Source organism: Cyprinodon tularosa, unplaced genomic scaffold (genome assembly GCF_016077235.1).
Source record: "Cyprinodon tularosa strain WSP-4 unplaced genomic scaffold, ASM1607723v1 ctg917, whole genome shotgun sequence".
Classification (NCBI taxonomy): Eukaryota; Metazoa; Chordata; class Actinopteri; order Cyprinodontiformes; family Cyprinodontidae; genus Cyprinodon; species Cyprinodon tularosa.
Genome location: NW_024039693.1, coordinates 234,118 through 356,167, shown reverse-complemented (window position 1 = coordinate 356,167; position 122,050 = coordinate 234,118). Strand labels below are relative to the sequence as shown.

The window sequence follows — 122,050 nt, the reverse complement described above, 5'->3', positions numbered from 1 at the left end:
CGCATCTAAAAAAAGTTGGTCACTGCGGAAGCTAAGTGCCAAAAACTCCTGTAGGGGGCTGCTTTTACCCTACTCAAAAACACAAGGCCAAACCAGCAGAAGAATGGCACCCCAAACCATCACTGACGTGGAAACTTTACACTGGACTTCAAGCAACTGGATGAAGTGCCTCTCTTCTTTTCCCTCCAGACTCGGGACCTTGATTCCAAAGGAAATGCAAAATTTACTTTAAATCAGAGAACATGACGTTGGACCACCACCAGCAGTCCATCCTGTTCTCTTTAGCCCAGCAAGACGCTTTTTGACCTGTCTGTGGTTCAAGAGTGGCTTGACACAAGGAATGCGACGCAGAACCCATGTCTTTCATACGTCTGTGTTTTGGTGGTTCTTGAAGCACTCACTCCAGCTGCAGTCCACTCTTTGTGAATCTCCCCCACTTTTTTGAAGGGTTTTGTTTCAACAATCCTCTCCAGGTGCGGTTATCTCTCTTGCTTGTACACTTTTTCGCCACATCTTTTCCTTCCCTTCGCCTCTCTATTAATGTGCTTGGACACTGAGCTCTGTGAACAGCCAGCCTCTTTAGCGATGACCTTTGTGTGTCTTCCCCTCCTTGTGCAAGGTGTCGAGGGGTCGTCTTTTGGACAACTGTCAATCAGCAGTCTTCCCCATGTTTGGGTGTAGCCTATAAACTAGACTGAAAGACCCATTTAAAAGGCTTTTGCAGGTGGTTTGAGTTAATTAGCTGATTAGAGTGGGGAAACCAGGCCATCAATTTTGAACCTTTTCACAAAAATTCCTAATTTTCTGATATGATAATTTGAGATTTTCATTTGTTGTCATTTGTAATCATCAAAAATTAAACAAAATAAACATCTGAAATATATGAGTTTGTAAGTTAATGTATGAATATAATATACAAGTTTCCTTTTTAAATGGAATTACTGAAATCAATCCACTTTTTCATGATATTCTAATTTTATGACCCGCACCTTAGAGCAATGATGTCTCTTTAGGTTAAGTAGATATTATGTTTATTCTAAAATTAACAAGAGCCTGACTGATCAAAAAGAAACAAAACAAAAAAACAGAGACTAGTTTCCAACAAATCTCAGCTTTAATACCAGGTTTTAATGTTCTGCTGAAAACTAAACTGCTAAAATGGACCTAATCTCGGTGACAAATGGAATCAAAGAGCACCCAAAACACAGAGTGTCTCTTTATTGTTTCAGCTCCTGTTCTGAACAAACTATCAATGTAATTAAGCGTTAAGAATGTTTTTGCACTTTGGAGGGTGCCACTGGGGGAATCTGCAGCCAAGGTCGGTAGGGATTAAATGCGTTGGTCAGGAAAAGACTGCAAATGCTCTATTGATTAAGCACTGATGCTGTATTGACAAAATGTGTCAATAAAGAGTCGGAAAGGTTGAGGGAGGCCCCTGCTCTGAGGAACGACTGGCTGACTGATAGATATACGGTAAAGATTGTTAAAGCACTCAGAAAGACTGTAAAGTCAATTATCTGTTTGTGTTGGGATGTTTGTGTCTGATGGTTCAGGATAAGAAGCTTCTTATGAACTGTGTTAGAGCTTTGTCGCTCAGTTACATCACATTAACGCCACATCAATGTAAGCTAAACTCGACTTTCTGTGATTATTTCACTCAATAATCACTAGGTAATAATTTTTTTACCGTCAGCTCTTCTCATTTTTGTTTTTTATTTCAAAGAAATGTAAATCAATTGCAATGCCCAGCCTTTTAAAGGTTCATACACTGTTAAAAAAGTAAATGGCAATTGTTGTTCTAACACACAATTGTATTGTAATCCGACTCAGAAATATAAATTTGACATCTAACAAATAAATACACGTTTGCCCAACTCAAATTCTCAGAAGTTGGTTTAACAAGGAGTTTTAAATCGCCTATACAAGATTTTTTTAGTTCCCTCAACTGTAAACTCATGGGCATGCGCACTGCTTATGTTCATGGACACGCCCACTACGGTACGGGGTTTCCTATCCCTTTCTTCAAGGGCACAGCCTTTTTCCCTCGTGTTTGAGAAGATTGGCGGACATTGTGATTTATGCATCTGGAGAACCACGGAGGAACGACCCTGGACCTCACCAGTTTTCCCGGTGAGTGCTGCAAAGTACAGACAGTTAGCGGTTAGCTCCGTGAGTTAGCATTCCCTTGTGGTGTATTGCCACCGAGTTGAAGCATGAGTTCAGATGTTTTTCACGTTCTGATGAAAGGAAAAGCAGCGCACGTGCGCGTTTATAATGCGCGTGTGCGCGTGCGTGTTTATGCCGCGCATGTGCGGGTGAGTGTTTATGCATAGAGAAAAGAGTGTGCCTGTTATTTTCATTGTACAAATGAAAAGAGACATTAAGTTGAGTGTAATAACTTATTAAATTTCTAAATTGTTTTATGTAGTGCAGTGTTGTTGCACTCAGGCACAGAATATTACAAGACTACATTATTTTACTTTCTTAATCCGATGTGGGTATTTACTGTTATTTACATTATTTACATGTGGATTTTTTGCTTTCATGATTTTATTTGCTTTACAAGAAAAACAGTGACATTAACATTTTATATGTTAACCCTGTAATGCAGCAGTTAATTCGTAATGAGTTAGAAAAGTTACATTACACACTGAAATTTATCATACTTGGAGAGATATAAACTGTACAGTTAAGAACAAGAAGTGAATGGATTTAACTAAGCCCTGTTGTGCTATGCAGGCTGGTTTTTTGGATACCCTGGATTCTGGATTCTCTCCTTAAATGGAGATGGCGAGCCAACCGTGTGAAAAATCTGGATTTGGACTGAAGAGAAGGATTTGGACTGAAGAGGACTTTCTTTTTTTGCATTCATCGTCCTGTCGGAGTGGTAGGACTAAAAAGAAAAACTCAGAGATAAAAAGGAAAACCTTTTTTCTTTTTCCGTTGGAAACAAGACATTTTATTTCATTTATTTTTTTTAAAAGGGTGCACCCAATTTAAAGAGACTACAATTGAAAAAAACAAACTGAAGGCCGTCCCCAAATTTGTAAAACTGTTATTTTTTCATATATGTTAATACACTTACTTCACAAAAAATTACCTGTGTGTTTTCCTCTTACTAAAATGGTGTCTTACTGTTTTTTCCCTCATCATCACTCTTACGAATCTAGAACATTCTGGTCCAGTGTCATGTTACTTTGATCTGTGCAGTTAAGATTATGTTGTTGAACATGGTTTTATACTGTATCTATGCAATGTTTGGCTTGAAGCAATAAAAATGTTGTATTAACATAATTTTTTGTGTGTTGAATGATTGGTAGTGAAGACGATTGGTAGGACTAAAAAAACTGAGTTGATAGAACTCAACTTGCAGATAACACTACAAAATCTGAGTTTGTAGAACTCAAAATCTATATGTCAAACTCATAAAACAAAGTTGATAGAACTCAGAACTTAAAGGTGAAACTCAAAAACCTAAGTTGGTAGAACTCAAAATTTCTATGTAACACTCCAAAAACCTAAGTTGGCAGAACTCAAAAATCTTTGTAAACTCAACCACAGTGAATTTAAGTAAAGAAAACTCAAAAAACCAAATGCATCACGTTGCCTAGAAAATGTAAGTTCTGTCAACCTCTATTTTTTTTTCAGTGTAGTCATATTATACATTTTTTAAATCTATGCGCCATTTCACATTACAGTTACAAACAATTTCTTTTCTTAATAATTGCCACATCCTGTTGGCGTAAAGTTGCACTTGGCTTCTGGAAACACGCAGAGAAGATTATAAGGACACTTTTATCACATAAATAAAATCCCACCAAAGCTGATTTGTTTTATGCCCGGATATTTGCAGCAAGATTAAAAGTTAATTGATCAAGTAGTTGCTGCAAAGGAGTCAAAAGTGGAATGAAGATTCACTTTTCTGACCATGATACTAAACAGCCTGATATATAGACTGAAATTCAACAGACAATCCGTGGCACGATTTGTTAACTGAGATTCAGACTACTTTCATGAGATCCTAGTGAGTTTTAAGTATTTTCCGAAGAACAATGGGTAAAAAATGTTGCCTCTTGCTGGTAGAGATCATTGAGATCTATCACTTTCTTTGATACATTTGGTTTGTTGGTTTTGCTGTTTCTGGCTCCATCCCCCTTATGTTAAAATTCTCAAAATTATACCAAAGTTAGGTCAAAACCCTGACCTTTAATTAGTATAACGGCCACAGAATCAGTTTTTAAACCCATTGACTTCCTTATTTTTAAAAAGTTTCAATCAGGTTTTAGAGCTCATCCTACAGATACAGCTACAGATAGAAGTTCATCATCAGAGGTAATAACAGACCTGCATCTTTGCTTGCCCTCTTAGATCTCAGTGCTGCATTTGATACAGTTGATCATAAATGCTCCCAATTGGTAGAATTATTACAGCATGGGATTTATTTTCACTGCTATGCTGATGATACTCAGCTATACCTGTCCATGAATCATGATTAAACTAACCATTACACAGACTACAAACATGTTTGAAGACATAAAAACCTGGATGACTCTTAACTTTCTGCTTCTGAATGCAGACAAAACAGAAGTTATAGTCTTTGCACCAGAGTCTTTGAAAAAAAGAAAACGCAGATAATAAAGTAAAAATCTTGGTTTCTAGAATTTCCTTCTTTCATCTGAGGAACATTGCAAAAATTTAAAATATCCTGTCCAGGGGTGATGCTGAGAAACTAGTCCATGCATTTGTTACTTCAAGGCTGGACTATTGTAATTCTTTACTATCAGGAAGTCCACAAACTGTAGTTAAAAGCCTTCAGCTGATCCAAAATGCTGCAGCCAGAGTTCTGATGAAAATGAAAAAGAGAGATCATATCTCTCCTATCCTGGCTTCTCTCATTGGCTTCCTGTTAAATCCAGAATAGAATTTAAAATCCTCCTTCTCACATATAAAGCCTTAAATGGCCAAGCTCCATCTGATATCAGAGATCTGATTGTTCCTTATGTTCCTAACAGAGCACTTCGCTCTCAATCTGCAGGTTTACTAGTGGTTCCTAGAATTTCTAAAAGTAGAATGGGAGGCAGATCTTTTAGTTCTCAGGCTCCTCTCCTGTGGAACCAACTACCAGTTTTAGTCCGTGAGGCAGACACCCTGTCTACTTTTAAGGCTAGGCTTAAAACTTTCCTTTTTGATAAAGCTTCTAGTTAAAAACAGAGTTTGCTTTGTTGCTGGGTGAGTAGAGAGGTAGGTAAAGATAAAGCATTAAAAGCTTGATCCAGTGGGGAAGAATTTCTGTCCAGACAGATGTTTCTCTTTGGCTCCGCATAGGCCCTATTGTGGCTGTACCTCATCTAAAATAAGCAGTTATTCTGAGCTATTCCCCCTTTTTATGCTGCTATATGTTTAGGCTGCTGGATGACAAAGAGGCCACTTTCCCTCTGTCTGCTTCATTCTATCTCTATTCTCCTCTCTATTTTGCAGTATTCAAGTCACTCATAACTTGATGTTCTCTCTGCTCTTTCTCATCATAGTAGCTTTCTCTGGTCTGCTCCCGTTCAGCTGTGACTCCATTCTAGATTTAAACATCATCTGTGCTGCTGCCATCAACATCTATGTTTGTAGATGTTGGAGCATGGCCTGTTTTTCAGTGCTCTAACTGCATGTGCTCTCTCTCATCCTTGAACCGCAGTCGGGCTTGGAAGATGGCCGCTAACACCAAGCCTGGTTCTGCTGGAGATTTCTTCCAGTTAAAATAGTAGTTTTCCTTTCCACTGTCGCTATATACACTATATTGCCAAAAGTATTTGCTCACCCATCCAAATTATTGGAATCAGGTGTTCCAATCACTTCCATGGCCACAGTGTATAAATTCAAGCACCTAGGCATGCAGACTGTTTTTACAAACATTTGTGAAAGAATGGGTCGCTCTCAGGAGCTCAGTGAATTCCAGCGTGGAACTGTGATAGGATGCCACCTGTGCAACAAATCCAGTCGTGAAATTTCCTCGCTCCTAAATATTCCACAGTCAACTGTCAGCTGTATTATAAGAAAATGGAAGTGTTTGGGAACGACAGCAACTCAGCCACGAAGTGGTAGGCCACGTAAACTGACGGAGCGGGGTCAGCGGATGCTGACGCGCATAGTGCGAAGAGGTCGCCAACTTTCTGCAGAGTCAATCACTACAGACCTCCAAACTTCATGTGGCCTTCAGATTAGCTCAAGAACAGTGCGCAGAGAGCTTCATGGAATGGGTTTCCATGGTCGAGCAGCTGCATCCAAGCCATACATCACCAAGTGCAATGCAAAGCGTCGGATGCGGTGGTGTAAAGCACGCCGCCACTGGACTCTAGAGCAGTGGAGACGCGTTCTCTGGAGTGACGAATCGCGCTTCTCCATCTGGCAATCTGATGGACGGGTCTGGGTTTGGCGGTTGCCAGGAGAACGGTACTTGTCTGACTGCATTGTGCCAAGTGTAAAGTTTGGTGGAGGGGGGATTATGGTGTGGGGTTGTTTTTTCAGGAGCTGGGCTTGGCCCCTTAGTTCCAGTGAAAGGAACTCTGAATGCTTCAGCATACCAAGACATTTTGGACAATTCCATGCTCCCAACTTTGTGGGAACAGTTTGGAGCTGGCCCCTTCCTCTTCCAACATGACTGTGCACCAGTGCACAAAGCAAGGTCCATAAAGACATGGATGACAGAGTCTGGTGTGGATGAACTTGACTGGCCTGCACAGAGTCCTGACCTCAACCCGATAGAACACCTTTGGGATGAATTAGAGCGGAGACTGAGAGCCAGGCCTTCTCGTCCAACATCAGTGTGCGACCTCACAAATGCGCTTCTGGAAGAATGGTCAAAAATTCCCATAAACACACTCCTAAACCTTGTGGACAGCCTTCCCAGAAGAGTTGAAGCTGTTCTAGCTGCAAAGGGTGGACCGACGTCATATTGAACCCTATGGATTAGGAACGGGATGTCACTTAAGCTCATATGTGAGTCAAGGCAGGTGAGCAAATACTTTTGGCAATATAGTGTACATGTTTGATTTCAGGGATTGCTGAAGCGTTGCCATCAAAATGCAGGTGAATATCTTCACCACAATCTCCTTCAGGAAGAGCATGTCTTTCAAGTCAATGACTGGATGCAATCAACGGGTTTTCATAACCAATCTGACGTATGGTGCTACAGTATATAAATAAACTAAATTGAGGCAGATAACCGGGCACTACTACAATGCCTAAGCGGGAGCGCCCCCTTGAAAACAAGGTTAAAAGAGCCCCAGGTTCCAAAGGTTTCCAAATAAAGGTCGTGAAGCTGAACTACCAATGGCCAGGGGGTTTTGTTTTCTCCCAATAAAAAAGGATAACGAAAATATAGAAAAAGGAATACGCTCAGTTACCCCAAGGGGTAAAAAAAAGAAAGATGATATAGATAAGCCACTCATAAAAAACATGGGGGAAACTCTGGGTTTACAAAGTGAAGCACTTTAGCAAAAGAAAGGTTATGTTGGTTTCTATCATAAGCACAGCTTCAATAAATAAGCTTGAAAACATATGAATAGCTAAAATAAAAGTCTAAATTCTCGGTTTTCTGTTGTTGCTGATAAATACATAGAATAAGCACTGTTGCCTTCAGGCAAAAAAGGGAAAGCTACAAGATGGCCCCGGTTTGTAATGCATCTATATAAGAATTGTTTTCGAATCTGATCGCGGCTTTAATTTCCTGGCTCTGTGTTCAAAAAGCCCAATGTGTGTCAGCAGAAAAGAGAAACACATTGAAAAAATAATGAATGTGTTGCTCATTTCCAGTATCGAGCTCAAGCCATTTAATGATTATGACGCATTTGACCTCCCCCGGGTCAAAAGATAAATAGGAGCTTTTTTTTACGACTGTTTTCTCCATGCATTAAAACCAGGATGCAACCTCAAGACAGGCAGGTAACTGCATTACAGATGCAGCTGCGATCTCCCCAGTGGTTGGAGCGTGGATTAACATCACCGCATCTTTTAACATCCAAAAAGTTTCATAGACACAACGACACACAGAGACCTTGCAGAAACCACAGGCCCTTGTCTTGAATTTTAAGGAGAATCTGTCTCCCGGGAAGACCCTTGGAAGTTCTTCTTACTCCTCCTGCTTCCCTTGCCTCATTGGCAAACACACCACGGCCTAGGGCAAACAGAAAAGAAAACATCTTTGGCCTAGCTAATTACACCATTTTATTTTCAAAAAAAGCATACAGTATAAAATCAACTTGCGTGTGTGAGCTGAATGATTTAAGGGTCCCTAAGAAGGATTTTGTTTCTGTGTCAAATTGGGCGCCGGTATAAAACTGAATTCTATATAACAGAAACTTGAAGAAATGGCACTAAAGGCCTTTTACTCTTACTAGATTTTCTTTCAAGGGTATTACGACAACCGATTCACAACTGCAAGTGATTCCCAACCAGCTATGCAATACAGCCCCTCCAATTTGTTCCATCTTCTAGAACACACCCCTGAAGCCATTCGAATTGGATTTAAACCCCCTTCACTCATTTGTTCATAATGTGTTTTTACTGATTTCATTTGAACTAGAGCTGGGCTTGACCGGGTAAATTTATAAAAAATGCACATGTTTATCCCTACCCCTTTAAATGCAGCCCTATTTGTTTTTTTGCATCCCATTTTGAAAAAAGGCATATTTTAAATTTGGGGGAGGAAGCTGGGTACCCAGAGACCCAGGCATGCTCAGGAAACATCAAACTCCATGCGAAAGTCATTGCACCTATGTGAAGCCCGTTCAGATTTGTCCACCCAAATCATACACCCTTTCCCACATCTTGATAGCATCCCTCATGGATTTAGCAATTTGCAAAAAGACACTAATAGCTTTCAGTATTTTAATCCAGCTACTTTTGCAAAAAGACCAATTTTGAATTACATTTAATTAAATTGTATTTGTTACTTGAAAGATAAAGATCACAAAGTCCTTCAATAAATGTTGGGATCTGAGTCTGTCCCCCTTTCCACAGAGGCGCCCTAGGTCCTCCTGAGCTGAACTAAACGCCCACACCGCGGCCATGGCTCATAGGAACCAGCATTTAACAGCCCGGCGGACAACCTCAGTGCCAGAGTGTTAAGCCAGTTACGGTTACAACCTGAGCCAACCAACCTGTCTGATTCTCTGCTCCCTTGATACCTGAACCTGAACCCAAACCATTTTTCCTCTGTTCCCCTAGGAGATCCTGAACTGAACCCTGAAACTTGGAAGAGTTTCTCTTCTGCGTTACCTGTCTGACTTAAGAGTTTCCTTTGGATGATCAAGCGTCTGAACCTGCCTGCCGCTTTTCAAGAAGAGAACTGGAGATAACCCTCTGATCTGAACACCGAGAAGTCTGAAGTCAAGCCCTGCCGCTGCCAAGCCCTAGCTCTGCCACCATCTGCCTCTGGACCCTCCTGGTTCCCTCCCTCTACCGCTCAGTCAACTACTGAACAGTACAGACCTGCATAATCCCTCAGACAACCAAACCTGAAACCCAGCTAACTGAACTGTCCCCTCTCGCAGAGAACCCTGTCGGGACCATCCTGACCCTCCCCAAATCAGTCTTTATTAATCATTTGTTTTCAATAAACTGTTAAAATTTTCCTCCGTGTCTGAGTGTGTTCTGTTATGTGGGGTTAGGGCCCTAAATCCCAACATGACAATAAAAAAACAATATTTAAACAAAAGCATTTCAGAAATATGAGTTTCAGTTGTCCTGTAAAAGAAGCCACAAGTTTGCTGAAGAGCAGAAGAAAATGGGTTTTAATGCCTTGAGGCCACAGAAGAAAAAGCTCTGTCTGTTTTATTCTGGTGAAGATTCTCAGTCATTCAGATAATAGTGATTCCAAAAAAAAACTAACCACGGACTTTGTTTCAAAGTTTGAAGACGTTTTCTTCCCACCCAGGAAGCCTTTCCTGTTCGTTGCCTGTTTTTTTAGTTTAAATCTGAGGGGCGATCAGCAAGTCATCCCTATCGTGGATGTTTGGGATGCAAACTAGTGTCTGTCTATGGAAGTTAAAACCAAAATAGGGGACTAATGTCCCCTGTTGGTTTTCTTTGAACATTGGTGGAACAACATGAGGAAGTACCACCTGCAGAAACTCATCCCAAGAACATGTGATGTCGTTACAACCATGTTGAGATAAAATGCTCTGCTCACTGATCAAACCAACCTCTTTAACCCTTCCAGTGAGAGACCCACATCAGATAGAACAAAAACAACATGGCTAAATGGACCTGATTGCCAACCCTGCTCAAGTCAAGTAATGCTGAAGCCACGCTCAAACCAACTGCTGCGAAACAGACTGTAACATCCTCTCTGAGTCTACAGGATAATTCAAACTAAGACCACTGAAACGCAAACCTCACCCAGCAAAACAGCCTACGCTAAAGCTTTCCTCAACTTTGGAAACACCACAACTTTACAAAACTGAGATCAACTGAAGTTACAGAAACAGACACAGGTTAGGGGTAGAGGTTCCAGCTAACCCAATGGGGTTTGCTTGCTTTTTTTTTAATTATCTTCCAACATTACATGTGTTTATTGATGTGTAAAGCAAGCTTTATGGATTAGGTTTAGTGCTTATGGTCAGTGCATTTGATTGATTTGATCACAGAGTCATTTTAAATGCAGACCCCTCATGTCTCTTACCCTTTTTCCCTTAAGGAACGATCACAAATTTATTAATCAAAGAATGCTTTTTTTTCACCTCTTTGAATTTGCATTGTGAAATCTGTTTTTAACACATTCCTGTTGTTTTTAACTGAAAAAATAATTTAACCACATTAATATAAACTTTGGTTTTTCAACAAATTGCATTATTTTATTGATAATGAGATTTCAAACAGAATTCACTTGGGTGTCATTTAGATGTGTACAATTTAGTTCATTTTAAGCTAAGAGTTATTAACTGAACTATGTTCAACTTAAAGTAAATTGTTTTTTTCTTAATAAATTCTATTTTTGAATGGAGTTTCTTTATTTATTTTTTTCCATATTGTATGCATTTCATTAGTTGTCTTAACACAGCTAGATTCAAGCGTGTTCACACAACAATGTATGGAGATTGAATTAATTCAATGAAGTTAATGCATAACTGGGAATATCAGTCTAAAGGTGGGTAAATTAATTTGAGTTGTAGCACCTTAAAGATTTTTATTTTTATTAAAAAAAAAAAGCAAACATGTATTTTGTTTTCCTTTAGTTTAGCAGATTTGAGTTTATAAAACAATCGCATCATAGTCTGACAAAACGTGGAAAATTTTTTAATAACTACACTATTGCAGACTCACCACTGAGCTAATCATGTTTTTTAAAAAGAACAAGGCTACATTTGATTTGGGTTAAATTATGAAGCATCAGCAAACTGATTTGAAATATGCTACAATGTTTGATAAAATTAAAACCAAAAAGAACAGAAAAAAACAGGACAAACTCCAAACTAAAGCCCGCATAACCCGAGCTGGGAGAAAATCTACTCTAACTTGGAACCCCTGGGGGAGCGTGGTTTTTATATACGTCCCTGCAAATTTTTAGGTTTTTTAACTCTTTCATTTTCCAGGTCCAGGAAAGAAATGCTAAAAGAAAACAGCATGAAAAACTATCAAATTCCCAGAATCCCTTTCAATACACTGTCAATATTACCCTTTTCAGGCCCATTCTGCAGTTGTGCGAGAATTTTTCGATAAGGCCGAATCGTGTAGTATAAAAGGGGGGAACCCGGGGCGATCAGCCTCTCATGACCACCTCCCCGATCAGAAATATTAAGGTTTGGGAGGAAATTAAACATGTTTGAGATTCAGTCGGCCGTCGTAAGGAGTTTGTGGGCAAATCCTGCTGTTGAGGCACAGTTAAGAGCAACTATGAGCCGATTTACCAGAACCTCAAGCACTGCGCAGGTGCAAACATGGAGATCTTCTTCCAGATTGACGAGTCCGACCAGCACCATCTCTCAGGGCTGAGTCTGACATGTGGTTGTTGGACGTGCAGTGTGAGCAGGTAGATCGCATCAGAACGTCGGGCCGTAATGATTGAAAATATTGCGCAGTGTATGCCCCGGCTTAACAAAAACGAATGCAAACAACTCATAAACTGATTTAAATTCAGTGTGGTGTTTTTTAACCTTGATTTCCTCCGGCACAACTGAAGCTTCTGTTAAATTTCACATGAAAATTCTCAATTTCTTCTTCTTCTTTTTTTTTTACTCACACCTACTGATAACCCACCCTTTCTTGTGGCTATCTTCATAGCCATTGCAGAAATAAATAGGAATTTAGGTTTTAGATCAGGGCTGGCTTAGATGACAGAGAGATTTAAAATCAAATATATTATCTCATAGCTGGAGATTAAGCTGATATTTAAAATATATAATTATTTAAAGACATAAGCATGTCAGCGAACCTAACTGAACTTAAATTCAGTGATGCAGTGAAAAAGGGTTTATGTCTGTTTGTAACCCGTATGTACATATGGCTCTGCCTGTTTATGCTCTTTAATAAGCTAATTGCTGCATCGCCAGTTCATTTTATAGCCTAATAAAATACTTAAAAGTTTCTTTAAAGGTAAAACACTCAAAAATAAGACCATCAAAGAAAGAAAATAATGCTTTTATCACCATTGAAGCTGTTCAATGAGGCTGTAGACATCTGAGAAAAGGCTTTAAAGAAGCTCTGCAGCACAAAAGAAAACAAGAAACTGGAAATCAACAAAACAGTCTATGTCACTAATTTCTACAGTTTTCTTATGTTTAGAAATTTATCTGGTACATATAAAATCAATAGCATTTACTACATGTAATAAATATGAAGCTTTTGTAAAGATAAAGCTTTAAACTTGAAGTTAACCTGTAGAGGTGAGCAGATAAGATTTCAGACAATTTCAAGAAATTTTGACAAACAACAATAAATGTATCAACCAAATACACACAGAAAGAGACTGGTAACATCAACCAAACCAAACTCCAATTTCCAAACAAACTAAGTTCCACCTGAACATAAAAAGGAACAAAACAATCAATATCATGGCTGTATTTACAGCCAGAGAACTAATATTGATTAATGGAAATTGTCTAAAAAGGGGTTTGAAGAAGTAAATGTTATTTTTTTATACCCCCTCTCCATCTAATTGCAAAGTAACCTTCCTGTTAAACTTCTATGGTTTTTTTATCCAGTATTCACACACAAAATCCCCATTCAGACGCTTGTACATCAGCATTTGAGTACTGCACCCCCCCCAACCCCGCCAACACCACAGTCCCTCCACCCGCTGCCACCTTACACCCCACAGCGCCATTCACCTCACCTCCTCATCACAGCGCATGTAGAAAAACATCAGTTTGAGCCTTTTTTTTAACAGGCTCGGTGCTGCATGAAGGACTGCAGGTATTTTGGCTCTGGAGCTTTTTTCATCTGCAGCCTGCTGAGCCACATCAGTGGTCTCATCGACATAAACGAGAACCAAGAGCCCCAAAAAAAACAGCAGCCAACCTCCCAGAAAACAAGAAAACATTCAGGATTAGATGTAAATACAGTAAAGGTCATACACGCATCCCAAACTCAGATTTGGCAAAACTTTTCAGAGAGGCAGCAAATCATTGTGACATTTTGGTAATACTTTAGATTGTTCCTGGAAACGGGAGACAGATAACAGACTAAAGCTTCAATTCTTCTTCTGCTGTGAATGTTCTGCACAGCTTCTCCTCCACCAGTTATCCACCTCTGACCTAAACACTGATCAATCCGTCCTCCTGATGGGCTGTGTTTATGTCTGCATTCTTCTCATTTCAGCTTTTGAATATTTTTTTACATGACCTAAAATCTCTCCAGCAGCTTATTTTCTACCTTATGCTGCAGTTACAGTGAGTCATTTTAGGTGTGTTTCTTCAAGATTTGGAAGTGAATTATATTTTTGCACATTTCCATTTTGCAAATTAACTTCAGTTCAATCCGACTGAATGAAGATAGCTGTTTTTTTTTAATGACTTTTCAAGTCCTTCCCCAGATTCTCAATAAGACGCAGATCTGGACTTTATGTAGGCAACTCTAAAAAAAAAAAAGAATCTGCATCGAAACCAGGAGTTCCCAAACTTTTCAACCTGTGACATCGATAAATAACGATTCAACAGACTGGAGATCCCCTAAAAATACAAAGAATTATTTCTTATCCATACTGGAGTCTGGAGGGCGGCTGCTGCCTATCTCCAGCTGTCTACGGGTGAGAGGCGGGGTCCACCCTGGACAGGTCGCCAGTCCATCGCAGAAGGGAAATAATATTTTAAATAATTTTATTTTTTAGAGACATTTGAATGAATTAATCATTTCATTAGTATTTTAACTACTTCATATTTCATAATGTGACCTCTCTACCCACGCTTTGAGAACCCTGATTTAAAAAGCACTTATTTTACCAAACCTGATATTTTGTTTCCATTTTCTTTTCTGTTATTTTACAATAAACAGCTTTGTATGTTTAGAATAGCAAAATATATTTCATATTTTACTAGGGTGGAAACAATTATTCAAATTATCGTGATTAATCGATTATTGAAATACTCGCCAACTAATTTAGTGATCGATTAATCGTTACCTGGAGTGTAGAGACTCTAAAACAGACCTTAAGCTGACAAAGAGATCCAATTAGAGCAGTAATTATACCAAACCTGTGAAAAAATATATAAGTATTTTCCATTTAAGATAAAAACAATAACTATTTCTCCTGTCATTAAGCTCTACCTTTCGCTATACGTTTATAAAACGAATAATCAAAAAAATAATCTACAGATTAATCGATCGTCAAAATAAATGTTAGTTGCAGCCCTATATTTCACCTATTGTAAATCTCCCTCTATTTTCATAGCTGTTTTTGCTTCTATCAAAACTTTAATCATAAGCAATTATAATACCATAAAGCAACCATGATAACTGCTTGGGTAAACAACAATAAAACAAGATGGGATCAAAATAATAAATGCAATAGCAACACATTAAAAAATATAAAGGAAACAATAAAATATAAAGACTTTACGGAATAAAAAAAAAAAAAATCCTAATGTAAAAAAGATGCTTATTTTTAATCAATTAAGGGTGTTGACAGACTTCCCAGAAATACAGATACGGTTCCAGAACTTTGGGGCTCAAGAACCATCAGGAGATTTGCATGACAAACTGTTGGCTTTCTCTAAAAGTTAAGATATATTTATTTTCTGTAGCATATTTAAAACAGCAACAGTTGAACTAACTGCTAAAGAAGAATTAGTTACAGTAACAGTATATAATGAATTAAAAATTAGGAGAAGAACAAAGTAGGACGGTTATTATCATGTGATGCATCTCTTTGAAAAGTTGAAATGGCCCTTTCAATGATTCCCTATCAGTTTGCATTATTATGCTTCATTAATTGTTTTAAATCTCTGTAAATGATGTAGGTCTAGATTTTATAGGTCTAATCTCACAATATTTCTTCCCGTCATAATTTATCTTTTTTAAAATCACTTTGCGTTTGATTTGGAACCTCTTTTATCATCTGATTCCCTGTTTATTTCTGAATATCTGTCCTGTTTGATTCGTGGTTTAAATCTGTAAGCCTTCTGTCTCTTGCCTTCCTTTGGATCTCGTCGTAACTGCATCTCTGTTTTTCACTCTGCTATCTGTGTGTTTATATTTTGAATCTTTGTTTTGAAGGTCCCTAAAAACCTTTAGCTCTTTAAACCACAAGCACTCAGTAATCTTTGCATCCGTTGTGCTGTGTGATGGAAAAAAGGGTATTATTTGGCACTTTATGTGGGATTAAATATCTTAAGACGTATTAGGTTTAACCTGATGAACTTTAGAGGAACAGGGCTCATCCACAAATGCCATCAGGTCGGCTGCAGTCCAACTGTAAATCAAAGCAGTGATTTGGCTGTTAACACCCTGCTGTCGTACTGCAGTTTCTTTATTTGCTAAAACCTTCTGCGTTCAGCCTCGCTATCCAACATGTACACCTTTCTTCATTTTGCTGGTGATTTTCCTTCCCCTGCTCTGGATTTGTTATCTGGCTCCGCAGATATGAAAGCACATCAGAGTTGCTAGGCGATGTGAGAAGGGTAAAAACAGCTGAGATGTTGACGTCTGACTCGCTATCATCCTGCTGTGAGCCGGTCAGGGCTTCAGTAATGAGAGCCTGGGGACCTGGCCCGACCTGCTGCGTGCATGAGAGAGAGAAGGGAGCGAGTGTTCATAATGTTGCCCAGTTACTTTATTCTGGGCGATTCAGGATATTTTTTTGCAGCTGAGCCCGCTGCAGCACAGACACATTTGAAGAGATAAAATAAGTCCAGTGTTTAACCAGAGTCATGCGGATCCAACTCACTTGATGTCATGCAAATTTCTTGGAAAACTTGCGCCACTGTAGGAAACCAGATCCTGCATCATATGACCTTAACTTCTACCTCTAATTTCTATTCATACTAAACTCATTTAGTTTGAACCAAAAACAGCTGTTACTGTGTTTTATATATATATATATATATATATATATATATATATATATATATATATATATATATATATATATATATATATATATATATATATACATAAGTAGGTTTGGGCCAAAAGGACCAACTATTTTGCTGCTAAATGGCGATATGAGATATTTATGAAATATTTTATTTTATGAAATATTTATGAAATATTTTATGAAAAAAAATCCATAATGTCATACAAGGACATTTATTGTAGCACAAAGCTGAAAACATGACAAATGGCTGAAAAATAACCTACTGTCATGGGTGTAAGTATAATTACATAATAATAACTAGGGATGCAGGATATTGGGATTTTGGCCGATATCCGATATGCCGATATTTTAAAACTCATGTAGCCGATAACCGATATCGATACCGATGTTAAAGCTGGACAAAAATAAGTAGTCATTGAAAATAGCAGTTTTGTTATCCATTTCTGACACTTTGAAAAATATTATACTCCAATATATTTTCATATGCTGATATCAAATAGATTTTTAAAAACGCGGTATTGATCTATTTTACTTTCAAAATCTCGTGAAATTTCATCGTTCTGTTACAAACTCTCGTGATATTTTGCAAATTCTTGTGAGATTTTGTTAGTAAAATAGATCGATACCGCGTCAATATATCAACATATAAAAATATGGCAACATTTGGTGAATTTTCGGGGGATTTCGTAGCATAACGATGACATATAGCAATATTTCATTAGTAAAAGAGATTGATATGGTGTTTTTAAATGGCAATATATCAGCATATGAAGATATTGGGATATTTTAATGTATCAATATTTTTTCCCTCGTCTTTAGAAGTTTTTAAGTCTATAAAAAAGAAGTTTTTGAGGAAGAAGAAGAAGTAGTATTTTTAATTTTTTTTTTTAGACTTTAGAAACTCAGAAGCTGATCAAATATCGGGTTAAATATCGGTGGGGTGGCCGATGTCCGATATTCAGTTTTAAGGCCGATACCGATAGGGCGCCGATTATATCTTGCATCATTAATAATAACATAACCTAGACCAATTTGATATAAACAGTATAGTTTTCCCTCATTTCTCCTCGGAAAAACTCTCAGTATTTTCATAATCTTTATATCCTGCCCAGCCCTATTCTTAAAGATCAGTGTAGGTATAGGTAGAGTCTGAGTTGACTAATATTGACATCTAGTTTTCTCCTAGGTCTTACCTCCCAATACTAATTTGGACTAGATTTTATTTTGAACATGTTTATTGCTGTTCATGTCCCTTGATTTTTTCCTTTTTTTTTTTACAATATTGTGTAAAGCAACCACAAACTACAAAGTACTTTGAAAAACCACGCATGCTATTCAGAGGTTTGTTTATAAAAATCTCAATAGTGTAGTTTGCATTTTCTACTTTAAAAAAAACAAACAATGACTTTATTATTGGTTGCCACCTTTGGGGATTCACTACAGACATGATTTAATAAAAAGGCTCAAGATCAGATGGATTAGATGTATTACGTCTGTGAACATCAGTTTTCACTTCTATGGACAGATTCTGATTTAGGTCCAGACTTTGACTAGGCCTGTCTAACACTTGAATACTCTAATCTAAATCTTATAGGTCAGGCTTAAATTTTTAAAGTTTATGTTTTGCTGCAAGATAAGAGTTTATATTCTGGTTTAACCACCATCCATATTACCATCACAAGTGGGCAAACTTGTCTATCCACGCAGAAAAAAGAAAAAAAACCCACACAGCATAGCAGATCTGCATATCTGCAAGGTTGGTTTACGCTATTAATTGATATAAGTTGTAAGAATAAAGGGCTGGTTATCGTCCCGCAGCAGTGTGTCGCAGTGAGCATGATGCAAATATTTTTGATTTATGCTCAATATTAAAGCGTGGTCTGCGCTATGTTATTCCACGCCACAAGGCAAGAGGGCCAATCAGGAACTAGCTGTGGTCTAGATACAGCCGAGGCGGCGAGGAAGTGGGGACAAGTTTGTGCGACAACGGAGGGACATGAGGGCGAAAAAGAGCGGGGATCTAAGTAGAAAAAGGGTTCTTGTGCAAGTTGGTCCAACTTTACGAGTCGTTTTCCACAATGGCGGTCATACAAACAAAACAAGCAGGTAAGGTACCAAACAGGAAACACGCATAGTGTAGAGAGGATGTAGATTTGACCAATCAGAGGCCTCCTGTCTGCGGCAATGTCTGCAGGCACCTACAATTTTGGAGAGGTGCAGCAGAGTGTCTGCGGAAGGGGGGGGGGGGGGGGGGGGGGGGGGGCATATCTGTGTTAACTGCGACACACACACAGACGGCCTCGTTTTTGATTATAAATCCGCCTTAAGAAGTAATAATTCTGCTAAAAGGGCACAGTTAATAAATACTCATACCAGCAGTTTTATTTAAAGAGACACACATTTCAAATGTTTTATGCATGCGGATCCAATACCAAGAGGTCACCGATATTCCATGAGTCCATGCACCTTTTCTGCACTCATGGGTTGGTTCTTATGCACCTCTAGATTCACGCCTACTCATGTTTGGACATCTCTTGTCAATTTCTGTCACTCTGAGCGTGGAAACACTGAACAAAGTAAACTACCCATGATTGGCTTCTTTTTAGAAAATCCCGCCTCATGAGCAGTGTTGCCAACTTAGCGCTTTTGTTGCTGAATTTAGGGACCAGTCAGTCTTCTCTAGTCAAAAAAGGGACTGGTCCCAAAACTAGCAACTTTTTGCTGTATTAATGGAGACTTGGGAGGCAACACACAAAAGCACCAAACTCTGTCCTGAGCAAGAGGAGTCATAAGCCTGCCTCCTCCTCTCTCCCGCGAATGAGTGTAGAACTAAATTGCTAAATTCTGGGTAATTTCTTTATTTGTTTCTATAAAAGCTATTACTCTTAAAATCCCATTATGACATTATGGAAATGGGGTGATGCCGTAATCCAGCACCTTTCAGGACAGCCAGAAGCTGCTTTTCTGAGGAGGTGGTGGATAGAGCATTGCGCTTTGGGTCCTGGAGGTTCTAAGTTTGACTCCCACAGACGACCACTCAGGGTCCTTGAGCAAGACCCTTAAAGGCACACTATGCAACATTTTTCAGTTAATTAATGTGTTCCATAAGGTTATGGATGACTAAATGAGTCATTTCAGGTTGAACAAAGGTATTCTCGGCCGCCCTGGTGGTCTGTGGGGGAAATACTGCACTTGCAACTGCAGGAGCACCGACCCGCACCCACAGGCTCAGAAGTCTCGTGAGAGTCGGTCTTGCTTTACGGCGAGAACTGCTACACGCCCCCAGTTAAAAGCATTCTCATTGCTAGCACAGTGGCGATCTTTGTGCAGTTATGCTACGTTCACGCAGCAAAAGCAGCAAAATCGCGTCTGCTGCTTCATTTTTGCTGCTTGTTCCAGTTAGTTCTGACGCGTGGCTGAAGCAGCTTTGCTGCTCTGGCTGCGCGGTGCAAAAGTGTGTCTGAGGCGCGTTGGGCGGAGCTTCACTAACCTTTCTCTGCCTTGCAGCTATATTTGCTGTGATCATTTGGAATAAAGTAGTTTTAATATGTGTTTAAGTGAGAAAATACACCTGAAAACGTAATCAGTGCAGTCAGTTCATTCAGATTATTATCCTGCCTTCAATATTTTTTCTGTCGGAGCCGCTCAGACCCCCACATACCAGCGGTGCGCCGACAGTAGGAATCCCTTCATCAGCAGCGGTTCACCGCGGCAGCTGGTAGGTGTTTTTCATCTAAATAATCCAAACTGCATATTCTGCCGGCAGATTTCTGCATTTTAAGTTAATTTAGGCGTCAATAAACTGTTTAAGTGGAGTGATCATCAGCGCTGTGTCTCTTTCCCTGCGTCAGATGTAGCCCGATGCGCTGCTTCAGCTGCTCAGACGTGCTGCTTCTGCTGCGGGACCTTTTGCTGCGCCTTGACGCACTTCAACCATTGACTTTGCATGTAAATTTGCTGCTTCTGTCGCGCCAGCTACGTCCAGTGTGAACGCAGCATTAGTCATTCGCTGTTAAGCTAAAAACAACCGCGCCTGGCTTGACGGAGAAACCAGGAGAACAGCTGTGCATATTTACGACAGTGCACTTTTACTTTCGCCCTCTGGGGGGAGCCTCACTGGAAAATCAACACCGGTTGCATAGTGTACCTTTAACCTCAGACTGCTCCCCAGGCGCCTCACAGTGGCAGCCATAATAAAATGTAACAAAATAAAGAAAAGACTTTTCTTATTGAGGATTTGGCAACGCTGCTCTTGAGACAGTAAGCTAAATAGGGTTTTCTTCCTTATTGTAGCTATTAATGTTAGCAAAGCATTTTCTAACATTTTAAAGTCGCTAATGATATTCTCATGGCCTCAGATAATGGACTGTATCTGTACTGGTCCAGTTGGATCTCAGTTCTGCATTTGATCCAGTTGATCATAATATTCTAAAGAAAGACTTGAATATTTTGTTGGAATTAAAGAAACAGCACTAGACTGGTTTAAATCTTATATATCTGACCGACTTCAGCTTGTTCACGTTAATGATAAATCTTCTTCTTGCTCCAAGGTTACCTGCGGAGTACCACAGGGATCAGTGCTAGGACCAATTCTCTTTACTTTATACATGCTCCCAATCGGTAGAGTTATTAGACAGCATGGGATTAATTTCCACTGTTATGCTGATGATACCCAGCTATATCTGTCTATAATCCAGATGAAGCTAACCCATTACATAGATTACAGGCATGTCTGAAGACATAAAAACCTGGATGACTCTTAACTTTCTGCTTCTGAATGCAGACAAAACAGAAGTTAAAGTCTTTTGATTAGAGTCTTTGGAAAAGAAGCTGATTAGCCAGTCACTTCATTTGGATGGGATTACCTTGATCTCAGTTAATAAAGTAAAAGAATCTTGGTGTTATTTTTTATTAGGACCTGTCATTTAAATCCCATATCAAAGAGGTTTCTAGAATTTCCTTTTTTCATCTGCGGATTATTGCAAAAATTAGAAATATAGGATTAAATGTGCAAGTCACAAGCAGAGAGAAGGAGCATGCTTGTAACATATCAAAGGCCTTATGGTATTGAATCTGCACACTGCATGAAAAGTGGGATTTTCGTCAATATACGGCACTGTAGATTGTCGTGGAACTTCAGGTTAGCGGCAGTATACGGCAATTTGCAGGCTTCGACGAAAACTCCCGTAAATTGTCAGAAATTGACGTGGAATTTCTTAGGCAGTGTTCCCCCCATGCCTCCCCCCCATGGAATTCTAGGGGAGGCTTTAACATGTTAATGAACATGCTGTGAGCTATACAAATGCAAACCTGGGTAAGAAAATCTCTGATACAAAGAGATCAGGTATAGCCTCTTACATTTTAGCTTGAATTGATTTATTTAATTAAAGTATAGAGACCAAAACAGATCTTTAGCTGACAGAGCAATACATTTAGAGCAGTAATTATTTTTTTTTAAATTTGCATTTAAGATAAAAAATAAAATGTTGTCTGTCAATATGCTCAATTCACAATTACTTAAGTGGAAAAGTTTCAAGAAATGATTCTGAGATGATTCACTTTATAACATGGCGCATTATCCTGTTGGAAGTAGCCATCAGAAGATTGGTACACTGTGGTCATAAGGACATAGGTCAGCATGCTAAATTGGTTTTAAGTGGCCCAAAGTGTAGCAATAAATATCCCCCAAATAGATGGTAGCTTGAATTGATTTATTTAATTAAAGTACGCTAGATTACTGTGTATGCAAATGTTATGTAAAAAAAATACACAAAATAATTTACTTCAAAAATTAGTTTTAATCAGAATCAGTTGGCTGTAATGGTTAATTTTTTTTTTTAGATTTCCACTTTTTTTTTTTTTGTTATTGAATATATAAGAAAACAATAACAATCTTAAACAACAAGTCAATAACAAATATTTCAATACAAGAAGAAATATCACAACTCCTGCTTTTGAAAAATAAAATTAAATGCACAGGCTGGAACAAAGTATAAAATAAAATAAAATAAATAAAAATAAATAAAATAATAATAGTAGTTAAAGTAAATTAATCAGTGGGGACTACCAACTGAAATTCTTCAATTAACTCAAACAATTTAATTGCATTTAAATTCTGCATCTTTCTCAGACATCTTTTGAAAAGGGAAAGTTCATTTTTGAGAGCAGAGATTGGGAGGGAGCATTTTGCATAGCGACATTTATGGATATAATACTTTGTTACAATTATTAGAATATTGATTAAAAATTCCAAATTTTTTTTTCTTTAATGGATAAACCGAATTGAATGTTTTGCCAGGAAATAAAATCTAAATTTATTGTTTTAGTTTTTGGGAATATATACAAACTATGCTCTAATTTCTAGATACCGATCTGTTTTTACTATAATTTAATTTGACAAACCGGGTCTTCTCTACATTCTTTTTTCTGTTTGGTGCGATTGCAATAGCGGGTCTTGATCTGGACGGACCGGAGGGGAGCAAAAAATAGCTCAGCTCCGTATTTTGACGGTGAAGGACGGAGAAGACGTATGTGGGCGGTGACGAGCGGAGGATGGTGACCAGCTCTCATTGATTTACATGACAGACAAGTAATACAGATAGTAGGATGGACATTTTATGAGAAATAAATCATACACTGTTCAGAATACGAAACATGGGGCTGATAGTTACATTTGTGTGGGTTCCAGCACATATTGGGGTGGAAGGAAACGAGAGGGCAGATAAAATGGCAAAAAGGGCAATTAAACATTCGATTAGTTTTATAGTTAAAATAAGTAAATCAGAAGGAAAGAGTATTATTAAAGAGAAACTTATGGAAATTTGGCAAAAAAGGTGGGATGAAGATAAAACAGGAAGATGGTTTTATAAAATTCAGAAGATGGTAGGAGAAAGAAGAAATGGAAGAAGAAATAGAAAGGATGAAAGAGTGATAACAAGGTTAAGATTTGGTCATACAGGACTTAATCATACACTTTTTAAAATACAAAAACATAAAACGGGCAAATGTGATTTCTGTGATAAATATGAAACCATAGAACATGTTATATTAGAATGTCATAAATATGAAAAAGAGAGAAGATATATGAGAAGAGAGTTTGAAGACATTAAGGAGAAGGTTAATTTATTAGATATACTGAGGAAAAATTTAGGGAGTAAACACATACAAATAATTATTCGATTTCTAAAGAAAACGAAATTATTCCATAGAATTTAATTATAGTAAGTGTGTTTGTGAGTGAAGGAATGATATACAAAGCTGTGCACAAATATGTTTATATTTTTAAGTGTGAATGTTTGAATGTATGTTTAGAAGAAGTTAGGGTAGAATGTATCAGGATCAATATTTAAACCATCACGAACCACACTCCATACCAGTAAGTGGCGGTAATGCTACTAACAGTTTGTTGCCAACCGCCATAAAACTCGACAAGAAGAAGAAGAAGACAGACAAGTACTCCGTACGTGAGCGGGGCGGAGCGCTGACAGAGTATGTGGAATCTGGGGGTAAAGGAGGACAAATACACGTCCGGCTGGGTGCAACGCCGGACAGTGCAATGAAAATCCGGACTGTCCGCCCTAAAGCCGGACATCTGGCCACCCTATCTGCAGTCGAGCAACTTTGCGGGATATACGAACTCGAGGAAGAGAAGACGGGTGCACAACGCCACGCTAGCGGTAAATATTTGTTTGATTACTGGTAGCTATGCTAAAAGCAGCCTAGCTTAGCTAGGCAAGCTAAAGACAGCCTAGCCTAGCTAGGTAAGCTAAAAGCAGCCTAGCCTAAAGCTTTACTAAAGTGTATTTTTTGTGATTCACAGGAAGCATTATGCCGTCTTAACAACTCGGAGACTAATTGCAGGCGCTATGAACCGGCAGGGGTAAGGTTTAAAGAATATGCTTTCATTCTGCGGTAAAAGGACATGGATACGGATGGATACCGACCATAGCTGTACTTTTTTTTTTTCTTTCACAGACTACAGTCGCCTCACAATGAGGCGGTGACCTCCTATTTGCTCGGATTTGCACGATGTTGATAAAGACGACATTTTGTGTAAGTGACTTGTTTTAATGTTTTCTCCTTCCTTGTTACTGTGACTTGCGTTTGATTTTTTTAATTTTTTTATTCATACCACTCTCATTTAATTGTTTTCCAGCTGCCTGTAAGACGTATTATGAGACGGTATGCAGGAGCTTCAGATACACGCTGCTAGCCAGCACGCTGCGTGCGGAGGCTGCCAGGCTATCTGACAGACGAAAGAGGGTAAGACTTTATTTGGTGACTATTTTTCAGGTGCATTGATAGATGTGTTGTGTCCATATGCAGTGCGCTGATTCATGTTTTTTTTTTTTCAGCTGCTGAAGGCGAGGCAGAGTGTGCTGGCAGATGAGGAAGTGGAACTCTGGAAGTCCGCCACCGTCGACCTCATGTCCGACGAAGAAGATGGCGTCGTCGGCGGTGTCTCTGGATGGATTGTACGGTCGCCGCCATTACGTAGGCCGGATCTCACTGAACTCTGTGTTAAGCTGCAGTCCTGCTGCACATCGGACCTGCCTCGGAGGGAATGCTGCCAGTTACCTCCAACCCCGAGGAAGCAAACGGACCGTTCACGGAGTTGTAATTTTTAGATACACATGTGTTTGGATACGCGTTGTATATAGTTGTGTGTGTTTTAATAAAGCTCTTTCTTTGCATAAACAGCTTCCTGGCAAATCTTCATTTCCTGTATAAATTCATTCATGTCCTTGATGGTAGCATAATAATTGTGTAGTAGTGTAGGATAACATAAATACACAGCATATGAATGAATAAATATATGAATGAATAAATATATGAATATATATATATATAAATGAATAAATATATATGAATAAATATATATATGTAAATATATATATATGCCAACCAATCACGAGCGACTTTACTTGTTTAAAAAGAAGTGGTTCCGTCCAATACTCAGTAAGAAAATTAAAGCCTGGCGTGGCCACGTGTGGTTTTGCTGCCAATCACGAGCGACTTCACTTGTTTGAGAATAGTGGTTTCAGCCAATACTGAGAAGGTTATTCAAGCCAGACCTGGCCAGCCGCGCTGGTTTGCTGCATTCATATGCTAATTAGGGCCATTAGTACAGCTGATCGCTCTCCACCTACGTCACTGTCCGTTTCCGACAATTTGTGGCACGACAAACGCGGACAAGCACGGGTTGCAAATTGTCGGAAACTGACGAAAATCAGGCAGATCTGCAGGAGTTTACGGGGGATTACGGGGACGAAAATCTCACTTTTCATGCAGTGGCATATGCATGCGTTTTGAATAAAAATGCTCATATTATTATCATCATTTATTACCATTTTGCCCCTTTGGCAGAATTCTGACTCACTTAGAGATTTCTCTTTTACATGTTTGCTGTTTTTGAGCTAAGGTTTTCTTTTCTTCTCACCACTCATGTGGAAATTCTCTGTTGTTTCTATGGACCTCTTGGCCTGTTTGCCTGAATAATGAGCACCAGATGAGCCTGTTATTGGTGTAATCATCTGCCATCCCCTGCTTTGTGAACTACTTTCTGTTGATCCAGCACATAAAACACCCCACCAAACAACCCTGATGTTTGAGGTAGTAACAGAACAAACTCAGTACTTAAGGCTAACCTGCAGCTTCCAGTAAGGTAAGGTGAGGGTTACCCGGTGCATGTGCAGGCCTATATTTGTGTCTGCACAGGTGCGTTCACTCAAAAACAGAGACATATTGTAGAGATAAGTGAGCTGCAGATTAGCAGGGACATCACTGTCCACCCTCCGTTCTCCAGCCTCGCCCTCCTTCCACTCTAATCGCATGTCTAATTGACTCAGCCAGATTTGGCAAGAGGCTTATTACTGTCATTTCACACAACAAGGAATGACCTATGCAGATGGCGCAGCAGTGACAGTCAAGATGGAGAGCACACTTTACGGCTGGAATCCAATATAACCTATAAACAGAGCATTCATTCATTCCAGTGTTTAAGTGGCATCCCTTTCCTACTAAGAATGATGCCTAATCTAAGTATGAGGTTCTGCAGATGTATATTTCTCAGTGAACCCTAAGCCTGAAGTAAAAGTTAGATTTTGTTTTTACATTTTTAGAATAAAAATTGGTGGCCATGTGTTTGAGGGGGTTGATCAGGGTGGGTATATGAAATGTGGGTTATTAACCTAGTTGTTATTTTAGCATTTTAAACACTTTTTTGTCAAGGCAAAAGGCAATTAAAGGCAAATTTATCTGTATAGCACAATTCAGTACAAAGACAATGCAAAGTGCTTTACATGATTAAAATATAGGAAAATAACACAGAATCAAAGCAAGCAGGAATAAATAAATAAATAAATAAAAAATAAAATAAAAAATGCAGAAACAAAAAAGAATATTAAAAACAGTCGGACTAAAGAAAATAAAAAAGTTGAAATAATGATGTTTCAGTTGAACTGTTTATCCATAAATATGAATTTAAAAGAGAGGAAGACATGTTTATTTTGTTTTGCTTTGTGCATTTTTTGCACTTTTTTCCATTATGAGATGAACATAAATAATGGCCAGTTTCAATGAGTTACATTTATTTTCAGTCTTTTATTGCCTTTGTCTTGTTATTTTTTATTATACTGTATAGAGCTGTTTCCTGCTTTCCATTCCTATCATATCTACAGACAGTTTTTCTTCACATTTTACTTTTAAACTGTATCATATTCTGGCATTCAGCTGTGCGCCACCCAGTGATTTTGTGCCCCCTTTACTCTGCGCCCCTTAAAAAACTTTCTGTAGCCACTGTTGGAATGAATCCAGCTTTGGGTGTCTGTGCAGCAGATCTTACCGCTGTGAGCGCTGAACCAGCGGGGTGCGATGTGCAGGGGTAAGGTGTCAGCCAGCGACCCCCGGGACCCCAAATAGAGCACCCCGTCCGTGTGATGCCCTCCGCCCCCAGTGTCCTGGTAGCCGGTGCCATGCGGGGCCGCCGTAGTGCCCCCTGACCCCCCACCGGCGCGCTCCGAGTCCGTCCCTCTGGGGGTGTAGAAGCCGAAGGGCACGGCGGGACTGTGCTCGATGCCCATCCCGGCCACGGAGCTCACCGAGCGGCTGCGCAGTCCCATGGTGCCGCTCGGCCGGTAGTGACCGAAGTGGGCCGATGGAGGCACCGCGCTGTCATCCGAAGAGACGCCGGGAAAAGCACCCCGGGGCCGCCCTGCCGTGCTCTGCTTTCCCCCCATCCAAAGCGGGAGAGAAGAGGGTGGGGGTTTTGGTTGGATCGAGAGAACCCAAACAGGCTGTGCCCCCCCCCGTCCCTCCCCTCGCTCCTGTCTGTCTGTCTGTCTGTCCGTGCGTCTCAGCTCTGACTCTCTGCAGACGCAACAGCGCGTTTCCCTGCTGAGCGGCACATGCGCCAGCCCTCACGTCTGGATTCACCTCAACCCGCAGGCAAATGATGACAACTGAATGATTAGAAACCCAAACCGGAGGGGTGGTGGTGGTGTAGGTGGGGGGCTGCTGAGCGCAACCAAACCCCTGCAAGGTTAAACAGATGCGCGCCGCTCCCCGGCGCTGCCCCAGCTGCTGAATCACCCCGGCCGGCCCGGTTCACAGGAGCGCCGCAGTCTCTCCACTCATCTGATCTCAGACATCGTGACAACTGTTGCTGTCTGTCTGGAGGAAAAAAAACAAAAAGAAAAGACGGTCTGTCTTAGGAATAAATGACGTCGTCACCAAACGCTGGTCCGGTCCGATAAGCTCCAACCAGACGACACTATCCTCCGCCTCATATCCCCCCCACCCCCCACCGCTTCCCCGGAGATCGGGGTCACAGTGAAGCCGCTCCCCCTGCGCTCAGATCGGGCGCTCCTCTCAGCTCCTCTCCGCTGCTGCTCCTGGACAGACAATGGACGCGCTCAGTGCGCAAGCTCGGATCATCGACACAGACAGACCGAAAGACGGAGCGGAGACACTTGGTTTTAATTCCTCAGCCTGGGATTTTGCCTGGATTTGTTTTCTGCGCGTGGGGGGGCATTTTAGGATAACCTGTGACAGGTGTGGTGAGGCCAGCGGTAGCTGAAGAGGGGTTGGGTTATGTGCATCAGTCCTTGAAGGAAGAAAGTGATTAAATGTGCAAACCTTCCAAGCTTCAAACTGTTTCCCATTAAATTGAATAGGGTCTCCATCATTTCTATAACAGTTTTGCTCTATTTTCTCCTTTTTGTGTGCAGGCTCATATAGGTTTAATGTGATATTAATATTAATATCAGCCCTATCACATTAATATTGATATTAATGTGATAGGGCAGCCCACTTTACTTAGAATCAGTGGCAAAAGAAACAGATCATCTAAATGTGAATGTTTAGGTGTTTAACATTGATGGGTTTTTATTATTTTAAAACACTTTCAGGGTTTGGTTGAGGTTTTGAGGACCCAAATGCAGAGGTGAGTTCTTGAAGATTTAATGAAATAACTGAAGTGAAAATCCAAAGTACAAAATACAAGCAACCAAACACCAGAATACTTCAAGGGAAGCTGAGGGGAGCCAGGAAAAGATGAGGAAGCAGCACTGAGGAACTGCACAGGGAGAGTATATATGGGAGACTGAACAAAGACAGGACTAATGAGCTGATTGGGAGCAGGTATGAACTCTAGAATGAGTCTAGAAAGGAGCTAGGGAAAAGGAGACCAACACCAGAGGGCAAACAAGAATACCTAAGAACTCAAATACATCCAGAAAACACCATAAAATAGGAATTAAATCAATAAAACTAGGAAACAAAGAAAAAAATGGATCAAAATGAAACTGAAAACTCAAAAGAAAACGTAAACAGAACCAAGACCATGACAAACATTGAATATTCTGATGTTGATGTTAAGGTCAACAAAATAAAGAAGTCAAGTCCCCAAACTGTAGTTATGATCCAAAATGCTGCAGCCAGAGTTCTGATGAAAATGAAAAAGAGAGATCATATCTCTCCTATCCTGGCTTCTCTTCATTGGCTTCCTGTTAAATCAAGAATAGAATTTAAAATCCTCCTTCTCACATATAAAGCCTTAAATGGCCAAGCTCCATCTGATATCAGAGATCTGATTGTTCCTTATGTTCCTAACAGAGCACTTCGCTCTCAATCTGCAGGTTTACTAGTGGTTCCTAGAATTTCTAAAAGTAGAATGGGAGGCAGATCTTTTAGTTATCAGGCTCCTCTCCTGTGGAACCAACTACCAGTTTTAGTCCGTGAGGCAGACACCCTGTCTACTTTTAAGGCTAGGCTTAAAACTTTCCTTTTTGATAAAGCTTATAGTTAGAGTGGCTCAGGTTATCCTGAGCTATCTCTATAGTTCTGCTGCTATACAGGTGCTGGTCATAAAATTAGAATATCATGAAAAAGTGGATTGATTTCAGTAATTCCATTTAAAAAGTGAAACTTGTATATTATATTCATACATTACATACAAACTCATATATTTCAGATGTTTATTTTGTTTAGTTTTGATGATTACAAATGACAACAAATGAAAATCTCAAATTCATCATATCAGAAAATTAGAATATTGTGAAAAGGTTCAAAATTGATGGCCCCTGGTGCCACACTCTAATCAGCTAATTAACTCAAACCACCTGCAAAAGCCTTTAAATGGTCTTTCAGTCTAGTTCTATAGGCTACACAATCATGGGGAAGACTGCTGACTTGACAGTTGTCCAAAAGACGACCATCGACACCTTGCACAAGGAGGGCAAGACACAAAAGGTCATCGCTAAAGAGGCTGGCTGTTCACAGAGCTCAGTGTCCAAGCACATTAATAGAGAGGCGAAGGGAAGGAAAAGATGTGGTCGAAAAAAGTGTACAAGCAAGAGAGATAACCGCACCCTGGAGAGGATTGTGAAACAAAACCCCTTCAAAAATGTGGGGGAGATTCACAAAGAGTGGACTGCAGCTGGAGTGAGTGCTTCAAGAACCACCACACACAGACGTATGAAAGACATGGGTTTCTGCTGTCGCATTCCTTGTGTCAAGCCACTCTTGAACCACAGACAGCGTCAGAAGCGTCTTGCCTGGGCTAAAGAGAAACAGGACTGGACTGCTGGTGAGTGGTCCAAAGTCATGTTCTCTGATGAAAGTAAATTTTGCATTTCCTTTGGAAATCAAGGTCCCAGAGTCTGGAGGAAAAGAAGAGAGGCACTTCATCCACGTTGCTTGAAGTCCAGTGTAAAGTTTCCACAGTCAGTGATGGTTTGGGGTGCCATGTCATCTGCTGGTGTTGGTCCATTGTGTTTTCTGAGGTCCAGGGTCAACGCAGCCACATACCAGGAAGTTTTAGAGCACTTCATGCTTCCTGCAGCTGACCAACTTTTTGGAGATGCAGATTTCATTTTCCAACAGGACTTGGCACCTGCACACAGTGCCAAAGCTACCAGTACCTGGTTGAAGGACCATGGTATCCCTGTTCTTAATTGGCCAGCAAACTCTCCTGACCTTAACCCCATAGAAAATCTATGGGGTATTGTGAAGAAGAAGATGCAATACACCAGACCCAACAATTCAGAAGAGCTAAAAGCCACTATTAGAGCAACCTGGGCTATCATAACACCTGAGCAGTGCCACAGACTGATCGACTCCATGCCACGCCGCATTGCTGCAGTAATACAGGCCAAAGGAGGCCCAACTAAATACTGAGTGCTGTACATGCTCATACTTTTCATGTTCATACTTTTCAGTTGGCCAACATTTCTATAAATCCTTTGTTTTTATTGGTCTTCAGTAATATTCTAATTTTCTGATATGATGAATTTGAGATTTTCATTTGTTGTCATTTGTAATCATCAAAATTAAACAAAATAAACATCTGAAATATATGAGTTTGTATGTAATGTATGAATATAATATACAAGTTTCACTTTTTAAATGGAATTACTGAAATCAATCTACTTTTTCATGATATTCTAATTTTATGACCAGCACCTGTAGGCTTAGACTGCTGGAGGACATAGGCAGTGTTGGGAAAGTTCTCTTTCTACGTGAACTAGTTCAAAGTTCAGTTCACACATTTTAAAATGAACTAGTTCAGTTCATAGTTCACAATTCCAAAAAACGAACTAGTTCATAGTTCTTTTTTTTTTTCATATATTGCTCAATTACACCATAGCCTACTGTAGAACCAAAGACAGCAATTATTTTATCAGTTGTAACTCTGAAACTGTGCGTCAGATTTCATCTTCATATCCAGTTTTGAATCCTTATCCAACCAGGGTTTACATTAGCATTGAGGGGACAGCATTTCCCCATTGTTGCTTTAACGCTTTGTTGCTGTCCATTCACTTCACACTAGTAGCAGCTGCAGCTTTCACCCCTACAGTATATTCTCAAAAACATCAGGAAAAATGTGCTGCTTGAATGGTCTTTTTTATGAGTAATTATTAAAAGAAAAATAGGAAAGTAGTCTTTAAGGTGCAAATGTTTTTTTTTTATTTTAATATTTTTTTCCATTTGAAATTCCATTTCAATACATACTAAAAAGGAATACTGGAATCCTGGAAAATTATACCGGGCAGGTTTAACAAACAAGTTACATGGATAGTAAAACCCTCAAGAACAGGGGTCTTCTATGTTTTCCAGACCAAGGACCCCCAAACTGATGGCGAGATGGAGCGGGGACCCCCTAACTATATATATTGTATGAAATTGTGTCCTATAGTCACTCTATTACAGATGGAGTAATGTAAAGAAATTAATTTCTCCCTGGGATTATTAAAGTTTTTCTGATTCTGATTCCTGGTTGATGGGACAGGTGTTGTGAAGGAAACTGTGCCCAGCTTGAAAGAGCTCCTGTGTGTCGCTGAATGTGAGCACTGATGACTGAAAGACATCTTCTGCCTCCATTTATCTGTTTACTACAGTGTGTTGATTTCATGTTAATGAGTATTTAAAGACATTTCAATTAGTGGGGGAAAAAATGCAGGGGGGGGGATATAAAAATATCAACTAACCATGCAGACCCTCATGCAGTACCTCCGTAGACCCTCTAGGGATCGCGGATCCCCTGGTGAAGACCTCCGCTCAAGAAGATTTTACTAACACAAACTGAGGGACCAGGCTGAGGTAGGAATTTAAGGTTACTGAAGTGCGGATTTTTTTACTGAAAGCCGGCGGGCAAACTTGTTGCCATCATCCTCACCGACCACCTGGTCATAGACCTGTTTTAAGTCGCCTCCATGCTGCTGTGGCTTCCACGCTGCATTTTGTTTTGATGACGCACGCGGCTGTAGGCTACGACGCTGGTAGCTGGTGTTGCCAGATTGGGTGTTTTTCCCGCTACATATTAAGGCCTGTTTACGGTGTGATTTAGCCGGGGTTTCGCCTGGAGGGCTTTATAGAAATCTGGCAACCTATTGAACGGAGTTGAACTGAGAGAGCGTGCCGTTCACAGACACCAGAATGAACGAGTTCACAATAACGTTCATCAGGCAGTAATGCAGTACGTTCAGTTCACGTTCGCCCAAAATATGAACGAGTTCATGAACTTTCGTTCAATGAACGCGTTCAGGCACAACACTGGACATAGGGACCCCCATTTCATCATTCTGCTTCATTCTATCTCTATTCTCCCACTCTGCAGAATCTGTTACTTCAATCTCTAACGTTCTGCTCTCTCTGCTTTTCCTCCCTCAGAGTAGCTTTGCCTCATCTGTTCCTGTTTGGCTGTGACTCCATCCTGGAGAGAAACATCAGCTGTGCTGCTGCCATCAACACCTTTGTTTCTAGATGTTGGAGATCAGTCTGTTTTTCAGTGTGGTCCTGTTTCTCTGACTGTGACTAACTGGATGTGCTCTCTTCGTCCTCTGACATGGGAGCTGCCTTGGAGCTCGTCTGCCTGGCTGTGTGTTTCCTGGACGGGGCCGCCTGTGGAGCTGGATGACAGTTGCCTTTTGTATCTATGCTTCTTTTTCTATGTCTGCTTCTGTCTCCTTGAACCCCAGTGGGCCTCAGCAGATGGCCGCTCACACTGAGCCTGATTCTGCTAGAGGTTTTTTCATGATAAAAGGGAGTTTTTCCTCTCCACTGTCGCTACAAGCATGCTTAGTGTGAGGGATTGCATTCTAGTCAGTGAGTCAATGCAATCAACTGGTTTTCCTTCTATAGAAAATCAATTTGACTGGATGATCTGGTGAACTGTAAAGTGCCCTGAGATGACATGTGTCGTGAGATGGCGCTATATAAATAAACTGAATTGAATTAAATTAAAATGTTTGACCTCCAAGACTCTTTTCTAATTATCTGTTGTCTAATTTTTAAATAATTATTCTAATTGCAAACACCCATTCCAGTCTTTAAGTAATTACAGTAAAGTTAACAAGTACTTTTATTACAAGACAGTTATTGGGTCTCATAAAATATTACAGTATCTTGCAAAAGTTAATAAGCAACTTACATTTGTGTAAATATTGGGTCTTTTCTACAGCACAACACTGAATGTGCAGATAAGTTAAAGCTGTAATGGAACAGCTTGTAGAACAGTGTAAATTTGCTGTCTTTAAAACATCTCAATAGAACATTATTAATGTCTAATCCGCTGCCAACCTAAGTGAGTAAACATTTAAGAGAAGATGAGCAAATGACACTCAATATGTTGGTGGTGTGTTATGACACCATTATTCTCCAGTGCTGCTATAACTCTCATGGGGATTCTTCCATTTGTCCCTAGAAATCTTATCTGGAAGGTCTTTGCCTTGCAATGAGAAGATTTATATTCACTGACTTAAAAATCTCCCAGAAAAAATCCCCAAAGGCTGGAGTTTTCCTGGAAATTCAACACAAAATAACAACAAACACCGAAATGATTGATTTCTCATCCTCTGTAGCAAGCAAAACTCTCTGAGGTATGTTAGGGGTTGTGTTCATGTTGGAATTCTGTCTTGTAGCTGCAGCAGAGGGCTCTCCCTCTGCTGCAGCATGTGACAGTTCAGTACATGTTAGTATTCATGCTTCCTGCCATAAACTGCAGCCCTAAAACCCTCCCACTCGAGTTGAACCCTTCCGTATTTCTTCTGATCTGATTCGATACTTGAGTGTGGATATCTGCAGAATGCAATACTTTTTCAACAGCAAAGCTGTATTTACTTTGATGTTATTGTTACAGCCAGACCCAGTAGACCATAACAACAGAATTGGCTTCCAGTTATAAATAATTAGAACTGGGAGTCATAGTTAATTAATATGTCATTTAAATCAAGAGTAAAACCAATTAATGATTATGAGTGAAATGATTATAACTGAAATTTGCTTACTCACCAAGGCTCTTTACCCAAGGCTGGATTCTGGACCATGTAGCTGTTACAATCCAGTTGTGTTTCACACATTTAGTAATTTAGACTATGGTTATTAGCAGAGTTATTAATCACCAGCCAAATGAAATTGTCGCTGTTTCTTCCAGTGCTGACCAAAATGGCGGGATCTGACTCTGAATGATAAATCCATCACTGGATAAATAATCACAGGTTAAAATATCTGTATTTTTATTTTCTAATAATCGCTATTACAATATTATTGTATCTGATAACTATCCAAACATAACACACTACTGACAAAAAGCACAAGGTAAAGCTATTTAAAGAGGAAAAAGGGGCATCATGTTTTTTTAAAAACAGTTTTTTTAATGATGCTATCACGGGGCCAAAACACAGAACTGTAGCACTTTTCTGCTCGTTCTCATAGCTGATGCTTATACTTGACACGTTTTTTGTTTTTACCTTTTTAAACTTACCTAGAGTTGCTATTGGTGTTTGAGTTGAGCTGGATTCCAGGCTCGTCTGAGTATCCGCGCTCTAAGTCACATCTGCCGAACAGCATTGGAACTTCCTACCCCAAGTATAAAAAGAAAAACAGGCTACAGGCTTTTAGGTGCATCAACAATAAATTACTGAGGTGCCAGTCTGCTCATCAAAACATGTTTTAGTCATAAAGGGTCAAATAAAGAGGTTGTTTTAAAGATACCCCTCGGAAAAAGATTTCAGACCGAGCTTGGATCCGGTAACCGTGCCGAGCTTGGTTCTTACGACCATTTATAAATCACGCTAGCAAGTTTTCCTCGCCTCCTATCGGCGGTCCACGATAGTACAGTTCGAAAGGTGGGAATTGCGCAAATAAAACATTGAGAAACCAAATTTCAATGAGAACCTCAGTCTGGGCATCATCCCAGGTCGCACCATGCTCTTTTGATTCCATTAATTGTTAATAGGCTGAGAAGAAGGTCATGTTGTAAGAAGGGGAAGAGATCTGTGAATTACAAAGCCGGACACAGCGGAAAACCTACAATAAGAGTTAGCTGACTGTAAATAGCAGCTGACGCGGTCTGCTCATGCGTTCTTTGTTATCAGAGAAGCCACAACTGTTGAACTAGTGCTAGATTTAGTGCGGTTGAGTTGTGTCTAGCACGGTCAAGGTCAGTTAAGTTCCACTTACACTCTACAGTTATCTCGGTTACCGTGCTCGGACCGTTCTCGGCACTGTTTCAAAATGGTAATGTAAATGTAAATGTAAATCTTTAAGGCTTGGTGGGTTAATGCATTTAAAGGTGTCCTTTAAAATAGCAGCAGATAAGTGTATTGATGCATAGATCTTAAAGCTACAGTGTGTAATAATTACAGGGATATACAGTCAGAAATGTAATATATTATACATAACTATGTTATTTATCATCATCTACGAGCTCAGCCTCTTAACCTTAATATTTGCGTTGCCTTAGAATTCGTTATTTATAATTACATAGGAGCGGGTCTCGCAGCCATGGAGGCAGACATCTTTGCGCTACGGCAGCGCAGAGCCAACAAACTAGCGATTGCGAGATCGCCCATTACGCTCGAAAGTAACTACGGCAAGTTGAGAGAGACAAACTGAGACGGTACTGAAATCTATACCCTACACAGACTAATGAAATACTATCTGTAAAATTATCTATGTAAACAAACCTCATCACTTGAGAAGGTAGGTGATGCGGACGTCGTGGAAGACATTTTGTCTCATAACGCTCGCCGTACTGTTGGGGGGGAGAAGCGGTGGGGGGGAGATGTTCATGTTGCTGCGGTCTGCAGTCTGACCGCTAGATGTCGCTGAAAATTACACACTGTAGCTTTAAATGCAATCAAAACAGAGAAAGTTTTGCAGTGAATAATGAACAATAACTCAGAAATGCATTCAAATGTAGCCACATGGTGGCAAAATGAGTTAACTCAGATAGCACCAGAAAGCCTGGCTACAAGGTGGGGTTGAGTCAGGTCAAACTTCATCCAAAATGGCCGTCACAATGTGTGGCTGAAGATGAGGTACTGTAGGTTGAGGCTAGAAATGATAGCCAATCCAACCGTAGTACTCTGACTTTTCAGACAAAGGGAAAAATAAACAAAGACAAACACACAGAGCGACGGTCGTTCAGTCAGGTTCAGTGAGCATTAGCATTACATGGAAAACCATCAACAATTTAAATTAAAACAATGTAGGTCAAATAAAAAGACCAACTACAACGCATGGAAAAATATCTATTCTAACCTTGCCCAATCTTTTAGTACTTCAGTAAGCATCAGATTAGAAAGAGCTGGTTACTGACTTGGTGGAAAGGAGGGGATCATGTCCGGTTCAGTTCAGCTCAGGAACACTCATCCAACAGGCAGCTCTGGGAGAGACTTGAATTAATAATAATAATAATACATTTTATTTGTATTGCACTTTACATTTAAAAAAAATCTCAAAGTGCTACAGAATTCATAGTTAAAACAAAACCGTACAATAAAAACAGTATACATAGTTAAAATGAGACATTACAATAAAATAACATACGTAGTAAAAACAAAACAGTAAAATAACCATAAAACCACACAGATAAAATACTAACTAATGTTCATAGGCTTTTTAAAATAAAAATGTCTTGAGGCCTTTCTTGAAGGCCTCCACACTCTGTGGGACCCTAAGGGACTCTGGGAGGCCATTCCAGAGTTGTGGGGCAACTGCCTGGAAGGCCCTATCTCCCATTGTGCAGAGCTTGACTCTTGGCTGGTGCAGTCGGTGGGTGGAGGTGGTGGAGCGGAGGGTTCTGGAGGCGGTGTGAGGAGTTCCTTGAGGTAAGCCGGGGCAGTTCCATGTATGCACTGGTGAGTGAGGAGGCAAAGTTTGTAATGTATTCTGTGTTGGATGGGCAGCCAATGAAGGGACCTGAGGACTGGAGTGATGTGTTCGTGTTTGCGCCTCCTCGTCAGGACCCGGGCAGCACAGTTCTGGATGTGCTGCAGCTTTTGTAGACTTTTGCCAGGGACCCCGACGAGGAGGGCATTACAGTAGTCCAATCTGGAGAATTATTCTTTTTTTCTTTGTTTTTTATGGAACTAGTGGCTTGTTTTTCTGACAGTAGGCTGACAGGAAAGGGGGTATGAGTAAGAGGGAGAGACATGCAGCAAAGGACCACTTTCGATCCTGGGTTGGCCACGTTGTGTTGGGATCCAGAGGTTTGCCCTGCAGAGGGCGACGTGGATCCCTTTCTGAGGGTTTCTGCTGTCTGTTGGGATCCAGAGGCTTACCCACCAGAGGGCGCCGTAGATCCTCTCCTGAGAGCTTGTGCTCATCTGTAGCAGCTGTTCCCCATCAGCTCATTAAGGTTTTCCTACATAAGATGGAAGAGAGCTTCACTCCTTGCCAGATTGTTGAATCGGTTATGGTTAGCAAGCCTGAGCCAGCCTGCCTGTCTGACTCTCTGACTTCACCTGAAACCTGAACCAGAACCTATCCCGTTTTGTCCTCTCTGCCTTCCAGGAAAGAACCTGTCTGTATCCAATAAACCTTTGGACTTTTTCCTCTGCCTCTGTGTGTGTGCTCTGCATTTGGGCTAGAAATCCTGCCGATCATGACACGTTGAGGACAAAGGCCTCCATACATGGGTTGTGCGCACTAACCACTGCACCACCTGCACACCCAAAGACTTTAATTATTCAAATGCAAAAGAGCAGAAGAAGATCTACAGGTCTTAATTTGATCACTTACAGGACGTCACCTCAGAGCTGCGTCTCATAGCTTAGTAGCCGCAGCCTGTTCAGGACAGTGGCAACAGGGGTCAACCAGGTGAAAAGCCGGGTCGTTTTTGTCATTTGCCTCAGTGGGATTGTGATAAAAAAGACGTTCTCTCTGGATCGTAGGCAGAAGGAAGTATGTTTTTAGAAGCAAAAATCAGACTTCTCCAGAGGAAAATGGACACCTAGCATGGCTTCAGCTTAAGCCCCAGAGGTCACTGGACAAAGAGGAAGTAAAGGGAGTGGGCTGCTAAAATGATCTCTGTTGTAGGGATGTGATGTCAGGAGGACTCAGCTCGCTGTATCATTGACATTTGATCTCCGACACGAGTCACACACATGCTAGTGGAAAGCTAAATTGTTGTCACTGCTGCACTTGGGCTCACAGAGCCATAGACAGGTGCATATCAGTATGCAATGCAGAGGTAAATCAACTAGGGCTGCAACTAACGATTATTTTAAAAATCGATGAATCGGACGATTATTTTTTCGATTAATCGATGAATCGGACAAAAAATATTTTTTATATTAACCTCTTTATTCCAAAATAAAAATTTTAGACAGAACAAACAAGCACACAAGTACAGGTTGCTCATTAACTGTACTGGTGCAATATAAAAAATAAATGTTTGTGTTAAAACTACGCAAACTTACATGAGAAATGTAGCTGTACATCCACAAAATATAGGGTACTTTGTTTCATAAAACGCAAAAAAAGACATTTTTGTTTTTAAAAGCCCCTAAGGGGTTCAAACAATAGGCCCCCCCATTTCAAGAAATGAGTTTTTTTTAGACTAGAAGAGTTCTGCCTTTTAAGACAGGAAAGTATAGCAGTTAAAGTTGCTACTTGAGAAAATACTGAACCATAGAGATAAAAATAGCCCTGTGATTCAAATTATAAATTGTATTTGGAATAAAAATGAGAGAACTAGGGGTGCTAAAAAACACATCCTCCAAAGACAGATATTTACATGGGAATGTGGCAGATAATTAATTGACATATTACTGATCTTGCTGGATTTTATTCTGCTTTACTTCCATAAATTGCAGGATCTTCTTTACTTTATCTTTGCCAGAAGATTTAAACTTTAAAAGCCTTGCCCTCATAATTTGCAAGTTAATTTATTTATAAAGTAAATGTAAACGCTGCTTAAGCTAATTCAAATGAAATTAAAAGTAAAATAAGTAGCCAACCTTATCACTGTCTGTAACCTACTAACACGGTAAGGAAAGCATCAGATGAGCTACCTGAGAAACTAACGTTACGTTTCCCCACTTTAAAACCAAACAAACATGGTGGTTCCGTGCCATGTTCATTTCTTTTGAAAAAAGTTGCATGTTATCACTTTTTTCGCTTTACAATCCCGGTACATGCGCGCTTCATTTGCAGTCTGGACGCTGAGGGTAAACATCCTGCGGCTCTGACTGCAGCGCTGAGAGGGACTCCTGCGGGAGAACGCGGTTGGGATGGGGGAGGCGCCCCACGGCAGAGTAGGAACGATACATGCTTTCACGTAAGAGTCTCCAAAAGCCGCCAGTGAAACCGAAAAAAGTCGGCAGATTTGTCGCTAGTCGCTTTTTTGAAAAATAGTCGCTGGAGGGGTCTGAAAAGTCGCTGAGTTGGCAACACTGCTCCTGCGGCGTTGACTCGCTCTGCCATATTTTTTTTTCTTCCTCTTTCAGTCAAGAGGCAGTGATGACGGCGCGGCGGATGACGCAATAATGGCGCGACACAACTAATCGATGATGAAATTCGTTGCCAACGCTTTTAAAAGTCGATTTTTATCGATTTTATCGATTCGTTGTTGCAGCCCTAAAATCAACATTGAAAGCCAGATTGCAGGTTGCAGGGTGGACTCCTGGATCCGATGCTGCTTTTGGGGCCTTCTATTACTGCTTATTATATGAATTTCTGCAATCAGCTGTCAGATGATCAGAACTTTCACACCTAATATAAAATTATTGCAGCTCTGGTAGGGCTGTTTACATTGTCCCATACATATTGGTTTGCAGTAGTGCAATATTCTTGGTGTGCTGATATATTAAACTTTACAATTTGCTTAGTATTACTTTAATAGTGGAATAATTTTTCCCCACAGTGTGGCTTGATTTTTCTTGATCACATGTTTGGTTTAAAGTTCCTTGGTTTTCAATACCTCCTGGTTTCTGTGTCTTCTTCAGGTTTTTTGCAGCTGTCTTTTTCTTCCCACCCAACAAGGTATGCTGTTGTTAAGTCTGACTTGCTGTAACCACAGCAGACCTATAAATGGACCGCTCTCTGCTGCTCAGGTATGTAATCGCTCTCACAGACTCAAACAAACCAAACAGAAATCACTCTGAAAGGACTTTATAAATACAAGAGCATGAAAGGATAATAATAACAAATAAAGCCACCAGTAATAAAGAAGTAAATAATATTTACCTGAACTAAAAAAAAAATTAAAACTCATATGAAGTCATGGAAAAAGACGTTTAGACCCCCCTTGTTTATTTGCTCATGTTAATTGTGTTCTTCTGGTGATATACATTTTTTTCTTTTCTAGCTGTACAGCTTATTTTTAAATTAATGTTATTTTAACATTAATCTTTTCTATATGTTTTTATGTCTTATCTTATTGCTTTCCCCATTTTGGGTCTAAAAGAAGCTTTTCCTCATCTTCTGTCAAGACTCGCAACAGAGGACCCAGTATTCTAGGCCACATAGACAGTGGGATAAAATTATTAAAAAAAAAACATTTATTTAAAACTGAAGGATATAAGAAGCAGCGGCTAGGTTGTCTGAGGCCGCAAACTCTGCAGGTGAGAAACACAGGTAAGTGACCATGTAAATCTGACGGAGGAAGGTTTTGAACGTGAGTCACTAACCTGGTTTACAAGTTCAGTCCATGCCGAGAGAATGATGCAGGATCCAGCCGGTGCTGCCAGCAAGATGAGGCAGGCGCCGCCCAGAATGTCCCAGATGCTGCTGCCCCGGAAAGCATGCAGGTGTCCGAAGACAGATCACGCAAACAGATCGGAACAGGATCAGGCTGGTTCAGTGGTTGAGAGGCGGAACAGGTCAGGATCAGGAAATCAGAAACACCAAGAAACTCTTAAAACACTCTCACCACTGGCTAGAGGGAACAAGAATAATCTGGCACTGATGACTGGATGGAAGCGCCTTAAATAGAGGCAGGAACAGGTGGATCAGATGAGCAGTGAGCAGAAGCTGGGCGCAGTTAGATAGGTGAATGGAATGAATAATTAAGCCAGTCATCAGAGCGAAGATCATGTCATCTTTGGACGTCTTTATTGAGCGGTAAGTTTTCAATATTTAGTATAGTTACAAAGTTTTTTCAATGTTCTTAAATTAATATCTTTTCTTAAAATAAAATACACACAAATTCCCATGATGTTAATGAGAAAACGTTTTTAGAGATACTTGCAAATTTATTAAAAATTAATACTAATAATTCACATATTACCCACATTATCAATTTGCTGTAACTCTGTTCAGCTCGATTCAATTCAGTTAGTTTCAGTTTAAGTAAAATTAAGTCATAGATATTTTACTGATCCCTGCAGGAAAATTAAATGTTGTAACTCTTATAGGGGATTCTTTGAGCTTTTCTAAATGTTATAGTTCAGAGTCTTTGCAAAGAACAAGTAGGATAACTTTTTGTCTCCCAGTGGGTTTTTTATTTCAACCTCTGGTCTATATGTCTGATTTGTTATTGTTGATTTATTTCAGTACAATCATTTTGTCAATTTTTTTATGTTCAGTCTGCATTTATTTGTTATGTGGAGCCATATTTCATTAGTTTATATTTATTGTCCTTCTTTGGGATTATAACTGTTTTATATATTATAACTGCCATATGTCTTTGTAAGTTGTTTTCATTGGTCAGTTATGTTGGATGGCTGTGGGGCAAAGTTATCTTGATATTATTTAAACCTGTATTATTGTTTTAGCTCTGCATATATTCCCAGTATAACTTCATCTGGGGTCCCTGTGTCCAAAATCATATCAAAATTGTATTTATTCTGTAGCAAATTGCTTAGATTATCATTGCATCTTTATTTTATCTCTGGATGTTTCCTTGGGATTTTTGCTTCTGGGTTCATTTTGGGTAAATTTGTCCCATTTTATGAACAGTGTTTAATCTCTAAACCAGACATTTATAACCCAGAACATAAACAAAATAATTCAATCTGTCATCTATGTCTGTATGCACAGGGGCCCGGGAGGCTTGACAAATCAATACCAGTAATAAAAACAAACGGTCTTAAAACTGAGAGACAAATTCAATATTCAACAAAGATTTTACATCAGCCCAGAAGCTCTGCCTGTTTGTTTTACAACTGCCTCTTTGCTAATATCCACGCAGCAGCTGAACCAACATGTAAGGAAACAGAGCAGCAGAAATAAGCGAATATTAATCACATTTCAACAGGATTCACATGGTGAGCAGAACTTGTAGAAAATGGATGTAATGCTGACACTATGTGGAGGAGGAGAGTACTGGACAATTTACCCACAATGTAATTAAAATGTCATCGTTTCCCCTAAACTATGGGGTACATTTTGCTACATTGTTGTTGCAATTGAAGAAGGCATTTTAGAAATTAAACTAAAAAAAAAAAAATCTATCCAAAAATAAAACTTTGCCAAACTTATGAATAAAAAAAAAAAAGATTTTGTTGGTACCTTTGCCTTTTTGTCATATTTTCAGACATAATTTTCTTTTCAAACTTTATTTCTTTTATTTTTCCAATTTAATGCATTCTTTTTTTTTTCAAAATTTCTCCTTCTCAGATTGACTTTTTGAAATTACATTTTTTCTAAATCACATTCTCTACACCTGAGGCCTGAAACAAACGATTGCTTTTAATGCGCATATTTACCAATAAAAAAGTCGCTGCTGACATCTTCCCTCCTCACCCCAGAAGTGAAGGTTATATGATCTGTATTATGCAAGTTAAAAAAATACAATGTGGGAAACTCAATGAAAAAGAGAAATTTAGCTAAATAAAAATTGGAAAAACAAATTTCAGAGAACATATACATTTGAAATATTAGAATCTACATATCTGAATATTATCCATAATATTCATATTATATTATATATTATTACATTATATTATAATATGAATATTAGAATCTGCGTTACTCTAAAAACATATTTTTAATCAAGACATTTTTTTAATTTCTATTTATAAAACATCTCTTGAAACAATAATGGACCAAAATTGACTCCATATCAACAAACAGAATCTCTGAAGTTGCTAGAGGTCGGGTCTACGGCCTGCTGTGATAATTTTGGGAGCCCCTTCATCGTTTCTTGTTGGTCCACTTTGTTTTATCAAGTTCAAAGTCAGAGCAACAGTCTAATTAGGAGCATTAGAACACCGATTCATCGCTCTGCGACCAAAAGTAACAATACCTGCTCTAACACCTGTGGCATGACTGAACCCAACAAGGAATCTATGGAGTTTTCTAGAAGAACCGGACGCCTGAGGATGACCTAAGGGCGGCTCAGACGCAGCTCCTCAGCAGAGTCACAGATGGTCACCTCTATACCATACCAAGCTGCATTGATCCAAGGAAGCTACAAGAACTATTTACTCTTCAGCTCATGGACATACAGTCCAGGATAATGTTCCTGTGATAAATATCAATTTAATTGCTCTAATATTCATATCTCTTAGATGTGCATTCAAAGTGTGTTTTAGCTATAACTTTTATAATGAAAAATGTCAAAAATAACAGCTGGGATTATGTTTCACTACTCAAATGACTGTAAAGCACAAAATAATATGTTTTATGATGTTCTGCTTTATTGAGATGCATTTGTGAATTCAAATTAATCTTTGTATAACATCTCTTGTCTTAAAAATATTTGTTAGACTAATATGATTTGTGCTTAACCATGTTTCATATTTGCAAACATGCAAATAAAGAAGTTGAACTTTTTATTATTGCAATTTCAAGTTTGGAAAAAAAATAATAACTTGTAGCTTTAATGAGAAGGACCAAAACATAATGCTATTGTTGCATTTCAAAAATGGTTTATGAAATGAAATTTATTCACAAATACAATAATAGATTACACATACTGGTAAGGCTGTAGCAAAATTAGTACAATCAGGCTCAAAACTAAAGATTACTTTGACACATTTCCATTATTTCAAGTAATTAAAAATAAAATCAGCTGCTATATTTCATTTTTTTCCAGGTGCATCAAACAGAAACTATGGTGGAAACAAATGCTATTCTTTTTTTTTTCTTTTTGATGGAGAACAATAACAACCTAAGGGATTTTCACTGCATTCGTGTGTTATGCTCTAATCTCTCTGTGAGGAGAGTTTAGTTTACGACTCTCCTTTGAGAAGGACCTTCCCAGGATTCATCAGGTTCTTTGGGTCCAGACTCTCCTTGAGTCCCTGCATGACCTGCATGGCCAGAGGTCCCACCTCCTCACATAGCAGCGCTCTCTTTCCCAAACCAACGCCATGCTCTCCTGTACATGTGCCGTCCATGGCCAATGCACGCCTGCAGAACAAAATCAAAGATTTATTCATTTTATTATAATATGAATGACAAACATGTATAAATTAACTTTTTTTGTTTTGTTATACAATCAGTTCCGTCTCAACGGCCCAAAAAATCCTGTTTTTCCTTGTCTTTAGATGGGCGCTTATGGTACTTACAGATTTTTTATCCCTTACATAAAAAAATAAATACATTTTCTAATGATTTTCTTATTTACAGACAGAAAAAAACAATACTGCCCAACTCTTCTTAGTAGGACTGTTTTAATTCAGCCATAATGGAGAGTTTCAGGTCAATAAGCTCTACAGTGATCTAGATCCATCTTCTAGAGACGTAATTGGGTCAATGAAACCATTTTGTTGTTGTTTTTTTTTTTGCTTTCCCTGAATGTTTCTTTTATCCCCCCAAGTGCAGCACTAAAGCATTCAGGGAAAATAATACCCCCCTTCCTTCCAGTTTTCTCACGTAAGACAGAAAAATAAACCATTGAAACACTTAAATGTTGTCGACCGTTCCAAACAGAGAAGGCTGCAGTTTGAGTTTAGTCACATTGTTTGACATTTTATTTCATTTATACGCCTGTAGCTGACTCTGGTTACATACATGTTTTGTTTTTTTTTGGCTCAGCTTTTTAGAACATTCTAAACTTAATTTTGGGACTCCATTTATGATGCCAATGACAGAACAAATTCCCTTCACGTGTGGGTGGCTGTAAATATCAAACAACTTTAGGGCAAGGGGCTCATTTGTTGTTCCTGTGCTCTGATGTAAAAATGGGTTAAAGCCAGGCATACACTGTGTGATTTTTTTTTAATCGTTGCACGCAGCTACAGCTCACACTGTACGACAACACAGCAGGGTTTGTCATACATTGTGAGTTCACAGCTCATTATGTATGTTCTCACACTGTTCAGCACGACACCCTGATGCGATCTACCTGCTCACACTGCACTTCTAAAAACCACGTCAGACTCAGCTCCGCAGTGAGATGGCGCTACTGGGACTAGTCTATCCGGAAGCCAAACATCTAGAAGAAGAATAAGAAGCTCACTAGAGTGAAATGCGCTGCCTTGGCAGTTTTTGCTGAAAGCCCTAAAAAGAAAAGGCGACGATGTATTTGGACAAAGACATGGCTGAGCAAACGTGGCTACTATGTTCTGCCAATTTTACAGAAAGAACTCCATTTTACTCATTGCACCCCCGCCATGCTTCTGTGATTTCATCTGAGAGTAGGAATCCTTGTTTGCACATGCCCACTGAGCGATTTGCCCACGACGGTCATCCCAACCTCACAATTCCTGATCAGGAGGAGGTAATGAGAGGCTGATCGCCCCTCATTACACCCTGTACACTACATGACGCACGATGCACGATCAGGCTGAAAGTCGGCCTGATCAAAAAATTCTCGCACATCGCTCTTCGACCAAAAACTTTTCACTCCCGAAGTCTTCAATAGTTTTACAATCTTTCCTGCAAAATTACGGTGCTGTAGATATTTGGAGATATTTATATCCACATTCCAGACAATATTCCTTTTTTTCTGCAGTTCATCAAACATATTCACGTATAGATTACTTTTTCATAGATAAAAAACTACTTCCTAACATAAAAACTTGCAGATACGATAGTATAGTTATATCTGATCATAGCCCACTTATTTTGGAACTTAGTTTTCCAGACAAACGTTCTGTGTATTCTTGGCGTCTCAATCCTCTTCTTTTGTCAGATAAAGAATTTGTACAATATATTTCGGAACAAATTGAACTTTTCTTAAAAATAAACATTTCACCGGGTATAGCTTTTAGTACAGTTTGGGAAAGCTTGAAAGCATTTTTACGTGGTCACATTATTTCCTATTGCTCACATATTAAAAAACAAAAGGTAAAACGCTTATCTGAATTGACAGATCTGATTTCACAATTAGACAAACAGCACTCTATAACTCCGTCTCCAGATTTATATAAACAAAGATTGATCTTGCAAACTGAGTTTAATCTAAATTCTACTGATAAGTCTGAACGTGCGATCCTTAAGTCCAGGAGTATGTGGTATGAGCATGGGGAAAAAGCGTCTAGACTTTTGGCACACCAGCTCCGTAAATCCGAAACTGCACACTTAATTCCTGAAATTAAAACCCAATCTGGACAGATTACTACAGATCCACAAGACATAAATGAGAGTTTTAAAATGTTTTACTCTAACCTTTATAAATCAGAGTCTTTAAAAATGCCTGGTTTGTTTGACACATTTTTTGAAAAAATGACGATCCCAACTTTAGACTCTACACTTAGGGATCAACTGGAGGAACAGATTACTGTAGAAGAAATTAAGTTTGCAATTGGCTCAATGCAGAATGCAAAATTTCCAGGACCAGATGGTTACCCGGTTGAGTTTTTCAAGACCTTTAAAGATAGTTTATCTCCTTTATTACAAAACATGTTTGTTGAATCATTCAACTGGCAATGTCTCCCCCCAACGCTTCGTCAAGCCACTATTTCTTTGTTATTAAAGCCAAATAAGGACCCAACTGAATGCTCATCATATCGTCCAATATCGCTGTTAAATGTGGATTTAAAAATATTATCTAAGATCCTGGCTCACAGGCTAGAACAATGTTTACCTCATATTATTTCTTCTGATCAAACAGGATTTGTAAAGGGAAGGCATGGCTTTTTTAACTTGCGTAGATTTGTGAATATATTATACACGGAGTCAACTTCAACCCCTGAAGTCGCCGTTTCGCTTGATGCTGAAAAGGCTTTTGATCGGGTGGAGTGGGACTACTTATTTTACATATTAAATAAATTTGGATTTGGCCCTAAATTCATCTCTTGGGTTCAGGTACTTTACTCCTCACCTATGGCGTGTGTTCGAACAAATTCATTGTATTCCTGTTACTTCCCTCTTCATCGTGGGACAAGACAGGGGTGCCCCTTATCCCCTCTTTTATTTGCGTTAGCAATTGAACCATTGGCGATTAAGCTGCGAGCAGAAGATAAGGTTAAGGGCATCTATAGAGCTGATCAGGAGCACAAATTATCTTTATATGCTGATGACCTCCTGCTGTTTATATCAGATCCTTTGGGCTCTCTTCCCCATGCTCTTACCATACTTGAACAATTCGGCACTATCTCGGGTTATAAACTAAATTTACATAAAAGTGAATTATTTAGTATAAACTCTAAAGCCAGGGAGATTTCATTTGTAAAGTTCCCTTTTAAAGTTAAATCGGACTACGTGACCTACTTGGGGGTTAAAGTTACTCGCAAATATAAAGATCTCTTTAAAAAGAACTTTATACCACTTCTTGAAAATACTAAACTAGATTTTCAAAGGTGGAGTGATCTGCCACTATCGTTAATGGGCCGTGTCAACTCTATAAAAATGAACATATTGCCCAAGTTCCTTTATTTATTTCAGTGTATTCCATATTGCATCCCAAAAGAATTCTTTGTGACTCTAGATAAACACGTTGCAGCTTTTATTTGGAGAGGCAAATCACCCAGAATTCGTAAAGATTTTATGCAGAGACCTAGACCTATGGGCGGATTAGCTTTGCCAAATTTTCAGTCTTATTACTGGGCAGCAAATATACGAAACATGCTATATTGGATAAGTGACTTTTCTACAGAAACCCCGTCTTGGCTTCAGATTGAGTCGTCTAATTGTGGTCAGACTAGTCTACCTGCTTTGTTGACCTCTGCCCTCCCGTTAGAGGTTTGTACCTATAAATGCAACCCTGTACTATATAATTCCCTGAGACTCTGGGTGCAGTGTAGGAAAAAATTAGGACAACATTTTATGTCAATTAATACTCCTATCTGTTCAAATCATATGTTCCCACCTTCTATGTCTGATTCTGCCTTTAAAATTTGGAAAAGAAATGGACTCAGCGAAGTTAAACACCTTTTCATTGATGGGATTTTTGCTTCGTTCACTCAACTTATGGAACAGTTCAATATTCCGCATACACACTTTTTCCGCTATTTACAACTGCGGCATTTTGTGAAAAATAGATATCCCACATTTCCTGAACTGCCTGAAGAAACAGCTCTGGATAAAATCACTGGTATAAACATCCATCAAAGAGGGGCGATTAAAAAGATTTATACCATACTGCTAGATTTACAATCTCCTTCTCTCTCGATTATTAAGTCGCATTGGGAGAAAGATCTTGCAATTACATTAACAGATGAGCTCTGGCAATCCATTCTTCACAGGGTTCACTCTTCTTCAATATGCGCTAGACATGGACTCCTTCAGTTCAAAGTCTTGCACCGGTTGCATATTTCTAATGAAAAGCTAGCTAAGTTTTATCCAGGGATTGATCCCTTATGTAATCGATGCAGGTCAGAGGTCGGCTCCCTTATTCACACTTTCTGGGCATGTTCAAAACTTCACACCTATTGGTCATCTATATTCAATACATTCTCAGAAATATACAATGTTACATTTGAACCTTCTGCTCTAACTGTAGTTTTTGGAATCATACCCCCGCATAGTTTACTCTCCAAATGTAATTCAAATACAATAGCTTTTGCTACGTTGATTGCGAGACGTCTGATACTGTTGAGGTGGAAACAGAAGGCCCCACCCACACATGAACAGTGGCTCTCGGAGCTCATGAGGTTCTTACATTTAGAAAAGATTAGGTGTACACTGGCAGGTTCAACTGCTAAATTTATCAAAACATGGCAGCCATTTTTGCACTATATGGAAACATTTAAAATGAGTATCTTATCATAACTAATCTACTGCTACACTCTTTTAGTCAGCTATGAACGGATTTTTGTATTTTCGTTTGTCATTATTATTTATCTATGTATTGTGTATGTGTTTTTTAAGCTTTGACTTTTTTTTTTTTTTTTTATTTATTTATTTTAAATTTTTTTTTTTTTTTTTTTTTTTTGGGGTGTTTTTTGTGTAAGGGTTATGTATGTTAAGAAAGACAGCGTTGTATAAAACATGAATGCTGTAAAGAATATTCTGTGAAAATTGATAAATAAAGTTATAAAAAAAAAAAAAAAAAAAAAAAATTCTCGCACGAAAGTCGGCACGAAAAGGGCAAAAAAAATTGCAGTGTAAGCCCGGCTTTACTCTGAATTTTAACAGGGATGATCATCTTATTTCAGTAAACTGTAGATGATGCATGCTAGTGATGTTAGGCTCTAGTCAGTCTGCTCGACACAGCTTTAATCTTTTTGAAGCAGAAGTCTCGCTGAGCAACGTTTAAAGCGCAACCCAGTCATGTTGGGTCTGCTAGCGAGGCCTCCTTACATCACAACTCGTATCAAGCTTCACAGTAAATCTGAATGATCTGGGCGTTTCAATACCACTGAAGTATTTAAATGCATCAGAGTCGCAGCTAAAACCGTGGGATTTTTTTCCATTTGGGTTTATTTAAAGACTTTTTAGAATTATTTTTATATCTAAGTCTAGTTAAGAATAGATTCAGAATAGTTTGCTTCATGCACATAGATCTAAAATAGACACACACACGTCTCTACCTACCACAGTCATCCACTTATTAATTTATAACAGATATTTATTCACATGAGAAGTCCCATATATTATTGATGCTTCTCCTATAATACGATCATCTTCATCAGTCAGAACCACAGCAGGAACATGCAGAACCTCTGGGAACTACTGGGCAGCAGAGCTGGTTCCAATCTATTTATACAGTTGTAGCTCACTTAAATATTAGGCCACACAGGCCGGGAAGTTACCTTATTAACATAAATTAGCAAAAACATACAGATATGAAATAGAGGAACAGGGAGGTGTTCGAATTCAAAGTCTTCGAACTCAGAGTCTGATAGTTTATAGAGGTGCATGTTAACCCATCTGCCGAACGAGTTATACACAGCCCAGAAACCAGGGTAGGTTAGAATGTGGATACATAGTGACAGGACCACACCGTCACAAAGCTGTTCTGCATCAGAAGGGCTGTTTATCATATTGCAGTTTCATAGGTAAGACATTAGTTTTTTTTATTATTTAAACAATAATTATCAATACTATTACTATTATTATGGAACAAACAGATTCAGTAAAATAATGCGGACATTAGGTTTCCCTAATTTTAGCGGCTGGCTAGCTCAAGTGGTAAATCACCTTTCCTGCAAACAGGAAGCCTTGATTCGTATCCCAGCTGGGGGGGATGAGCTGCCAGTGCGGGTCCTTATGCAAGACCCTTCATGCTAATGCCATCTTTGGGGAGTGGCGGCCTAGTGGTTAAGGCAGGGGTCGGCAACCCGTGGCTACAGAGCCGCATGCGGCTCCCTGGAGCTTTTTCAAAAATGTATGAAAATTTTATTTTTTATTTTAAAATGGTTTGCAGGAGGTGAAACAGACATTTATTATGTTTTTCAATGCTGTAAACATTTGTTTAATAAATACATTTAAACAATATATGTAAACATTTATTTCAATGAAAATGTGCGTCATAGCCATAGAGATCAGTGGTCAAAGCCTGCAACACGTCTCAGCGCGGCGCGGTGCCAGGCAAAGGAAGTGTGTCTCAGGCCATGGATCCCAAAGGGGAGAAAAGCAAGATACCTGATGAGAACAGAGGATTCAAAGATCAATGGACCAAATCATTTGCTTTCATTATTAATGCGGAAGGATTGCCTGCATTTCTGCTTTGGCAGGAGAATTTGTCAAATAATAAAAATCACAAAGTTGTGAGTGAGAGAAAAAGTGGGATTGCAGAACTTCTGGATAAATTAGAGGAGAGCAAAGATGGATTTAAGAAATGGATTGCATCTCCAGACTCCACTACTGCTAGTTTTATTTTCAGGCATGAAAAAAACGTCCACAGATCAAACAGGTAGCGCTCTGATGCAGGTACGTGATTTTTTTTTTCAATTTTTCCCCCCGCAAATCCTCAAAATAAAAATAACACCAAGGAACGCTGGTGACGGAGGATGTGGGATTTCAGGGTTAGAGAGTGACGCCATGATGGATGTCAGTTCCTGCTTGGTTCCTCATGACTCAATCAACTCCTCCCAACAGAAACACGTTCATCATAGAAAGATTCCTTTATCGTGTTTCTATAATTTCATCAATGCAACAAAACCTAAACCGCATTGTGAAGGGCAGTGAACTCTTCGCGGTGAGAGCCTTCACTGCTCCTACCTCACCTCATGCTACTATGTGACATTTGCTCCAGGATAAACATTTAATCATGAATGCTTATTATATATTTAAGACCACATAGTCCTTTTTTTTATAGTGGGCTAATACACTTAAAGCCTGTGTTGCCATATAAGGCTTATATAAGACTTCCAATATGGCTCTTTGAGCAGTTTGGGTTGCTGACTCCTCGGTTAGGTCATTGCGTTTGGAATCTCAAATACAAAAAAATATATAAATACCTGCTCAATTGTAGTTCTGAAAGCTGTCCAGCAGATGCCGCCATTCTAAACTGTATCAAATGTATCGAGCATGCTGAGGAGTTTTGGACAATTGTGTCAAATTGGTTCATTGATTCATGGGGCTTTGAAATTGCCAGTGTTTCCTTGGTTGCTTCTGCACAAACGATCAGTTTTGTTTTCACATGTGGTGGGCAGTTCTAGTCCCCTTTCAAACCCGTGACAGCTGATGATTGTAAACCTTGATGATCTAAGATTGTTTAGAAAAAACCCAAAATCTATTTCCATCTTATATAAATCTCAATTTCTGATTCTTTTACACATTTTTGTTTAATCTGTTGTTAAATCTGCTATAATTTCAAATGTATTCAGTTTTTACTGTCCACTCTGTGTAGAAATTTTTGCAGGTTTGGTGTAGATTACCTGGCCAGCCTCTCTGTGAACAGGTGGACCCGCTGCAGCTCATCTGAGTCGTTTGGATCCACAACCATCAGACAGTGGAAGTTGCCATCACCAACATGCCCAGCTATAGGACCTGAAACAGAATATATATATTTCCATCAAGTCTAAAGGGCACATTGGATAAATTGGAAACATATCTTTCACTTATTTTTAATCAAATCATGCCATTTTTCCCCAGACACATTTACCAATAAGATACAGAATATTTTAAAAGAATACCTTATTTTCTGGATTATAAGCCTCTACTTTTTTCACCCCTGCTTTTTCTGTGATTTTTTCCTAACCATCAGAGGGGGAACTCAAAGACGGAAATGAAAGAATAAGGGCCTAATTTTCATCTACCACAAAAACATGCTAGCAGCAGACATGACGGAGAACAAATCTCACAAATTTACACATTTTGACATTTTTTTGCCACATTAAAGCTGCAGAACCAATGAAGGGCTTGGCTCAGCTCCTGCAGAGCTGAAATAAAGAGTCGATGAAGCCCCATCTTTCAGCAGGAGCTCTTACTGCTGCAAGCTAACAGGCTAAGTGGAGCTAGCATTCTACTGCAGGGGCTATTTGTAGAGCTCCCCCTACAGGTTTGGTGGGAGACATTGCTGTAGATATCAGAGGCTTATAGTCCAGATAATACGGTAATAAATGTTATCGGTGTTAATTTCTATTCAGTTCAATAAGCAGTTTTATTGATGTCTGAAGACAAACCTTTACCACATCAGGGTTACTTTATGTTCTAAATGCATAAAATGAAGGTATGGTTGGGTTAGATCTGCAGAGCGGTTTTGGTGTAATTTACCAGCTTAATAATATATCTGCATGTCTGCTTCTGTCTCCTTGAACCCCAGTGGGCCTCAGCAGATGGCCGCTCACACTGAGCCTGGTTCTGCTGGAGGTTTCTTCCTGTTCAAAGGGAGTTTTGCCTCTCCACTGTCGCTACAAGCATGCTTAGTGTGAGGGATTGCTGAAGAGTCAATGCAATCAGCTTGTTTTCCTTAGATAGAACAGAACTGATCGGACTGCATGATCTGGTTGAATCGTCTCTGTAACGTGCCTTGAGATGACATGTGGTGAAAATGTACTTTTCCAATCCAGAAATGTAAATATCAGTGTAACTATGAATGATAATACCTACAGGGCCTTCTAAATTTATTAACACCGTTTCACATATTGTTCCCTTCAGTAGGGAACAATCTGTGAAATGAAGAACATGTTCAGTTCAATGTTTCAACATTATTTTATTTAGAAATATTGCTAAGAATGACAGCTATTTTACTATGTTATTTATTCATATATACAGTATATATATATATATACAGTATATACATATATATATATATATATATATACACACTATATATATATATATATATATATATATATATATATATATATATATATATATATATATATATATATATATTATTGTTTATACATTTTAAATAACATCATTTGAAGGTTTTAGGGGGCTTTAAGGATTAGTAATTCCAAGTAGCTGTACAGCAGGGGGATCTTATTTGATTAACATAATGCTGTTCATAGGAAAATAATGATATAAAGATTTTAAACCTTTTATTATTTACAAATAAAGATCCAACCCATAGGCAAAACCCTTTTTTTTATGAGGATGTGCTGCTTTATTGTGTTTTACAGCCTAAAAATGTATTTAGAGACCCTAAGTTTGGGATGGCAGTATTAGAGGAAAAACAACAACAAAGGGCTTGTGAGGCTCTGTGAACTGAAAATGTCTAATACACATTGGTTAAATGTTTGCATCATTACCCCAATAATAGAAAATAAAACATCCTTTGTGCACTGAGTTTAAGCTCCTACCATCAAGAAGGGAGGTTACTAAAGCCTATTCCTGAGCTCCTTTATTCCCTTAGCTCAGGGCTCAGCAACCTGCGGCTCTTTAATGCCCCCCCCTCCGGGCTCCCTGGGGCTTTTTCAAAAAAATATATTAAAGTGAAAAAAATATTTTTTTGTTTGTTTGTCCGTTTTAGTATGGTGTGCAGGAGGTCAAACAAACATTCATTCTGTTTCCAATTGTGTAAAATATGTATAATAAATACATTTAAACAATAAATGTAAATATTTCTGTCAACAAAGATTTGCATCACAGTCAGGCTCAGACTGGTAATCTGTGATACCCGGTCCAAACTTCAGCGTGCGAGGGGCGGCCCTCCTTAAATCATACCGGCCCCAACACTTATTTTCCAGCCGAAGCTCCTACCTGTGACAGTAAATAACTCAAGGAGCTCAAGAAGAAATACCATGTTAACTACCTAAATGATGCATGCAGTATTTAAAGCTCTTCCTCGTCATGAACATCCTTGTGACGGTTGGCATTTGGTGTAATCTGCTATTTCTTCAAACTGTAAAATCCTTGCAACAAACTAAATTATAATAAAACTAAAATGCTTTTTTTTTAAACAAACTACGACGTTCCTCTTATATTTGGCGAATCTATGTTTGAATATTTTACAAAAATATGTTGCGGTACATGATGGGGTTTTCATCTAAAGGCTAACGTTTCCCGTCTTACATGCATTGTTGGCAGGTTGGGATGTTTCCCAATCTGACAGTTTAGGATGGCCATCTATGGGTAAAACATTTTCTTTAGATTAATGGCCTAAGAAATCAATAGACTTTGGTTTAATTTTGGCGAGATTTCGTATATCCAGGAGGTTTAAGAAAATTTTTTGGGCTGGAAAACGTGAGTCAGTGACATCTGGCCACCCTGCTGATGTGGTGAGTGGCGCTCACGTTACGCAGCAGCAGTCACTGTTTTGTCCGTGTTAATAACCAAATCCAGTAAAACTGCATTATAGAAGTCTGGTGATGGTTGTCGTGTGATGCTAGTATATAGGTTTGTTAATCCACAATGTATATATGTATTGTATTTCACATTTGAAGCACGCGTTTGACTGTCCTTCAATTTTTTTTTGTGTGTGCGTGTGCGTGTGGGGTACGGATGGAAAAATGCCAGGGCCGAAAACCGATCCTGGTCACAGCCTCCAACACATGATTCAGCGCTACGGGGTGCCAGGCAGGTGGCTGTTGTGAACAAAGATTGCCTGCATGTTTGCTTTGTAATGAAAAGTTGTGAGTAATAAAGAGTAATTTGGAAAGGCATTTCCAGGGGAAGCATGCTAAATTTGCAGCCGACCACCAAGTTGGGAGTGAGAGAAAAAGTGCGATTGCAGAACTTCTGGATAAATAAGAGGATTGGAAAGATAGATTTAAGTGGATTGCATCTCCAATCTCCACCGCTGCTGCTAGTTTTGTTGCAAGCATGGAAAACCAATTATAGATCGAACTGGTAGCGCTCTGATGCAGGTAAGCGAACTTTCCACCATTTTTTAATCCCAAATCCTCAAAATAAAAATTTAAAATAAACAATCTGATTTCTTTACTTTGTTTCTATAATTTAATCAATGTAACAAAAATTTAAAATCGTAATGCAATTTAAACTTAAAGCATAACATATCATACTAGGGATGCACGATATAATCGGCCCCCTATCGGCCTTAAAACTGAATGTCGCCCCCCCCCCCCCCACCGATATTTAACCCGATATTTGATCAGCTTCTGAGTTTCTAAAGTCTAAAAAAAAAAAAAATACTACTTCTTCTTCTCCCTCAAAAACTTCTTTTTTACAGACTTAAAAACTTCTAAAGACGAGGGAAAAAATATTGATCCATTAAAATATCCCAATATCTTCATATGCTGATATATTGCCATTTAAAAACACCATATCAATCTCTTTTACTAATGAAATATTGCTATATGTCATCGTTATGCTACGAAATCCCCCGAAAATTCACCAAATGTTGCCATATTTTTATATGTTGATATATTGACGCGGTATCGATCTATTTTACTAACAAAATCTCACAAGAATTTGCAAAATATCACGAGAGTTTGTAACAGAACGATGGAATTTCACGAGATTTTTAAAGTAAAATAGATCGATACCGCGTTTTTAAAAATCAATTTGATATCAGCATATGAAAATATATTTGAGTATTTTATTTTTCAAAGTGTCAGAAATGGATAACAAAACTGCTATTTTCAATGACTACTTATTTTTGTCCAGCTTTAACATCGGTATCGATATCGGTTATCGGCTACATGAGTTTTAAAATATCGGCATATCGGATATCGGCCAAAATCCCAATATCGTGCATCCCTACATCATACAGCAGAGTAGTCACAGATGTGACATTTAATCCAGGATAACCATTTAATCATGAATGCTTCTTACATATTTACGCCCATGTAGTCCTTTTCTATAGTGGGCTAATACACTTCGAGTCTGTGTAGCCACACATCTTATATAAGACTTTTCCATTTTTGCAGCTCCAGACAGATTTGTTTTTTTTGGCTCTTTGAACAGTTTGGGTTGCCGAACCCTGCCTTAGCTGATGCTTTTTTTAATAAGTTCCAATAATTCTTCTGCCTGCAGTTTTGGTTCATCCTGTAATATTTTGATTTATTTCCCTTTTTATTAATATTTTTTGATAAGAGCTCATCTTCTGTGTTTATTTGTTAACTGCTTTGAATAAAATGCCCCTCGGGGACAATAAACGATTTCAGTTTGATTCCAAGTCCTTGACTCACCAGTCAGCTTGCTCTCCAGCAGGTCTTTCTTTGTCTCCACGATAATCTGAGGGAGTTCTGACAGAGGGACGCACACATCTGTAGAATAAGCCTTCATAAAACACACATACAGACGAGATTATGTCACAGTACCTCAGGGTCACTCAGTTACCATAATACAGTATATATTCTATTGATTTAGACAGATTCTGGTATTATAAAACAAAACCATTATTAGATTTAGTTTAATAGAAAAGACCATTAATATCCTGCAGTCAATATTATAAAAGGTTAAGACAAAACTCTTTAAACTTTGTACATGACAGCATTGTAAATTGAATTTATACAAATAAAAGCCTTTAACATACTCAAGATATAAATAATAAATTAAAAAAACTATATAAATGTTGATGGAAGTTGGTTTGAATTTATTCGATGTCAGTCGAGTTATTTTTACCTGATAGAAACTATTTGGTCAAACATGTTTAAAACACAAACAGAAAATGCAAAAATACATTATTATCAAATCTGTGTTACGTTATGGTGTTGTCTTAAAATAAATTCACTATTTCACTATTTATTTATGGCAGACATTTGCATTTATTGGTCTTTTTTTGACTGGACCCCAGATTATTTCATACAATATGTCAACATTAAAAAATAAATATATAAACAGGAAAAAAACAAATGTATGCAGTGATATGAATATTTCTTAAGGAGAAAATCTTTCTATAATGTTTTTACATTTCCCAAAATATTTAGGCTAAATTTTAATAAATACTTACCCCTTTACTGAAATATATATTATGAAGAAAATAAAGGTTATCACTTTTATCAATTTTGGTCATGTTTTACGATAAATAAAGATGCAATTCCCGTTTTCCCACAGAACAACTCATCCATATTTACAGGCAGAAACTTTCAAGAAGACATTCCGGTAGAATAGCTGTCTTCTTCTTGCAACAGTAACTCTGATTTCATTTTTTCCCCTTAGTATTAAAAGTCTAGTAGTATAAAACCAAACATCTTCTTAGTTTGTTTGTGTTTTAAATGTGCAGTGCTCCATGTTTTACTGTCCTGATTCGCTGTACCTTGCAGCCCGGCCTGAGCGCCTGCGCGGCGTACCAGGCATCATGACGAGCTTTCCACAGCCGATTCCTCGTCTCTGCATCTCGAGCCCACTGGAAGTCGGAGCCTTCATTGCTCTGCGTGACCTCCTCTGCAGAAAAAAAAAAAAGAAAAAAACATACATAGACTGAGGATTTTGTTTGACTCCTGATTTTCCGTCACGTGGAACAGCTGGTTTCAGCGCTACTGTTACCCTAACACATAAAATATAAGAAGTCCTAGCTATCAGTGAATTCCTCTGGTCTCACACACCCGCTGTGGTGACTTGTTCTTCCAGGCTGCGTTCTGATCCGTGAAACTCTAGGAACAGAGTCGGGGTGACCGGGTAGGACAGGGAGCTGAACTTGTTGCACGCATCGATCATCACATCATCCAGAAACTCTGAAGGTACAAACACACAGCAGAAACGGGTTGGGGAGATAAAGACAATATTTTATAAACATTGTTTTTTTTTTTGGTTTATGTGAATTTTAACTGCCAGGGGGATTTGAGCCCATATTTATTTTTTCCTTACAATGCAACCTTTAAATAAATGTGCTGTGTGCTTGTTTCCTTACCGATGCGGGCGATGGGGACTCCAGCCTGTAGAATCTGCACGGTGCTGTCTACAGCAGCCTGTACTGAAGGAAAAGAGCAGACAGCCGACACCATGGCCTCTGGGATGCCGTACAGCCGTAACGTCGTCTTGGTAATAATCCCCAATGTGCCCTCTGAGCCCACAAACAGGTTTGTCAGATTGTATCCTGCAGAGGTTTTCCTAAAAAACAAAAAAGAACAAAGAAAAAAAACCTAAATAATAAAACAAGAGAAAAAGCGGCAGAGCGTATGTGACTGATGAAGCACCTGGGACGCCTGCCTTTCCCGGCCGTATGTATGACCGTTCCATCGGACAAAACCACCTCCAGATTCATGACGTTTTCTCTCATGGTCCCATAACGCACGGCGTTAGTCCCAGAGGCACTGGTGGCAGCCATGCCACACAGGGAAGCATCGGCTCCAGGATCTAAAGCAAGAACAGCTAGATTACTGCAGGGTTCCACACTTCGGTAGACATCAAATTTAAGGTCCTTTCAAGGACTTTTCAGGACCAAGTCCCTAAAACCCGAATGTAAGATTTTGTGGCATATAGCTGCTAAATTTGATACATAAACAATTTTAATATAATGCAAATTCAATAAAAAAAAAAAAACTGAATGGAACAAAAGTTTCTGGATCAAGAGAAATAAAAGAAAGCAGTATTATCAGCAGAAGCCAAGAAAACATATGAAACATGTTCAAATCCTAAGAATTATATCCACAATACGTGGATACGCCTAGTGATGGACTGTGCTGCAGCCCTGCAAATGTGTTGCAAAAATCTTTAATTTCTTTAAGCCTTATATAACCGTCATATGCCATCTAGTCGTGAATAAATTAATATTCGAGGTGAAAAGTTTGTCAGGTTTAGCATAATGAGATCCAATTAATTTGAACACTGCAGAACTCTGTTAATTTCACCCTGCTATAAGAGAAGGTGTCCATAAAAAAAGTGAAAAAAGTGTAGGTTTAATAGCCAGTTTTCATCTGGATAAACACCTTGTAGTAGGAAATCTAAATCCCTCTTTTGGATAAGGATAGGTGTCTTTTTATGGAATTTTTCAACAACAAAAAAAAACTGTCCAGCGCCTTGAACAAATGGTTTTAAATTCACAAACTTTCAAGAATTTCAAGGACAGGTGAGAACCCTGTCACCAGGTTGCCAGTGAAATGTGGGTGATGTTCCTGCGCTGCGTGAATGTTGGATAGCAGGGCTGTTACAAACCAGAGAACTTCATTGTTCTGAAAGCCTAAATAATTAAGGCCCCCGGCCAACAATCTTCATCCTGTTGGATATTCTTATCTATACATCTGTAGAGGTTCCCAATGCTCTGAATTTGCTGAACCTTTTTTTAAACGATACTGATGTTTTATTACACATATTCATCCAAATCTAATTCTTAAATGTATTGTTTTCTACTATAAAACTAATTTGAAATTAATATTTAAAAATGGCATTAAACAGTATCTAGATCAATGTCAGAATTAGCGTTGAGTTTGAATTAAATAATAATTAAGTAAATAAATATGACTTTTTGAGTTGAAAAAGCTTCCTGGATGGGAAGCGCAACGTCTTCAAACTTGGAAACAAAATCCAGAGGATTGTCTTTTCACTTTTTCGAATGAATCTGGATGACTGAGAATCTTCACCAGCATATTCAATAAAGCCACCTTATGTGTCCAGCAGGTTGAGATGTTATAAGAATCCAAATAGAATAATAGAAAGAGGAATGCATTCCCTGCTTTTTATTGTTTTTATTATTATAATATTTAGTGTAGTAAGGCAAGCACAAACTGTTCTTGTTTGCTCCATATTATCTAACGAAATTCAAAGGGGACGACAGTTGTTTCGCCAATATTGTTGGTTTGAAGTGGTAAAATAATATTAAACATGTATTCATAGTTTTATGTTATCAAAGTTTATTAAAGTTTTTAGTTTTATGTGCCGAACTGATTTTCCTGTGCGCTGAGAATGAGGGAGCAGCGTACAATTGTGCGAGCGGGCAGGTTAGAGGGAGAATTTCACCTAAGAGCAGTTTGACTGGAGGGAAAGACTGAATACAGGGAAAGGTGTGACTGACCTACAGGAAACCAGAGGCCCGTGTCTCGTAGGTAGGCGTTAAGGGCTTTTCTGGTCACACCAGGCTCAACGGTCACATCAAAGTCCTCTGGGTGAAGGTCCAGGATCTGATCCATGTTTCTCAAACTGAAGCACACGCCACCCTGAGCAAAGTTTAATTTAATGATAAGCAATTAAAAATGCTCCTGGAAACAGAGCCTTTCATTGCTGCGCTGCTTGCAGCCATGGCAGCAATACCGATGCTGATATTCTCTCACTTTCACAGCACCGACTCCTCCTTCCAAACCGGTCCCGGTGCCGAAAGGGATGATGGGAAGGTTGTGGTCGTGGCAGACTTTTGCCAGAGCACTGACCTCCTCCACACAGCGTGGGAACACCACCACATCTGGGGGTCGACATCTGCACAGAAACAATGCAAGATTCTTATCACTGCTTTACAAAAAAATAGCATGTAATCTTTAAAACCGGAGCTTAGAAGATTTGGTTCAGTTTAGTAAACAGATAACAGCTGACCTGTGTACCGATTCATCTTTACCATGCTGCTCTCTGACGGCTTCGCCAAGCGAGACGCCCTCCTCCCCACATATAGATCTAAACTCAGACAGAACCCTGCTCACTGCAGCCTTCTGCAAAAACACAAGAATACATTCTTTAATTAGTCTGATGTGATATGTTTTTGAGAAACAGTGTTGAAATTTCTAATTTGGTTGCAAGTGATAATAAACCAAATTAACAGAAATAAAAACATGACTTACATCACTCTGTGAAATTAATATGTACAGGTTTGTGTTGTGTTTAATCACTAAAATGAACTGTTCACTGATATCCGGTTTCACCTCGGTGTATTGTCTACCTTTTAACAATTTAATAGTTCATTAAAGCGTAAAAAAACCAACATATATGGGTAATAACTGCACACCTATATTTACACATGGCCTAGCATTTGTACTGTGTGGGAAGGTTATTTAGTTTGGAAAGAAAAGTCAGCAAAAGTGTGTTGAAAACAAAAGTTAACCATGTAAATTTAGAATTTTGGGGGTTTTTTATTTAACGAAATTGTCATTTCAAAACTGAATTTTATATTTACTTCAATTTTTTTGTCTGACACTGAAATTTGTTAAAAGTTATGAAAAATTTATAAGTAATGGAAAAAAGAACAATCCTGGGGGAGAGAAAGTGAGGATTTTTACTGAATTGTTCATTGCATATGTGGACATCAATTAAATTCAATTTCAATTCAGTTTCTATAGCTCCAATTCCCATCATGTCATCTCAGGTCACTTTCCAGTTCACCAGATCATCCAGTCAGATTGATTCAATGTTTCTATCTAAGGAAAACCAGCTGATTGCATCGACTCATTGACTCTTCAGCAATCCCTCACACTAAGCATGCTTATAGCGACAGTGGAGAGGAAAACTCCATCACAACAGCCATCTGGCTTTGCTGATGTTTAAACTAAATGGATTTGGTTCAGTAGTAGTCACTGGTTTCAGACTCAAACCATGGGATCAACACACACTGATTGACTGAGACGTGTTGACCATTAACCCGGACTTCAATTAGAAGCTAACCAAGTTGGCCCTCTGCAACCAGATGAGGAATCTGTTTGAATCAGTTAATTACTACAAATTAACACGATAGAGTGAGCATTTTACTGGGTGTACTTGAATGCATCATTAGCTGTCAGAAGCGCAGATGGTTTTAAGCTAATTCAAACGTAAACTCGCCTTGAAGTTTACAAAAAATTCATAAACTGGCGTCTTTACCTCAGACATTTCATATGTTTACTTGCTTTACGTTTAGGGAAAAAAATATGCAGTAACGTAGAAGAGCTTGCTCACAAAATGAGAGATTAGCTACATGGTGTCAATATTGACGCTGTTTAGTTTTCAATCAAGTTGAGATAAAATAGAGCTGTCAAAAAAGGAATAAAAAAGTATAATAATAATATAATAAAAATAAAATATTAAAAAAAACTAAAATAAAAAATGAGGGGTGCCAAAAGATATATATGTTGAAACCAATTGCAATAGGCTAAATAACCTGAATAATTTCCGTTTCCCATTTAGGGCTCCAACCTTCCTCCAACTCAAGGATAACCTTTACTTCTCCTGCTTCCTCTTTAAGCACCTTCTGTTTAACGGAGGTGGAGGACTTACCCTGGCGGTGTTTTCTAAGCTGACGTAGCGGCTGTGAATGAGGCTCCGCCGGAGAGACAGCAGCCCACGGCTGCCTGACAAACCTGGGAACATTGTTTACCAGCGCTGCGCTCTCTGACCCATTTATTGGTTGGTTAAGATCGCAACGATCAACGACACACCAAACACTTCCGCTGAATACCTTTCAAAATAAAACAAAGCACGGGTCTGACCTTTCTTCCCCTCTTGAATGTTTTCTTCACTTTTGTCTTAAATTTTATTTTGAAAAAATGAAGTCTAAAGCTAAAATAAAACTGTTTAATAATCATTTATTGAAATATATTCACATTTATTTTTTATATATTAGGATTATTATCTTTATCATCTTTGACAGATAAACACTTAAAGGCACACATGCTGTTATAAGGTCTGTTCTATATTAATAAAAAGCTATTGCAACTCCCACTTCTTTTCAATCATGATAAAACATCAAGTTCTAGTAAGCAGGTGATCAGATTCATGTTTTAAACTATATAGATTCAAGCTAAATCATGAAAAAAGTGAACCAAAACGTAAGAAAAAAAAAAATACTTTCATACTCTGTAAGCTGTTTATATTTTCCCTATAAAATCCGGGCACATTTTGAAAATGCTCCCTGAGTCGCAGTCAAACAGCAACAGGCCAGATTAAGCTACTATGGTGAGAAAAAGCATAGAGAACATAGTTATGGTGGAACTAACAATACTGCAGAATGGGAGAATTGAAATAGAATGAAGTAGGATGAAAGTAGAATGAAAAGTGGCCCCTATGTCCTCCTGCAGCCTAAACTTATAGCAGCAAAAAATTAGAAAATATCTCAGGATAACCTAATCATTTTGCATAAGATATGAGAAAGATTAAGCCAAGGAGAAGACTCTCTTTGGAATGAATTCTCCTCCACTACATAGAGACTGATTTTTTTTTTTTTTTTTCAGTTTAGTATGGGAAAAAAGTCAGAATTCTGACTGTAATCTCAGAATTCTGACTTTTTTCTCAGAATTCTGACTTTGAATAAAATTTAAAAATCAGTTAACTTTTTTTGTTTTTTCAGTGGCCCTATTCCTCTTCCGTAGACGTTTACTTTGCCTAGTCCTCCTTTCTGAAAAAAAAAAAAAAAAAAAAAAAACAACTCCTCCTTCTGAGGCAATATCTGGAAGCAGTAAAAATGAACAACTTCTATTCCACAAAGGGAAACCTCCATCGGATACTTCATAATGTGCATACTTAAGTTATCCTTTTATTATTATTACGTTAGTTATTAGTTGATTCATTACTCTCTTTTTTTTTTTATTAAGTGAAGACAGAAGGATGGTTTAGTAGCTGCTTTTATTTTGAAGTTCCACCATTATTACTTCTGGTTATCTTCTGATGTGCTCTGCTTTAGGCCGGTAGATGGCGCTGTAGATCAAGGATCAAGGACACAGAGCTGGGATCAAAGTTTAAGCAACATAACCCCCCTAAAAGGTACATAGAGCACTCACACCGACCTGTCAGTAAAGAGTTTATTGAATAGCAGCTACATTTTCTCTGTCTTCGTCTGAGAAGATCCATTATGACGTCGTGACGTGTTTCTTTCGTGGCCATCGCTGTTGTAAGACGCAGGTCGTTTTCTAGGAGCGTTTCGGGTTGTGTTTACCAGTAAACAAAACAGACCTAGAAGTCACTGTTTCATTACTTAGAAATTGAATTTTAGAATGACTGACCTGCCAGCGTTTCTGATAATATATCTCTGGATTGTTTTTCTCAAAATCACAATCAAACAAAAACTTAACATAGATTTCAGAGTTTAATATTTCAATCCTGAAAGGAAATAATACATAATAATAATTATGATAAAAAATGTTAAAATGTTGGAATCTGTGTGAAATGCTCATGTGTGATGCTGTATTATAACGTCATATCACCTGTTTTATCTCCTCTCTGTAAATAAGATCATGTATCCTGTTGATCTGCCCCCTGTGGACGAAACCGAGCTGACATCCGCATCTGAAAATTACCTAACTTCCCTGAAGGGAACACCTTCCAACAATGAGTGGTCTGGGTCTCAAAGGGTAAGATAACACCGGGGTTTTTATATATATATATATAAATACGAGCCAATTTGAGAAATTAATTTATAGTTTAAGAAAAGGTTAAAATACAAGACTGATACATTTTGTTGTTAAGATTAGATTTTAAGTTTTAAAACTCTAATATTAAAAGCATAGAATATAGAAATGCAATTTGAAATGCATATTTTTGGGCTTCCTGCATGCTGTAATTGTATTATTTTAATTGTAATTATTTTATTTTCTTGTACGTACTGTACATAAGGACTCAGGGGAAAACAGATATGCTGGAAGCAACACAGTTTTTAACTGAGTTTATATTAAGAGAATGTGGATGTTCCCTTATTTTTGTTTTCTTTTAATAAACATCACAAATTGAAGAACATTATCTGGAATTGCTTGCATTTCAATACTTGTTGCTAGACTGTTTTTCCATGCGGCACAGAAGAAACTAAAGGAGCTGAAGTGCCGCTACTATATATATATATGTACACACAATTATTATATTAAATTATACTACTTATACTTCAGTATCAAGGTGTTACTTTATTGTATCTCTTATTTGTTGGTTGTGCTGCTCTTCTTATATCTCTTTGCAGGTGATGAAGCAGACTGAAAATGTTTTTTCATTATCTCCCTTTTATCTCCTCTTTCTTTCATCTTTTCTTTTCCTTTCCTGTTCTACTTACATTGCAGTGTCCATAAAATCTGCGATACTCCCTGAACAATTATAATAAAGCAATTTATATAAAAAAATCAAGCAGAACACTATGACGATAGCAGTACTGCTCCATTTGTGAAAGCAAAATCTGTTGGGCTCTCTTTGGCATCAAGACAATTATTCTTATTGCCACATCGACAGACAGGGCACTGCTAAAAAAAAAAGCCCTCAGTAGTGATTTTCACAGGTACGTTCTTTCTGCAGTTAATCAAAGTAGGATTAATGACAATGAGGTTAAATCAGCTCAATAAAATGACCAGAGAAGAGGCCAGATCTATTTAAAGTGGGGTTTTTGAAAAACGCCTTCCTAATTTTTCCATCCTGCAAAGCTGACCTCAAAGAATTCAAACTGTCATGAAAACCAGAGGAGCTGAAACCGAGTCTGATAATGAGAAATAAAGTCTAAAGACAATAATCTGACCTTTGTTTTTGCTTTACTTCCTCCGGGAAAGTTAAATACCTGAGCATTGTTCTTAGAGCAGATGGCTGATGATAATCATTCTCTTTGCACAGGTTGCCATAACACCTTCCAACATCAGCCAGTTCCAGCTCTTTGAGGACGACCATCCTGCCTGCACTGTGCTGGCGCTTCATCCTCCTAATGATCAGACATTAGGTGTGGAGCTCAACACAGGTTTTCAGAAAAACTATAATATTAGAAAGACACTAACTCTTTCCTCATTACTGTTACCTTTTGAGTCTTGGCGTTATACCTGCATAAGCAGTGGTGGGGCCTGGACGATGTGCTGCGGACCTCCACTTCCAGAAGTGGCTTACAGTCGGTGAGTGAATTAATGTCTCAATGCAAAACAGTACGACTTTCACACCTAAAAAAGCAAAACATCTGTAGAGTTTCTGCACATTTGCCAAATTTCTGTATAGATTAGGCTCAGATCAAATAAAACTGAACAGCTTCAAATGTTTCCTAAAGAAATATGTTTATGTTGCCACAGCAACTAAGGTGACAGGTCGTCCACAGGTGCAGACGATAATGGAGAGGCTGATCATATTCCTGCTCAGTCGGGTGGTGGAGAGGCCCCCGTCGCATGGAGAGGTGCTATTCTCTCTGCACCCACGCACAGAAAACTGCAAAGTGCTTTGGAAGGACAACCAGGCGGTTGGATTTTACACTGTCAAACACAAAGGTGGGGCGCTGAAACGAGATCAGTTGGTTTGCATTAAGGAAGCAATTCCTGCTGATCTTAAGAGGGGATTTCCATTTAAGGGACTTCAGCTGATGAATTCACAAAACTTTTAGTTAAAATTTGAAGAATCAACCGTGATCGTAGTAATAAAACTACAAGTCTCTGGAAGATGGCTCTCTGCTAGCTTTGGTTTCTTGATGACAAACATTTTTTTTCCCAAGTCTTTCATGCAAAATAGCTCAAGCTCACTCAGACCAAATGGAGAGCATCTGTAAAAATTCAAATGTCGTCACAGATTCTAAAACTGCAGTCCTGATCTAGCCTGGACCATTCTATGGAGTGAGTTTTGTTACAAGATTCTTTCAAGCAGAAGACATATTTTGGAAATAGAAATAGAAAAAAAACATTTTTATGTTTGCAAAAAAAAATTAAAAAAATCCAATCCAGAAATTAACCTTTGACAAATTTTCTAATAAATGAAAAGGGATTTTGAGAGTTCACTGTTTTATAAGATAAGAAAATCAATCTAAGTAAAGAACAGAGTTACTTTCAAAACTGATTTTATGATGAAGTTTCATGTCTGGATTGCATTTAAAAAAAAAGTTGTTTACAAAATGTTTTCTTTGCATCAATAACTGAACGACATTCACTTGAGACACTGAGAAACATGAATATGTTTTGATGTGAACTACTGATGTGAACCACATGTTGGAGATTGTTGTTTTGCTTTATGAAAGTCAGCTGTCCTCCCAGGCAGTCTGTGCGACCACTGGAGCAGCCGCTGCTACCTGCTGCCCGTCCTGGACACGGCCTTAGTGAGGAAAAGCTGCAGGAGAAGAGGCTTTGGCCTTCAGATGCTTCACGACTTCTGCTCCTCATTCTCTTCGGAGGACTTCCTTGGAGTGAGCTCCCCCTTGTCGTCCAGCATGGTAGCAGGTCTGCATGTCCACTTATAATCTAAACCCACTCCTGGCATTCTTTGGGACTTTTTTAGAATGACAAAGCAGATATTTCTTTGGAACTTTTATGAAATGGCTACACTGGAAGTGAGGTGGAAATGTTCAGACATGCACACCGTTGTCACAGGGTGTAACTTTATGGTTGTTGCATGCTTGTGTTTTATTTGGTGACCTGAATAACCATTCAGTTATCAGAAGACTGGCAAAACAAATGGGTGTTGGCAAGGAGATGCATTTAAGAAGGTAAATCAACGAGTGTTAAAGGGTGGTTCTGTTGTTATTGCATTGTTTTATCTCCCTGATTAAGAATCTCTGCTCCTGGTTTGACACATTTTAGAGTTGATGACGTACAGCGGCCGAGGGATACAAACGCAACGCAAATACATAAATGCACCACCAATACAAAAAATACTGCAAAGACATTAGAGAGACCAACACACAAAAATACACATGCAAAGGAAAATTTCAGGAAAGCAGAAATGCTGGAATCAGAGAAAACGGAGAGCAGCAAAGATCCTGCAAAGACATAAAAGACGCTGAAACACAAACCTACAAAACACAAGCAAAGGGAAATGCTGAGAGTAAGGAAAACAAGTGCATGTTTTTAAGAAAAACTTAAACTAGCTTATAAAGGAAGTGCTCCTGCCCACTAGAGGGGGACAACCATCAAATCATATGAGACCAGAACACAGAAATTATTACAAATTAATGCATATTAACCCGACCTTTAGCAAAAGCCTTAGCAGGATACGCACCCAGGGTACATTTAGAGGAAGGAAAGAAAAGGTTAGCTTCTCTTAACCTTTTTAAAGACTGAGCATTCTGTCTTTATGATGGGTCTAGTACCCTTCATAAAGTACCTAGTACTAGTACCTATGAGTTTGTAATTGTCTCCCCCTAGTGGTCATGAGCAGTTCTGTTATGAATAGACATTTCACAGCTTACTTACAGCGGTTTTCTATTTGAAGCCTGTTTTTGTAAGCATAGAGTACCCAAAAATAGTGCACAGGTAAGATTTACTCACCTTTATTTTATTTTTATCTGATATTTAAAACTATGTAAACTTTTTTAATATAAAGTTTGAATCCAGTACTTCCAGGAACAATATTGACTTCTTTACGTATTTAAGCATAACCTTCATGTTGAATAAAAAGGTTTGTTCGTTGTTCAGTGAAAATAATGACAATGGCTGGTGTACCCAAACATTTCACCCAGGTAAGAACACTGATATATTATTAACATATTACTTAAAGGAATAGTACGTATATACATACAATAGTACTTTTTTGATATCTCAAATGCATCTGGAGATCTGGGAGGCTTCTTGCTGTCTGCTGACATTCAAATAATGGAGGTCTATGGCGCCCGAGGCAGAAAGGTCCATAAAAGTCCACAAAAAACGTGTCAATGTTCCTCCATACTGCTCGTCCAATGTATTCCAAGTGTCCTGAGTGGGTAGCGTCCAGAATTTACTCGAAACAAAGTCATTTAGAATGTTTTTAGAGCATAAACAGTAGTGTATAGGATGTCCTGAAAGCGCGTTCACGAGTCTACGGAAACCGCGGCAGACCAAACCAGATGAAAGTGCGCATTCAGCGTCTGCTCTGCCGATAATGCAAGCGTAGAAGAAGAAATGTGCTGTTTACCTGTGCAAAGAAAGAAACAACGAAAGAAAAATGTCCGAGGACTTCAGTGTTGAGGAAGAGCATGAGTTCTTTGCCAAGCTGAATGCGCACTTTCATCTGGTTTGGTCTGCCGGTTTCCGTAGCGCCGTGAACACGCTTTCAGGAAATCCTATACACTACTGTTTATGCTCTAAAAACATTCTAAATGACTTCGTTTCGAGTAAATTATGGACGCTACCCACTCAGGACACTTGGAATACATTGGACGAGCAGTATGGAGGAATATTGACACGTTTTTTGTGGACTTTTATGGACCTTTCTGCCTCGGGCGCCATAGACCTCCATTATTTGAATGTCAGCAGACAGCAAGAAGCCTCCCAGATCTCCAGATGCCTTTGAGATATCAAAAAAGTACTCCAGAGTGTTGTTCAGCATGGGGGTGAGTAGAAAATGAAGGCTAATCATGTTTTGGGTGTACTATTCCTTTAAAGTAAAAGTAAAAGTATGGTTCAGTAAAACTACTCCTAAATGTATTTTAGGAGTAACCAAAGTAACTGTAACCTAGTAAATGGAACTAATTACTACCTTCCTCTTGTATTAGCATTACTTATGTGTTTGTGGCGGGTTTTGTATTTGCTAATATCATTTTTTGTATTTGCCGCTGTGAATTTGCAGGGTGTTTGCACACATCAGCCACTGTACTGTTATAATGTCATGAATCTAGGTGCCTATCTGGGCAAACCCCTTAACCCTAGACTGTGTGATGGATGAGGAAGTGATGCTTGGGCTGACCTTTTATGTTTTGCATCTTTATTATTTGTAGCCCATCGCACACAGAGAAGAGCCGAGTCAGTCTGTGTTTTTTTTGTGTAGTCAGTGTGTCAATGTGTAGTCCAAACCATGCGATCCTGTTTGGTCCAATCTAGTCCAGTTCAGATCCAATCCAAACCAATCCAGTCTATTCCTTGATGCAATCAGTGTTTAGTCCTGTTTCTCTCCTTGCCGTAGCTACAAGCTCAGCTTTTACTTTGGCTAACTGTAGGGGCTGAAGAAGGGACAGACAAAAAAGGCTTTAGAGAAAAAGAAAATCATGAATTATCCAAAATATTTTTACAGCCCAAGGCAGCAAAGTAGATTGCTTTAAACTGTTCAATTATTTTTTTCTTTTATTTCCAATGCTGTGTGCTCAGTGATCGGGAGGTTCCTGCAGCAGCATGAGGAGCATCGGGAGCGTCTGTATGAAGTGGAGGCTCCAGGAGGCTGGACTCAGAGAAGAAACATCTGGCTCAACATCCAGCTTGGTCGCTACACACCTGAGCAGGTAGCATCACAACCCCTGGTGGAACCATAATCTTACCTACTGATTGAATGTCCTCATAAATGATTTGCTCTGAGATTTATTGTAAAAATATACTTTATTAGTCATTGAACAAAACAGGTTAACTTGGCTTCCTAAAAGATCTTCCATGAATCAAATGACTAAAAACTGTAGGATTGGTGGGAATGTGATGAATACGGGTCAAGGGGAGTTTAGCATGTTTTGCAAGAGCGGAGTTTGAAAAATGTTAGGATGGATTCATGATAACAACAAAATGGAAATGAAATTAAAATCCATAACCAAACCCCATATCTGTCCACCCACAGACTGGAGGAGCTTCCCTGATCTCGGTTAGCAGCTGTAACTTGAACGCTCCCCAGATAACGGCCTCTTTTCAGCTCTGTGATGTGAAGCAGTGTGAACGTTCCCTGAGCCGTGAGATCCTCAGAACAGGATGTTGCTCTGCAGCCAACACTCATGTTCTGGATTTGAAAGCTCCCAGCAGGCCACATATTGTGGGGGAAAGGTTGAAACTGAAGAATGCTTCATCAAATAAGACCAACAGAAACAAAAGGTCCAAAGGAGCCAGAAGGACATTGAGAAAAAAACATAAGCTGAGCTCAGAAATGACCTGCTCATACCCTCTGCGTGTAAAATGACTTTCAGGCATGAAAATGATCCGTTTTTTGCGTCTGGCGAAGATTTATTTTGCAGCATTTCTCACCCAGTGAAACAAGGTAAAGGATTTTAGCCTGTTTGGAGTTTGTCTGCTCCAGTTTCTGTTGATCCAGGTAAACCTCTTTAAACCCTGACTTACATAATCAGACACATATAGTGAACGGAAAACATATAAAAGATTATATAGAAATAATATGTAATATATCAAAATTGATGCAAATATAAGATGTAATTGAACTTATACAAAATGTATACTGTTATTTAATTTGTAAGAAAGTTCAATGACAATTCTAATTTTGGAAAATTAGAATGTTCTGTTATTATTTCATGGTTCAGGCTTTAAAGTGTTAATATTTTATTAATTGTAATCCTTATTAATAGTTTTATTATTCTTCAAACTGACTTTATATGTCTGAGAGTTTAATTATGTTTAAAGTACTTCTTAGGCCCACTTTCAAAATGCATACAAATATTTTATCTTTTTTTTTACCCTTTTAGTTGTGATATAGCAAACTATCAAGCACCAAAACTCGACCCAGTATGCTGTAATATTGGTGCCTTCATGTGGTATCGTAATTATGGTAAATAGCAAAAGCCGACAAAATTGCACATGGAAAAAATTACGACGCCCAGGTTGTAATTTCCACTGCACTTCTATGATACCCGGGTTGCTGAGGTGAGGTAAACTTTGACCTTTCAACATGGCGGAGAGCACCAGTTATTCTGCAAGCTGAACACTGCATCGTTTAGAGATCTCTCATGTTGTGTTTTAAGCCTAAAATATGCAATTTTTTAAATATATATATATTCATAATACATATACATATATATATATATATATATTTAAACTTGTCTCATTTTTGAAATGAGTGTTTTTTTTTTTTTTTTTATCAAATAGCCAGCAGTCAGTCGATGCATTTTTTTGCATCCGCTTCTTCCTGTAGCAGAAGAACTAGGAAGTCTAGCTGTCTTGGCCAAGAACCAGATCAGGATAATCTTTAGATTCAACATGTTTATCATCTTTACCACAAAAGCACTTGAACACAACGTTCTGGTGATTTCCTCTTTACAAGTGGAAGGATCATCTTTACCAGACCACATGAAGGCAGCATTGGATCCAATGACCTCGATGTTTTTTTAACGTTTAAACATTAAATGGTAGCTTTATATTTAATTCCTCCCAGCCAGTAAGTGGCGCACTCACGCTCACCCACTCTGTACTTTTTGCAAACGTTTTCACCTTGATTCTCAGCTTTATCTCGGGCCTAAGAAGCCTGGCAGCATCTGAGCTCCACCTTACCTGACTTAAACCTACTTTTGTTTTTCATTAATTTTAATGTTATGTTTCTCACTATTTTAATTTTTTTTACCAGTCTTATTTTTTGTCTTAGCTTCTCTGTGTTTCACTTTTCTATTTTGATTTTGCTGGTATTTTCAGTGATATGTACAGAACTTTGATGACTTATGCTATTCTAAATAAAGGTGAAATGGTATGGTCCTACTCCTACTGGTGCAGAATCCTTTCATGTTGGCATTGGCATCATAACCAGAAGTAAATTATATATTCTGAACCTATCAAAAATTCTAAAACATTTATATACTGTACTTCTTTCCTGTAAAATTTATTTTATTCTCTAGAATAAAATTTGACATAAAACAATGAAAATAACTTCAGTTGGATGTAAATACTCCTTCATTTCGGTCGTGTAAATGAGCATCGTTCTGTGAGATAGAGCTCAGGCCGTTTTTAATCTAGTTGATAAGTGAAAACAAAACAAAAACAAACAGCACACTATGTCCAAACAAACAAACCATGAAAAGTTATTGTTGGTGAAAGGATAGTAGCTTTAGCACTGCTGGAGGACATTGCTAATGAAGGATGAGGAAGGAATGCGTGATCAGAGATTTTAAAGCATGACTTATTAGTTGGTTCACACTGGAACCGTGTCACAGAGGCGAAGGCCTACTGCCGGGAATAATGGCGTCGGTTCATCTTCTCACTGCTGTGGGAGCAAAGTGTTTGGACATGATTGACAGGTCCAGTGTTCAACAGTGATCACTGAGCTGTCTCTTGCAGGCCATATGGGACAAACTCATCCATATGTTGCACCTATTTGTGATGCTCAAACCTGTCACAGCACAAACGTCAAGCAGGCTCTGAGTGTGATGGCTGGCTTCTGGTTTTTTTAAGTTTGTGTGATGCCCTGAATCTTTGAAACAGTAATCATACTTTAAGTTTGTGTTGTTGGCATCCATCTTCTCCCGTATAGTCCTGTCAGGGTCACGGTTGGGCTGGTGCCTATCTCTGGCAGTCTATGGGCGAGTCTGGGCGCCAGTCTGTTGCAGTGCATCAAAGAGGCACACAACCATGCAGACACTTGCTCACACCTAAGGACAATGTAGGGAAGCCAATTAACCTAACTGTCATGTCTTTGGACTGTGGGAGGAAGCCGGAGTACCCGGAGAGAACCCATGCATGCATGGGGAGAACATGGAACAAACTCCATGCGGAAAGACCCCAGGGCCAAGAATTGAACCCAGAACCTTTTTGCTGTAAGGCAATAGTGCTACCCACTTCATCAATGTGCAGACCATTGTTGTTGGCATATTTATGTGAATTAAAAAGATTTGGTAAACATTACAATAATGGAGCTCAATGCCACAGATAAAAATAACCACTTGTACTTGATAAAAAAATAAGATTCCAAGTGATTTTGTTCTTCATCTTTTTTAAATTTATTATTACAAAGTACGACTTTTATTGTCATTTAGTTAATTAGTTTTCGGTCTCTTTAACAAATATCCTTTGGGAGCCATATGCTGGGATGCTGCCATCAACAACTTTATGTCATGATGCGTTGGTTTCACTAGCCCATATGCAGACTCACAGACACAGAGGGAGGATAAAAGTCCAATATTTATTGGAAACCAGAAGCAGCTGCAGGTTCAAGGCTCAGACAGGCATGGTGGCACAGATAAGACACACGATCCAGCACAGAGAGAAATTCACATACAGCTTATATAGGGAGCTTCCTTAATCAGCAGAATATCAAACAGCTGATCAAGCTGAGTCCAAGCTCCCCAAGCTTGGATCCACGGCGCCCTCTGGTGGGCAAAGTCCCGGATCCTGACACTTTAATTGTAAATCATAGAGTTGGTCCTATTTTTCAGTGTTCAGTCCTGTTTCTCTCCTTGCCATATCTACTTTGGTTAACTGTAGGGGCCCTTAGTCATTCGTTTGACATAAAAACTGACTCATAGCTCATCTAGTTAACTACTTCTTTCCTAGATAGAGCCACCTCTGGAGCTGGTTAACTTACCTTTTCTAACATAGAAAGTTTTTTAAGGGTCAGTGGTTCCATGTAATTTTTTGTATGTCTGCTTGAGCTCCCAGAGTCTGCTTTTGCAGAAGCCCGCTCACACCACGCCTGGTTCTGGTGGAGGTTTCTTCCTGTTAAAAGAGAGTTTTTCCTCTCCCTTGTCACTGCAAGTATGCTGGGTGTGAGGGATTGCTGGAGAATTCTCCTCCTAGGAGCCATGCTTACAGGAATTAAAACTGTCCTTCACTGCCAACACCCTAAGAGCTCAGCTTAGAAGGACCAGAACCTGCATGCCGAGCCAAAACCCTCAGGGCTCAGTGGAGAAGAGCTGGGATATGAACAGGAGACAAACATTAAACCCTCTCAATCCACTGGCCTTCCAGAGTCAGGACATGAACCAGAAACTAAAACTCGTGAAGCTACCAGGTCTGAGATCATGACAGTATGTGGACTTTTGAATCAGAATACTGACACAGTATAGTTGATCTTGATATCCAAACAAAAGAAGAGCAGCAGAAAAAGGTATCTGAATTAGCTGTTTGCTGCAGGTCAGATGTAAACCATGCAGGGTTAAAGCCTCTATTATCTATCTCCTTCTACCAGCAGCCCCCAACCTCATTAGGTAGCCATGCAGCTTCTCTTTCGTAACAAGCAGCCCCCTGTCCTCAGTGGATATATTTCTATATTTCTAAATGTCCATCATAAAGCATGGAGTCAAAAAAGAGCAGCACATTACGTGTATTACATGAGAGAGAGAGCTGTGAATGTGATTTAAATCATTCTGGAACATGAATACCACAGAAGCAGGCATGTTATCCGGATTCATCCATCACTTAAGCTATGTTCACACCTAAAGCAGCAGAGGCAGAAGAAGCAGGTAGTTTACATGCAAAGTCAATGGTTGAACGTGCATCAAGGCGCAGCAAAAGGTCCCGCAGCGCGTTTTGAGCAGCTGAAGCAGCGCATCACGAGTTTCTGAGCATCTGAGGCGTGGGACTCTTTTCCTGCTCGATGCGCCACTTCAACCAATCAGAGAAGCTGACTTGGGAACTGGCAGGGAGAGAGACACAGCACTGCTGATGCAGACCACTATGATCCCTCCTCTGAAACAGTTTATTAACGCCTAAATTAACTTAAAATGCCAAAATCTGCTGGATAATTGTTTGCTTTTATTATCCTGGTGCCTGCAGTTTGGATTACGTACAAGAAAAATGCCAACATCTACTTGTTGAACAGGATTTCCAGTGACAGCGCACCGCCCGTGTACGGGGGGTCTGAGCGGCTCCGACAATGAGATAATATTTGAAAGCAGGATCGTATTCCTGATGAACTGACTGCACAGATGAAGTTCTGAGGTGGACTTTCTCACTGAAAAACTTATTAAAACTACTTTTACTCACTGATCACAGCAATTATAGTTGCCATTGTTATATGCAAAGAAAGGATAGGGTACAATGGTATAAATATCGGTCAGCAGAGACAACATTTGCTTATGGGCCTACAGCCTCTCTGGGGTCCCATCACTGACACCTGGTGGTTCCCCTACACGATTGTAGACTAGGACGTCTCTTTGCAGATGTCATGGTGCGAAAATGTTTCTTAAACCCACCTGATACTGAAGTGACTAACCGAATCGGACTGTATTTATACCGCAACACATGCCAGATTTCAACATGATGGGGGGGTTTCGATAAGCATCTCCCTGAAATTAGTTTTGGAACTTGGGATGTCTGTAACATGTGGTGGTGCGCTGTCTTCAACGGTTCCGCAGTCACTATTTTTCCGTGTGTGATGTGTGATCATATACTGCTGAGAATTGCATAATTGTATCCTCTTGGCTGACTTATGGAGCTGTCGCCGTATCCTGAACCTTTATCACATGTTATACTTCATATGGGGCCCACCCAGATAATGTTGCTTACGGGCCTATTGTTGCGTCGTTACGCCATTGATAGGGTTGCTCCGCCTAAAGCGCATCTCACCCACTTTCCACTGTGCAGCTAGAGCACCAAAGATGCTTCTGCTGCACGTCAGAACTAAACATGTACAAGCATCAAAAATGAAGCAGCACACGCATTTTAGCTGCTCCAGCTGCTTGCAGTGTGAACGTAGCATTAGAGTAGATAATCTTTATAATTATAAAATGTTGGTGTGCAAGACCCAAGATGATGTAAAAAAATATAATTTACTGTTTCCATGATTTGTTTGCAATTATTAAAAAGTTATGTTATGTACATCCCTGTGGGATTACTGCCGGGTTACTGATGGAGTCATCTTCCAGTCATTGCAAATCAAATCTTGCAACTATACAAGGCCGATAACATAAAAAACTAACTTTTGTGGCCTTAATCCTAACTGAATAACTATGCTTGCTATTTATTTCCAATGCTGCCTTCACTGTGTAGTGTAGTACCTATTACATAATCCTTCTCGTCAGTTTCATTTTCTCTTAGAATTTTTATTTATTATAAACAGGCTTAAAGGTACAATATTTACCCTAAATATTATAACCTAACTGTTTGCATCAAGTAGATATGCACATATTTAAATGTCCTTTAAAATAGCAATGATTTAGTTTACTTTGTAGACTTGATGTGTTGTTATTCTTCCTCTTCTCATCAGTCATTATTCTTTAGCTCATGTCTTTGCTGTTATTCTTAAAGGTGATATCCACTGCTAGAGTGTCATTTCTAATATTCTCTTTTTCCAGGAAATGCAGTCCTTTATAATTAAAACCAAAAGTTAAATCTCAGAATTATAATCCAAATGAACATTTTAAGTAAACTTTATTTTTTTACATTTCAATCTTCAGATATAGATTAGAAACGGAGGTGGCTGTTGGAAAATATATATTTTTTTAGTCTCATAGATTAAGTGTTTTTAGATATTTTAAGCAGATGTTATCCTGTTATTTCAGTTCTGGCTCTGTATATGTCAAATATCAATCTACTTTGTTCCTTTTGTCATCTTAAAAATGACACAATGATCCACCTTTTCAGGGATTACCTTTTTAGAAAAGCCTTTTATCGTTATCTTAATCTTAACATCTGAGATAAATTTTATCATTAACTTTCTTATTTTGCCACATTTTGTAACTTTTTAAAACAAATTTTGCTCCTTTTTAACAAGTAAAAAAAAAAAAAAAAAGCACAACCTTTTTGGCTTTTTTGAACTAAACCTTGTAGTAACTCTAAAGTTGTTAAACTTAAAAGCCAAAGTAAAAAGTTTACTTTATATTTACTATATTTAATTTTTTTTTTTCTAATTTGGTACGTCGCCGTCTATGGTTTATTAATGATTACTTTGAAATAAAGTTCATTACAAAGGCAGATCATTTCAAGTGTCTGGCGGCACTAGGGGTGTGAAAAACGAGCGCACCTCGCTCTAACACACTTTCATGCAGGAACAGGAAGTTTGGAAACAGGAAAAAATCTCGAGTAGAAGGAAAAAAACTGAGGAATACTTTAAAAAATGAGCAGAATTTATTACAACACGTCTTTAGAAAACAAACCGGTGCACAATGAGAGATTTGACCGCGTTTGGTGTCCCTCTTCATATGAAAGGTAGGAGCTCCAAACTGATAAATCCTCCCAGTGCAGCTGCACCAAACCTCGATAATAAATCAAAATCTCCTTTTTCTCTAATTATATAAAGTAGTGGTTGTTATATACTGTTTTAAAGTCTTAACAGATAAGGAATAAAAAAATCGTCCTTGTTTTTCAAGGTGCTAATGAATACATCGTTGTTGGTATAAATTAGAGAAAACTATTAACACCTCTTAGAATGAGGCAACAATAACCTGAGCAGAGGCGTAGCCGTAAAATTTTTATGAGGGTGGCCAGGCATTAACCAATGTACATTAGGGGGTGGCCGAGAGTGGATAGGCGCCAGATCCTCAGGGTCAATCTACACTGTTCCAACAGGAGAATTAACGAGCAAAACATCCATATTTTATAAATAAAGACAAACTATACCTTCCTACAGCCTTTGCTAACAAATAAACGAATATATTCAAAAATCAGTTTTTTTTCTAGATAAAAGGTGTATTGGATAACATTTTTTACAGGTTTGAGTTTTGGGAGAACATCTTTTCCATTTTCGTTACTAACCTACTTTTGTCAATAATCATTCTGCCTAAAATTTAAATTTAAATAATATTTACATAAATTGATTATTATTATTTTTTTTAATAGTTATTCTATTATAGTTATTCTATATCTGTGATTTCACTGAAGACTCCTAGATAGGGATGGGAATCGAAAACCGGATCCTGTTAAGAACCGGTTCCGTATTTTCCGATTCCATGGTATCGTTTGGCAGCTCGCTGAATGATTCTTTTTTCGATTCCCGCAGCACCAGAGCCTAGAGCGCCGGCTCTGGGGAGCACGACTTACGTCACGTTTTTTACGTAAGTTACGCAACTTACGCAAGTTACGCAAGTTGGAAGAACTATTCGAGGAGGAAGACAACGAGCTGCGGTCACTTTGTGAATCAAAGCCCCGTCTTTCCTTAGCCCAGAGGGTAGATCAGGAAATCCAGCTCTATAAAAGCTTGCCCTCCATCCCCTGCAGGGATAGCGCCACACTGTGGTGGTGGAACAAGCAAGATGTGCTGCCCTTGCTATCTGACTGGCTGAAAACTACCTCTGTGTGCAGGCTTCCTCCACCCCATCTGAGAGGGTGTTCTCCACGGCTGGAGACACCATAAGCCCTGAAAGATCCTGTATCCTTCCAGAAAAAGCAGATATGCTCATCTTTCTGCAAAAGAACTGTTAATTTTCCCTACTACTGTTTTATAATTAGTATTTTTTGTTATTTAAAATAGGTTATTATCCCATAATTTGTTATTAGACATTGTTGGTTATTAAGTTTGTTCTTGTATTCATTTTTCATTTAAACACAGATGTTACTCCAGTTTCACATTTCCTGTGGACATCTTGATCTTGTTGAGTTTGTAAGATTGTGCAATAGTTAAGTAAACAAAGTTGACTCTGATAATCAAACTGTTTGTTCTCCTTTTTCCCCCAAATTGGAATTGAAAAAAGAATCGATAAAGAATCGAATCGTTTCATAGAATCGAAAAGGGAATCGGAATCGTGAAAATCTTTTCAATTCCCAACCCTACTCCTAGATGACTTGCAGAGACACGTTATTTTCTCTTTACCCGATAAAACACATAATCTACTTCTATAAAGAGCATGACTTCTGTACTTATCGTCTTTAATGTTAGGATATTGATGTGCACAATTATCCACAGTGTTTTTGTTCATTAAAAGAGGGGGAAAAATGGTAGGAGTGGCCACAGGGGTGGCCGGTGATTGGCTTAGGGTGGCCATGGCCACCCCTGGCCCCCCATCAAGCTCCGCCCCTGAACCCGACCCCTTTAATGTGATATTTTAGTGATAAAAATATTTTTAGAGGGATTAAATACGGTCAAGTTTATCATTAACTGTTACTCATTCAGTTCAAACGTGTTATGTTGGTTCCCCTCAGTGGTCCCGGGGTCCTTCTAGAGGGGAACCTGCTGGATGTTTCCAGACATTCAATCAGTGACACTAACGGCCAAAAGGTAGGTTTTTATTTATATTTTAATTTAGTTTGAAATTTCATAATCTTATTATATTTTACAATATATTAGATCATAAGATTTGTGTTTTTAGTTTATATTTTATGCTTGTGGTTTTTAGGTACTTTTTTGTGTTTATGTATTATTTTATATATTATATATTTTTTTTTCATTTGTGATTTAACCTATTGTGTTTGCACTTTTTTAATTCTTTCAATAGGTCATGTTATCTATTATTTCTATTTCTAATTTGATAGACACAATTTTTTTTGTATAAAGAATTAGTTCTTTTGTCAGTAAAGACTATCATGAACTGTGCCAATCAATTTTCCTTCTCAGTAAAGGATTAAATAACATTTTGTGTTTTGTATTTTGAAGGCAAACAAAGGACTGACCTAAGTCATAAAGTTTAGTTGTAGATATTTGTGGCAGCAGAATATTGCTAAATAATATGAATTATAAAGGATCTGATGTGTTTAATGAACGTTTGAACTAGAGATGTTCCGATACCAATTTTTCTCTCCCGATATGATTCTGATGCTTGTTTCTGTGAGTGTGGGCCGATACTGATTACTGATACCAGTATGTTACAAACAATAATCATATTACGCCTCTATGACTGTGATATGATTCTAATTGTAGTAAAGCCTGGCTGAGGATGAACTCTTGATTGGAGACATGAATGAATACAGTAAATTTAAGCAAGTAATTTTTTTAAATAGAACAGAAAAAAATAAAAACAACATAACAGTAATTGCTAGGTCAATTTCCGACAGGTGATCAGCTCTTCACCCGCCCAAAACAGCAGGTGGCAGCACAGCACAAATGTTATACCAGCAGGGCGTAAATCCTATTTTAGATTACATGGTATCGGATCGGCGGCTGTAATCCAATACTCACCGATACCAATGCCAACATTTGCAGCTTTATTGGAGACATAATCGATACTGGCATCAGAATCAGAACAACTCTAGTTTAAATATCTTGATGGTAACCAAGAAAAAAAGGCTTGTGGAGAAATACACAGGCTTTATATTAACGTTATATAAAATGGTTTACTGATATTAATTTCTTCCAGTTTTTCCTAGCAATAGTGGAGAAGTACCCCCCTAATCCACCCATTCCCACACAATGGTTTGGCCCCTGACACAACTTTTTTATGTTTATTAAGCTGCTCCATTAAAATATAAAATGCTACCGGTAGGGACAAGGTAATACACGTTGACTCTTTAAAATAGAACTAATATCGCGAACACGCCTTAATCTGCAGCCACAGCCTGACTTCAGATGCCACTAAAAAACTCAGCCATTTATTTCCAGGTTCTGTAGTTTATCTTTAGTAGTTAGAACAGGTCTAATACTGCTAAGAAACTGTGCTGATGCTAATTCCTCTTCCAGTCGTCATTCACCTCTGAATCTGCAGGATCATGCTGGAAGTGAGCAGCTGTGGGGAAAAAACAACAGAATCTGCTGTAGAACCTCCGCAGAATGGCTTTCAGGTTAACCTTTTAAAACCTTAAGCGGGGGTAATAATTCAGAATGCATAAAATTCCACCGGTAAAATTTTTACCAGCAGGTGGAACCATTGCAAGCAGCTCCAAGCTGACGCCAAAAGTTCAAAGCCTCACAGCTCTGGAACTGTTATAGCTAGAGGCATTTGTGGTTGACATGATGTAGAACAAATGTAACACAATAAAACCTGTTTTTTTCTCAAGAATGTCTATTACTGCTGTTAAAAAAAGACCTATCATTTCCGTAAATAAAAAAAAAACAACTTTGAGTCATGTTTGAACTGATGTAGCTTGGTCTGTGTTCCACTCACCCAATTTATATATTCAGAAACTAGAGGGTGTTAGCTTTCAAATAATGTATTGCACATGTAATTTGCGCTTACAGTTCCTAAGTTATTTGCTTTTCAATTTGGGTATGCAAAATAGACAAGGATTACCCAAAATCAGGTGGATGTTAAGAGGTTAACATTTTTCGCTCAAATCTAAACATGTTCCAAGCCAAAAACTATAAACATTTAAAAAGAGGCAATGAAAATTTCAATTCAACTTGAGATGGATCAAATTAATAGAAATGTTTTTGTTTTGTTTTTTCTAAATAAATATTGATTACAATAGTTTTTATACCACGGAGTATTAGGCCCAGGCTAGAGATTTTTTTGTTCTATTTCAAGAATAAAGTCGTAACATTACCAGAATAAAGTCATAACCGAGAATAAAGGCGCAAAATTATGAGAATAAAGTCGCAATGAGAATAGTCATAAAATTACGAAAATAAAGTCGCAACATTATGAGAATAAAGTCGTCAAATTACAACAATAAAATCGTCAAATTACGAGAATAAAGTTGTAACATTAACATTATGAGAATAAAGTCGTAACATTACACGAATAAGGACGTAATATTATGAGAATAAAGTTGTAACATTACGACAATAAAGTCATAACATTACGAGAATAAAGTCGTAGCATTACGAAAATAAGGTCATAACATTATGAGAATAAGGACGTAATATTACGAGAATAAGGTCGTAACATTACAAGAATAAGGTTGTAACATTACGAGAATAAAGTCGTAACATTATGACAATAAGGACGTAATATTACGAGAATAAAGTCATAACATTATGAGAATAAGGACGTAATATTACGAGAATAAGGTCATAACATGAGAATAAGGACGTAATATTACGAGAATAAGGTCGTAACATTGCGAGAATAAGGTTGTAACATTACGAGAATAAAGTCGTAACATTATGACAATAAGGACGTAATATTACGAGAATAAGGTCGTAACATTACGAGAATAAAGTCGTAAAATTTTGACAATAAGGACGTAATATTACGAGAATAAGGTCGTAACATTACGAGAATAAGGTCGTAACATTACGAGAATAAGGTTGTAACATTATGAGAATAAGGTTGTAACATTACGAGAATAAAGTCGTAACATTATGAGAATAAGAACGTAATATTACGAGAATAAAATCGTAATATGAGAATAAGGACTTAATATTACGAGAATAAGGTTGTAACATTATGAGAATAAGGATGTAATATTACGAGAATAAGGTTGTAACATTATGAGAATAAGAACGTAATATTACGAGAATAAAGTCGTAACATTATGAGAAGAAGGACGTAATATTACAAGAAAAAGGTCTTAACATTATGAAAATAAAATCTTAATATTACGAGAATAAAGTCGTAACATTACGAGAATAATGTCGTAACATTACGAGAATAAAGTCGGAACATTACGAGAATAATGTCGTAACATTACAATAATAAAGTTGGAACATTACGAGAATAAGGTCGTAACATGAGAACAAAGTCGTAACATTATGAGAATAAAGTCGTAACATTATGAGAATAAAGTCGTAACATTATGAGAATAAAGTCGTAACATTATGAGAATAAAGTTATTAAATCATGAGAATAAGGTCGTAACATTACGAGAATAAGGTTGTAACATTATGAGAATAAGGTTGTAACATTACGAGAATAAAGTCGTAACATTATGAGAATAAGAACGTAATATTACGAGAATAAAATCGTAATATGAGAATAAGGACTTAATATTACGAGAATAAGGTTGTAACATTATGAGAATAAGGATGTAATATTACGAGAATAAGGTTGTAACATTATGAGAATAAGAACGTAATATTACGAGAATAAAGTCGTAACATTATGAGAAGAAGGACGTAATATTACAAGAAAAAGGTCTTAACATTATGAAAATAAAATCTTAATATTACGAGAATAAAGTCGTAACATTACGAGAATAATGTCGTAACATTACGAGAATAAAGTCGGAACATTACGAGAATAATGTCGTAACATTACAATAATAAAGTTGGAACATTACGAGAATAAGGTCGTAACATGAGAACAAAGTCGTAACATTATGAGAATAAAGTCGTAACATTATGAGAATAAAGTCGTAACATTATGAGAATAAAGTTATTAAATCATGAGAATAAAGTCGTAACATAATGAGAATAAAGGCATAAAATTAGGAGAATAAAATTGTAAAATTACGAGAATAAAGTCGCAATATTATGACTTTATTCTCATATTATTACGACTTTATGCTCGTTATTTTGGTTAGTCACAACGAGAATAGTCATAAAATTATCAGAAAAAAATCGTAATCTTAAGAGAATAAAGTCCTAAAACTACAAGTTATATTTTATGACAACTCTTACAAGAAGCCCTTTCTTCCCTGAAATGAAGAATGTTGAGCATTATACTTTGGCTCTGGTTTCACAAATAAGGAAATCTTTTAGCACACCAGCTTTAAATTGGGCATGATGTCAAAGGCATTTGCTGGTCGGAGCTCAAAGCTTTTTTTCTGAGACGGGTTGAGGTGTGATGACTACATTGTCGTAATGTTATGATTTTGTTCCTGTAATAATAGGACTTTATTCTCGTAATATTACAGCTTTATTCTCAAAATAAAAGATAAAAAAATCTCTAGCCTGGCCCTAATACTCCGTCGTATTTCTAATTAAGATTTGTGACGTTAGCGAAATATGTACAGTATGTCACGTCTGAGGGGGCTATATCCGCTTATCTTGTCCTGGGTCCTGCCAAGGCTGTCAGCTGACCTGATCTAACAGACTTAGAGCTTAATCCACTGAATAAAGATAAAAAAAATCCCAGAGCAAATATGTCATGCCAAACAAAAATCAAAGTTTGATGAAAAGCAGACCGGACATTGTTTTCTCTCTTTGAAACGAATGTCAGGTACGTTTCTATGTGCTGTACATCAAACCCACACGCATCCATCAGAGGAAATTTGAAGCCAGTGGGAAGGAGTTGGAGCCGAACTTCAGCGACACCAGAAAGGTCAACACAGGCTTCCTCATGTCCTCCTACAGTGAGTAAGCAACAACAAACATCAGCTGTGGTATATTTTCACTCTTAGATTGCTTTAGTGGCTTTGACTCTACACAAAGTGGGAATGGTGTTGCATAACTGAAAAAATAAACCATTACTCAGTGGGAAAATCATGGATATTCCAGTTAGTTTAACTTTTTCAGGCAAGTTGATGTTGTTGTGATTTTTTTTTTCCTCAGAGGTGGAAGCCAAAGGAGAATCGGATCGTCTGACTGAGGATCAGCTTTCGCAGATGATTAACAAAGCTGAGCTGGTCAAAATCACCGATATGCTCCGGCCTGCTGGAACCTGGGCCTTCTGGTACCCAGAGTTAGAGATGGACAAAACGGAGCTGGAAACGGGGCAGGAAGTCAGACTGAAGACCAGAGGAAACAGTCCTTTTATATGTCAGAGAAAAACCTTAAACCTACTGGTTGCATATTTACCTTACTCTAACTCTAGAAGCTAAAAAGTAATACTAATGATTTCAAATGAATGGTTTGGTTTTTTCAGAGCCCCTGAGCTCTGCTGTAGGTCACATGCAGCACGGATAACATTCCTCCCTCTTTTATTCCACAGTCTCTTTGGCCAAAGTCGACAGCGGGACGGTTACCAAGTGCAACTTCGCTGGAGATGAAAAAGCCGGAGCCTCGTGGACGGACAAGATAATGGCCAATAAATCAGAGAGCAGCAGCTCCCAGAGGCCCGGAGGAGCAGGAGAGGGAGCAGAGGAGGAGGAATGGGTCAGAACCACATCTAACATTTGGATTTCTATTGCATTGTATTTTATTATTTTTTAATCCATCTTAGTTATAGCTTTATTAAGTACAAAGAAAATAAGATTTTAATTGATGTTTTAAGTTTTAATAATTCAGCATTAATAATCATTTTCTTTTATTAAATTAAAACATATAGTTCATTTATTTCAACCAAATGGCATTTTGTTGTTTTACCTTTTTGTAATTCTAGTTTTTAAATACATCTTTTTATTAGAATTTTGATCACATTATCTTAAAATAAATCATCTTTAAAAATGAAAATCAACACTTACACTAAAGTATGTCTGTGTTTGATTCACCAAATCCATTAGTTTTCATGCTTTGTACTTAGAATAAGAATTGTATTTTTTCTTCTGTAATTAAACTTATTGTATTACTGCTGATTTCAATAACAAAATGCAAAGAGAACTGGAGCAGCTGCTTTGGCACTAATATAATCTGGTTCTAAACATTCAGATGTCTCTATTGGTAGCTTTGTATGAATCTGGATCTATTCTTCAGGATCTAATGTTTATTTTCCTTTAGGACGACTGAGGACACCAACTCACACCCCCTGATCCAGCCTTAGTCCTGGCCTAGTTCTGGATTTTAAGCTTGTTTGGCTTAAAGCTGAAAATCTTGTATTGCCTTGAACATTCCCAACTGGATATTTTGCTCTTTCGAATGTCTATTTAACCTTTTTATTCTTTTTGTTAAATCTCCTTATATAGAAAATAAGGACCTCAAACCCACAACTTGCATAATGTCATTTGATACTATTGCAAATGTATTACTGATTTACTACACTATTTATTTTTAAAGCATCTTTTCTGATGAGATAATAGAAAAACTGAGCTCTTTAAGCTTTTCTTTGCTTTTTTGTTCGTCTGGTGCAAGATTTCCATTTTTCATTGTTCTGCAGCACTATCATGTTCTGCTAAGGATAAAGTGGCCTTATGAGTTTCCTTTTCTCCGTGGATTGATGATAAGGATGTTCTGAAGTCAGTCACCTGTTCAGAACATCAATATAAAGCAGCTGATTGACCTAAATCCCACCTAGAAGTAAAGAGGATGTGTCAGTTCTGGCTTTAAATATTTCCTCTGAATTAAAAGCGTAAAGTCTTTCTTTTACATTTAACTGAATCTTTGCTCATTTTATATAAACTCTTTAAACCATGTTGGTGTTTCTTGATCAAAAAAATAAAGTTTTTCAATTTTTATTAAATAAAAGCTGTTGTTTTCATTTGTATTCAGCACCTCTGAGTTGATATCTATAAAAACATCTTGCTCTTACAACTGTGACTTTTTTGCATTGTCTGTCCAGATTCTAGAGAGATTTATTTTTACTTCCTCTTTGAAAATTATCTGTGATGATCAGTTTCCAAGTGCCACAGATTCAGGTTACATCAGGCCTGTGCTTTGACTCTCTCATTTTAGCACATCTTTAAACCAGGGGTCACCAACATGGTGCCCACATGCACCAAGAGGCCCTCAAGGACCACATGGTTTGCAACTCGCCAATTTGTCAAGTTTGAAATTTTTATTTTATTCTGCTGCTCTTATATTCCAATTGATATAGCGTGTATAAAATCAAATGACAATATGTCGGCAGATAGCCGCTCACACTGAGCCTGGTTCTTCCTGCTAAAAGAGAGATTTTCCTCTCCACTGTCGCTACAAGCATGCTTAGTGTGAGGGATTGCTGAAGAGTCAATGAGTCGATGCAATCAACTGGTTTTCCTTCGATAGAAAACTGAATCAATTTGACTGGATGATCTGGTGAACTGTAAAATGCCTTGAGATGACATTTGTTGTGAATTGGCGCTATAGAAATAAACTGAATTGAATAGAATATCTAAAAGAAAATTAGAAATTATGCAAACAGTAAAAAATGTTTTATTATGTATGAAGTTTAGATGAACGCTGACCCCATAGTTCCTTGGTCAGTATTGGCAGTTCTTCCAATGACTGTTTGGTGACCCCTGCTTTAAACTTTGAAATGATTAAAATCCTAATTGTCCATAAGTGGTTTAAAGTTATCTATCAGTGTTATGAGAGCAAATTATAGCTGTTTTTGTTTTTTAATTTGGTTCCATTTAGTTTAGTGTCTAAATAGTACTTAGTCTTACATGTTTTCAGGCTATTTTTGCCATAAAAGGCATCCTTAGAAAAACAAACCGGTAATTAAAACAAGTTGTGTCTAATTACATCCAATTTCAGTTCAGACTCAAACAACGAGGCATTTCCTGTTGCATTCTTGTTAAGAGTAAAATAACACAGATAAAATGGGAAAAAAGTGGATGATTTTTTATTTTTTTTTATTTATTAAAAGCAACAATTTCAGCAAAATGAAAATGTTAGCAGTGATTGGATACTTTGATTGGAACATATATAACACACAAACAGACTTTCAGATGTGGATGTTTGTGTTTTAAAACCAGCTGCAGGAAAACTCTGGTTGATTGCATAGTTTTTAGATTAGGACAGTTACATGATTATTAAAAACAATCATTTTGATCCCTGATAAAGCAGCAACACACAAAAACAAAAAACCAGGACATCCTCACCAAACAGTGTTGTTCGAGCAGCAGATGCAAAGTTCAGAGAAGCGATACATATTTATATTTTTACTGTTTTCATTGAATACACAATAAATAACATTCGTTACTATTTACACAAACAACGGCATGCCTCTCACTGACTGTCCTACATGGACGCGGGTTTCATTTGATTAACTATCACCTGTTGAATTTTTGAATCCTTAAACTTGATCTGTAGTTTCCTTCACTTTAAAGTTGCCTGAAAACCGGCTGCGCCGCTGATCCCATCGGCTACAAAACATGGAAATCTTTGTTTATTCTGGATGGGCTGTTTCTTTCTCGAACCACTCCAGGATGATGTTTTTGTTCTCCTTCACCCATTGGATGTTGACTTTGGTTTGCTCGATGGCCTGATCAATGTGTCTGTCGTAGCCTCCCACTTCCTTGAATCTTTCCAGCTGCGGAAAAAAAAACGGGATCATTACATGAAGGAATACTTAAAATTTTTAATTCATTAAAGAGCTTTACTTTTTATAAGATTTCTGGTCCTTTCAGTTTGGATAGGTCAAATATATTTGCATCTTATATATAACTATATTTAACTTTAATTATATTTATTGTATCTATATTTAACAATTATGAACTCTGTCAGACTTATTAGTTATATATATTCAAATGAATCGAAAAGCTGAAAGTAAATAATTTAATTAACAGCTGAATGTTTTCAACTGCTCTGATCAAAACTATTAGCAATATAGGATGCAATTCAACAAACCAAGACAGAAATCTATGAGTTTAAAGGAATAGTACACCCAAAACATGATTAGCCTTCATTTTCTACTCCCCCCCATGCTGAACAACACTCTGGAGTACTTTTTTGATATCTCAAATGCATCTGGAGATCTGGGAGGCTTCTTGCTGTCTGCTGACATTCAAATAATGGAGGTCTATGGCGCCCGAGGCAGAAAGGTCCATAAAAGTCCACAAAAAACGTGTCAATATTCCTCCATACTGCTCGTCCAATGTATTCCAAGTGTCCTGAGTGGGTAGCGTCCAGAATTTACTCGAAACGAAGTCATTTAGAATGTTTTTAGAGCATAAACAGTAGTGTATAGGATTTCCTGAAAGCGCGTTCACGAGTCTACGGAAACCGCGGCAGACCAAACCAGACGAAAGTGCGCATTCAACGTCTGCTCTGCCGATAATGCAAGCGTAGAAGAAGAAATTTGCTGTTTACCTGTGCAAAGAAAGAAACAACGAAAGAAAAATGTCTGAGGACTTCAGTGTTGAGGAAGAGCATGAGTTCTTTGCCGAGCTGAATGCGCTGGTTTGGTCTGCCGGCTTCCGTAACGTCGTGAGCGCGCTTTTAGGAAATCCTATACACTACTGTTTATGCTCTAAAAACATTCTAAATGACTTCGTTTCGAGTAAATTCTGGACGCTACCCACTCAGGACACTTGGAATACATTGGACGAGCAGTATGGAGGAATATTGACACGTTTTTTGTGAACTTTTATGGACCTTTCTGCCTCGGGCGCCATAGACCTCCATTATTTGAATGTCAGCAGACAGCAAGAAGCCTCCCAGATCTCCAGATGCATTTGAGATATCAAAAAAGTACTCCAGAGTGTTGTTCAGCATGGGGGGGAGTAGAAAATGAAGGCTAATCATGTTTTGGGTGTACTATTCCTTTAAAGCTAAATAAATAAATATGAAATACAAAAAAGTTAAAAAGATTTAATTAAAAAAAATATATATTTCAAAATAAGACGTGGAAATATTTGAGATAACTACGAAATGATGAAAGTGTAAAAAAAAAAAAAGTACAATGAAATAATGTTATGAATATCCTATTGGACCTTTTTAGGTGTTATGAATAAGAAAAAGATAAAACTGTAGAGATGGAAAAGAGTTGGAAGTATAAAAGTTAATTTTATTTTAACTTTCTTTGGGATTAATAAAGTATTTACTAATTTAATTGAACTGAATGAATAATGCAAAGACATTTTTAAAATAAATAATAAATGACTGGTTTATTAATTTTTATTTATATCTAAAAATGTGCTTCATAAATGTTAAAAAAAGATATTTTTAAACAGAGCAACCTTGTAAATCTAAAAAAAATAAAGAGGTGCTGCTGCCCTGCTGACCTTTTCCAGGTCTTTGCCCTCTCTTGTAACCCAACTTCCTGTCTGAATACTTTCAAAATAACATAATAAAGACCAATAGAGTCTAAAACATACTCTTAAACTGAATTCATATGGTAAAGGTGTAAAATAAAATAAATACATAATAATAAAATATATTATAGAAGAAGCTAAAAGAAAATAACAAAGAGTTGGAAGTTTTTATCTAATTTCTCTAACATGAAGCGAAAACTACTTTAAGCTTCTTTAAAAAGTTGCAACCTCAGCAAATCCAGGTTTCGACCAATAGACAGTTTATATAACCTTTTTTTTAAATAAAAGGAAACAATACGGACCTTTGAAACATGAAGATTATCAATACAAATGTGATGAAACATCCAGATAAACATAAACTTAATGGCTCTTATTTAATTGAGGGTCAAAGGGTGAAAAAAATTAATTCTCATTACAAAGACGGGCCACGATGGGACACATTCCTGTTCGATACGGTATCAGGGTGTTTCAGGTTACTCATCTGGTGCAAACGGATCATCAAAAAAAAAACAGATTAGATTTATTTCTAACTTCCAGATAAAACGTGAGCCGGTTACCTGCTGCAGCTCAAACTGTGTGGAGAACCTGCGGGTCACTCTCTCAATAAGTCGAGGTGCATTCCTGTAAAATATCAGAAACAGCTTTTAACAGAAGCAAAGAAGCTGAAGGAGCAAATAATCAAGCAGAGTGGAGGCTCAATTATTTACTTTTTTATTGACTTAAGATAAACAACAAGTCCTGGATTATTAAATGAAGGCTAATATCTTGTGCGTATTTATAGTTAGATACCAGCTTTGTTAGCTTCCTGGTAACAGCATAAACAGTGGATACTTTATGGTGAGGAGCTAACGATAAGCACAGATTACACTTCAGGACCTTTGTCCTTGAAGAGGCAGCAGTGGTTTGCTGTAAACCACTGTACGTAAATTCTGCAGCTTTATGACTCCTCTTTTACGAGGTTTATTGAATTGTCACGAAGCCTCTGTAAACTACACCTCCCTGGATGAGTTGGAGGAGCTCTGAAGTTTATTTCCTCTTGGCTCAGATCCTCTGCTGCAGTGGAGATGAGAACCAAGATGCACATTGGTGGGTAAACACTGTTAGAGCAACTAGTTTCTTGGTGGTCCGGCACTACTTTATATATACTAACACTTAAAAGAAAACAAAGCTGATAATATATGTTTAGTTCATCATTTTCCCCCTACTCTTCTTTTTCTTTTAAATGATTTGAAAATAAATCCTCACAATAATGAAAACCAAACTCACCCCAAGGCAAAATAAAAAGAACATACAAAAATAAGCAGACAAGTAAAAAACAGAAATATTTCTTTATCTAGAGACAAAACAGGATTTAACTGCATAGCCTCAGTTTATTGGAACCATTTGGTAGATGAAGAGCAAGCAGGACTTTAAAGATGCAGTTTTAGATCTTTGTTGTATTTGATTTTTCCCATACAGTCTAAGTTTTGTAAGTAACAACATTTATTTCCAGCATTGATTTGATAGATTCAAGTTTAAAACTAAACAGAGAATATTAGAAAAAGTGACAGGATACTGCTATTGGACACTGCTGCTAAACGGGCTTTAGATAATGCACTTTTATACTGGTAACAGAAAAGATCCTTTTGACTTTAGAATAAATAAAAAAGAGAGAAAGCAGTGACATTCCTGGTCTGGAAACCATTATGCATATACAGGTGAACTAGACTGGCTACTTGAGCAGGTAGCCAGACTAATAAATGACTACTGTAGACTACATCAGTGTTAGTCACAGTATTTACCTTAGAGGATAAATGCTTTGCTTGATAAATAATATGGTATTTTAGAAATAGAGATATTAGATGTGCTTCTGTTTATAAAGTAAATAGATTTTTAGTGTCAGTAGCTTGATAGCATGTTATTTTTTTCTTTTTAAGGTCACCTTCAGAATGCGCTACATAAAGCCCTATGCATGTTCAAAGGCCATTTTATGTCACCAAGCTGAAACTAAATGATTTTTAAATAACTTTAGAAACAGATAAAGCTAAATATACTAAAAAAATAAATAAATAAATAATAAAACTTTATTGGACAATTTGATCATTAAACCTTTAAAAATGAGAAAACTATATCTAATGATACCATCTAAGTTATTTGTTTGAATATCTTTACAACCTAACCCAAGCAAATGGCTATATTATCCTGTGTAGATTGATAATAATAGATTGTAAGAAACTGTCCAACTTTAAAAAGTAATTTTTTTATTGGTTTGCAAATTAAATAACTGTAAACAGTTTTGTTTTAGTTTCTTACTAAAGTGATCTGTTTAAACCAGAGATTTTCCTGCTATTATGTTACTGTGTGGCGGATGTGTACACAAAGTAAACCCCGGTTATATTCTTTATATCATTTTAGTTATCCAGGGTTTATATTGAATATGTAACTTTTAATGATGAGCTAATTTTTTATTAACAAAGCTTCTTTTTTCAACAGTTTAGTTTCAGCCATTTATTTTGTGTAGTTATTCATAAAACGAGCCATTCAGACACTCACATCCCGGCATCAACCTACCCCTGACTGAAATAATTCCAGTGGGCTCTCATGAAGTCCCAGGCCAGCGCTTGTCCCCCTGCGTTTTGCGCTATGTCAATAATGATGGAGGTGGCTTCCATCAGACGTATCTTGTCAGGGTCCAAAGTGTAATCCAAGTATCTGTAAGATAATTCAATACAATTCAATTCAGTTTATTTATATAGCGCCAAATTCACAACACATGTCATCTCAAGGCACTTTACAGTTCAACCAGATCATACAGTGAAATTGATACAAAGTTTTCTATGAAAGGAAACCAGCTGATTGCATCGACTCATTGACTCTTCAGCAATCCCTCACACTAAGCATGCTTGTTGCGACAGTGGAGAGGAAAAACTCCCTTTAACAGGAAGAAACCTCCATCAGAACCAGGCTCAGTGTGAGCGGCCATCTGCTGAGGCCCACTGGGGTTCAAGGGGACAGAAGCAGACATAGAAAATGAAGCATAGATACAAAAAGACAAGGAAGGTCCTGACTCAATGTACGCTTAACAGTAACTGGTATGACTAGGATTCACTGGAATACGAGCGGATCTGTTATGAGAGTAGCTCTGAATTGACATCACCTGCTGAGAAGCCAGGTCTGCTTGGTGCAGGAAAGAGCTCTTCTCAGCTGCTCTCTCTCTGAGCTGTCAAAGGAATCCTGAAACTTCTCAAAGGCAAACTCCCACTCTTTCTTCCCACCGGCAGCTACAGCTTTGCAGTAGATAGTGGAGCGCAGATTGGGGTGGATGCTGAATAATAAAGGCAGAAAAACACTTTAGTTCTCTGATTGAAAAACCCTTGTTTAAGTAGAACTATTACTCTCAAAAAACCTCTTCCACAGACATGCAGGACATTTTATTATACTGATACTGTTATGAAGAATGTTTAAAATACTTAAAGCCAAGGTAAGCCTAATACATTTTGTCACGGCGTGGTCCTTTTTTCTTTAATTAGACTTTTTTTTGAGGATTTTGAGATAAAGCCACCTGCCTGAAACCAGGCCAATCTGCCACCCGACTGTGTGTTTACTGTCAAGCTCTTCTTTTAAAAATGAAATGCATCTGCTAAACTCTCAGGTTTGCCGAACAGTGTAGAATACCCATTAAATCTTTAAAAACACTATTCCAGTTATGTTTTTAAACTTAAAAATAATCCTATATTTGAAAAAATCTGTTTCTGCTCAGCTTAAAATGTTTTTTTATTTTCCCATTTATTTTTGTGTATCAAAAATAATATCTAAAGGTAAGAAATCACAGCGATCCTCCATTTTATATAGAGTGTCCTTCCTGGGATAAAGGCTGTAAAAGCAGGTACCCTGCTGCACACTTTGAACTACTGTCTTCTTATTTTTTTCCATATTTAAGGATGCCAGCGCTCAGTGAGTGACAGCAAGTAGTCAAATTTAGTGACAGTTTAATAGTTAAAGGCCAGTAAATATTCTTCTTTCCCAACAGACCGTCTGCATAGTTTGGATTATTCAATTATGTTATTGACATGTATGTGACACTTTTGTAAATTCAGCATTAACAGAACATATGTAACAGAGCATAAAACTTTATATCTTCATTTAGCAAACCAAAAGTAAATAGAACTAACAGCACATTAAAATAATGAAAAACATCAGCAGGAAAGCAGCCACAGCAAAGCTAAGGATCAGCTATTCTTTTGTATGCTGCTATAGGCTTAGACTGCTGGAGGACATAGGGACCCCTTTTTCATCATTCTGCTTCATTCTATCTCTATTCTCCCACTCTGCAGAATCTGTTAGTTCAATCTCTAACGTTCTGCTCTCTCTGCTTTTTCTCATAGTAGCTTCATCTGGTCTGTTCCTGTTTGGCTGTGACTCCATCCTGGAGAGAAATATCAGCTGTGCTGCTGCCATCAACACCTTTGTTTCTAGATGTTGGAGCTCAGCCTGTTATTCACTGTAGTCCTGTTTCTCTGACTGTGACCAACTTAATGTGCCCCTTTCATCCTCTGAACGCAGAGGAGTTTTATTTTTTTTCCCTTATTCTTCACAAAAACATTACATGCACTTACAAGCAGCTGTGGGCAAATACTGCCACACAGACATACCCTGCTTTCGTTATCAGTACTTCCCCACAATTGCAAGTAATGCCCAAAATATCATGCAACGGTGGGCTGATACACAACCACATCTCAAGCCTGTATACTACAACACATGCAATGATAGTTAAAGCTGCACCTGGAAACATTTCAAATAACAATTAACTGGAAAATTTAACAAAAAGATCTTGCAGTTTCTTTTTATTTATATCTTAAATTCAATAATATGAATGTTATTATATATCAGGGATCTTAAATAGATTTGAAACCCAGCGTGGTGCAGCTTTAGAAATAACAACAATGCTGCAACAACCAGACACACAAAAAGTGAGCAGACAACACCTACCTTTGCTAAACGAAGGCAGGAGAGAGAAAAGCTACAGAACGCAAGAGAAGCTATTACAGTTACTGCTTTGAAATTTCAGAAAACAGAGGTGCAGAAATGATGCTCAACCCAAACCTTACTTGTTGGTGCCGTTGACGTCCATCCATTCGGCAAACTTCTCTTTAGCCATCTCTATGCAGTCTGGGAGTCCAGTGGAACAGGCTGTCTCTATAGCGGTGATCTGCATGTGCCTTTAAATAAAGGAAAGAACCCAGTGATTGAGACTGATACAGTTAAATACTTCTCAGCATCAGCATAAGTAAAAAAAATAAAAATAAAAAGGAAAAGTCAACAATTTTAATAACACCTTGTATAAATTCCTGAAGGACTTTTTAAGGTTTTGTTTTCAGCATAGGACACCAAACCTTTAATCAGGAGAACTGGCTTAGATTAAAATGCAGATCATGGTAGAAAGCAGAAAAAAAACAAGAATTATCTAAGCTTCCAAAGGAGGAAATAAACTCCCTGACCAGACATGGTTTGCATATTTATTCTGTCAGATTTGATAGATGGATGCCAATGCAATCTGTGCCAAAGTACCTAGTACAAAAAGTGTCTGGATGTGACTATTATACTACTCTACAAACAGTCACGTCTGTTTATGATTAACCTTGAAACAGTTCCTCTACTTTAATCAGGTAGTTTCCCAGCTCCGGATCCAGTGAAATAAAGCTTACTGTGAGGAGTGATCCTCGGGGATGGTGGAATTATCTGTGTGGTTTTTGAAGTGGTTGTAAAGCTCCTCTACTTGATGCCGCAGGTAGATCTGAAGGAAGGAACAGAGAGATTGACATAAGCTGTTTTAGGTGATAACATGTCCTAACATTTGTTTAATGTTGTAGATCAGGTTAGAGGAGAGCAAACTTATTTCAACGTATTAAATGCACTTAAACTCATATAGTAAAGTAAGATAGTGTTCCATAATATTAATTGACAATATTTTTTGGCATTTACCTGCATGGGTCCATAAACCTCAGAGCGATCAAACATGAGGACAAAGTACTCCAGATTCCTGACCGCTGACTCCCATGGGAGGAAAGCTTTCTCCTTACGGAGGAACCGGGTCAAGTTCAGAGGCAGAGTCACATTCACCAGCTTTGCTCTGAGGAAAACAGATTGATAGAGGCAGCTTTAAAAACCCTACTTTCTTTTGAATTAATGCGTCCACACTAGATGGGGGACAACAGGGGCCAGTGTCCCTATAGAAATGGTTGTGGCCTCTATTTTGGCCTCTGTACTGACAATATAATAAAAACGAAAACAATTTATGGTGCTGATATGCGCTGTACAGGAACCAGAACGGATTGACCTGTTGGACCAATTTCAGGTTTTAGAGTTTTAATTGAACAACTTTGCAGTAAAACTATTGAAGTAAAATTTTTATATATTTTTACTTTAATAATTTCAATATCAAAGCGTTGCAGTGAAATCACGGATTTCATCTTCTTGTTTGGAGGGTCTAAAAAACTACCCTTTAGAGCAGAGGTAGATCTTTGACTATTTGAGTTGAGTTTTGTTTATTTTATTATTGATTTTTTTCAAGAACCGCCACTGGTGACAACATTTGAAATAATAGTGTCAAAAATTCAGTACCTGGCCAAATTGAATGCATCATCAATGAGCTGCCCTCTGTTCATCAGTGGGATGAGCTGAAAAAGAGACATTTATTACTATTACAGAATGACCCATATATATCCCTTCATAGGACACTTTATACAGCGATAAAGTTTTATTGCACTATTGTTCTTTTGCTGCAAAATGATAACAGACATGAAAGAAGCAATTTTTTTTGTTGTTGTGACATAATAGAGCATTTATGCTGATAAAGGCACTTAACATTTTTCACTTTTTAAACTTGGCTCATTAATCTTTCAACTTTACTTTTTATTATTTCAATTAGCGTTTTAACTTTTTAATTTAACTTTTACCCTTTTTTCTTAACTTGTTAAAAAACTTGTTAACTTTTTTTCCAACTTAATTTACAGTAGGTAAAGAATGATACAAGGGCTCATCTAATGGATGAAATGCCAAAATAATATACAGCCTGGTAGCAGTATCTTTACTGAATGGCTGGATACAAATCTTGTGATTCTAGATTTTAGACTCCATTTGTAAGGCGGTATGCCAGTGTATTCATATATATGTATATATATGAATACACTGGCATACAGCTTTACAAATGGAGTCGCCCCAGTCAGGCAGAACCTAGAATCATATATATGATATAAATCTTTTAGCTCTCTAAATCTACAGTGCAGGTAAAAGCAGAAGTTTGCCAGGGGAGCAGTTCACCATAGCTGGCTTTATTTGCTGAGCTGTGAGACCTTTTTAATTTGAACCCCAAATTTTGATAAATTAAATACAACAAATTAAAAATAGTTACATCCTTTAGATGCATTAATCCAATTTCTGATTAATAGCAACAGCAATATTCACAGTATTAGAAGAGATATCCCATGTTTAGCCATTCAGTTTTAGGAGATGTCATCTTCTCTCTGCAGCTTTTGTTAAACATGTAGGGCTATATTCATGAAAATTTCTGGGAATTCTTCCTAAAGATGAGTAGCAGAGATCAGACACTGATGTAGGAGAGGATGATGTGGCTTGCAGGTTTAATGTCTGGATCGGATGGGGACTCTGTATGGGCTGATCAAGCACTTATCCATGTGTGTTTTTACAGTAGAGTTTGTCCTGTTCACTCGTGGACAGTCATATGAACAGGAAGGATCTATCTACAAACTGTTCTAACAAAGTTGGAAGCAAAAAAGTGTCTAAAATATCTTGATACACTGAAGCATTAAGAGTTCCTTTAAAATGAAAGCTTACTGACAGAGACCAAGTCCTGCAAACACAGACCCACAACATAATATTATCCTCACCCCAGTCCTCACAAGGTCCTACAAGTACTGTTGTGATGGATGTTGTCAAACCCAGTTTATAAGATTAACAGGCAGAGAGGCTCTGTTATTGCTTGAGAAAACATCCCATCAAGGAGGTGGCAGCCGGCCAAGGCTGATCCGTTCTCTTTCAGATGTTCATAGTCGTAATATTCATGCAAAGTTAAAGTCAAGAAGTCTAAAACTGACTTTTTCTTCCTAGTTTTCATCCGAAAGGTTTAAAACACACAAATATTTAAAGTAAAGTATAAGTAAAGATGAAAAATGTGTTTAGAGATCTATTATTTAGTGGCAAGAGTTGGTCATCTGTCGGAGAAACTATAAAACTTCCATATAATATATTACTGCAGAGAAAATTCCTTTAATCTTCTCTTATTGTTCTGAGTTTTTTATAGGGTCTTTTTCCAACAAAACATTTGGGTATTTAAGGTTGATTTCATGTGGGTTATTTAACAATTAAACATCTTTTATGCTTCTTAAGAAAACTGGTATCATCTATGGTTAAGGTAATTAAAATAAAGGAAGTTCTAGTTGGGGAATTTCAGGTGTTATTTTTTTCTGTGGCTTCCTTGAAGGACTTTATCCTGATATCATTTAACCAATCCATAAACATGCTCCTATTAACAAAATCCTGATAAGAAAGGCTAGATTTAGACTAAAGTGTGTTCTGTGGTTTCATAACCCTCAAAGCCTTAGCTGATGGCTGGCTTTATGGTCGTCTGGGAAATCTTCTCTTTGGGATTTGAGTTGGAGTAAAAACTGGGGATTAAGTAGTTCCTTAGACCAAAATCGATCTTTTGTTTCACCTTGTAGAAATAATAAGGCTTTTTTTTAAGATGTAAATTCCGTTTTTAGCATGAAGGTGCTGTTAAGGCCGCTGATAAAAGTTAATTCAGATCCTCTTTGCCGATCAAATTTCTGCCCAGGTAATTATTTATCATCTATGGATTCCTTTGATAATGAATCCACAGCTTGTCACATGACCTTAAAAGACGATCATGCATTTTTTTTCCTGGTCTGATAGCAGATTTCAGTTAACAGAAACTTGAAAACATTGGCTTCAGTTGCTAACTCACATCTGGCTTTGTTTCCAGTTGACCCATCAGGCGCTTCCAATTCTCCAGGTTGTAGTTGACTCTGTAGTATCCCGTACAGTTGATGTTAGCCAGGAACCATTCTCCTTTCTTAGCAATGAAACTTTCCGTCTTCACTGTATTGAAGATAAATATTCATTCATCCAGATTCAACTTTGAAGAAAAAATCCCTACTTTGTGCATAAACAATGAGTTAATCCATGATTAACTGGCTTGTTGAGCCATTTTAAGATTACATATGACAGTATTTTCTGTCTGATTAATATTCTACCTGTCTAACATTATTCCTTTTACTGGACTTAAGACTCAATGTGTCCTAGGTGCAATACAAACTTAAATGATCAGATCCTGTGCTTGACCGTTGAGTTGAGACATTTTGCAGAAGGGATGAAGAGGAAGCGCCATCCCAGTCTGACAGTCCAGGTGAACTGTCCCCGAACGCGATGTGATGTTAAAGAGGCATGCCAGCCATGACAGCCCAACAACGTCCAGAGATTGGAGGTACTCAGGGTAGATCTTTTCCACTCCCAAAGCCTTTCCTTATGGGTTTTTTTGATCAACTCGCTAACTTCTACCTGCATCCACCCCCAAACCCCTAGGCTCTTCTTCCGTAAAGGAAGTGTCCAGCCAAGTTGAGGAGATGCTTAAAGTGTTCTTTCCACCATCAGATAATGTAATCATTCAAGGTCAGCAGCTGCCCACATCCACTAAAAAGTGCTAGCCAAGCACTGCTTCCCCCCTCTGGGCCTTCTGGTACCTGCTTGTTGTACGAGGAGTCCCTCAAGCCAACCAACCAATCAATTAGACTCCTTCCTCAGCTTAACAGCATTGCTGCAGCCCAATCCTCTTTGCATCGGTCCCACATGGTTCCCCCTGCAAATGGTTGGAAGACTGGGGAATAGCCTTGTGTCAGTCCTTTGGGCTTTGCTCGCCAGGGTCCTGCGAGGAGGAGCCCAACCACCAGGCCAACCCCAGGCCTGGCTCCAGGGTGAGTTCATGGCTCTTCCTTACAGGTTGATGTGGTTCTTTTTTTTTTACTGCAACTGTATGATTTTATAATAATTCTGAAGGTATCCATAGTGTGGGCTCAACCAAAGTTTATAGGAAGTACAAAATTGGAGAATTTTGAGAAAGGAGTTTGAGTTATGTGTTCTTGCTTGTTACCTGGTCCTTTTTCCTCCAGCAAGATGGAATTGGGTTTAGAGATATTTGTCATGTATCTGATCGGGATGTACCACTGTTGGCTAAAAGGGGAAAAAGAGTTGTATGTTAAAAATGTGGCCAAAGTGCAAAAAAAATCTGCTTTACAATGTGGAGAATCTATTCAACAGTTTGGTGCATGTGCTGAGGCCCACAAGCAAGAGTCTTGCTACATCCAGAGTGTTCTGGATGTAGATGAATCAATTTAAGATCAGGTCACAGTTTGTGAAATCTTCTGTGCATTTCCACAGCTGTTTCTTTCAGCTAAAAGAAAGAAAACATTCACCCAGGGCCAAAGGTATACTCCGCTGTAATCAGCAGCAGACATTTCGAAAAGGCCTGACAGAAAGATAAAAAACATGTCGGCCTGCAGGGAATTACCTTCTGTGTTTCAAAAACTAAACCAAACAGAAGAAATTCTGTGATCATAACTTGGCAAATAAGTTTTTTTCAAGAAAAGCTGAGAAAGAAAAAAGCTCAGAAGGAAAATCTCTACGGGCATTTTATGTAAAACAGGGTGTATCAAATTTCTTGTAACTTTTGAAAACTGAAAAATCAAAAAACAACACAATTGCATCTAATAAAGTTGGTTTAGAGCAGGTGATAAGTCACCCAGTAGAGGAATAATTCCATTAACCTGTCCAGTGTTACTCTTTACTAGAGCATGTGGTTTTACATAATTTTAAATATCTATATCCTTAAGATCAGAGATGGCAAAAGTACTGACTTTCCGTACTTGAGTGAAAGTACAGATACTTGTGTTAAAAAATACTCTGGTAAAAGTGGAAGTACTGATTAAACTTCTTTACTCAAGTAAAAGTAACAAAGTACAGGCTTGTAAATTTACTTAAAGTATAAAAGTAAAAGTAGAAACCACTTTTTTCATGCCGTTGCCTACATTTTAAATGGATGTCTGCCAATAGGACTAGATCTCCGTTGTGTTCATTTTCAATCATCTCGTCGTCCATGCTACTATGCTAACGCCACCAAGCTGCAATGATTTGCCGCCAATGAATACCGCCGAATCTGTCGATTCATCTTGTAGTGCTGCGTCAAATGCAACGTAGATTCCCATCCAATTAGATTGAATTTGGTATTGATGACGTGAAAAATAATAACGGTAACTCCACTGAAATGATTCAAAACTAAAGTAACGAGACAATTTTTTAAAATGTAAGGAGTAGAAAGTACAGATATTTGTGTAAAAATGTAAGGAGTAGAAGTAAAAAGTCGCCATAAAAATAAGTAGTAAAGTAAAGTAAAAATATCAGAAAAATCTACTTGAGTACAGTAACGAAGTATTTGTACTTCGTTACTTCCCGTCTCTGCTTAAGATTAATAACATATCTCTAAAACATCTGAAAGAGACAGCGTATTTTAACTTCAGCAAGTATCTTTCATCAGATTAAAAAGCCATTCATGTTGTATTCTTGTAATAATGAAAAAACTACATAGCTTTTCATTCTCTCTAAAATTACCAATCCACATTGTTAAAGCTACAGTGTGTAACTTTTAGCAACATCTAGCGGTCAGACTGCAGACTGCAGCAACATGAACATCTCCCCCCCATCGCTTCTACCCCCCAACAGTACGGCGAGCGTTACGGGACAAAATGTCTTCCACGACGTCCGCATCACCTACCTTCTCAAGTGATGAGGTTTGTTTACATAGATAATTTTACAGATAGTATTTCATTAGTCTGTGTAGGTGACAACTGGTGCAACAACGGAACCATCATAGACAGCCACTGTTGTCCGGACCTCGAGTACATGATTGTTAGGTGCCGGCCTTTTTTCCTCCCGAGAGAGCTGACCGTAGTTATTGTCACGGCTGTTTACATCCCACCCGACGCCGATGTAAGCACGGCACTCTCTCTCCTGCTGAACGCAGTGAGCGAACAACAACGAGCTCACCCCGACGGCTTTCACATCATAGCGGGGGATTTTAATAAGGCCAACCTAAAGTCTGTACTACCAAATTTCCATCAGCACGTGAAATGTGCCACGCGAGGCGAGAACACCTTGGACCACGTCTACACCAGCATGAGGCATGCTTACAGAGCAGTCCCCCTCCCCCATCTGGGAAAATCGGACCATCTGTCCCTACTGCTCTTTCCGGCCTATACCCCCCTCAGACGCAGAATCAGGCCCACCGTAAGGACCATCACCACCTGGCCTGAAGATGCACTTCACAAACTCAAAGACTGCTTTCAACGGACAAACTGGGACTATCCGGGTCTTCCCCAACCAGAAGCCCTGGATGACCAGCCAGGTCCGCTCCCTTCTTAGAGCCCGTGACGCCGCCTTCAGGTCAGGAGACAGAGCTCTGTATAGTGCTGCCAGAGCTGAGCTGAAGAGAGGGGTCAAAGAGGCTAAAGCAGACCACAGACAACGGCTGGAGTCCCACCTGTCCAGTAACAATATCCGTAAGGTGTGGCAGGGCATCCAGGAGATCACCAACTTCAGGGGCAGCGTCATTCAAACTGAAAACAGGGCGCACAGCTGTCAGAGGAGCTAAACAACTTCTTTGCTCGGTTTGGAGAATCCCAGCGGCCCTCCCCTGTCCCTGCCCTGTCCCCTCCCCCACCCAGCGCTGACACCCCCCCACTCACTGTCCAGGAGCTCAACGTCAGGAAGGTGCTCCTTGCAGTGAACCCCAGGAAGGCCGCAGGCCCAGACGGAGTCCCTGGCAGGGTGCTAAAAGCATGCGCGGGCGAGCTCGCCCCCACCTTCACCAGGCTCTTCAACCTGTCCTTGGCCCAAGCCACCGTTCTGTCCCGCCTGAAAACCTCCACCATCATCCCGGTGCCGAAGACGTCTGCCATCACCAGCCTGAATGATTACCGCCCAGTGGCCCTCACTCCGGTAATCATGAAGTGCTTTGAGAAGCTGGTTCTTCAGCACATCAAGGACTGTCTCCCCCCACACCTGGACCCCCAACAGTTTGCATACCGGGCCAACCGTTCCACAGAGGACGCTGTTGCCGTGGCTCTCCACTCTGCTGTGAACCACCTGGAGCAGCAGCAGAGCTACGTCCGGATGCTCTTTGTGGATTACAGCTCGGCCTTTAACACCATTCTCCCGGACAGACTCATCATCCAACTGGGCTGCCTTGGACTCCCCCCTCTCACATGTGCCTGGATTAACAACTTCCTGACCGACCGACCCCAGGCTGTGAGACTTGGCCCCCACCTCTCCTCCACCCGCACGCTGAGCATCGGCTCCCCACAGGGCTGTGTGCTGAGCCCCCTCCTCTTCTGCCTCTACACCCACGATTGTAGACCGATCCACAACCACAACCGGATCATCAAGTACGCCGAGGATACCGCTGTGGTCGGTCTCATCTCCAGGGGCGACGAGGCCGCCTACAGAGAGGAGGTCCTGAAGCTGGCTGATTGGTGCTCAGAGAACAATCTGACTCTGAACACCAAGAAAACCAACGAGCTCATCATAGACTTCAGGAGGCACAGCCCTGAGCCAGCTCCCCTCTTCATCAACGGCGAGCAGGTGGAGAGGGTTCACAGCGTCAAATACCTCGGCGTCCACATCTCTGACCGCATCACCTGGTCAGAGAACATCACCACCATCATCAAGAAGGCCCGGCAAAGGTTACACTTCCTGAGAATCCTCAGAAGGTATAACCTCAACTCCGATCTGCTGCTGGCCTTCTACCGCTCCTCCATCGAGAGCTTGCTGACCTACTGCATCATAGTATGGTTCGGCAGCTCCACTGCTGCCGACAGGGAGAGGCTGCAGAGGGTGATAAAGGCAGCGCAGAGGATTATTGGTCGCCCTCTCCCCTCCCTGGCAGACATTTACTCCACCCGGTGCCTCAGCAGAGCCAGGGCCATCTCCAAGGACAGCTCCCACCCTGTTTGACCTGTTGCCCTCTGGAAGGCGCTACAGGTAAATGAGGATCAGGACAAACAGACTCAAGAACAGTTTCTTCCCCCAAGCCATTGCCCCCCCTCAACTCCGACCTGCACTGTCGGTCACTTTACACCTGTTTTGCACTATCCCCCCCCCCCCACAATCTGTGCCAGTACTGTTTACATTTCCTTTTCACTGTTTACATTTCCTTGTAATATATTTATATATTTTTTTAACTGTTTACATTTCCTTTTCCTTTTAATATATTTATATATTTTTAATTTTATTTTTATTTTTATTTCACAGTAGCTGATATGGAAGTCCCAAATCTCATTGTATCCGTTGCAGAATATAATGACAATAAAGGCTTTTTGACTTTTGACTTTGTATAGATTTCATGTAGATGTCAGATAATAAATATACCCGTTATTTTTTCTACATCGTTGTGACGTTTTGGCGATCTCGCAATCGCTAGTTTGTTGGCTCTGCGCTGCCGTAGCGCAAAGATGTCTGCCTCCATGGCTGCGAGACCCGCTCCTATGTAATTATAAATAACGAATTCTAAGGCAACGCAAATATTAAGGTTAAGAGGCTGAGCTCGTAGATGATGATAAATAACATAGTTATGTATAATATATTACATTTCTGACTGTATATCCCTGTAATTATTACACACTGTAGCTTTATTAGGTACAATGCATAACTGGACTTTATTTGTTCCAAGCAAAAAATATCAAATTAAAACTTAAATGGACATTTTGCAGTAGAGAATTGATATCGACAGGTTTAATATTTATTCATTCTTCAGGCATTACTTGACAAGGGAGGTGGTGGAGGACAAAAAGCATAGTTGCAAAAGTCTGTATTATACAAGCCTTAGGCCTTGTGTGAAGTCAGCACAGAGTGATCATCAGTGAGGTATACACAGATTTAATACTCTTCCTCTATGGTTTGCTGAATCTGAAAAGTCTCGCCTGCAGCCTCTTTTGCTCCAGGCTCCTAAACAACTGGTTATTATTATAGCAGTGTATTTTGTTTGTATCACGTTTCACTTTGTATCTCTAAACCTTAGTGTAGATGCGATATCTGAGTCAACATTATTGTGGTGTAATAAAAAAAAACCTTAAATTACATTTAAATATTTGCTAAAACATATATAAATTCACCGAGAACATTTTATACAATTTATTAAAATTAAAAGCACTATCAGCTTAAATGCTTACTGTTAATTTGGTTTCTATATAATAAGACTTTGACTTCATTCTAAGTTTACTAGTAAAGGGACAGCAAGCAGCACATACTTGGATACAGCAGAGCTGTTGTACAGGAAATGCTTCTGGTAGATTTCTCCATCAGTGGTGTTGATGGTGAGGACAGGATAGCCGATTTGAGTTGTCCAACTTTCCATGAACTTAGATGGGGGCATCGAGTTCCTAATTGCATAGGCCTGCAGAAATGAAAACAAGACAATGATATTTCCATTTGTTTGTATCTGATGCGACTAATGAATCACTTATTTATTTGAAAGTCACAAGGTCTTTACCTCATCCATCACCTTCCATAGATCACCCTGTACTACATTACCTCCTTTGTGGTTTTCAAGGTATTTCTACATGAGAAAAAGAAAACGTAGTAAATAGAGACAGGAGTTAAAGCATACATCAACAGTAGCAGCCATTCAGCCCTTCCCAGTCAAATGCCAGCCGAATGGCCGCCCACTTCCACCTTTTCACTGAATTACAGGGTCTGACCATCAGAAGGCGCCACTCTTTAGATCTTAATGTCCAGAAATCATGACAGAAAGAATATTTTAGTACAAATATTGATGTTTAAAAATGAACTGTAGGGAACCAGCCAAGGGCCCATGAAGGAAAGTTGCTTGCTTACTTGTTTCCCCCTTATAACCATATGAAATAAAACTGAGCTGATTTTTAGTCATTCTTTGTATAGAATATACTTATAGATGACACTGGTTAACTTTCACTGTATAAAAATACACTTAGGCTTTTTATTCTTACTGCATGATTTTACAATATTTCTAAATTCCTGAGAAGAATCATACAAATGAAATGAAGTGAAACAAAGTAAAACTAAAACAAAACTAAAAAGTCAAAGCTACAACCTTTTTAACAAGAGACTAATTTTTAAGAAATATTACATAAAAAGAACATCTGTATGGAAGGTTAAAGGGAAAGAAATACAAATACAAGAAAAACTTTAAATATAAAAAGAAATACCGTAGATAAATATACCATTAAAGAAGCATTAAACAGTTAAAAGTTTTTTGTATTCATTTAACACATAATTAATTAAATGTATTTATTTTTACAGAAAATGTAAAAATAAGTTAATTTACTTTAAAAATTTTGGCAGAAAAAAAACACATTTACATTAACAATTCATCATTCTCGTCTATATTTTTTAAATGTATTTCATGCTGTATGTGCAGCAGACTCGTCTTGAGATTATTTAAACCGTCAGCTTCACAATTCAAATTCAGTGGGCTGGACATGTTTCACTTTCACGGAGACCCTGCCTTCTGATTGACTGCTTCTAACTGAGCAAGACAAGACAATTTATTCCCAGTCTTTTTTTACTCAAACATGTGTTGAATTACCAATCATGTGGCGTTTGAGCAAATACAGCCTCCATATCCCTAGTTTAGTCTTTAAAAGTCTGTGTTAGTCAATGGGAGGGGCAAACATTGAAACTGTCTGTAGCCATGTTTACATAAATATAAGTAATCAGAATAAAAGGCTAGTTAGACTCAAATCTGTCATGTGAACAGGTCAGTTGGAATAATTTGATGAGATTCAACATTATTGCAATGTGCTTTTCAGAATCAAGCTATTCTGAATGAAGCAAGCTGACTAAATTAAGTGATTTGCCAATGGAATGAGTATTTTTTCCTCTTAGAATAAAATAATTAGATAATCTGCACTTGAAATAAGACAATGTGTTTTTTGTTCTTCTTCAATTGTCTTGCTCCATTGGCAAAGTGTCTCACTTACCTCCTCAGGAAAAATGAACTATACTTAGATTTTAATGTTTTGCAGTATATTCCATAGATTTAAGGTGGAGTTAGCTTTCAGCTTAGCTGCTGATCAAGGCTACAAGGTGTTTTCTCTTCTACCAGAGTTTTAATGTTCTTAGCTTTTTTAGAGTTTTAGCCTACAAAAATATTTTAAGAACTTCAATCTACCCAAAGCCGTTTAATATGTGACACCAATCATGACTGACGGCCTGGGAGACTGTCACTGGAAGCTTTACATTTGTTTTTCCTTTTGTTTAATCAAACAGAACATGCACACACACTACTCCACCTGTTAGTGATATTTTCACACCCATCAAAGCACCAAATTAGAGATCTACTTTGCTCTGGTTTCCTTCCACACCCTTGATATGATTTATCTGAGTGTGGTGAACTAAAGAATGTGTGATGGGCATTCCTGCAGTGAGCAGAAGCCTTTTAAATGTAACTCTGAACAGACACTGTTATGATGTAGGGATCAGAGGACACTTTTAAATCCTGGTGTATATGTGGACGACTCCGTCTGAGGTATTTACAAGGATTGCAACAACATTACTGTGTAATTAAGTGGGAATCAAAATCATTGTCTTACTTTGACTCCCTTGTCAAAAATACTTTCTACCATGTGGTCCGCCAGCATTCTCAGCACCATGGCTCCCTGCAGAGGAAAAACAAAGTAGATCCCATTATAAACAGAAAGAAAACATTACAGAAATAGAAACAAGGATAATCTGATGGAAACCTTTCCAAGAAAATGTTTGATCAACATAACATAAAAATAAAGTAATTAAAAAGATACATTTTGACAAGAAATTCTTACGGTCTTTTGTTTTCTTTTGAAAACAAATGAAAAATCTATGCTTAATTAAACTCATCAAATTTCGAACCACCAAAAATAGACTTGATTCTAACTAAGTGAAAGGCAGAACTATTTTTTGCTACTGTATTATTCAGAATGTGTCTGAAGTTCTTTAAAGCTTTAGGAGTGGTGGCCTAGTGGTTAGGGCATAGAACTTGGAATCCTGAGGTTGTGAGTTTGAAACCCACTCCCACAGACTGTCACTCTGGCTCCCTGAGCAAAAGACCCTGAATACCAACACTGCTCACCGGGCACCGAAAATGATGCCGGTGAGCAGTGCACTGAAAATGCACTGAACTTGTGACAGTGTAATGACATTAAAAAATGCTGGAAAAAAGTAAATTAATCCGATTTGGCACGAGCCAGTTAATGTTAGCTTTTTTAATGTTACCTCTAATAGGTTTAAAGGTATAATATGAAAACTAACATGAAAATTATTTTCTGACGATTTAAAGTGGTTATATTTAAAAAAGTGCTGATATCTGAGTTTTTCTTATGCTTTTTAGAGCATAAGAAAAACTCAGGCAGCAGACTGACAGAAGGCTTCTACAATTATAGCAAACAAAAAAACACATAGAAAGGGTTAATTGTTTTAATGAATATGTGTGTTTCTTTTTTTTTTACTTTACCTTGCAGTAACTTATAGCATCGAACATCCCAAGGATTTCACTAGTTCGCTCGACTTGCTCTGACGGTACACTGAGGGGATGGGATGTCTGCAGAGCATCATCCTCAAATGCTTTGTGGAGATCATTCATTATTGATATCTCTTTCTGTAAAATACGAAACACTATTAAAGGACACCTGAAAAGTGCAGAGGTATGCATTTAATTACTGCGGCAAAAAATTGCTGAACGAAACATTTTGATGACCCACTTTTATAACATCAAAGCTAAACCTGGTCAATTTTATCAGCCTCTAAACCTTTAAGAGGATGCATCTCAAGAACAGAACGGCAGCTTAAAGAGATAAAAATTGTAATAGTGTCAGAAATAAAAACTCTGACATGCTTTTAGTATAATTTTTGCTTCATCCTAATTTCAGGAGAGGATTCTTACTATAAATCTGACTTTTAAAGCTTTAAAAATATTTGAGGTGGCCAAGACCAGACTAAACTTATTTTCGCTCAGAAACCTTTTGGATGTGAATGGTTTTTTAAAAAAGGAGCAAAACGAAACCACATATCCTCAGATTACATGTCAGGGTGGCATAGCAGATAAGAGCAGCCCAATAGCATTCTGGTGTTGTGGATTTTCTCAATATTAGACTAGTTTTATATCATAAAACCTGCTAAAAGATTTTAAGTTCAAATAAAAATGAAAAAACACTTCCTATAGCCAATGTGATGCAAGTTTCTTATGTACTAAGTTAAAATCCAGTCACAGAAATTCTCAACAAAGGTAAAAAAAAAAAAAAAAAGAAACAGAAGAGGATTTTTTCTCCTTTAAATGTAAATTGGTTGAACTAATTCTGACGTAGGAGCTATTAGGAATCAAACCTTAACTTACTATTTGAAATGATGGCTCAACTTGGTCCACTGCAAGGTAGGACATATAGGTGGCAAACCCTTCATTCAGCCAGGTTTCATTCCACCATTTCATCGTCACCGAATTTCCAAACCACTGTTAAGAAAAAAGCATCAATTGACTTTAAGATAGTTTTCAGACTTATTTTTCTCCATTATTAACCTGCCAGTAGATAAGGCCTGGAGAGTTTTGAATCATATCTGAGTCATTCCAGGAAGCAGGAGACAGATTTTTCCCCTCTTACCTGGTGTGCCAACTCATGAGCTATAATTTCAGCGATTGCTTCCTTTTGCAACAATGAGGAGACTCCTTCCACATAGAGCAGAGCGGGTTCCTGATACGTAATCAGACCCCAGTTCTCCATTGCTGCAAAATTCAAGTCTGGCAGAGCAATTTGATCTATTGAAAAAAAAAAAAAGAAATTATGGCAAAATTATGAAGTTGGACTACAAACAGGTGTTTTTGGTTTGATGTGTCATTCAAGTTAGGTAAATTTATTGTGATTTTTCAAACCAGTTTGTCACAGAAATAGCGCCTTTTATATCATAAATTTAAAATGGCAGAATGGCCAAAGTAAAAAAAATTGTTTTAAAGCTGTTATTGGCTTATACAGTTAAAATGCCGATAATAATGTGCATATATTTATAAAAAAAATACTCTCTCACCCACCCTTAAGTTATTCCAGGTGAGGTGGGGGGCTTTTTAATCTCAAGCTCAGATTATCTGCTAGAAGCCTGGGAGCTTCAATGTCCCTAGAACAAATTTCTTCTGGATTTAGATTTTCTAAGAGGGCACTCAGTGGTCCCTGAGCCCTTCATATTTCCCGTTTCCATATGTATACATGCACATTGATCATTTTTTTATAATTTATGCAAATATAAATATTAAAATGTAGATGAAAATGACCAAATTTTTATTGTTTTTTTCAAAGATCAGTACATCATTTCAGAATATTCTTATTGCTTATCTTCTTAAGACTATTCAAATACACTGAACTATGTGTTTTTATACATGTAGCTGTATTGATAAGGTTTGCTGCACAGAAAAGTAAATAGTTTAGTATTCAGCAAGGTATGATTGATAAAAATGTGCTGGAAGGTTATTGAGCCTGTCAAAAATAATCTTAATGAATGAAGTAAAGGCCACCTTCCTAAGATGGTGGCCCCACGACTTGACAGCACCATTAGGCAATAGGGCCAATGAAGTGTCTACCCTTTATAAATGTCTATGGTTTTAATCAATCCGTCTTTTTATCACATTTACGTAGTAAAAACATTTTTTTATCCACAGTTTTAAATAAACTGTAGGGGAGAAAGGAGTGGGAGATTAACAGACTGATTGATGGAGATCAGTTATACTAAGCTGTTTTGATTTGACCTCCAAACCTTTTTTAGCAGTTAAGTTAACTACAATTTGGTGAGTTATTCCTTTTAAAATAATAATACAAAAAATGAATGATTTAAAAAAAATAAACAAAAATAATAAGTTTTTGAAGTTTGGCAACCAAAGTATACATTTGGGTGCTGACGTCTTACCAAGTTTACTCAATTCATAATCCTGACCCAAATGCTTTTCGTAGAATTCCAGGATCTTAGCAGTAATTCCGACGGCATAATTAGCATGGCCTGCGTCAATAGCTTCGGGACGGGCGTAGGTCTGCATGAGGAAAACTTAATTTACCAAGACATCCTCTGATTACATGAAACAAGACTTTACAAAGAACCCAACCAGGCATAACATAATGACCACCCTTCTAATCCTAAATTAGTCTCTCGTTTATTGCCAAAGAAGCCATGACCCACAGAGGGATGGGACCCAAAAGCCTTCTGAAGGTTTACTCCAGTATCTGGGACCAAAAGGCTGGTAACAGATCTGATACATTGAGGGAAATAAGTATTTGAACACCCTGCTGTTTTGCAAGTTCTGTCTCTTAGAAATCATGGAGGAAATCCAGAAATCACATAGTATGATTTTTTAACTATTTATTTTAATGTCCAGTTCATTAAGCAGATACTTGATTGGACTGATAACTAAAAATGCTTGGTCATCTAACCATCAGAATTAATCAACCTTGCCAAACAAGCATAAGTATCCTTAGAGCTTCCCGTTTTTTTATGCTCCCATCACATGACCTTGGTCCAGATGTTATGTATGATGTTATCAAAGGATTTTGGATGTGAAAATTAAAATGTGCTCAACATCCACTTTTCTAGGTAAACTACTTTAACCAATTATTAAAGAGGGACAATTATTTAAGAAACCAAATTCCAGAGAAATAAATATTCTCTAAACCTAGAAGCACAAACTTACTTTAATATCCACACGGTCATGAGGTACACTGACAGATTTGTTAAACTCTGAGACTGTGAAGGCAAATAAATAGCTCGACATCTTTGGTGTGTCCTCAAAAAGGGTCTCTTTCCAGCCATCATCTCTAATTATAGAGGGAGCTGTAACAGAAAATATACAGAATATCATCAGCCACTTTTTCAAACCATAACATAAGGATTGTATCATCTATATAGTTCTACTTTTTCTTGCTGCGTTTGCCAGAGCATTTGTGCCAAGTCTATGGATGACTTTCAACTGAAAAACAGCCTTCATGTCTGGTTCATCGAAACATGGAAATATTTGTCTTGCTCCTGTTGGTTCCAGATCTGTGGCTGCAAGAAATCTATGAACAAAAAATATGACCAAGCTGTGTTAAAATCAGCAGGTACACACATACAAAAAGAGAAACAAACAGAGATGCATTTTGCATCATACTGAAATACTTGGCTGAAGTCTAAAAAACCCAATCAGACCAAGTTTCAAACCAGGAAAACATGACAAAATATTCCAACTTTTTATACACAGATTTAGGACTATTGTGTTTTTTTTATTGACATTAAATAAAAATATAACATATGTAGAATAAAATAAGAACATGCACTGATATTTTAAGGTTAGTTAGTTTTGAGATGTCCTAAAACATAAGTCAATTGTCAAATTTCTCTGACCACTATATTTTTCTAATGATTCCACCTTGATATAATTTGATTTTTTTTTCTGCCATTTTAAAGCTATTCAGTTACATTTTAGGGATAAAAAGATTAGGTAGAAGCAGACTGAAGCGCTTTCAACAGTAGTTCAAGTTATATTTAACATCAACTTTGAATAAAGTGTTAAAACATAATTAGTCGCATTCATCATTTTAACACAAAAAATATTTTTAAAACTAAATTCCTATTGAGATTAATATATTTTCTGTAGTAATGTGAAGTTTGGATAAAAAATACAGTCTTTTTAGCAAAATTTTAGTGTATAGTAAACTGAATGTCTCAATCTAGCCTTTAACTGGTTTACTCTCTTGAAAATCTCTCTTTTGTTAATGTTAAAAGTTTAAATCAATTCAAGAAAACATTTTATTGTTGAACTCTTAAAATATTTTTTTCTTTGTGTCTCCCTTGTTTCTCATTCTACCTCCTCCTGTTCTGTCCATATAGTTTATCAGTCAGAAAAGTCTAAAAGGTGTCATACAGATTGTTTAAGAGTACTTACCTTTCCTCTATGGTTACATTTTCAGCCTTGGTATTAAATTCAGCATATCTGCTTACATAAAATGCATCAAGATATTCAGATAATTCTCCCTCAAATTCCAGGGATAAACTGTAGCTCCCATCAGTAATAAATAATTCTTCCGTTTTAATCTCCAAGAAGTCAGAACCATCTTTCTCGTTGTTGGTGATGTTCGCCTCCATCGACGTATTTGTGTCTTTGTTAAATACACAAGGAGAGGAAACATTTAGTCCAAGGCTGTGGAGGATGACCGATGATGTATTTTGTTGACACTTGAAGTGCACAGTGGAGTTTCCACGGAAGAGCAGCGTCTGGTTTGGGGTCATTACGTTCACCTCTTCCACGATTCTGGTGTAGAGGTCAACCTGGATGGTGATCTCGTACCTTTCAGGAATCAGGTACCTTGGTAGACGCCAACTCGGCGGCGGCGGTGCCATTGTAGTTGGTACTATTGTTGGAGGCGGTGTCATTTTCATATCATCTGTCTGAACCTTAAAAACGATTATCATGGAGATCATCCCACCGATGGCAGAAATCGTCAGGATGGCTAAGGCGATGGCGAAGCCAATGGACAAGCTGGATTTTCGTGGCATTTTGGAAGCTTCTTCTGACCCGTCCTGAAGGTTCCTTTGCTTGACAGCTGGAGACGAGTCTCTGAGCAGGTCGACCTGCAAACTAGGCCAACTGATCTGAAGGCATTGACATAACCCCTTTCTCATAAACAGGGCTTGGCCTTAGAAATTATAGGTGTGCGATGGATTAAGCATTAACCTGGGCACTGCCAAAGGAGCAAAGAGTAAGTGTTGGAGTGTGAAGAGGGCGATGTTCATTGTAGATAGTCAAGCAGTTCTCTCTCTCTCTCTCTCTCTCTCTCTCTCTCTCTCTCTCTCTCTCTCTCTCTCTCTCTCTCACACACATCTGGAGGCGGTCACTTGGTTCTTCCCACTAATGCATGGGTTAGGTAAACCTCAGGGAAGGCTGCAGTTTCCTAACCATCACACTTTCCTTGCTTTTTCCTATTTTTAAGTGCAACATGAAAAGCAAAAAATAAACATCACCAAATTAAAAAACAAAACAACAAAAATTAGCAGCTTCTGGTCACAGCAGGAGTCCAGGAGATTCTGTATCCTACCTTTGATCCTTACAAGGGTTTCCATCCACAGGTTTCTAAAGATAAAGAGTCCGTTAGGAAGCTCTGTGAGATTAACAAAGTCCGTGCAAACAAGAGGCGAACGAGGGATGGACATCTGAGGGGGGCAGGATGCAAGAGGTGGAGTACAGCAGAAAAAAAAAGGTTCATCTTCGTGGAGTCTCAGTCATCAGCGAGGCTCCCTGCGCCCAAATTCCTCACGTCAAGAGAGGAAAATCAGGGAAGCTTATGGTCAAACTGGGAAAAGGTGGTTTGTTTCTAAAGAAAACAGATGTGCCCCTTTGATTCAGAGAGTTTTAGAGAAATACAGCTGTGACTTCAGGGTAAGAGCTCAGAACACATTTTAGATCTGTTTCAGGTTATATCACAGTGCTGCCAACAATTATTGGCTGATATTTGGAATTAATCTCACACCTGCAAACATGGTTCATAGAGATAGAATGATTGACCTCTAGTCCAAAAGACGGGTCCTTCCAGCTTTAGCAGCAATAGCTGCAGGTAAGGGTTTCAAATAGGCAGAAATTATTCCTTTATATCAGAGGTGTCAAGTAACGAAGTGCAAATACTTTGTTACTGTACTTAACTACACTTTTTAGGTATCTATACTTTACTCCATTACTTATTTATCTTCCTACTTCTGACTTCTACTCATTACATTTTCACACAAGTATCTGTAAATTCTACTTCTTGTATTTTTAAAACAATCGTTACTCGTTCCTCTTGGCTTCTGTTTAATGTTTCTAAATATTTATTTCCCGTCATGTGCTCCATCCAATGCAGATCATTGGCTCCATCCACATCTAGTGAAAACTACACTGCAAAAAATAGAAATCTCAATAAGTTATTTTTTCTTAAAATAAGTGCGTTTTTCCTTATTTTGAGGAGGTAAGTAAGACACTTTGCCAATGGAACAAGACAATTTCCTTTTAAAATAAGAAAAAACTATTTTATCGTCTTATTTCAAGTAAATATTATCTAACTATCTTATTTTAAGAGTGAAAATACTCATTCCATTGGCAAATCATCTTATTTACCTGCTCAAATTAAGGCTAAATATACTTAATTTAAGCCATTTTTTACTTATTTCTGGATTGTTTTTGCAGTGTAGTGTGTTTGGACGAGTCATAGAACGCAAACACTCATTGGTTAGCTAAAGGAAATCATCAGAAGCAAGCAGGTGTTCTTCAAACTGCTAACGTGAATTGTCTATGCCATGCTACAATGTGGGATTCAGAAAAAGATGTTGAAATGTCTGAAAGGTCGGACACAGGCGAGAGCGTATCGGGAGACGGAGACCAACAAGACCTCCCAATCTAAAAGAATTTTTCCAAATAGTCGAAAAATTTTGCTTTCAGTTCATATAGTGGCATCTGACAGTTTTTTTTTTTTAAGTTTACTTTATACTTTTATACTTTAAGTAGTTTTTGGAGCGCATACTTTTTCACTTTTACTTGAGTAAAGAGGTCAAGTTGATACTTCAACTTTTACCTGAGTGTTTTTAAACTGCAGGATCTATACTTCTACTTAAGTAACAAATGTGTGTACTTTTGGAACCACTGCTTTATATGAATGGAAGGGGATTTTTTCCCACATACTTATAAATGTGTTTTGATGAACATACTGTATATAAGGTCTTCTATAGTCCTCTATGCAGAAAGATATTCCAGCTATATAATTTGAAAACTAAATAATGAGGAGAGGCTATTAGGGTCCATCTGCCTGTTTTCTATAAAAAAATAAAAAAAATAATGATAAAAAAATTAGTTTTCAATAACTGTTGAATTTACAAAAGTCCAGGGAGTGCTGCATATCTAAAATGGGGGCAAAAAGGTACCAAGAGGTCATGGGTCAAACAAAGAGGAACACAGGACTTCACAGCTGAAAGCGTTTTAGAGTGCAGAAGACTCTGTTAAGAATGATACAGAGTCTCCACTAGATAGAGACGTTTACTTTGCCTTCTGAAAAAAAAAAACCAACTCCTCCTTCTGAGGCAATATGTGGAAGCAGTAAAAATGAACAACTTCTATTCCAGAAAGGGAAACCTCCATCAGATACTTCATAATGTGCATACTAAAGTTATCCTTTTTTATTATTACGTTAGTTATTAGTTGATTCATAACTCTTTTTTTTTATTAAGTGAAGACAGAAGGATGGTTTAGTATGTGCTTTTATTTTGAAGTTCCACCATTATTACTTCTGGTCATCTTCTGATGTGCTCTGCTTTAGGCCGGTAGATGGCGCTGTAGATCAAGGATAAAGGACACACAGCTGGGATCAAAGTTTAAGCAACATAACCCTCCTAAAAGGTACATAGAGAACTCACACCGACCTGTCAGTAAAGAGTTTATTGAATAGCAGCTAAATTTTCTCTGTCTTCGTCTGAGAAGATCCATTATGACGTCGTGACGTGTTGCTTTCGTGGCCATTGCTGTTGTAAGACGCAGGCCGTTTTCTAGGAGCGCTTCGGGTTGTGTTTACCAGTAAACAAAACAGACCTAGAAGTCACAGCTTCATAACTTAGAAAATGAATTTTAGAATGACTGACCTGTCAACGTTTCTGATAATATATCTCTGGATTGTTTTTCTCAAAATCACAATCAAACAAAAACTTAAAATAGATTTCAGAGTTTAATATTTCAATCCTGAAAGGAAATAATACAAAATAATAATGATGATAAAATTTTAAAATGTTGGAATCTGTGTGAAATGCTCATGTGTGATGCTGTATTTTAACATCATAACACCTGTTTTATCTCCTCTCTGTAAATAAGGTCATGTATCCTGTTGATCTGCCCCCTGTGGACGAAACCGAGCTGACATCCGCATCTGAAAATTACCTAACTTCCCTGAAGGGAACACCTTCCAACAATGAGTGGTCTGGATCTCAAACACTGCATGAAAAGTGGAATTTTCTTCAATATGCGGTTTCGCTACCCGATCCGTACTGGTAGCACGATCCGTACCATCAGCTCATTTGCGCCTGCGCGAACAGAATAACTTCCGGGTCGCCAAAAAATAATGTAATTACGGTACTGAAAAAACTTTATTTATATCCTTAAATAATTAAAGAATACTAAACTACATCGTAAAGACAATATTGAAGACTTTTCTGGAAGAAATGGATGCTTTTTAAATTCAATCCATTGTATTGCTTGACGTAATTTCGGGAAATGTTCCCTTATCAATGAAAAACTGCAGGTCACGAAAGGTAGCAAATTAATCCATTGTGGGATCAGTACTGCTGGAGTGCATAGTTAAGTAAAGAGTAAATCAAATATTTAAACAAATTTAAATATATACGTTGTGTGACGTATATTTGCGCATGCTCAGAGCAGTCAAAGTAACTCACAAGGCGATTGAACTTTTTTATGTATTTCTGTTTTTTTATTTTTAGAAAATGCAATATTGACGAAAATACAAAGATATACAAAAAGAAACCCATGCCTCTAAAAAATACAAAAGAATAAAAAAGTAGGAAAACAGAAATATTTCCACCGGAAGTTATTCTGTTTGCGCACGCGCAAATGAGCTGATGGTACGGATCATGCTTCCGGTACAGATCGGGTAATGACAAGCGGCACTGTAGATTGTCGTGGAACTTCAGGTTAGCGGCAGTTAACGGCAATTTGCAGGCTTCGCCGAAAACTCCCGTAAATTGTCAGAAATTGACGTGGACTTTCTTAGGCAGTGTTCCCCCCATGCCTCCCCCCCATGGAATTCTAGGGGAGGCTTTAACATGTAAATGAACATGCTGTGAGCTATACAAATACAAATCAGGGTTGCAGGGGGGGGTTTACTCCAAGTGACATTTTTCTAAAAGGTAAGAAAATCTCTGATACAAAGAGATCAGGCTCAGTATAGCCTCTTACATTTTAGCTTGAATTGATTTATTTAATTAAAGTATAGAGACCAAAACAGATCTTTAGCTGACAGAGCAATACATTTAGAGCAGTAATTATTTTTACAAAATTGCATTTAAGATAAAAAATAAAATGTTGTCTGTCAATATGCTCAATTCACAATTACTTAAGTGGAAAAGTTTCAAGAAATTAGTCTGAGATGATTCACTTTATAACATGGCGCATTATCCTGCTGGAAGTAGCCATCAGAAGATTGGTACACTGTGGTCATAAGGACATAAGGTCAGCAACAATGCTGAGGTAGGCTGCCTCATTTATTTGATGCTAAATTGGTATTAAGTGGCCCAAAGTGTGGCAATAAATATCCCCCAAATAGATGGTACAAATAGATCAGGCTCAGTATGACCTAATTATAGACTCTTACATTTTAGCTTGAATTGATTTATTTAATTAAAGTACGCTAGATTACTGTGTATGCCATTAGCAATGGCAAATGTTATGTAAAAAAATACACGATATAATTTATTTCAAAAAATAGTTTTAATCAGAATCAGTTGGTAAAATGTGAATCAGAATCAGCAATGTAAAATGTGCATTCCTTCCACAGTGCTCCTTGGGATTTTTAAAGCTTGGGAAATCTTTTTGTTTCCAAATCCAGCTTTAAACTTCTCCACAACAGTGTCTCGGACCTGTCTGATATGTTCCTTGTTCTTCAAGATGCTCTCTGCACTTTAAACAGACCTCTGAGGCGATCACAGAGCAGGTGCATTTATCAGGAGACTTGATTACACACAGGTGGATTCTATTTAGTATCATTTAGGTCGACATTGGATCATTCAGAGATCCTCACTGAACTTCTGGGGAGAGTTTGCTGCACTGAAAGTAAAAGGGGCCGATTCATTTTGCACACCCCACTCTTCAGTTTTTTATTTGTTAAAAAAGTTAAAAATATCCAATATATTTAATTACACTTCATGATTGGGTAAAACTAGTTGTTGATTCTTCACTAAAAAATGTTTATGTTCGATGCCTGAAATGTGGCAAGAGTTTGAGATTTTCAAGAGAGCAGATTATTTTTGCAGGGCAAACTGTAACTGGGCTGATATCTATTGAGAGCTCTGACAGGGTTTCACTTAGAAAAAGTCAGCAGCCTTTTGAAATGTTCTGTAGTATGGTATAAATCAAGATTCTCCAGAACATTTCTCCAAAGCCTGCTATTTTCTGTAACACAAGTTGTGCTACCCACAGTAATTGCTGATAAAAAGTCTAAAGACTGTTTTAGAATTTTCATATTTCTTTATGCTTTTACTAGTTTTAAATCTGTGGTAAACCATTGTTTTACAGCAACTCCTCTCTCACATATACAATATTGCATCTTCTAATATGTTTCCTTAAAGACTGTTTAGGACAGGAAGCTACAAAAAGTTAAATGACCATAAACTCAATGTAAACCCCTAGCTGTTATCTTTTTATGTTTATTTTATTTATTTGTTTATTTATTTATATGTTTGTTTCCCTTGTTTTATTTTTATTTATTTTTTACATTATATGTCTCATTTTTTTTTTGTTATAATGTCCCCAACTGCTGTGTATCTTTGTTTGATGTTTGAATTACTCTGTATTGTTACACGGAATTGCCAATAAAGCAAATCATGATGATGCAGCTAATCTCGCGAGTCCTTCCGTATAACAATGACCTCGTATGTGATTGGAGGAGCTATACTCAGAAGAACTTTATCACCAGTTCCTTTGTTTGGATTTTGCTGGTACGTGATCCATGGCTGGACGACGTCCCCCGTTCAACAGTCGAACAACTGTGTGGGAGAGACGAACTCAAAGAAGAGAAGCTAGCGGTAAATATATGTTTGATTACTGCCTGCTAAGCTAAAAGCAGCCTAGCCTAAAGCTACGGCTAATAGCAGCCTAGCCTAAAGCTACGGCTAATAGTAGCCTTGCAAGTACAAGCTTTATTAAAGTGTATTTTTTGTGATTCACAGGAAGCAGTACGCCGTCTTCACAACTCGGAGACTAATTGCAGGCGCTATGAACCGGAGCAAGGGTAAGATTTAAAGAATATGCTTTCATTCTGCGGTAAAAGGAAATGGATACGGATGGATACCGATCATAACTGTACGTTTTGTTTTCACAGACTAATCTCGCCTCACAATGAGGCGGTGACCTCCTATTATTCATACCACTCTCATTTAATTGTTTTTCAGCTGCCTGTAAGACGTATTATGAGACGGTACGCAGGAGCTTCAGATATACGCAGCCTCAGAACACGTTGCGCGCGGAAGCTGCCAAGCATTCAGAAAAGAAAGAGAGTAAGACTTTATTTGGTGACTATTTTTCAGGTGCATTGATAGAGGTGTTGTGTCCATACGCAGTGCGCTGATTCATTGTTTTGTTTTTTTTTGTTTTTACAGCTGCTGGAATCGAGGCAGAGTGTGCTAGCTGATGAGGAAGTGGAACTCTGGAATGGCCGCCGCCATTTCCTAGGCCGGATCTCTCTGAACTCTGTGTTAAGCTGCAGTCCCGGTTAGAAGCGATGCCGAAGTACAGGGCCACGCGCAGTAGGGGGTCTGCACATCGGACCTGCCTCGGAGGGAATGCTGCCAATTACCTCCAACCCCGAGGAAGCAAACGGACCGTTCACGGAGTTGTAATTTTTAGATACGCATGTGTTTGGATACGCGTTGTATATAGTTAAGTGTGTTTTAATAAAGCTCTTTCTTTGCATAAACAGCT

The 122,050-nt window shown here is 38.2% G+C and overlaps 5 protein-coding genes across 7 annotated transcripts; 2 read left to right on the top strand and 3 right to left on the bottom strand.

The window, feature by feature from the left end:
* Positions 1-27,152: 27,152 nt before the first annotated feature.
* znrf1 (zinc and ring finger 1) lies at positions 27,153-28,489 on the bottom strand. Its single transcript, XM_038274451.1, has one exon. The coding sequence runs from the start codon at positions 27,754-27,756 to the stop codon at positions 27,247-27,249; it is 510 nt and encodes a 169-aa protein (XP_038130379.1). The 5' UTR covers positions 27,757-28,489; the 3' UTR covers positions 27,153-27,246.
* A 16,112-nt stretch (positions 28,490-44,601) lies between these two features.
* ldhd (lactate dehydrogenase D) lies at positions 44,602-63,643 on the bottom strand. Its single transcript, XM_038274461.1, has 11 exons — positions 63,485-63,643; positions 61,838-61,950; positions 61,582-61,723; positions 61,326-61,467; positions 59,512-59,671; positions 59,226-59,425; positions 58,921-59,049; positions 58,632-58,759; positions 57,562-57,652; positions 52,900-53,011; positions 44,602-45,100 (listed from the first exon to the last, which is right to left on the bottom strand). Exons 1-11 carry the CDS (start codon positions 63,575-63,577, stop codon positions 44,920-44,922), a joined length of 1,491 nt encoding a protein of 496 aa, XP_038130389.1. The 5' UTR covers positions 63,578-63,643; the 3' UTR covers positions 44,602-44,919.
* A 1,258-nt stretch (positions 63,644-64,901) lies between these two features.
* Positions 64,902-72,121, top strand: fam169b (family with sequence similarity 169 member B). Of its 3 annotated transcripts, none has more exons than XM_038274448.1 (8): positions 64,902-64,966; positions 65,434-65,553; positions 66,785-66,887; positions 66,971-67,053; positions 67,251-67,416; positions 68,170-68,352; positions 71,191-71,321; positions 71,645-72,121. In XM_038274448.1, exons 2-8 carry the CDS (start codon positions 65,437-65,439, stop codon positions 71,975-71,977), a joined length of 1,116 nt encoding a protein of 371 aa, XP_038130376.1. In that variant the 5' UTR covers positions 64,902-64,966; positions 65,434-65,436; the 3' UTR covers positions 71,978-72,121. The 3 variants fall into 3 exon arrangements, with proteins under 3 accessions (XP_038130376.1, XP_038130377.1, XP_038130378.1); XM_038274449.1 differs by having other exon boundaries at positions 64,952-65,093; XM_038274450.1 differs by having other exon boundaries at positions 64,966-65,104.
* A 6,573-nt stretch (positions 72,122-78,694) lies between these two features.
* arpin (actin related protein 2/3 complex inhibitor) lies at positions 78,695-87,716 on the top strand. Its single transcript, XM_038274447.1, has 6 exons — positions 78,695-78,879; positions 80,809-80,884; positions 85,641-85,773; positions 85,973-86,179; positions 86,352-86,515; positions 87,077-87,716. Exons 1-6 carry the CDS (start codon positions 78,788-78,790, stop codon positions 87,083-87,085), a joined length of 681 nt encoding a protein of 226 aa, XP_038130375.1. The 5' UTR covers positions 78,695-78,787; the 3' UTR covers positions 87,086-87,716.
* A 1,413-nt stretch (positions 87,717-89,129) lies between these two features.
* Positions 89,130-115,135, bottom strand: LOC119776175 (aminopeptidase N-like). The gene is made up of 20 exons (XM_038274456.1): positions 114,275-115,135; positions 113,266-113,408; positions 113,045-113,184; positions 112,270-112,390; positions 110,979-111,133; positions 110,717-110,830; positions 109,838-109,981; positions 108,942-109,007; positions 106,862-106,927; positions 106,620-106,765; positions 101,414-101,493; positions 100,232-100,365; positions 97,852-97,907; positions 97,213-97,360; positions 96,936-97,024; positions 96,339-96,449; positions 94,388-94,555; positions 93,802-93,942; positions 91,809-91,872; positions 89,130-89,528 (listed from the first exon to the last, which is right to left on the bottom strand). The coding sequence occupies exons 1-20, from the start codon at positions 115,009-115,011 to the stop codon at positions 89,385-89,387; spliced, it is 2,967 nt and encodes a 988-aa protein (XP_038130384.1). The 5' UTR covers positions 115,012-115,135; the 3' UTR covers positions 89,130-89,384.
* Positions 115,136-122,050: the final 6,915 nt, after the last annotated feature.

Coding starts and splice junctions, on each gene's coding strand:
- ldhd (XM_038274461.1), bottom strand. CDS start 63,577: ATGTTCCCAGGTTTGTCAGGCAGCCGTGGGCTGCTGTCTCTCCGGCGG. Junction 61,724..61,837: donor AAAGATGAATCGGTACACAG/GTCAGCTGTTAT, acceptor GTTTCTGTGCAG/ATGTCGACCCCCAGATGTGG. Junction 53,012..57,561: donor GCTGGAGAGCAAGCTGACTG/GTGAGTCAAGGA, acceptor ATTCTGTTTCAG/GTCCTATAGCTGGGCATGTT.
- arpin (XM_038274447.1), top strand. CDS start 78,788: ATGAGCAGAATTTATTACAACACGTCTTTAGAAAACAAACCGGTGCAC. Junction 80,885..85,640: donor GTGACACTAACGGCCAAAAG/GTAGGTTTTTAT, acceptor AACGAATGTCAG/GTACGTTTCTATGTGCTGTA. Junction 86,180..86,351: donor AGGAAACAGTCCTTTTATAT/GTCAGAGAAAAA, acceptor TTTATTCCACAG/TCTCTTTGGCCAAAGTCGAC.
- fam169b (XM_038274448.1), top strand. CDS start 65,437: ATGTATCCTGTTGATCTGCCCCCTGTGGACGAAACCGAGCTGACATCC. Junction 65,554..66,784: donor AGTGGTCTGGGTCTCAAAGG/GTAAGATAACAC, acceptor CTCTTTGCACAG/GTTGCCATAACACCTTCCAA. Junction 66,888..66,970: donor TCCTAATGATCAGACATTAG/GTGTGGAGCTCA, acceptor TTACCTTTTGAG/TCTTGGCGTTATACCTGCAT.
- LOC119776175 (XM_038274456.1), bottom strand. CDS start 115,011: ATGAGAAAGGGGTTATGTCAATGCCTTCAGATCAGTTGGCCTAGTTTG. Junction 106,928..108,941: donor TTTTTGACAAGGGAGTCAAA/GTAAGACAATGA, acceptor TTTCTCATGTAG/AAATACCTTGAAAACCACAA. Junction 97,361..97,851: donor GATGCATTCAATTTGGCCAG/GTACTGAATTTT, acceptor TGTTTTCCTCAG/AGCAAAGCTGGTGAATGTGA.
- znrf1 (XM_038274451.1), bottom strand. CDS start 27,756: ATGGGGGGAAAGCAGAGCACGGCAGGGCGGCCCCGGGGTGCTTTTCCC.